Genomic DNA, 144,179 nt, shown 5'->3' with positions numbered 1-144,179 from the left:
ACCCTTTATGAAACAAGCCATCTTGCTTGTTTAGTGAAACGAATGGCAAAGTTCCCCTTGACTTTCATAGCTGAAGACTAAGGGTTGTATCCAATGCTGGCTTTGTGCTAGCAGAAAGCACTTACACTTTTGCAAGTTGGAACATCCAATTTTCACCATTCTCCCTATCCTGTGCCCTCCCACCCTGCCCCCAAAGCTGTTCCTGGGGATCCTCCAGAACATTATGGGATACAGCACTCAGGATTGCAGTGAGCTTTTCAACACAGGGCATCTATTGTGCACTTGCCATTCCCTACTCACAGCTGTTTATGTGTTCTTTAGATGATGTCGTGACCCTCCGGTTTCACTTCTGTTTGTAAACAACACTTTTGGTGAGGATTTTTTTTTTAAAAGCAGGGGAAATGTATTATTTGTGAAAGTGAAAGAAAGCATGATTTTCTCTTGTGTCCTTGTGCTATTCTGCTATACACAGTGCCATCTAGAGGTTATGTAGCAGAAAAGTAGGAAAGGGAACACTCCTGATGTAGTGCTCAGATCTCAATTCTGCAACGAAACTGAAAGTAGATGCAGTGGATTAACAGCCTCATGTTAAAAGCCCAGAATGTAAGGTGGATTTGCAAAACTCAGTTGTCCTGCCTCAGGCACAGATAAATTATTTCTGCTAGTGCAAACCACCATACAGCCCTACACTTTTAACTCCCTTCTGTCCTCCCCTGCCCCCATTTCAAGTGTAGTTATTTGAATTTTCTAATCAAAATGCATCCTGCTGGATGCTGCTTTCCCTGTGCATACATAAACATCTCCATTTTCAGGGATTTTCAGGGATGACTTAACTGGGATACTTGAGGAGTCAGTTGCAAAGCAAGTAAGCACCAACTTACTGAGCTCATGTTTCTTGTCCTGGCTGAGGTTCCGAGAACTTGAGAGGGCTAACTTAGCAAGCAAACAAGATCACCGGGAAATTATTTTCTCTGGATCGTTGTTGTCAACAACGTATTACTTTAAGGCAGCATTTTTGTTCGGGACAGAAGCTTAAATCAGTGTTAACATCCCCAGCTGCATGATTCCTGGGCAATGGAGGAAAGAGACCATCTCAAGATGTCATCTGAAGACCTTTGGTCTTGGGTAAGGCCTTTCAGTATATCATTTCAGAAATAACATGCTGATGCAAGAGGAGGGTTTAATTCCCCTCAACTTGGCTTTTCATTTGTCAGTTCTTCAGTTGGAGATCTTTTTCCCTGACTGAAGTCAGGGTAAACTAATAGTTTAAATACAAGGGAATAGAGTCATGGTACTTAATAACATTGATCATCCTTTCTGTTGGATCCAGTTTAAAAAGTTATTTGTGTTTTCTTTTCATTTAGTCTCTGATGTTGTTCTGTGGGGTAAGCCTGACTGTTGAAAGGCTTTCCTCCTCCCCTGCTCCCAGATTTAATGTGGAATGGACTGTGGCAGAACACTGCTGTAAGAGACATACTGCCAAGGTTAGCAGGACTAATGTCATACTGTATCTCATAGTTCTTCTGTTGATACAAATCAGATAGCAAGACCTTAAGGCAGAGCTTTCCAAACTTTTCGTGTTGGTGACACACTTTTTAGACATGCATCATTTCGTGACACGGTAACTCAGTTTTACTAGCAAACCAGAGGTTAAACTAACCCGTTATAAGAGATATGGACACATACATAAATTGTAATAACAAAATGTATGGGGATACAACATATCTCATGAAAACCTTTCATTTATATTTTTTAAAATATATGATTTGTAAGATAATAACATACATTGTTGTCATTTATGAGTAACAGTATGTAAATATGTGCAAGAATTTTAAAAAGTTGAATGACACCAATAACTACTTACCATTTTAATGGGATGTATGAGGTTGATGGGATGAACACAGCTTTTCAATATTTGGTGGAATATTAGATAAAGACACTCACATTTCGTCATCAAGCATTTTTAAGCTTCCACGTTTCAGTGTCTTTAAGTTTGCCATCGTTGAAAAGGATACTTCACAAATGTATGTAGTACAAAACTGCAGAAGAATTTTTAACGCTTTTTTAGCTATGTTTGGATGCATTTTTGAAATGTGAATCCAAAAGCTGTCTAAGTCACCCTGTCCATGCATCATTAACAGATGTTGATAATTTTTTATGTCAGCGAATTCTTCTTCAATAAGTGAAAAATTCCTCATTGCAGTTGAAAGAAATGGATTTCTGATCCAATCATAGTCTTGGATTTCAACATTTGGGAAGTAATGATGAACTTTCTCTCCAAGCAATGTTAAATGGTCAACAATTAGCGAGCTGATATCACATTTTAGCTGGCACTCAGCAGTTTTGGAAAACATTTCAAAATTTCCTTCTTTCCTTTTCCAAATTGCTATTTTGTCTCTCATAGCACAAATTTTATCTACCGCTGTTAAGATATTTTCTCCTTTTCCTTGCATACTGGTGTTTATTTTATTCAAATGTTCAAATATGTCAGCAAGATATGCCAATTTTGTGCACCAAAGTTTGCTTTGAATTAGATCGCAGAATTCATTTTGCTGATTTTCCTCAAAAAGTTTAAGCATCATTTCCCTCAATTCATATACACGACAAAGCACTCGACCTCTTGAGAGCCAACAAACTTCTGTGTGTAGTAGAAGCTTTTTAAACCTTGCCCCCATGTCTTCACAAATATGAGCAAATAATCTTGATTGAAGAGGTCTACTTTTAATGTAATTGACCATTTGAACCACTTTGTCCAAAACTTTTCTTAATTCATTTCCAATGGTTTGCGCGACTAGTGCTTCGCGATGTAAAAAGCAATGAGTAATTATAATATTTTCATTCTCTTTCTTTGCTAAAGCTATAAAACCTTTTGTTGAACCAACCATTGAGAGTGCGCCATCTGTGCATATTCCTACACAATTTAACCATTGCAAATTGTTTTCCTTCATGAAGCAATCAAAAGTTTTAAATATATCTTCACCTCTAGTTCTCATTGGAAGTTCTAGACAACACAAGAATTGCTCAATAATTCTGTCAGTATGAATGAAGCGTATAAAAACAAATAATTGTGCTAACCCACTGACATCTGTTGTTTCATCTAATTGCAATGTAAAGATCATATTATCGTCTTGAAAAATATCCTTCATTTGCTGCTTAATGTCATCAGACATGTCTTGAATACGTCTTCCAATTGTGTTATCTGCCAAAGGGATTTTATTAACTTCTATCTCAAATTCGGGCCCAAACACTGTTTGAACAATAGCACAGCAAGATTCCTTTATGGTGGTTTTGGCAATAGTGTGTGGGTCCTTGTTTTTGGCAGTTATTTGAGCAACCAAGTAACTTGCCTTTTGAGCTTTCTCTGATGTCTTTATTCTCTTTGTGAATGATGCAGACTGCTTCTTTATAGATTTTGAAAGCTCAATAAAGTATCCTACTGGTTTTTCTGACAAATGACAGTATTTTGACGTAAAATGACACTTTAATTTATTTGGTACCATACTTTCATGTTTTTAGTGCTTATCTTTCTGTTTTTTCTTATGAAAATAACAGCACCTGCGCTCCACTCCCACAGTGATAAAGTGAGATAAAGATAGGAATCAGGACAGGAGAAAATATGAAAAATAAACAAAATTAACTAAAGTATTTACAATACATATTAGGACACATTGGTCCAGGTAGGAGCTCAGCTGCAAAAACACATGAAGTAGAGAAGCAAAAGTCCAACAAAAATGGTGTAAATATATATGTCTCACTACAAGGCTATATACTGCTGTAAATATTTGCAATGCCTATGTCCAGAGTCCAGTTCCAGCACTCTCCGGTGGTACACTGCCAATGGGTGGTTAATCCACAATTACAGCAGAGTAAAAATAAAAATAAATGGCAGAAATCAACTGAGCTCCATTCCGACTGGCCAAGATGGCGGACGGCCCGCACGGTGCAGTCCCAGGTGGCGTTTCCACCTGTGTGTTACTTTGGCCTGGCCACGTGGCAGCGTGGTACAGAAGTCCGCAAAGGGCACGCCCGAAACCACGCAGGGCTGGTGGCCGCTGCCACTTCTCCGCGCCGGTGTCAGCCGAGCTCTGCTCCCAGGGCAGTGCCTCCCTTCCCCTCTCTTCGTCCCGCGCCTCTACCTTTCTGGGGAGCGCAGGCTCGAAGCTCCTCGCCTGCCCGGCACAGCCCTCCCTGCTCTGGGGGCGTCCAGCAGGCCATTGTTCTCCCCCGCTGCCCTGCAGCCGCACTGAGGACATGGGGAAGCCTCTCGCCCGAGCTGATTGCAAATTGCTCGACTAATTGCTCTGCTAACTTGGAATTCTCCATACTCCTTGTGCAGCCAGCATTACCACAGTCCTCGCCGCACCGCTCCAACACCGCCAATCACATGCATCCTGCATCAAGACGCCACATGATCCTAAAGTAGTTAATGTTAAAGCACCTAAGCCTTAGCAGCTAAGCTGCTTTAACATTAGCTGCTTTAGGAAGTTCCAGGGGAGGGACCAAGCAAAGCAAACATGAGTAAGAGAACTCCACGGTGCCCTTCCACACAATTTTCGCGCGACACACACACTGCTGGCGACACACTAATGTGTCGCGACACACAGTTTGGAAAGCTCTGCCTTAAGGACTGTCCTTGGCTAGTCAAAGGCACTGATGCTCTCTCTCCACCTCTGAGCATAGCGATCATTGATCTCTGTGCACCTGCACCATTTTTAAAGCACGATTGGAATATATTTTTTGCATACCGTAAGTTGGGGATGGGCACAAGGTAGATCTCCAGATGGTTTGGGCTTCAGCTCCCAGAAGCCCCTGTCAGCATGGCCAAGGTCAGGAATCCTCTGGATATCTACTTTCTGTCCAACCCTACCATAAGCCAAATTCTGATTCTGTATTTCTCTGATGAACCATTACACCAGGGGTGGGCAGAGGGTAAATGAGGATATTGGTAGATATTTGGGTGATTTTTGGTAGGTCAAAAAGGGTTTATGATAGGGATGTATGAAACCCCCCTAACCTGGCTCCGCCGGGTTCCGCTGGGGGGGGAGGCGCTCCGTCCCTCCCCCCGGAATCCTCGTCGGCCGGCTCCGCTCCACGGGGATTCTGCAAAGCTGCCGGCTGGCTCCGCCAGCAGCCGGACATCCGGCCGCTGGCTAGCAGGGACACAAATGGCGGCGGCCATAGCCGCCGCCGTTTGCGTCCCTGTAGTCAGCCGTCATATGCTACGTAAAGACTTACGTAGCCTATCACATCTGGCTTTAAAAAAACCCCCAAAAACATGTACGCAAATGGCAGCGGCTACAGCCGCCGCCATTTGCGTTCCTTATTTTTGGCCGTCTTAGTCTACGTAAATATTTACGTAGACTAAGACGGCGAAAATAAGGGGGAACGCAAATAGCGTCCGCTACGCTATTTGTGTTCCCCTTATTTTCGCCGTCTTAGTCTACGTAAATATTTATGTAGACTAAGATGGCCAAAAATAAGGAACGCAAATGGCAGCAGCCGTAGCCGGCCGCTGCCATTCGCATACACGTTTTTGTTTTATTTTTTTAAGCCAGACATGATAGGCTACGTAAGTCTTTACGTAGCCTATCACGAATGGGAAAAAAACAGACTGCAAATGGCGGTGGCAGCTGTTCGTAAGACCAGCTGCCGCCGCTGCCGAAACTGCCGCTGGAGCCGCCGCCGTCCGGAACATCCGCCCCAGGTAAGTCTCGTCCCAGGGCGGATCCGCGGGGGGCGGGGGGTGGAGGCCGTTCCGCCATGGAGTTCAGGGGGCCGAATGTACTGGCATTCGGCCTCACCGAGATCCGTGGCGGAATTCTCTGACATCCCTAGTTTATGACTCCCAATTGTCTAATAATAGCAACAAAAAATAGCAACCAAATAGTCCCCCTGCACTGAATTAGGTTGCTGAAAAAGAACACTTGGGGGAAAAACCAGGAGTGGATTTTTGTGTGAAAGAACTTAGGAGCTTGGTTCAATACTGATCACAAATTCCTGGGCTGAGCATGTACACCGAAGCACACTGTTCCTTAAGTCTTAGAGCATTTCTATGTAAGGCATTTACTGTGCACTCATCACTCCCTACCCACCATTGTTTACAGGTTCTTTAGACAACATCATGACCCTCCAGTTTTGCTTCTGTGTCTAAAGAGCACTTTCAGCAAAAAAAAAAAATGCTAGAGCAGGGTAAATGTGGTATTATTTGTGAAAGCCAAAGAAAATGCTTTTTTCACTTGTGTATTTGCACTATTCTGCTATACCACAATGCCACCTAGAGGTTATGTAGTGGAATAGCAGGAAAGGAAATGCTCCCCATGTAGTGCTCAGATCTCTATTTTGCAATGAAACCAAAAGTATATACAGTGCATTAACAGCCTCGTGTAGAAAAGCCTTAGTGTATATGCCTGCTGGAGCCACTACTTTGCACATGGTTTTGCTTGGTGGCCCTCAAGGTTCTTGTAAACGAACCCAAAGTAGATCTTGCAAGCTTCAAGTCTGCCCACCCCCATTTTACACTATAATTTAAACAGAGTAGGTTGATACAGGTAGGAAAGACTCTTCCTATTCAGCAAATACTATTTTAGTGTGTGAAGCCCAGAACACTCTTGGTGTGTCTGACTTGAAAAGTCCATGATGGAAATTAAGATTGAACTGTACATGGTGATGTAAATTTGACATAGCATCTGGGGAGTAAGCATGACATAGAGAAGAGATCTATGATCCTCTGTTTCAATAGGTGGATAGGGGATATGGAAGGAAAACTCTTTGAGCCTTGTGCTGGCATTCGTCTTGGTGTTTGTGTGTGTAAGGATTAGAGCTGTGTGCAGATGGCCTCTTGAAATTCTCTGCCTTACTTGTGGACAGAGAAATCTGGGAGACAATTCCACCGAATTTCTCCAGGGGGAGGAGACATTCTCAACAGTTTCTCCCAGGTAGGGCTCCCCATTGACAGGGCTTGTGGCACAGCTTCTTTCATTTTTCCTAAGGGTTGGAGGTTGTGCTGCAACAACATCACCTGTCTTGGCGGGCTGGCCCCCAGTTTGCATCCACTGCAATGCAGGTGGGGGCAGTGTGGTATTTTGCTCCAGGGATGAGGTGGAGCTAGGGTTAGGGTTAAATCTGTCCCCCAATTTCCTGAAAGTTTTCTCCCCCACGAAAGAGGCTTCCATTGTTCTGCCTCATTCTCAGGGTGTTTTATAATTCATTTTTGTGGTGTTTTTGAGCATACCTAACCACAGCTAGCCTCCCAGGCTGCCTGCACATCCTGATCTGAAAAAGCCCTATGGGAGGAATTACCTCACGGTGCCTTAAACTGGGCTTCAAGTGTAGGAAGCTGAGGAGGCTATAGGCTGTCTGAGAGATGATTGTACAATGAAAAACAGGACACTGGTGCTCACTCTTCGGCCACCTCCTAAGTAAGGTAAGCCCAAGAAACCCAACTCCAACTCATGAGAATTTCTCCAAAATTTCTTCACCATTGGCTTTCTTTTTGAAAGCAGTTTCTGTTCTATCAAATTGAATGAGAATGGTTGAAAAAATTGTGGGAGCAATTTTCAGCACAGCACTAGTAAGGATAACAGGAAGGGTGAGGCAGGGGGAGAAGAGGTTAAGGCAGCCTTCCCCAACCTGGTGGCCTCCCTATGTGCTGGTTTACAACTCCCATCATCCCCAGCCAGCATGGCTGTTGTCCTGGATGTGTGTGATGGGATTTGTAGTTCAACACATCTCTACAGTGTTGGCTTCACATTTTTGTACTGTGGCTGGGGAAAAATGGATGTCAAAATATTAAAAGTTTTGGGGTAGGATTGGTGGTTTGGGGAGATAACAGCGAAATGTCGGAATTCCATCAAGTATGCCCTCAAAAGAAACTTGCAGCCAAATAGTGGCGCTTTGATGCCTTGACGATACGCGTGTTTGTTGCATTCACAGTTTAGGTGTGCCCCTAAGACATCTTAAGTGGCCACCGAAATCGTCGTATGAAGCTACTCTTAGTCCAACAAGAGAGAGCTGTGAGCATAAATAGGTTTCCATTCCCACCATGTGATGAAAGCATATTCTTTATGGGAGTGGGAGAATGAGAGCTGCATGAAGCACGCAGGGTACTCACGATGTGCTTGCATTGTACCTTCATGCCTTATAGTCAGCGTTGTCAGGGATAAATGAGCTGTTCTGTAGGCATGTCGGCAGCTTTGAACATCTGTTGGTGAAAGAGTCCAGCAATGAGGGCACAACTTCCTACCACAACCCCAGTTCACTAGATCAAGGTGACTCTGTTTCATTTGATGTGAACGTTAACCATTTGCCGTTGCTTAACCTGAAATTGGAATCTAAGCTCTGATAGAAACTGAGGGAAAATCCGTATGTCCATGGATGTGAGGGGTTATGGGAAGGCATAATAAATGCACCAGATTCAGAGAAAGGGGTTTCTCTGGGAGGTGACCTCCTCCAAACTCCTGATGATGTTAGTCGTCTTTGAGGATAATATCAAAGCCAACACTTTGCACTGCAGACGGTGTCTGTGCGTCTGTTTTCTGTCCGGAATATCCCTATGTGAACAGTACCCTGAGGACACCATAAAATTGACATAATATTATTTACCAGGCAGAACATGGAATTTTACCTCCGGGTCTGGAACTAAAAATGAACAACAAGCATGTGGCAGATGCATCTTATGCCTCAGTTATAAGTACGCTGATGCATTTGACAAAACCTAGGAGACCGGAGAGAATAAAATATCAGCTTTAGTCAAAGACTTGCTATTAAGATTCCTTAGGCTGCAATCCTAAACTCACTTACCAGGGAGTAAGTCCCACTGAACCTAGGGGGCTTCCTTCTGAGTAGACACATATATTTATTATTTATTTAATTTATTTATTATGTTTATATCCCACCTTTCCCCCTCCTTAAGGAACCCAAGGTGGCATACATAATCCTCCTCCTCCTCTATTTTATTCTCACAACAATAACCCTGTGAGGTGGGTTGGGCTGAGAGTCTGTGACTAGAGCAAAGTCACCCAGTGAGCTTCCATGGCCAAGTGGGGACTAGAACCCGGATCTCCCGACTCCCAGTCCAATACTCTAGCCACTACACCACACTGGCTCTCTAGGATTGCACTGTCAACAGATAAAGAGAAAACTCTACAGATTAGAAACTGGGATAGCAGGTTGTGTGCGACTCCTCTCTTTCACTATTGTCAGAATATTAGCAACATGCTTCATTTTAGTGGAGTAGATTTTTCTTTCTCCATTCTACAAAATGATCTGTTACGTTTTAATGGATGACTATCATAATCTATTTGTCTGAAATTCAGAAGAATAGCAACAAGCCAGGGGTGTACGTATTACACTCACGATTCTGGAATGACTGATACACAATAACATAGCTCAGTTTAAACATTGAGGCCTGTCGTGTGGCTTCTTGATTTCCATTCTGGCCCAGGATGAAGGCAAAAGAATTTGGGCTGGACATATAATGTCAGGGTTGAATTAAAGGACACCGTGGACCTATCCTGGTTCATATTTTGCATTTCATGTCTTTAGCTCCTAAAGCATGCTCCCTCCTCCAATGCAGTTCTCATCCAAAGACAGTTTCTCGCTCCCTCTATAACTTGTCCTCCAGGTGTTTTGGCCTACAAATCCCATCAGGGATTATGGGAGTTGTAGGCCAAAGCATCTGGGCCAGGAGATGCCCACCCTTGATCTATAATAGTACACACAAATACAAATTCCCCATGATAGATGGCCCAGTATATTTTAGTGTGTGTGAGGCAGCTAGCCCTTGGATGGCCAAGCTGCAGCACAGGCTACAAGGGCTCTTCTAGACAGGGGCAGCAGGAGGGGCACAGAGTCAGTTCAACAACCCACAGTTAACCTACAATTAACCTATAGTGTGTGGGTTCACATGACATGGAGCAACCTCTGATCGGGGGTTGCATAGGCAAAATGGCGGCTGCATGCTCCTGGAACGTAGTACGGCAAATCATGGGTTAATTAGCCCACACTTTGCCGCCATTACGTGCGATTGGGCCCCCTGTGAGGATTGCAGCTAAGCCCAGTGGGAACAAGGAATTCTGAGGGGAGTAGTAGATAATGTCAGTGTCCTTGCTAATAAAAAAAGTGCCAGTGCCGCCCCCCTGCGAGCGCTGGTTCCACTACACCAGTGTTGCTTGTTCTTAATCATGTCACAGACACTTCTCTTCCACATAATGGAGCTATGAGAAAGGGTTTCCACAGTGTGATGATAGTGACACTGAAGAGCTGTTGTGCATCTTGGGTGTAGAACTACTGAGGGGGAGAAAGAAGGTTATTTATAATGAAGCTGTTGTGCTGCCTGGCCCACACAGCAGGCAGCCTGGGCTTCACCATCTGTCTGCGTTAGATGGTTGCTCCCAAACTTGGCAGTTGTGATCACTGTGGTGGCACCTGTTGACCTCAGCCTTACTTTGGTGTGAGTTTTTGCACACACCAAAGTATGTGCTCTCAGAAACATGCATCATAAGACTGTTCTCTTTTTTTATAGTCCTTTCCCATCTTTTTGCGGGGGAAATGTTGCATTAAAAAAATAACACAAAATACATAAGACATAACATTCACATACATAAAAAAACAATTGGAGCTTTCGTATAAATTTACAATGCATTGTTTTAAAACGTGATTAAGAAAGTTATTAAAATTTCTTCAGAGGCACAGGCAGCAGAGGGAACTGTAAAACTGCCCCCTTAAAAGCTCATGTTATATCCTTCAGAAGAGATTTGTTTTTCTTGTAGTCACACGATGAGATGCTTTGGAACTTTACGTTGCTCCTCCAGGAAAGAAGCAGTTGCTTACAAGTGGTCAGCACAGAGCCTGTCTATTGACTCCATGGCAGGTGTTGCTCTATTGAGTTCCTGTTGCTTCAACTGTGATGAATACGACCTTTATTATGGATCAGTAAATCCCCTACTAAGAACTTGTGGGAACAGACCTTCCTCTTACCTACTTATGGTGCTATAAAGCAGGAGTAGCTTGTTTAAAGCCAGAGCTATGCTGGTGTATGACAGCAGGGGAGTACTGATCCTATTTCTCTGTCCTAAAATTGTATAATAATAATAATAATAATAATGATGATGATGATGATGGTAGAAGCCAAGCCGCATTTTGTGCTGCAGATTGAGCAATAGTACACAGGCAGTGGTGTAGTGGAACCAAGGTTTGCAGGGATGCAGCACCAGCAGTTTTTTATTAGTAGGGACACTGATGTCATTGCCACCAGCCCCTGCCCCCCAGAATTTCCCTGTTCCTTCTGAGCTTAGCTGCAATCATTTCAGTAGATTGGGGTGCAGGTAATAATTTTTCTCTGAAACAATCTGTTGTTCCCTGTTGTAATGCAAAGTACTTTGGGGTGGCTTGGTCTTCAACAGGCAAGTCAAACACATTAGCTTAACAAAAGACCTGCTTCTAGCAGGTGAAAACTGCTAGAGCTGGTTTGTTGAGATGGATCGACACAGCTGCCTGACATTTTGGACTCCTTAGGGGGAGTGGTTATGGGGACTGTCATGATCAGTGCCTGCACTTCAGGATGTACCACTACACCACTGTACACAGATGTGACATTTTATAGCTCAGGAGGGCTGGTAAAAGATTGGGGGGGGGCAAGTTTACAACAACATTCCAAAGCATGCTATTTCTTGAATGCTTTTAAGTTTCAGTTGCAGAAAGCAATGTATTCAGCACATGTTTGTGATTTAAAAAAATAAGAATAACTGTAACAATATTGTCAACCTATCTAATATTTCACTGAATTGTCCTGAAATATCCGTCTTCTGGAGGAATAATAACATGTGGTCTGAAACATAGACCATTCTGCACATCCTGTCCTTCCTAAAAGGTACAGCTGATTGTTCATACACCCAGCAAACCATGTTGGTTAGGATAGAGTTGCCTCCACCCTCAGTTTTGCTTTTCTACTACAGCAACTGCTTAGGTAAAAAAAAATGTAACCAGTTGAATATGATCCTAAGAATATAAATACCACATGGAAGAAGACGGGAAAGTGGGAAGGCTTACAGCTGTCCAGTTTGTTTTCTCTATTGTGATTTATCACTACCTACAGATAGCTGGTATTTTTAGAGAGTGACATTAGGAGCTTTTCAAGATGACTCTTTTATTGTGCTCTCCTCATTCCTCACTCACAATTGTTTACAGGTGCTTTAGTTACCATCCAGTTTCACTTTTGTTTTTTAAAAGCAATATAACAGGGTTTTTTTGGAGTGGGGAAAATCCAGTATTTTTTTTTTTGCCAAAGCAAAACAAACTGCAAGTCCCCACCAGTGTACTTGCATTATTTCGCCATACCACAGCGCCAGCTAGAAGTTATATAGAGGAAAATACAGACAGGCAGAAAAGGAAAAGCTCTAGTGTAAAGATTCAATCTTAATTCTGCAATGAAAGCAGAAGTAGAAAGGTGGGTTAAACAGCCTTGTCTAGAAAAGCTCTAGGAGAGCCAACATTTTGAAATGGCAAGGGGCTAGACTTAGGAAGCCACCCGCAAGGTCTCATGGTCATTGGTATACTGTCTTCTGTGTTGCATTTTTAAAATGAAGCACTTCTTTACACACTCCTTAAACCTCATGCTTCTTGGTCTAAGGGGTATGATTCTCACATAGGGTGCAGCAGGTCCTGAGATGAAATTCTGGACAAATCCTTATTGCATGCTTGGTTTGGGGGAAGGTAAGCTGGTATATTTGACAGTTTTTAGGGGAGGGGCCACAGCTCAGATTCTCACATTCTGTGATGTCACAGAGGTCTGGAGGCCAGACCTTCCAGAGTGTTGGCCCTGCTGTTCATTAGTTAAGCTTCTGTGATGTCATCATAACATGTCCACAAATATTCATAGGAACAAACTCTCAACATGAAGGGCTGTGTGTTCTTGGTGTTAAGGGGTGTGGAGACAGGAGGAGAGATTAATTTCTTATTCGTAGTCTATTTCCTCTGGAGGCTCAGATTACCACCCAGTGGCTGGCAGCATTTGGAGAACACTGAACAGAATTCTTCTCAGGAGGGTGTCTCAATATGCATCCATATGCCACTGGTAAGAAACTTTACAGAGACATGAGGAGGGCTGGATTGATTTAGGATAAACCAGTTAGAACTAACCTGTCTGGAGCCTTCCAAGTACACTGTATATATTAGAAATACTGAACAGAATGTTTTCTATTAATGTACACATGCGAGCATTTAAAGACACATCCAGTAACTTAACTAAAGTGGCAAAAGATTTGGTCTCGCTATTACTGCTGTGAAATAGCCCCAGCTCTGGCATTAACTGGGTTGCACTTCAATACTTAACACATTTCATTGGAAGTAAGGGTGGCTTTGGATGCACACTTGTCATGCCAGTGCTTGTGCAGTTCTGTTCTGTTTGTGGGTTTTGTATGGGTGCTACTTCTCACTGTGTATATTTGAATGGCTTAAATGCTGGTTACACACTTACTGTAATATGGCATTGAAAAATACCCACACACCTGCACAGACTCTGGGGAACCCCAGGCATACTCAAAGCCACAACATGAGTTTTGGCGTGTTAAGAGCACCTACAAAGCTGTCCTAAATCCCACTGATTCCAATGGAATGTATGTCAGGTAAATGAGAATAAGGCCAAGACATGAAGCAGTGGCTACCTGTATCCTACATTTCATATGTCATCAAGGGTCTGACAGAACATAGCTGAGCTATTCCTTGAAATTCTGTGAAGTATCAAAGGGGGTATGAGGAGGGCCTGGATGGAAGCGTGACCGATCATTGCATTGCCTTGTAGAAGAGGTAAAAAAGTGGTTTATTAATAGATGTTTGGCAAACATGTTGTACCAATATTTCATGAGGCTGCAGAAGCAAAACCAGATCAAGTTTCTAGTTCAGTTCCAATGACTCATGCTCAATCAGTAATAGGTCAGAAGGGAGTGGGGGTGAACTATTTGTCCTACCTACTCAGCACTGTCATTCTTAGCAAAAGTATGGTTTTAAATCCCAGTTTTATGCAGGTTTACTTAGGCCCCATCTACACAGGGGATTTACTGCTGTGCTACTGCTCCTCACACACAGATGCGACACATAATATTTCCCCCTCTCCACAGCAACAGGTTTTACTGACATAAAAGCTACATTTTCAGAAAGATGTTTTGTGACGGATTTTAACACGATTTCTGTGCGGGTCCGTTCGAGTGTGCCCCATATACCCGAAGTTAATGTGCATTAGTGGACATGGCTAGGGGTGTGTCTGTCCTCCTACACTGTGGTGTTTTGATGTTGGCGTCACTGTAAGTGGGATGTTTGTTAAAAAAAAAAAAAAAAATCCCGCTCAGTTCTGCCCTCCTCCACTCCCCCACCTTACCCCTTCACATAATGGCAGCTGCAGATTCAGCGAGGTTCAGCAAGCAAGGGCTGTAGCGTTTCCATATTCACCCCATCACAGCTACATAGTTGGACAATGTGATTTACTTCAGAGTAAATGCAAAAACGTGATCTTGGTCAGTGGAGGGTGGACTTGACAAGGAGGGGGTTAACTGCAGATTCAATGAGCAAGGGCTGTAGCATTTCTGGGAAAATACTTAGAAATCCTTGATCTCTTGGGAAATAATAAATGGTGGACACAACCTGCAAAGGGGTGGATATAAAAATGCTACAACCCTTGCTTGCTGAATCTGCAACCACCATTAAACAAAGCTGCAAAGGGATAAGGCAGAGGAGTGGAAGACAGAGGCAGGGAAAAATAAAAACAAAGGTTTGCCTCCAGTGAAGGGTGAACCCTTGGGAAAGAATTTAACCCCTTCCTCGTGGAATCTACCCGCCACTGACCAAGATCAGTTTTTGCATATGTTGTTGTTGTTGTTCAGTCATTAAGTCGTGTCCGACTCTTCGTGACCCGACCACATGGACCACGGCACGCCAGGCCTTCCTGTCCTCCACTCTCTCCCGGAGTGTGCTCAAATTCATATTCATTGCATTGGTGATGCTATCTAGACATCTCATCCTCTGCCGTCCCCTTCTCCTTTTGCCTTCAATCTTTCCCAGCATCAGGGTCTTTTCCAGAGAGTTTTCTCTTTGCATTAGGTGGCCAAAATATTTGAGCATCAGCTTCAGTATCTGTCCTTCCAGTGAGCACTCAGGGTTGATTTCCTTTAGGATTGACTGATTTGACCTCCTTGCAGTCCAGGGCACTCGTAAGAGTCTTCTTCAGCACCACAATTCGAAAGCATCAATTCTTCGGTGCTCAGCCTTCCTTATAGTCCAGCTCTCACAGCCATACATTACTACTGGGAAAACCATAGCTTTGATTATATGGACCTTTGTTGGCAAGGTGATGTCGTCTCTGCTTCTTCTTACTATACTGTCTAGGTGTGCCATAGCTTTCCTCCCAAGGAGCAAGCGTCTTTTAATTTCATGGCTACAGTCACCATCTGCGGTGATCTTGGAGCCCAAGAAAATAAAATCTGTCACTGCTTCCATTTCTTCCTCTTCTATATGCCAGGAAGTGATGGGGCCAGATGCCATGATCTTGGTTTTGTTAATGTTGAGTTTCAAACCAGCTTTTGCACTCTCCACTTTCACCCTCAACAAGAGGCTCTTGAGATCCTCTTGGCTTTCTGCCATTAGGGTGGTATCGTCTGCATATCGGAGGTTGTTGATAATTCTCCTGGCATTCTTAATTCCGACCTGTGAGTCATCCAACCTGGCGTTTCTCATGATGTACTCTGCATATAAGTTAAATAAGCAGGGTGACAATATACAGCCTTGTCGTACTCCTTTCCCAATTTTGAACCAATCGGTTGTTCCATGTCTGGTTCTTACTATTGCTTCTTGACCCTCATACAGGTTTCTCAGGAGACAGGTAAGGTGGTCTGGTACTCCCATCTCTTTCAGAATTTGCCACAGTTTGTTGTGATCCACACAATCAAAGGCTTTAGCGTAGTCAATGAAGCAGAAATAGACGTTTTTCTGGAATTCTCTTGCTTTCTCCATGATCCAGCGAATGTTGGCGATTTGATCTCTAGTTCCTCTGCCTCTTCGAAACCCAGCTTGTACTTCCAGTAGTTCTCGGTTCACACACTGCTGAAGCCTAGCTTGTAGGATTTTGAGCATCACCTTGCTGGCATGTGAAATGAGCGCAATTGTACGGTACTTTAAACACTCTTTGGCATTGCCCTTCTTTGGAATTGGAATGTAAACTGACCTTTTCCAGTCTTGTGGCCACTGTTGAGTGTTCCAAATTTGTTGGCATATTGAGTGCAGCATTTTCTTCTACTACACCTACTCAGCATGGGAGAGAGAGGTGCAGTATTGGAAACTGCTTTTGGGATGACTTTTAAAAAATCAGCATGGATAGCCTCTGTGAAGCATGTCTACTTGGAAGTAAATCACACCATCTTCAATTGAACTGGAGAGAGGAGTGGGAAATTTAGGGGTGTATGAAACCCCACTTACCTGGCTCCGCTGGGGTCTGCAGGGGGGGGAAGGCAATCCGGTCCTCCCCCTGGAATTCTCGATGGGGGGGGAGGCGATCTGCTCCTCCCCCCTGGAATTCTGCCTGGCCGGCTCTGCTCCATGGCCAGTCTGCAGAGCCGCCGGCCGGGCCAATCCGCAGCAAGGCCTCCATCTGCTGCCGGGCTGCTGCAGACGCAAATGGCATCCTGCATAGGGGATGCCATTTGCATCCCTACGCTAAGCCGTGATAGGCTACATATATATTTACATAGCCTATCACAGCTAAAGCAGGGATGCAAATGGTGCCCCCTACGCCATTTGCGTCCCTCCTTTAGCCGTGATAGGCTACGTAAATATCTACGTAGCCTATCACGGCTAAAGGAGGGACGCAAATGGCAGCTGCTACACAGGATGCCATTTGTGTCCACAGCAGCCCAGCAATGGATGGAGGTCTTGCTGCGGATTGGCCCAGCCGGCGGCCTATCACAGCCTATCACGGCTAAAGCAGGGACACAAATGGCGGCCGCTACGCCATTTGCATCCCTGTCTTTTGCCATGATAGGCTATGTAGATACTTACGTAGCCTATCATGGCAAAAGACAGGGACGCAAATGGTGTAGCAGCCGCCATTTGCGTCCCTGCTTTAGCCGTGATAGGCTACGTAAATATTTACGTAGCCTATCACGGCTAAAGCAGGGACGCAAATGGCGGCTGCTACGACGGCTGCCATTTGCGGCTGCAGCAGCCCAGAAGACGACCCGGAGCCGCCGCTGGAGCCGCCACTGGAGCTGCTGTCAGGTAGGTCCGTTCCGGGGATTTCAAGGGGTGGCGGGGGGTAGTCTGTTCCACCATGGACTCCGGGGGGCTGGACTCAGTGGAGTCCATGGCGGAATTCTCCAACATCCCTAGGAGATTTGGGAATTGCTGCTTTACTCTCTGTATTGCACTTACGGAGCAGAAGTGTGATTCTATGAATAACAGACACAGCTCACTCTGCTCAGTGTGGATAACCTCTGTAAGGCATGTCTACTCAGAAGTAAATCACATTGTCCTCAATTGTGCTTATGTTCCTTCCCCCTGTCTTCTGGATTCTCTCCTTTGACAGATACTTGTTGGTAATGTCTTTGGTCTCTGGACTGCTACCACATATACACACAAAATAATGCTGTTTCTCCTGCTGCTGTTTGCCCGGCGACAGCAGGTTTTCCCCAGGTTGTACACCGCATTCGCTGGCAATGTGTGCCATGGAGGGAGGAAACCTGAAATGATGAAAATCTGGTTTTAAACTGAATCACCTCAGAAAGTGTCTCTGTGTAGATGGAGCCTTAGAAGTAATTCTCCCTAAGTTAGATGGGACTTAATCCCAAGAAAGTGGGTAGATCAAACAGAAATCAGTAATTGGTGCAAAGTGAGGTTTACTGACAAATCCCAATACGTTTCAAGCTGGAATAAGCTCTTCATCAGGAGAAATCTAAAAATGGAAGCGTACACATTATGATGTCTTACAATAGGAAGTATCGGAAGAGGTTTGATCACAATGGGTTAGGTGCTCTCTAGTAAGGATGCAAAGCACTGCAACCTTACAGTGCAATCCTATGCATCTCTACTCAGATGTTAGTCCCACTGAGTTCAGTGGGACTTCCAAGTAAGGGTGCACAGGATCACAGCCTTCATATTGAATGTGTAACATCCATAATGGTTGCACCAAAGTCAAAACCACTGGAAGTATTCACGGGCCTAACGTTGAACACCATAAGGCTTGACGAAATATCCTCCAGAGCATATTGACTGGATCCTTTCTGATCTGGGAAAAAGCAGTGGCCTATCTGAGGTGGAAGCTGTGTTGGTGCAAAGCACTGAGGGCAATGGTGAACCATGGCTGTGCTGCACACTGCCCTCCCTCCGCCGGGTCAGTGCTTTGGCTATGCTCCATGTTTTTAAATACATTGGACATTTGTCTCTGGTGCTGCCCCTGCAGGAGTGAATGGCCAGTGAGCTGTCAGGTGCTTTAGTTTACACCATCATTTTCATTCCACATTTGGTCTTTTAGGCTGCAGTCCTATGCACACTTACCTGGGAGTAAGGCCCATTAAATTCAATGGGACTTACTTCTGAGTACACATGCATAGGACTGCATTGTTGGTCCATTAAAGGCCGAGTTTAGGATCTATCTGGGATGGAAAGCACACTTACCACATCATGCACATGCCTTGCCAAGACTGGGCTTGTGCCTAGCCCCCAGCATTTACCACTGGGAAATCTAATTTTATCTTCCCACCAGCTCAGATAATATGCTGCTACTAAGAGAAGACAGATGCACTGCGATGCACTTAAGAGAGGCCCGCATAACATGTGACCCACCAAGCCAAACACAGCCCATCATCAGCTATCTAGGGCAGCCTGACGGGTTTGATAAACCTCTTGTTTTTGCTGCCTGCGTGGGACTGAAAAACAAGGAGGCTGCCAAGACACAGCAGGCCACAATACATGCATCAGACCGGTGGGTCACAAGAAGGGTGGCCATGTGTCCTCTTTTATAGGGGACAGTCCCCTGTTTGAAGGGCTGCCCTGTCCAATTCTGGTTTAAAGATAAAAACTTTAAGAAGTGTTGCCCACGAACAGTTAGCGCCTGAACAGCAAACTGAGCAGGAGGCGCACAGGTCACTTGGTTGCAGACTTCCACACTACGGTGAGATGTGCTGTATTTCTATTTAAATTATAGTAGTTCTTTCTAAACTTGCATCTATACATCAAACTTAGCATATGTAAACTTTATACAAATCACTGTCCTCTTATCCACTTTTAGGAGGATGCATTTCCTATATTTGGCCACCCTAGTCACAAGCTATGTAGGCCTAACGTAAGAGGACTTCTGCTCAGGGTTGGCTCAAGCTGTATGGCTGGCTTCAGCGAACATTCATTTTGCTGCAGTCCTCAACACATCTTTTGTATGCTGATGTATATGGGTGTATTGTTTTCTCTCACTAAGGGTGTTCCTGGCTGCTTCATCTTTCCTTTGTAAGTGGTTGGAAGGGAACACGGGGAGGTGGTTGCAGCTGGGTGGTGAGATACACTTGCCCCTTCCTCCAAGGTTCTAGGGCAAGGGGTGAGCACCCCCCCCCCCCGTTTTCCTCAGTAGCCCAGCAGCTTTTAAATTCTGACAGCTTAGGTCTATACTGCCTATTATGCTATGGCGGCCTGCTTCTACTGATATATGTTGAGGCATCAATGGGCCTTTTGTCTCACAGAACAGATTATACCTATTTTCAGCTACTGAGAAACACAATAGTAATTGCTTAATAATATGAGTGCTTAAAAAAATTACCTTGGGAAAAAGAAAGATTGGCTCCCTCTGATTGTAACCCAAGCTGTCCACTGCTAGTATAGTCCTGTCACCTGAATGCTTCTCTGACTCTCTGCAAGGGAACTAACTGTACATTCACGGCCTTATCGCTGAGGAACAAGTGAACGTCTCAGTGTAAACGCTTCATGGCTCTCGGGTGACATGTTGTGCCCATGAATGACTCCCAGCCTGTTATGCTTTAGAGAGCTTTGCAGGTGTCTGGTAAAACTGCTGATTAAAATTTCCCTCTTGAGTACAAATTCCCACTTGGCTCTGTGGGGTGAAGCAATGTCAGTTTGCAGGACTCTGAGGATCTAGCTGCTAGGCTGTAGTCTCTAGGGCAGGCCTGCCTGCACAATATATGTCTACCAAACCAAAGCCAGGCCAGTAGTCATGGTTTGTGACCTGCTTGGGGCTTGGCGCTGCTGTTGTATTTGACAGCTAGCAGAGTGTAGTGGCTAAGAGACCTGAGCTATGAATCAAGATGTCCATGGTTCAAATGTCCCCTCTGTTACAAATTCACTAGGGGGCTTTCTTAGGCAAGGTGCTGTCTCTTCTCAGACACCCATTTGTGACATGGAGATAATAATACTTATCTACATTTCAGGGTTGTTGTAAGGATTATAATGAGATAGTGTATATGTGGGGCCGGCCCTACCACTAGGCAGAAAGACTGAGGCCATTGCCTCAGGTAGTAGATTTTTGGTGTCATGAAAGGGCAGCAAATGGCTATTTATTTATTTATTACATTTATATCCCACCTTTTTTCCTCCTTAAGGAACCCAAGGCGGCATACATAATATACCTCCCCTCCATTTTATCCTCACAGCAACAACCCTGTGATGTTGGTTGGGCTGAGAGTCTGTGACTGGCCCAAAGTTACCCAGTGAGCTTCCATGGCCCAGTGAGGACTAGGACCCCAAGAAGAGGGATGGTGCTGGCAGGATTTTCTGCTTGGAGTACCAACATAATGTGGTTGGCTTTGGGCTCTCTGCACCTTGACTATGGGGAGGGTGGCCCACTATTTGCTGCATCAAACTATCTTGGACTGGCCCTGTGTCTGTGAAGTGCTTTGAACACTCCAAGCAATGTGCCAGGTCTTATTTGTAGATCCAAGCAGGTGTCCAAAATAAGGGCTTTTATCATGCTTGGGATGGGTTGGTATACATGACTGGTGGGGTTTACAAGTGGCACAACCCTCCTGCTATGGGGCATAAGTAGAGCCCTGGTTGATACAGCTGGCAGGAGTGGTGAGTGGGCAAAGGGGGAGCAATGGAGCAATGGGAGGAATGGTAGCCACACCCATTCTCAAGCCTTAGAACTTCTGAGTATAGGGATGGATGAACCCGTCAAGGTTGGTTTCCCATTTTTCCAATCTTTTGGAAAAAGATTGGAAATTCTGTTCATTCTGTCCAGGTTCTGCATAAGTCTGCGACGTTTAACCCCCCCCACCCCAAAGTTAGCACTAAAATCCATGAATGCGCACTTCTCTTAATGTGTGCATTTTTGTCAGCAGTTTTCCTTTATATGTATTTTGGTACATTTTGTTCACAAATAGACACATTTTTGCATGTGTATTTCATTCAGATAATTGCATCGCAAAATTTTGAGAAGTGCAAATACAGAAGGTGTGTTCCCTGGAGTTTTGCATATTGATTTGGGAAGTGCAAATTTGTAAGTTCTTACCAAACTGCAAACAAGCACCCATTCTGCCCACTTGTATTACACTATAGGCATCCAGATAATTACTTCACCCTGTGAGCATTTATCCTGATCCTGTGGATACTTACCCATATCACCAGTGAGCATCCATCCTGTGGGTACTTACATCACTCTGTGACCTTTCATCCTGGGCCCTGCAGCCACTTACCGGCATTGCTCCAGAGACTTCTTGCCTTATCCTGTAGCTACTTCCTACAATTCCCAGGAAGTGATCCTGATCCTGTAGCTACTGATTTGAATGATCCTGTGCTGTAACAATAATTAGGGATGTACGAAAGTCATTTATTTGTAACGAAATTTGATTCGCGGTGGGGGGGAGGCGCTCCGTCCCTCCCCCCCAAATTCTGGCCAGGGGGGAGGCTCTCCGCCCCCCCCGAAATTCTGGCCGGGGGGGGGAGGCGCTCCGTCCCTCCACCCCCGAATCCTGGCTGGCTGGGCCACAAATGGCGGCGACCGTAGCCGCCGCCGTTTGCATCCCTGCAGTCAGCCGTGATAGGCTACGTAAATGTTTACGTAGCCTATCACGGCTGAGTAAAAAAAACCCAACCCGCCCGCACGTATTCGTCTACGCTATTTGCGTTCCCCTTATTTTCGCCATAGTCTACGTAAATGTTTACGTAGACTAGACGTGCCAAAATAAGGAACGCAAATGGCGGCACCCATGGGCGCCGCCATTTGCGTACGCACGGTTTTGGTTTTTGTTTTTGACTCAGCCGTGATAGGCTACGTAAATCTTTACATAGCCTATCAGGTTTGTTTTTATTTACTGGAAATGGCGGTGGCGGCGGCCGGTCGGAAGACCGGCTGCCGCCACCGCTGCACCGCCGCCACCAGGAGGATTCGCCCATGGTAAGTCCCATCGGCCTCCCTGAGATTCGTGGCGAAATTCTCTGACATCCCTAACAATAATTAATAAAATCGATAGCTGCTGCATTTATATGGTCATGTTGTTCATTTGAGATGAGAATAGGAGAAAGTGACATGCCCCCCTTGGCAGAGGGGCACACTTTGTGGCAGGCTGTAATGGACACTCCTGCCAGCTGAAACAGGTCTGGTTTAATATGTGTCATTTTAACTCACCCTATCTCTCATCAGACTCCAGAAGACAATGGTCTTTCCCCATCTATCAGGCACAGAACATTGCCACCCCAGGGAAAACCTTATGCATGAGAATGAAAAAATGAGACAAAGGTATTGGCCTGTTTCCAAACCACTCTGTTTTCCAGAGCAAAGCATGGGCAATTTGATCTCTGTGTTTCCTTTTTTAAAGGTATCACTTTAGACCATAATGATATCAACAATATTTTATAGTGGAGGAAATAGCAAGTTTTGGAACAATGTGGCTGGAGTCTGTGCCAATCAAGTGGTTTCCTGATGTAACCATAAAATTGTGCAATTTGAGCTTACCCAGCGACTGATTTTGCTTATCTTGTATTAGCAGTGAAAGTTACAGTTCTTTAAGCCAATTGTTTTCCATACCTGCAAAGGTCTGGTAGAAAATATTATCTTAATCTGAAGGATGAGTTGAGACCAGCTTGCAAACTTCAGCAGTGGGCTCATTCCTTATGAGATGCCCTACTTGCTAAAATCTGGACAGTGTTGCTGGCATTACATTTCATGGTTAGCAGATGACCAGGAAGGATGGGCAATAGCCACCTTGTTGCGCATGCACAGTGAACATGCTGAGCATACAACATGCGTCCCATGTGCTTTACATGTGCTACTCATGTACACTGGTAATCAAGATGGTAGCACCCATTCTGCCCACTTGCCCCTCTCTCTGGATCTTCCTGAAAGAAAAGGTAAGAATAGGAGAGCGTTTACAAGGGATTGAGAGAGAAGCTGAGATGGAGTGTGTGTGTGTTGAGGGCTGAATCCAAAACTCAATTTTGAAATACCCTGCCATTTAGGAATAATGGAAGGTCATCTTCATTGAGAAATATGGTCAAGTTCCTGTCATGGCACCCAGCTCCCATTTTTGGCAGGGCCCCGACTGAAAAACAACGTGAGTGCTTGGTTTTGCAGCCAAGTAGCATTCACACAGAGGTGCCATTGGTGAGAACTGGCACCATTGCATGAAGGCTGTACGTGTAGCCATGATGGTTTGTGGAAACCATTTTTCAGGCCATTACACTTACACAAATTGCAGCAGCCACATGTAGAGCCCCCATGCAGAGGTCCCAGTTCTCACACATACCACCTTCACATGAATGCTGCCCAGCTGGAAGCCTCCCACATCCCCAGTGTGCTTCCAAAACTCTCACATGTGTGTACATGTGGCTGTGGTACTGTTAAGTGTGAACTAACCATGCATTTACAACGAGGAAGATATAGTCATGTATTATGGATTGGATCCAAACTGAGTGATACTTAGATTAAACCAATGAAATTAATGGGACTTATATTAGTCATCAGTAACTTAAGTTCCATTGATTTCAATGGGTCTTACTCTAAGTATGAAAAAGTCTGCTCACTGCATAGTTCTTATTGGGATTCTTCTTTTGGCTAACACAGCTACCTTGCCTCTTTTGTGTGTGTGCGTGTGCATGTGTATTTCCTTAAAGGAATGTAATGACTTGTTTGTTTATCTAAATAACTCAGTGGGACATGCTTCCCGCCATATATATGCATACAATTGTGCTATAATAAAAAATGCTCTGTCAAAATTTAGAGTACCCCCCCAAAGCATGTTTATTCAGAAGTAAATCTCACTGAGTTCAGTGGGACTTACTCCCTAATAATTGTGCTTAGGATTTCACCCTCAGGAAGGGTGAAACTGTGATCTGTCCTGGGTGCTGATATCTTAAGGCTGTCTCTCACCTGACAAGGGCAATGCCATGTTTTGTAAATCCCATATTCTATCACTAGGTGTTGCTCTTCTAATGTTTTTTTAGGGATGTACGAAAGTGACTTACCTTTAATGAAATTTGATTCGAGGTGGGGGGGAAGTGCTCCGTCCCTCCCCCCCGAAATTCTGGCCAGGGGGGAGGCGCTCCATCCCTCCCCCCCGAATCCTGGCCAGCCGGGTGCGCAAATGGCAGTGGCCGTAGCCACCGCCGTTTGCGTCCCTGCAGTCAGCCATGATAGGCTACGTAAATGTTTACGTAGCCTATCACGGCTGATTTAAAAGAAAAGAAAAAAAAACACGCGTACGCAAATGGCGGCGCCCATGGGTGTCGCCATTTGCGTTCCTTATTTTGACACGTCTTAGACTACATAAACATTTACGTAGACTACGGAGAAAATAAGGGGAACGCAAATAGTGTAGCATCTACGCTATTTGCGTTCCCCTTATTTTTGCCATCTTAGTCTACGTAAATGTTTACGTAGACTAAGACGTGTCAAAATAAGGAATACAAATGGCGGTGCCCATGGGTGCCACCATTTTTGTATGCGCGTTTTTTCCCCCTTTAAATCAGCCGTGATAGGCTACGTAAATCTTTACGTAGCCTATCACGTTGTTGTTGTTGTTGTTGTTGTTTTTACTGGAAATGGTGGCGGTGGCAGCCGGTCGGAAGACCGGCCGCCGCAGCCGCTGAACCGCTGCTGAACCGCCGCTGGAGCCGCCGCTGCCAGGAGGATTCGCCCAAGGTAAGTCCCGTTCCGGGGGGGGGGGGAGGCAGACCGTTTCGCCACCAGTTTCGGGGGGCCGAATGCACTGGCATTCGGCCTCCCTGAGATTCGTGGTGAAATTCTCTGACATCCCTGTGCTGAATGGTGCACTGGGTAATGCTGTGTTCAAGTCCTGATCAAAATATAACAAACAAATCTGTGCCACAGAAATGCCTACCTTTTCCTCCCAGATGCTCATTTCAAAACCAAGCCACAAACATTTACTCTCAAACCCAGGTAACCAAATGCAGAAAAATAACCATGCACACTGATTATGTAAATTCGCTTGGGAGGTACCGTGTAAAATCACAAACAGAACTCTTTTGGAGTAATTTCAGGACTACATCATCATTAGATAAGCAACATGAAAATATTTGCCAGGGAACAATTACTGATCAATTGAGTGACATGCAGTGGCAATGCCAGCAGTGTTTACTCAGAAGTAAGGCCTCCTAAATTCAGTGGAACTTACTCCCTTGTAAGTATGTTTACAATTGCAGCCCAAAAGATTCAGTATCTGGCTTTGTGATGTTTGCTTTCCTTAATGCATCTGTCTGTCTGCTTAGATGATTTTCGAGTAACTTTCTTCTAAAGCATTTTGAAAACATATTTGCAGAAGATAAGGTAGCGTCAGTGAATGTGTGTAAGCAGACATAGAAAAAAGTATGTGGCAGAGGCCACTCTGTGGTATTGCTTTGTTTCAAACAGGCTAGCAGAGCTGTGGGGTGCTTTGATTGGTTCAGACAGTCCGCCTCCCACTTCTTAGAAGCTGTTCGGAACAGTCTGTAGATACATGGAAAGCAAGGCAGCGTGTGCTTGGAAGACATCCACTTGAGAGTCTCTTTTTGCTTGTGGGATCGATAGCTAAAGGGCAAAGCGCATAAGATTACTTTCTCATGTTCAGAAGTGAGAAACACACATACATTTATTCATCTGTTAGGAAAAGCAATTAAATTACAAAACCATATTTTTTATTTACAAATTGTTTGAAAGTAATTAAGGTTCTGCATGTTCTTTCTTGTGTGCGCGTGTGCGTGTGCAATCTTGCTCTATTTAAATGAATGTGGGAATTACCATTTCCTTCAGGAAGAACAGGATCACACCCACTGTAGTTTTAAAGGTTGTTACACATGTTTTTATCCCAGGGCCAGCCAAACACGTTTCGCTGCCTGAGGCAGAAGAACAAACAGCGCTCCACATTCCCCACCCTCAAAGTCAAGGTGCATACTACACAAGACCAGCCAAGTTATTTGGCAGAAAATCACACCACATCTCTCCCCTTTCCTGGCAGTAAAATATAATAATGATAAATTAAATAATAATTTATTTCATGACTCAGGCCACCGTCTTCCAAGGTCCTCAAAACTATAAAACACATAGAATTAACACATGGAGAGCTGAACAGAACAACAAGCCCCCACAATGGGGAGTTATGGTGTTAGAAGGACCAATGAATGAACATGAGAAAATGCAATTGCATGTATTCAGCCTTAGTTTCAGTTGGGCATGAAGACTTAGGGTGCAATCCTATGCATGTTTTGACAGGAAAAAAAGTCCTACAACTCCCAGCATTCTCCACCCAGCATGGCTGACTGGGGAATGCTGGGAGTTGTAGGCCTCTCTGTCTAAACATGCATAGGATTCTGACCTAAGAGGTTAGTACAAAGACTTCACAGAAAAGGGGTTGTTTTTTTTAGATAGGATTTGAAGAGAATGAGAGAGAGAGAAAGAGGGGTGGGGTGGGTGGGCATCACATCAGTGTTCTTGCTCCGGGAAGTTATAGGCAAAAAGGGCAGGATGGGAGAATGATTGTAACTGTTCAGTAATGCTTCTCCATTGGCTCCATCTCTCCCACTCCCTTGCAGTTTTAAGGAATTGCAACAGGGGTGGGCATCTGTGGCCTTCCAGGTATTGTTGGAATCCAACTCCCATCAGCCCCAGCCAGCAGGCCAGTGGTGAGTGATGATGGGAGTCGTAGTCCAACAGCATCTGGAGGGCAGCAGGTTTCCCATCCCTGAGAAGTAACTGGCATCTCCTTGAATTATATGCCCACAAACTTGATGGCACAAAAACGGAATAATGGTTGCAGCAAATGAAAGAAATGGCAGTAAGAAAATATTTAACATTCAAATCCATCAAAAGAGGGTGCTGGACTACGATGTGGCCTGCAACCATATTTCTATCATTGTATTCACTATATTATAAGTAAGGCATGTCGATGGGATCCATACAAGACCTCCAGGAAATGTCTTGAAGAAAGGGCCAGCAAATTATGACTGATTCTTCCAGCTGAGTTTGATTGCATTGGCAGCTGTCTAGCAGTGCTGCAGCTCACAGATGCCAACTTTTTGATGACATATAAAACCAGATGGAGATTTAACAAAGGTCACTTGAAATCTGGCTCCTCAGGCAGCTTCTAAGTTGAGTAATTATATTTTTTGCCTGCCTTCAACTTCTCCTGGCTGTCATCTTAGACGGATAGAATTTTGCAATATGCTGGATTGCAGGCTTACAAACTACATTTCCTATGTGTAATGCACGTGTGTGTATGTGTGTCTGTCTGTCATAGGCTGTTATGAAGAAAGTAATGTTGCAAGCAGGTCATTGGGTTTGGGGCTTGATGATGCTCTTGAGAGAACAAGATTCTGTAAGCACCTTGGATTGGAGGAGCACTTACAAACTGCCAAAAACGGGGAAATGCATCACCAAAAAAAGAGGACAGCAATTTGTATAAGTTCTGCATATGCTAATTAATATGTATAGATGCAAATTTAGAAATAACTGCTGTAATTTAAATAGAAATACAGTACATCTCATAATAGTGTGGAAGACCATGACCAGGTGACCTGTGTGGCAGGTGCTAACTGTTGATGGACAACAGTTCTTCTGGTTCTTTAAACAAGTTTTGGACTGGACAGTCTGTCAAATAGAGGACTGTCCTCTGTAAGAGTATACCTTGCCACTGTAAAGTCAGTCCTGTTTAACCTCAGAACCTGCACCAAATGGGTCCGAAGCACCCCAGTGGGTAACCAGGCTAATCCCCACAGACAAACATCACCACAGACAAAATTGTAAATTGAAATCTATTTAAGGCTTTATTTCAGAAAAGTACAACATGAAAAGAAAGTGGCATGGTGAGTATACAAGCATTAGAAACATTCTCTGTGATTACAGGGAAAGAGAATGCAACAAAATAGAAGATTAATTAAAAGAACTGCAATTGCAAAAGCTGATATTATGAATTTAGCTAATAAGAGAACGGCTTGAGCGTCTAACAATGTTATGACTCTTCCTTCCAACTTTCTCTTGTTTACTACTTGCGGTTTAAAGCTAAAGTAAAATAAAACTAAACTAAAACATACTTGTGAACTCTCTCATTATGTCCTCCTGCACCTTACTTGAATATATAAAAGCTATGCTAAAGTATTACCAAATTCCTCTAGGCATGTGAAGAATAAAGGAAGAAGTTAGAGTGAAAGGAAAAAACCTCAAGACTTGGAAATAATTCTAAGTCCCATCTTCAGAAATAACTCCCACGTCTCAAGCTCAGAAATAATTCTAAGCTCTACTTTCAGAAAATATTCTGAGTTCCAAAAACTAAGAGTCTGAAGAGGTCCAGTGTTACCCAAATCCTTGGGTCTTGTGGCAAGGCAAAAAGAGCGAAGTGAAGCAGCAGCAGAAATGAGCTCTCACTACCTGTGAGTAATGAGACAACCATCTTCCAATCAAAATGGGGTGTATGTGTGGTTAGATCATCTGCTCACTAATCAGAAGTGAGGTGTCTCATCTATCTCCCACAATCTGACGTGTTTGGGGAACATCTCTGGCACCGCTACAAACAGGTTACTTTGAAATGTCTCAAAACGTGGCCCAAAGTCTGCCATCTGAGCATGTTATCTTGAGTGACGTATTTCTTCCTGGTACATCTTCTTTGAATTCATGGTCATCTTCAGTCATATTTGGTGATATCCGCTTGAACACCTCCTCCCAGTTGTCGCTTGTGCTCAGGGCTACAGCTTCACCCGTCCAACTAGCAACAAGTAAGGACATTCTCTTATCAGCAGGGGTACACCATGAGATGTCAAAACAGTGCTTTCCCTCTTATTAGAAGGCATCTGAGCATGCTCAGTTCTTTCGTTCATCTCACTCATACACTCTGCTAGCACGTCGTGGTCTTGAACAAAGTCTGTGGAGCTGCTTGTAAAGACAGCTGCATTTCCCCCCTTTCTTCAAAGACTTCCTGAAAAATCTTAATTAGGGTCTTAGTTAGTGATATAACATCAATCAACACAGAATCAGACTTCAAGGTTTTCTCACCCAGGAGTCAAGAGTCTGGAATACAAGTATAGGGTCTTTTAGGGGCTCTTCTTGTAGGTCTCCACAAAACCCTCACTCAGATCATTCAACCATTCCAGAGCAAATTAGCCATCTTCATTTTTTTGTTGTTGGCAACATTATTTAACCCCTTTAATACTAGATTAACAGCCACCAGAGTTTGGTGGTCCAGTTCTTTCTATTGTTCGGCCTCTGGGGCCACAAGAGGCTTCGATTGCTTTTATGCATGATTCGTAAATACCTCTGGTCAAATATAAGATAATCCAATCCTCTGCTTTTGGGGCTGGGAAGAAATACAACATTCTGTCTTGCTCCAATCCTGCCTGAATAGGAAATAAACAGGAAATCTGCTTTAGGGGCCTGTCCAGATGATCGGCTCATCATGTAAGGAACATGCAGTTGCTGAACATTTGTTGCAGAGGATTATGATGTCTTCCCTCAAGGAAAGGCTTCAGTTTGTGGGGAGTTGCATTTTGTCAGCACTTAGCATGCAAAGTTTTGTTGCTAAAAAAGAGATGAAAAAAGATTAGAAGAATGTGCCTGAAAAAAGAGACTGGTTTAGACTTAGAAATGTGGAAGCAGGCCCAGGATGTGCCTGGTGGAAAACAGCTTGCTTCCTTTGCTTCTGGCTCTTCGTTATGAGATCTAACTCCTTTCCTCAAAGACCCAGAGAATTTTATTTATTATTTAATTTATTAATCGCCCATCTGGCTGGTCACCCAGCCACTCTGGGCGATGTACAACATACAATAAAACAATAAAATTCTACAATAAAAACATTTTCTAAAATACCCTAACCCACCCCAAATGCCTGCCTGAACAGCCACGTTTTTAATGCACGACGGAAGCTCATTAAAGAGGGGGCATGATGGAGTTCGTAGGGAGGGAGTTCCACAGAGTGGGGGCCACTACAGAAAAGGCCCTCTCCCTTGTCCCCACCAGTCTAGCTGTCCTGGCTGATGGGACAGAGAGAAGGCCATCCGAGGCTGATCTTGTTAAGCGGCCTGTCTGGTGCTGCTGGAGGCGCTCCTTAAGATAGGCTGGGCTGGAACCCTATAGGGTTTTAAAGGTCAAAACCAACACCTTGAATTTGGCCCGGAAAACAACTGGTAACCAGTGCAACTCCTTCAGCACTGGAGTGATGTGATCTCGCCGGCGGCTGCCTTTAATCAGGCGAGCCGCCGCATTCTGTACCAGCTGCAGCTTCCGAACCGTCTTCAAGGGTAACCCCACGTAGAGCGCATTACAGTAGTCTTAACGAGAGGAGACCAGGGCATGAACTACCGATACATTTACCGATTTAGAAGAATGCTAAAACACTGAAATAGTAGGGACTAGTCTTCACCAAGGTGGTAAACTTGTATCAGGACTGTACCTGTGGAAGGGAGCTAATGTGAGGAACATTTTACCATTCAAAAAGCTCACAGGTCTACTGGGGCATCTAGGTCAGCCATCTTAGAGACAGCTATGCTGCCATTTTATATATTGGTTTTGCCAGGAGGCCTCTCAAAATGGATGCTAAAATAAAACCACTGTGGTGGTAGAATTCTTAGTTCAGCTTCAAATTTTGAAAACTGTCCATACAAAGAGAAACTATTTCAGATGCCATCACACTTACATGAAAATGGCAATTTACAGGAAAATGGCAATTTACAGGAACTGATATTGGATGTATGGTGATTAAAGGTCAGGTGCAAGGGAGATAAAAAAATGATTAGTGTTAAAGACATCATAAAGACAGGTAAGTACAAGCCATCAGCAGACTGTAAAAAAACAGGTTTTAATGTTTATTTGGGGGCTAAGGTTGCTGGAGGTTATGCAAACTGCTGCAGGAAGTGATCAAACCCACAATACTAGTCTGTAAGAGAAACTCCAAATTCAAGCCAGGTGACCCCATGTTCGAAATAATGAACCATTAATTTGCAGCTCTTCCTTCAGAGCATGACCCAGGGAATGGTCAATCAGCCACTTTTGAACCAAACATTTGAAGAGGAAGCAAGTAGAGGCAGAAGCCACAAGGAGAAATCTTAGAATCATAGAATTGTAGGGTTGGAAGGAGCCTACAAGACCATCGAGTCCAACCCCCTACTCAATGCAGGAATCCAAGTCAAAGCATCCCGGACAGATGGCTGTTCAGCCTCATCTTGAATGCCTCCAGTGTGGGAGAGCCCACCACCTCCCTAGGTACTTGGTTCCATTTTCATATTGCTCTAACAGTCAGGAGATTTTCCTGATGTTCAGCCAGAATCTGGCTTCCTGTAACTTGAGCCCATTATTCCGTGTCCTGCACTCTGGGATGATCAAGAAGAGATCCTGGCCTTCCCTTCTGTGACAACCTTTCAGGTACTTGAAGAGCGCTATCATTTTCCCCCTCCTCTTCTCAGGGCTAAACATGCCCAGTTCTTTCAGTCTCTCTTCATAGGGCTTTGTTTCCAGTCCCCTGATCATCTTTGTTGCCCTCATCTGAACCCTCTCCAGTTCGTCTGCATCCTTCTTAAAGTGTGGTGCCCTGAACTGGACACAATACTCAAGATGAGACATAACCAGTGCTGAGTATAGGGAAACTAGTACTTCACAGAATTTGGAAGCTTCTGAGGAACTCTAGTGTGGAAGCAACCTCGGTCAATGCCTCAAGGACCACTTCTCACCATATGAACCTAGCTGGCCACTCTGAGATCAGCATCAGAGACCCTTCTCTGTGTGTTCCCAATGAGAGAAGCTCAGGGGGTGGCAGTTCAGGTATGGGTCTTTTCTGTTAGAGCCCTCTGTTTATGGAACAGTCTACCCAAGGATGCTTGCCTGTTGCCAACTTTCATCTTTTCGTTGCCAGGCAAAGACATATGGGGAGAGCTGTCTAGACGGACATAGGATTTTTCGGTTTCTGGGAACCGAGGTCATCCAACCTCGGTTTCCAGAAACCACACTCCCCTCCCACTTGTAGTCAGCATGGTTCTTTCCAGGCTACTGTCAACTCAGCGCTCGTAAATGGAGTGGAGAGAGGGCAAAAAGGGGGCGGGGAGGAGACTGCAGAAGCTGCTTTAGGCAACTTCCTATCAAGTCTCTGGGCCCCTCCCCCCCTCCCCACAGCCGAGGCTAGATGTGCGAAAACACGCGTCTATCCATAAATGCAGGGTGACTGGAGCATGGAGGACAGGATCTCCTCCATGTTCTGTCTGCCCTTCATTAGATAGGTGAATTTGGAGGCTGACATCTACCTCCATAGGATTGCGCCTTTTATTTCTCAGGCATTTGGACATTAGTTATAGCCTGACTGTTGCTGGCTGCTTTCGTGGTATTCATTCTAGATTGTGGAGTGAGTGGTGGGTAGGGTTGATCTACGTATTGTGGATGAACGCTTTTAGTAATCTATTGCTTTTAGATTCTGTTTTTATGGTGTTTATTCTTATTTGTATTATTGTGCTGATTATAGTTTATATTGATTTTGTTTTTCTGTTATATTAATTATTGGTTTGTATATTTGTGTATGTGTGTATGTAAGTCACTTTGAGTCTGCTTTTTGTAGTGGGAAGCAATAACTAACTAACTAACCATAATGACCTGCACGGTTAAAACTGATACCTCTTGATTATATTTTAGTGATATATTGAATTCAATGTCATTTTAAGGTTTATTCATAAGATTGCTATGTCATGAACACAAATGTCCACAATTTGTAATGAATTATCTAAAATGGGGTAGGCAGTGTGGTGTCCATGGGCACCAATGTGCCCCTGAACACCCTTTGTGCTGTCCACCAAGATGCCCTACTGCTCCCACTTTTAAAAAAATTAACACATTTTCTTATTGCAACTGGGATTGCTGTGAAATAGGTTTCTGTTGGTGCTGAAAACTACAGATTCAAAGGAGTTGTTTAGTGTGCTGGGGATCAGCCCTCACCTCCGCCTGGTACTCAATCTTTTGGGCAGGTTACTTGTCCTTTGCCATGCCTTCCATGGCAGCCATTTTGTGGCAGTGCCCAGGACATTTTCCCAAATTGCCAAATGTGCCCACAACCCTAAAAGGTTGCCTAACTCTCTTCTAAAAATTTAAACCATTGTATTCTGCTTATCTAGAAATAATAAAGCATTTAAAACCTGCGTGGTCCGATTTATGACTCATAGAGTTCGGGGAGCAGCTGACAAAGGAGGGCATACTCAAAACACGGAAGAGAGAAGAACCAGCCCACCAACAGGCTGTGCTGTGCTCAACTTCCGAAACCCTACACGTAGGAAACTAGCATGCCAGGGAAAAGTCTTAGCTAGTCTTCCTTCCCCAGATATCTAAAGGGGGTTCAGATGAATCTCCACATGCATTAAAACACGGATGCAGAACCTCAGATCTGCACCCCGAATCCAGCCTGCTGAAGGTCTCAATTCTTCAATCCAGGGTTCCTCAGAAGACCACCCCCTGACCCAGCCCCTTACCCAACACTAATTGTTCGGTGGTTTCCCAGCTTTTCTGTAGTTTCCCCCCTTCTAAAAGGCTGAAATGCCTTTTAGGCTTAGTTACTGGTCTAAAATATGCTGGAATTTTTATTTTTAGCCTTGCCCCTTTTGCCTTTGGTGGCCCTGCACACCACTGGAATGCGGCCCCTGAGATCGTCTTCAAAATTGAATTTGGCCCTTAGGCTGAAAGAGGTTCTGCACCCCTGCATTAAAAGAATGTGTGAGGGGGCTGTGGGGTTAGTTATGCCCCACCCCCATTGCTGCTGCTCATACTGGCCATGCTCCATATTCAGCAAGTATGAGAAGGAGCCCTATGTGCATACCAGTGTATGTGCATAGTCCCACGCCACACAGGGGGGAGTCCTGATTAGGCCAGGCAGAACCGGCCCTACCATTAAGCGGAGTGAGGCAGTTACTTCAGGTGGTGGATGCTGGGAAGCAGGAGCAAGGTGCTGGAAAAATGTGTCCCACACAGCTTGCTCCGCACCACCTAAATTAGTCTGCTGCCTTCAAGTGCAGTGGAGGACACTGTCTCACCATCAGTGAAGAAAACAGATCCATCTGCCAGTCCAGTCTGCTTTTGAACATGGAATGAGACGAGGCACCATTTTTTTTCTTCACCTCAGGCAGCAAAATGTCTTGGGCTGGCTCTGAGGCCAGGATCCCCCTCAGGTGGAAGAGGTATTTGCCCATATGCTATGCTCACAAGGACACTTCTCCCACTTGCCAAACATGCAGTTTCTGGTGTATGTGGCTAGCACACCTGTTGGTGTCAGGGGGGTATAGTTGGTTGATGTATGGGGGGTGTCTCTTTGAATACCCTCTAGTTTCATATGTACATGGATTGTTTTGTATGAAGGAACGTTCAGCCATGCAGTCTGGTGGTACTGTCAAGACCCAAGTTTACCATCTGATTTAGAGTTAGGCCCTGAGATGCAGCAACTTCATGGCTTAGCCAGCCAAGGGGAGATTTGTTTCGAATAGGAGCTGTGCTGGATTAGCTTCAACTTGTTAGGAGGCTGCTCCAGAGACTAGCTTGCCAAATTCATCATTAGCAAACTTTCAGACTTTGCCTTCAGACTTTTGTGGGACTTGTCTCCCAGCGAAGCTATCAGTCTGTCCTTCCAGTCCTTTTACCAGAGCCCTTCGAGGAATGCTGCCAAGTATCACAAGACTGATTTGCATTTAGTGAATTTGCCTGGTGGACAATTTCCATATGTTGAAAACTCATTGAAGGGGGGGGGGGCATTGATCTTGCCTCAGAGATGTTTACAATGATGTTATAGAGGTTTAGGTGCATCAGATCAAAATACTGGCAAAGGCCTTTTCAATCTGTTGAAGACTTGTTTAGGTTTTCAATTCTTGATCTGATGTCTCAGACTCATCATCCTCTCACCCCAGCCCCATTCCTTCCCTTCTTCCTTGCCAACTTATTCCCATAAATTCTTCCCCTCCTGGCACATTTGCAAAGTCATGTTTAAATTTAGAAGAAAACCAGAAAGACCTAGACAAATAATGACACAACAGCCATAAGGATCTGCAAAGCTTTAGTACTCTGCTTATGGCCAAATGTGCTACCCAGCACACATGAGCAGAAACAAACGGTTCAGTGTGTTTGTTCTGAGAACAGTACAAACTAAGTATTGACATTGCCGCAGTGAATGCTCTTTGTTTTAAGCCCTTCCTTGGTGCCACAGGGCCCGGAGATCCAGTGTGTGTGTGTATTTTCACATCTCAAACCTTGTAAACATGTAAATTAACCTGGGGGTGAGCCCAGCTGTCAGACTTGCTTGACCAGTATATATGTGCCTAAACCAGACGGCACATTTTTCCTAGCATGAAATCTTTGAAAGTGTAAGAACAGGTTTAGCCCTAGCATTCCTCAATAGAAGCTCATGGTCTTATGGCAATAAAGTCAGGGTAACACATGCTTGTACTCCATCTATGCATTAGCGTAGATTTTTGACACAGACAAGTCACTATTTCTTTTCTCACTTCAGTAACTACTAACTAGCACTATGCCCAGGCAGTGTGTATTCTGCATTTAACAAAGCCACTTCTTTCCCCACCCCCACAACAAACTGTAGCCAAAAAGCAAGGTTCCAGATTGTGTGGATGAGTCTATGTTAGCCTTCCCCAATCTGGTGCCCTCCAGATCGTATGGACTTCAACTCCCAGCAGCTCCAGTCAGCATGGCCGATGGTCAGAAATCCTGAGAGTTGTAGTCCAAAACATTGGGAGGGCACCAGATTGGGGAAGGTTTGTCTCTGTGTTTAAAGTCTGTACATGCACAGGGGCTTTGCAGGCAGTATGCTGAACATGGGTGGTCTGGGTATGCAAATTGCTGCTTCTCTCGCACGCACATACATGTGTTCTCTGTACATAGTTTGAGCTTCTCCATAGGGCTAGATACAACTATTCCAGAACCCAAGTTCGTTTATTTATTCTTACCAAATCATAGAATCATAGAATAGTACGGCTGGAAGGGGCCTATAAGACCATTGAGTCCAACCTCCCAACTTTCAGGTGGGTCTCCGTGCTGCAGACTGCCCAGCCCCTCTTTGACTGACTGCCCTGTGCCATGGCTGCACCATACACACTGCATAGGCAGATGCTGCAGAAAAAGTTGGTCCGTTAGACACCAAGGCTAATATTTTTAACATAATAAACAATGACAATTAAAAAAAAAACTGGGAATAAAGAGGAAGGGAAGCTGTTATAGGAGGAAGTGAATGTAAAAGCAGCAGAAGAGAGGGATGAAAGAAATTGGGGACAGGGGATCGAAACAAGTTAGTCTGAGAATCTAAAGATTTCACTGCTCAGTATGCTTATGACTATCTTAAAATTAAATTAGGCTTCAGTATTTTTTCTTGTTACATTTCAAAAACCCTAAAGGAACTATAACAAAACGTTAATGGAGATGTATTGTAATTCTCATAGAAGGGACAACTTTCTGCATGCTGTAGGTTTGATTTATTGTTTATCCTAAAAAGAATACAGATCTCAGGTCTGGTCTTGAAGACAGCACTTGTCCTGCTTAAAACAGAATATGAAGCCATGCTGACTTGGCTGGTTTTATTCTGCTTTATCCACTAGTTTCAGATACACATAGTTAGTTGCTAACAAAGTTCACAAAGAAATAGGGAAAAGTAAATTATTGTCAAATATGATCATCAGTCCAGTAACCTCTGAAACTCTAGCAACATTATCCTAAAGTTCTTCTCAGACTGAACATTAAACTCAACAGTCTGGATCATTATTAACATTCTTACCACTCTGAACTGCTCCTAAGTATGCAGTTTTATTGACTGCTTTCTGATGGAGATTTTTCCATCTAAATAACATCTAATCACTTAATGTCTATTCTCATTGGCCTAGACAACTCATGCAAGGAGAGGATGTTCCATTGAGCAAATATAAATGAATGTGTAACTATATGGCTGACAAAGCTTGACAATAGGATTTGGCAAAGGAATGTTAACAAACTGGAAGCAATTCTTACATTTATACGATCTGAATAATCCACAGTGTCCTCCTAACATAGATGATTGGGATTGCTGTAACAAAAGACATGGATTACCCAATATTTAGATGACATCATAAGGTCCCTGCATCGTGCTCAAATAAAATGGCTGTGTCAGAAATCAATAATTCAGAGAATGTTGTGCAACCAAGTCTCTCCTATTGACAAACATAAGACTGTTGCCTACAGTACATTTTTCTAGAACCTTCTCAAATTCAGATCTCATTCAACATGTGGACATTCCAGGCTGCTGATGCTACAGTTTCAGTGATCCCAGCAGTCTTATGTAAGAGGATCCACAGGGGATGATACAAGGCTATATTAAACTGGAAGGGAGGGGGCAGTTTCAAGAGATATTAAACTGCAGTGCTTTCCACACAAATTCAGTGAATACTGCCATTTTATTCTGACAATATCCATGCCAGCCTGGAATATATAGTTAGGTTCACTCCACTCTTCTTGAGATGTGAGCTATTCCAAGGGTGCAGTGTTCACCCTGGTTTGGTTTTCTTTGAAAGGAGGTCACTGGAGATGGATGATGTTTTGTAATATTTTCATTTATTTATGGCTGAACATAGGTGGAGGCACAGCTTAAACACTCCAACATATAGCCAAAGCCTACATCAGATCTCCAGTAATAGGTAACCTCGCATCCCTTAATGCTGTTAGTGCAGAGCCAAACTACATGCTCCATAGCGTCCAGTTGATCTTCACCATTTTGTTTACCTTATTAATTTTATGTATTTATGTATTTATTTAATTTGCATCCTGCCTGTCTACTAGGAAATGGCACACAAGGCAGTTAGCAATAATAAAAGCCAAAACTTAAAATAAAACATAATTAAAATAATCATAAGACAAATACATTAAATACACAATTAAAAAACAACAATAAATGGACTGCCTTTACCAATATCAGCCTACCTGCACTTTAAGATCAGCAAGAGAGGCCTTTCTCATTTGTCTACCCATGAGAGCAGTTACATGGGTGATCACATGTGAGAGGGCCTTCTCTTCAGTGGCCCCACACCTTTGGAACAAGTTGCCATCTGAGGCCCACCATGCGCCATCAGTGCAGGCTTTTAAGAAGGCCTTGAAAACGTTATTTTACCTTGGCCTTCCCTTGACACGATTGCTGTTGTTGCTGTTATTACCATTGTTGTTGCTGCTGGTTTTATTGTTGTTTTTATTGCTGTTTTATTGTGTGTATGTTTTCATCGCTTTTAATATTTTAACAGTTTTTATGTATTTTATTGCTGTAAGCCACCTTGGGAGGGCTTCTGCCCTGAAAGGAGGCCAAAAATATTTTAGATAGATAGATGAACAGAAACAGCACTCAGTCCAACAGACCCACTTACATGCCAAAGGCCTGTAAAAATGTCTTTGCTTGCAGAAGGACAGCAGAAAAAGAGCCAACTGAGCCTCCCTCATTAGGGAATTCCACACCCAGGGAGCAGCCACTGAGAAGGCTCTTAGTGTAAGTGTACAGGGGTCTGATCTGGACTGGGACCACCACACATAGGTAGAGGAAGTTTAAACTTTCCAATCTAGCCACTTCTCTCTCCCCCACAGGGGCTAAAAACCCTTCAGTTGGTGTCAGTGGAGGATTTTTCTTCTTTTGTTGGTGGGGTGGGCATATACAGTGGTCCTGACTGAGCCCACACACACTTACATGAAGGTAAACAAAATGGTAAGGATTAGCTGCACACCAAATATTTAACGGAACATGTAGTTTAGCCCATACAGAGCCCCAGACTCAGCTTTCTGTGTCTCTGTCCTTTCTGAGTTTCTGCCTGTGGTTGAAACTACAGTTTCTGTTGTTCTTTTCACCACCGACTGCTTGCCCCATTGCCGTGGTAAGAGGGGGCAGGGAGATCTGGATGAGTCACATCCTCTGACTATCTCCTAGCCTTCTTAGGCCCCTTGAAGATGACACACACTGGAACATCATGGGTCATCAGCTCTCCTTTTCAAGACCAGGTATTGCCTCAGGGCAACCCACACTGTCAGGCCTGGGTTATGAAATATGATAGGAAACCCATAATGATGTTAATTTTGCCCTTCCATATTTGGCAGACTGAGATACAGGCACCAGCAATTGGTTGTGGAAGCAGGGTGAGGAAACTTTGTTTACATTAATGGAGGGGACAGTTCCATACACGCAAACAGAGGCTCAGACAATCTACCTTTCTCTTCACCGATATGACTAGGGAAGCCCCTACAAGTAGGAGATCTGTTTGCACATTGGAATGCACATGTATGTTTGGATTTGGGCATGGTCTGTCTTTCTCCAGGCCTGGGAACTGAGCCCAAGACTCCTGGGTTTTTGTTTGCCCCCTCCTGCAAGTTGTGTTGGTGCTGCTCCCCCCCCATGTCACGTCCCCAGGCCAGCCCTACCCTTGCTGTCTGTGTGTTGTGATTGGTCCCCACTCTCTCTGTGTTCAGAAAAGGGGTCAAAACACATCTTTTTAATTTGGCTGTTTAAATTCTTGCTCTCATTATAATGGCCTTTAAAAGCTGTTTTTAATGTTTTACTAGGTTTTTATTTGATTATGTTTTTGTTGTTCTGAAATTTTTGTAAACCGCCTTGGTTAGTTTCAGAAAGGCGGTATAGAAACACAGTGATAAATAATAAAAAGGAACTTCTAGGCACGAGCAGCTGCTTACACATATGAGGTTCATGCAATCATGATGCGCAGATGTCCTGATTATGTGGAGCACCTATGTGCAAGTGGCTGCTCATGCATAGGGCCCTTTTCAGACATTTGCACTCAGTAAGCAGACATTTGGAGCAGGGGGATGCAACGGTGGGGTGCTGAACCACCACTATGTCTCCTCTCCTGCTTCGATAAACCAAAGGGGAAGGTTCCCAAAACATAGTCCATACAAAAGATAAAGAAAGGAACAAAACAGTTATAAAGTGGGTGTAATTGTGATAGTACAATATAAATACGGTGCGTTTGTTATAAGACAATGATTACAATTGTTGTAGTTGGTGGAACAGTTGTTATTATTTGTTGACAAATTCTCCAGATTATATCCTATTTCATTACTTCATCAATACCAGGGCTTTCTTCACACAGAGCTTTTATCCTGGGATTGAGATTGCTCCTTCACAGAAGTTTGCGGGCTCTTTACATGACACCATGACCTCCAAGGAGTCTCCTGCACGAAATGCCCTTTGTTCCGTTTTTAAATAGATGGTAGATAATGAGCTATCAAATTACCCCATTGTGTTCTGCTTGAGTTCCCTCCGTGAAAAGAGGAAAAGTGACAAGAAGAGGAGCAAGATCAATGAAAGATATGGAAGACTCAGATACAGGGAGAAGGAGGGGGAAAGGGGAGGGGGGACAGGAAGCACGTGAAAAAGGGAGTCGTTGTGATCCTGCATTTCAAATGGAAGCAGAAAGCCCCGTTTTAAATGCAGAATTTTAGGCTCGTGTAGAGATGCCCCAACATAAAACCAAATGTTCTGTTAAATATTTAAATCTACATTTCTTACTCATAGAGGACAGGTGAATTCTTTCTCTGGCCTATAATATACCTCTTACAAACCACTTGTGCAGCTGTCAGAAATCTCTAACCACAGAATTTGTTGGGGTTCTTTTGTTTTTCATATTGCCCTGAGCAAAGCTTCATTGTGGGAGACAAAACAACTCTCTGACCATAGAGTTTATCAGGGTTCTATTATTTTTTTCTTACTGCCCCGCAAAGAGCTTCAGTGAGGGAGACCAAGGCCCCATCTACATGGCACCACTTTCACCTCCCACCCCATCACAACTGTGCAGCATTTCAGCTTCAAAGTAGCTTCTGGTGGTATACACTCGCGGTTTACTGCGCGCTTCCGTAACAGACTCTGCCAGGCCCTTTTTTTGTCATTATAGTTATACTTAAATGCACAGCTGTGCAGTCTCATGAGTGTGGGGGTGCAAAACTTCAGTGGCTGTTTTGTATTTTAGGGCCTCTGCTGTGTCTTTCTGTCCCTTGTTAGGTAAAAAGTGAATGATTTGTGCTCCTTCATTTCCACGCCATCTGTTTGTCAGTTCCCCAGCCCAAGACTCTCGCGATGGTTCGTACTCACAAACATGAGCAGTACGTGCCTACCCATCGCTCTGAAATGGTGGCCGGAACAATCTTGGTCCTCCCCCAAGACACCCCCAGCCCTTGGGCACTGAGTTCAAAAGCAACCATTGTGAAGATACGAAGCTGCAGAAATGTGCAAAAGTGTGATTAAATAGATGAAAATGCCCCTCTGTGCCTCTGTAACTGCGCAGCTGCGAAGGGATGGGGGGAATAAAGGGGCATCACAGAGTGACGCAAGCACTACGCACGCCTACCACATGCCCACCGCAAAATGCGAAGTCAGTTTGGGGAAGGGACAGGTGGCTCGCAACTGCGGGAAACCCATAGCAAACCAAACCGCAAAACACCTCCTTGGAAATCTGCATTTTCCAGGAGAAAACCATGGATGACTGCGAAGCGGTGACTGCATCGTCTAATCAAAAGGACCTCAACTCACACCTGCCCCGGAGTAAAAGGCTCATGTAGATGGCCTCCAAACAAACTTTCACAGTTGAGTAGTGGAAGAAGTAAAGCTTTGGCTATACACACAGTTTTCTGCCATAGATGGCTGTTCCTTTTTGAGTTTCTGATTAGCTCTCTGTTTTAGTTTGTTTTTTGCCTTAAATCAGAAGTTTTGATTGCTTGGGATAGTTTGTTTGCCCATAGCTGCAAATAGATGTTCCATATTGCCCTTAAATAAACTTTGTGACTTTTTCATATACTTAATTATATCAGCCTATTGAATGTGTTCAGGCAGATTTTCTTTTACAAAGCTCACTTTATACATGTGATCTGATACGTCATTGCAATGTTAACCCCTGTGTGCTGTAATATTCTGGGATCATGTGTGGCTATGTGGTGCCATCTCTGAGGACAGACAGGCCATTTGAGTTTTATTTATAACTTTGCTTTGTAAAGGAGTGTCAGCTTGCGTTCACTGTGCTCTCAAATCCTTGGCAAGATGCCCAGCTTGTCACAGGCTGGTTATATCACAATATGAAGAAAGTTGTTTTTGAGACTGTGCGTACAGCATTGTTTTCAAAGAATCCACATTACCATACTGTTCAGTTGCTTCACTTATTGCGACATACTGCTGTTGTTGCCATCCTTAAACAGACTGTGCAGTTCCCAGTCACAACTCTTGCTCCTGGACTTTAGAAGTGTATTTGAATGTAGTTATTTTCTGTATCTATATGTTCCACCTTTCTAGTGTTTGTGCACCTCTCTGGGTAGTGAAGAACAATTAAAATCAATAATAAAATACAATAAATTCCCACAGAAAACAACAGAACAATACTAAAAACCGACAGATGCTGCAGAGAGACTGGATAAAACAGATCCAGCCGATAAGACAACGGCCTGCCTAAACAAGAAAGTTTTTGACATATGGTGAAATGCTGTAAAAGAGTATGCCTCCTAGGGCAAGGAATTCCTGAATACTGGAGTACACAGGTCCAGCAGCTGGATGTGTCATCTTCATATGAACCTGTCTATTAACAGATTATTCTCTGACTACCCCCAATTCTCAGAGGTTAGATAGATGGTTACCAGATAGAGGCCTTTATTTTTTTCTTCCTAGACACGTTTTCCTGGTGCCTTTGTTACTTTCTTATTAGCATGAGGCAAAGTCCATCCTCTTTACCAGAACTTTTAATGGCAGTAAAAATAATTTTATGTGACTTTTTACCTGTTCTATTGGTTGCTTCATCTGCTGTGGTTGTTATGAAGTTTGAAATGTTGATGTTCTATTTTAAAATTATGTTGTTTATATTCACTTAGTAAGCTAGCTTGAGGCTTTTTACAGTAAAAAAAAAAAAAAAGCAAGCACCAAAATGGCTAAACAAACAAACTTAGTTGATGAGGAAGGAAGAAAACAGACAACTGTGGCATTTTGTTGAAGGTTTCCTAATGCATTTAGGGCACAATGTTATGCATGTTTAGGCAGAAAAAAGTCCTATGACTCCCAGCATTCCTCAGCCAGGATGTTGGGAGTTGCTGGACTTTTCTCTGTCTAAATGTGCATAGGATTGCACCCTTAGTATGTTATAGAACAGCATCTTGTTAAAATTTAACTTAAAATGTCAAAAACGTTCACCCCTTTTTTCAGGGCTTTCAAAAGATCACATACACACATAGGAAACCCCCCACCCCACAATAAACTGCTTATTGCAGTTCGTGAAGGCTTTGGCAAAAAGGAGCCCTCCCCTCTTTTTGTCTCAGCCTTTGAAAATGATAACCATAGCTGTCGTTACTCTTTATTCCATGTAAAGGGACTCCACGTGATAGCAGCGCCATGGTGCTGGCTTACCCCTCATGTGCTTGCTTGCCTGGCTCCAACCCTGAATAGTGATGTAGTGGTAAATTCTGACATACAGGCGCTCATCCTGACAGTCCCCGTAGCCACACCCATAAGGAGAGTCCAAAAACACAGGGCGCTGGAGTGATCCATCTCCACAAACCAGTTCTAGCACTTGTCATCTCCACCAGAAGCAGGTCTTTTGTAAAGCTGATGGGTCTTAATTGCCCATTCAAGACCAAGCCACCCCCCAATACTTTGCCTTACAACAGGGAACAATATATTGTTGTTGGGAAAATTCATGTCCACCCAGCTATTGTGAGGACTGCAGCTAAGCTCAGAGGGAACAGGGAAGTCTGAAGGGGGTGGCAGACTATGCCAGCATCCCTGTTAATCCCAGGTTACAGCACTGCATCCCTGTGAGCCCTGGCTCCACGACACAGCTGCGCCCTGAGCTACTCGTGCTGAGAAAAGATGTGAAGGGGGTGCTGGCTGTACTCATGGAGGTTCCACTTGATGTGGAGTCCTGTGTGATCTGGTCTCCCGATCTTATTGAGAAGCCTCTATGAATACAGCTGGCTGCCCCTTCAGAATTTTTTTAACACGCGGTGATGGGGGGCTTGTAGCCAGGCGAGCGGGCAGGACAAGCCAGTGGCACGGGCCCACTATCATCTAATCGCATGGAGCCCTTTCATGTGGAATAATGTGTGACAAGGACTATTTCTTCTGTTTAGCTCTAGCTGGAAAGGGGGTGTTTAGGAGGCTCTCTCCCAGGTAAAATGCTCCCCCCTCCTCCCAGACACACATCAGCTTTCTGAAGGCACCTTTCTCACAGGTGCCAACAAAGCTGTCCAGGAGAACATGGACAGATAGGTTTGTATATATTATAGAAGTTTGCTCATCCATCTGTTTTGTATAAACGCTTTGAATAAAATGAAAATGTAACCCATAATGATTGTATTGCTGGTGTGAGTACAAATCTAACACTTTTACTCTTCTGTCTAGCCTGTGCTAGACATCAAGAATGTGAATGTACTTTTTCCTATTCCTTGAACTAAAGAATGTGTACTATCCAGTCAAAATTAAGCATGTTTAAGTCATGCTTAATTTTAATAATTGATTTTAATGGGAGAGACTTATGCACAAACGTTATTTGATTTCTTTTTATTCATTTACTACATCCCTGTACTGCCCAATAGCTAAAGCTGCCTGGGTGGTGAAAACCCCCAAATACAACATGATGAAATATAAAACCTTTAAACGTCTTTGCCTTCTGTTGAACTCTACAGGACTGGAAAGGGCTTAATTTGCCTGAGTCTTGCCCAAACAATCTGAGTGACATGTGAACATTCCAGTCTCTGCTAGTCGTTAAAAATGTCACTGAATAGTCATCTTTCATCACTTAATCAGAGCCAAAATCAGTAGTTCTGTGCAATTGCTCCACTGCAGTCTTAAAACAATTATGATCCTACATCACATTATGGTGAAGGCATACAGGTGTTGATTGAACCACTCTCAGACTAAATTACTTCCTGTACAGTGTTAATCCAGCCATTTAAATACCACAGTTCCTTAGCCTGCCTACTATTCTTGAATACAGGATTAATAGCTGCCTCAATTAGTTGTTGTAAACTCCATTACATTGATGTTTGATAAACAACATGTATTATCCTGCACAGGAAGCCTCTGCCGAAATGTGTGTGGATGATAGCAATGATTTTTGTCAAGATTAATTCTACTTCACTAAGACATCACAATGCTGCTTGGCAAGCCCTCATCCTAGAGCCCCATATGTATTTTTATAGATGTTAATATATGTCTACAGCATCTGTATTCCACAATCGATTCAATCTCTGCTTATTAAAATGGGTAAGTAAGCTCCTTTTGTGTTGTAACCCTCACAAAACTGGGCTCTTTGGTATTTGATGTGATGCTCTTATTTGCTGAGGAACTCTGAAATTAGATCGCAATCTAATGCCATGCCTAAGAAATATTTAGCATATTGCTGAGTGCTGCTGAAATAGGAAATATGCAAGCTTTTGAAATCTCCAGGGTCTGATCTACACAGCTGATTTGGTGTGGAGCGAGAACACATCAGGGTCATTCATGACAGATGACGTCATCATCAATCCACAGCAACCCCACAGCTTCCTCTGGAAAAGGCACATTTTCGAAAAGTTCTTTTAGTGTGTTGTTTTCCTTAAATGTGGCTCTTGTGCAGTTCTGCTGCACTGTGTCCTGTCTCCCTGCATTAAATCCTGGGCATGCCTCTGTGCCCTGGCTGTAACTTGGCAGTGATGTGGCCAAGGGGTGAGGCTACCCCCTTTTTCCCCATTCATAGTAGGGCGCTTTTGGACACAGGCTTTATTTCTCTCTTAGCACTATTTCACACTGTTTCTTCCTTTCACTATATCAGTAGTGCTGTTTCTCCATTAATAATATGTAGCCTAGCACAGTAGCCGTTTTATCCGTTCACACTATGTAGTCTGTTTTTCCCATTCATAATAGTGCAGTAGCAGTGATTCAGTCATTTAGAATAGTGCAGTAGTTGCTTTACGCATTCACAGCCTGTTTTTTCCATTCGTGATAGAGCTGCAGTGCTCTTTCAATCTTTCAGAATAGTGCAGTACGTGCTTTACCCATTCACAGTATGCAGACTGTTTTTCCCATTCACAATAGCACAGTATCTTTTAATCTTTCATAATATCCCAATGGTGGATGAGAGGGGAGAGGAGTGGGATAAACTACAGGGGCTTAATTCCGAGTTTCCAGCAAACTTCCCTGAGCAGGGGAGTGTGGATAGGGGCAAGGAAAAAGCCTCTTTCATTCGATCGCAGAGCAGCACCTACGGGGTTGATGACATTCAGTTCTATTCCACCTGCCCAGGCCTGAAGTATGGGAGTTTCAAGTGCTGTGTGACCTGTGAAAGTGGGTTTTGAGATAGCTTATACTTCACTTTTCTTGCTTTGTTTGGCTCTGATGGAGCAAAGTAATTTAATGAAAATCCAGGTATAACCAGAAAGCACTTCTCATTCCATTTCCATGTAGATTGGGTCCAGATATCTTCATCAGGGAATATGTTACAACAGGCATGTTTGTGGGGAGGAAATAGAGCAGGAAAATAAATCTGGCTTGATGGCGAAGTCACAAGCCCTATTCAGGTGTTCTGTAGCTGTTTCCAATGAATGTGTTAGGAGACAGAGCGCTCTAGTCCTGCCTTGTCCTTGTGCGTTTCAATCGCTCTGTATTTGTGAAGGGTGACTTTCTAAAGAGGAGAGCCTCCTGTATCTGTGGAGGCTTTCCTTGTGATTGAGAATGGGAGCAAACTCTGGATCCAACCCACTGTTTTCCAATTGTACATCTGGTAAGGGTTCTGTAAGGGACATCTGAGAAACTACTTCTCAGCAGAGGCAAACACTGACAACAAATGCCAGTGGAGGAGAAGGCATGTGAGGTGTGTATGTATGTGTGTGTGTGTGGGGATGAGCTGCGAGTCTCCAGAAGGTGTTCACAGATTTGCACAATAACCTGAATAAGCTGAATGAGTCATGGTGTTACTAAGTATTTCTCTTCTGTGTTTCGATTCCACTGATGAAAGATCCTGGCTGGATCCGAAATGTCTGGACTGGACTCGTAACCTGAACGTGAATGTGGATTCTTTTTGCATTGTGTTTATTTCAGTGGCTGGTCTTCTGTAAAATTCCATGACGTCTTTTGTTTTCTGTGGTAATTCAGTAATCTACGCTTAGCAGATCTCGAGACTCCAGACTCCCCATAAATTATTACAGGGCTTTGCCTGAGATGTTGTCTCACCTAGTGATGGGTGGATCACTTACCCCGTTCTGGGTGGGGAGGTCTGCGGGGTGGGGGAGGCAATCCGTCCCTCCCCCTGCAATCTGTCCAGGCCGGCTCTGCTCCGCAGTGATCCTGCGGAGCTGGCCACCGGCTCCTCAGTGCTGGTGATATGGCCGGCCATTGCTGTGCTGTATCGCTGTGCTAAGTCCGGGCGCAAATGGCATCCACTACGCCATTTGCGTCCCTGTTTTCATGCGATAGGCTATGCAAATATCTACATAAATATAATTTGCATAGCCTATTGCATGTAAACAGGGACACAAATGGCGTAGTGGATGCCATTTGCATCTAGACTTAGCACAGCGATATGGCACGGCAATGGTGGACGGCCATATCGCCAGCGCTGCAGAGCCAGCAGCCGGCTCTGCAGGATCACCACGTGGAGGAACCGGCCTGGACAGATTCTGGAGGGGCACGGAGGTGAGTGCTCCGTTCTGTCACGGACCCCAATGGGGCTGGATTCTTGGAATCTGGCCTCATTGGGGAAAGGAAAGGTTCTTCCTGTGCAAGCACCGGGTCATTACTGACCCCTAGAGGGATGCTGGCGTTTTCATGGCAGACTATAGCGGGGTGGTTTGCCATTGCCTTTCCCAGTCGTGACTACCTTTCCCCCAGCAAGCTGGGTACTCATTTTACCCACCTCGGAAGGATGGAAGGCTGAGTCGACCTGAGCTGGCTACCCGAGACCCGGCTTCTGCTGGGACCGAACTCAGGTCATGGGGAGAGTTTCAGTTGCAATACTGCCGCCTACCACTCTGCGCCACACGAGGCTGGCGGAATTCTCTGACATCCCTAGTCTATGCCTACATAAGGAAGGAAGATTACAATTTGCAGATCAGGCATGAGAAAGCCATGAGGCAGACTCATTACAACCTCTCCTCACACCACATTTAAGATCTAAATGATTCACCTTTATCACCTGGTAGTTCCTGTGTGGCCTGATCAGCTTATCCACACAACCACAATCACTGGGTCACAGGCTAGAACTGAATCCTATCAGAGAAGACATAGTAGAAACATCTGTTCTGATGATACAGTACTCATGCTAAAACAGCTGGAAAAGATTCACATACACTGAAAAGGTAGAGCTACTGTTGGATATCAGCAGATACTGGACCTGGTTCAAATGGTGATTAAAAGTAACTAACAGCCTTTTTTTTTTTAAAAGGTCTGGAACAGATTTTATGTTGTCCATCAAGATAGTTATATTACTTGGTGCTGTGTTGGGTTTATATCTGCAAGCAAATCTACACAGGGAGCTTAAGATCAGGGGTGGGGAACTTCTTTCAACCTGAGTGCTGAATTCAGTTTTGGAGAAGCTATAACTAGCTGCATTCCAATGGTGGGTAGAGCCAAAGGCAAAATATTGTAGCTTAAATCTCTTCCTGCCAGTAACTAAGCCTTAGGAGAAGCATTTCAACCTTTTAGATCAGGAAAAATGCAAAAAAGCCAGGAAACCACCAAATGATTGGTGGTCAAGGGAAAGGGGGTGGGGCCATCTGGGGAAACCTGGAGGGCCAGATTTGGTCTACAGGCCTAAGGTTCCCCATCCCTGCCTAAGACCACCATTGTTTGGTATAAATAATGACCCACCTCTTATGATAATGTATGTGACTCACACCAATACACAGCTGGTAAACAGAGTCGTGTCCCTGTTTTTTATTGATTGATTGATTGCCTTTATATCCCACCTTTTTTCCTCCTTAAGGAACCCAAGGCGGTGTTATATATTTTATAACAGTCAAAACTGCATAGTGGATAATCGGAAGAGGACGGCCCATCAGAACCATCAGGAGGGGTGTAAATGGTCTGAAGCTGGAATGTACTGTGTGAAGTCTCTGATTTTGTAGATAGTCACTATCATATCATAGATATTAATTGGACAGCAATGAGATAAGCTTTGCAGTCCAAACAGAAAAGATCAGTGAAGGGTGTATATTTATTGGATTTTTTTCTCGGGTTAGGAAGCAGATGAAAATGGAAGGGGCAGGACCAAATACATCATCGTAACACTTTAAATTTAGAATGGATTCTGATTTTCTGTAGTTCTGACATTTTGTGCAAGCATCAGCTATAATGATGAGAATGACTGGATGAAAGAGTCACCTTTGCGCCTTCCCTTGGTGGTCTTGAAAATGACCACCAGCTGTCTACTGGCATAATAAATCGTCCCTCTATACCCAAACAGTAGGGATAGTGAGTTGTTGGTCTATAGATACCCACTGAAGCAAGGATCCAAAAGCCAAAATGATACCCCCCAGTGGGTCCTGTTACAGAAAAAAGGTGGGCTAAAATGAATAACTAAAATAAGTTTCCTTCTGAAGAGCACAGCAGTGAGGAAAATTAATGAGAAAATTTTGTGTGCAAAGCATGAGCTCTGCCCTTAAGCTATGACACTTCCTGGGCGGGCCGGGGAAGAACCTGGCAGAACTTGGAGTTCAGTGGCTGTTCAGATGCTATTATAGTTACCTGACAAAATAATGGTTTTATTGGACAGACCAAAAAAATGCTGGCTGTCTGGCCTCCTGGTGATATTTAGTGAAGGCGTTGTGCACCTTTATCTTGGGCAAAGTTGATGAAGCACCAGGGCCTTCCCTAGTTGTGCAATTGGAGTGGCAATCTGACATCATCATGATGACTGTCTGAAGTGCTTGTCCGGCCATATTTTGATGACAGACCATCAGGGAAACAGAAGGGTTCTGGATGCATGAGCAAGCGTTCGTCAGGGAAGCAGACATGTACACAGATATGACCCCAGGATTCTTATGGGCAGGACTTTGTTTTATTCTGCTAAAATTTCTTTTGAGTGCGTGTGCGTGCACGCACGCGTCTTGGGTAGTTGTTGTGCGGCTTCTCTTGATCTTGGATTTGCCATTTTCTTTTGTATTTCCAGACACTGTATGTTTTTTTTTTTTTTAGTGTGGTGTAGTGACTCAAGTTCAAATACACACTTAGCCATGAAACTCACTGGGGGAAGGTGGGTCAGGCACCATCCCTCAGCCTAACCTACCTCACAAGGTTGTTGTGAGGACAAAATGGATGGGGTGGGTTGGTAGGGGGAGAACTATGTAAGCTTGGAGGAAAGGCAGCATATAAATGTTATAGCTCAATCAAACATTTGCTTGTTATTATGGATGTAGTTAAGAGATAGGCAATCTAGTGACTTCCTGATATTTTGGACTACAGCTCCCATAAACCCTGACCAATGGTCATACTGACTGGGGTTTATGGGAGCTGTAGTATATTTGGAGGGCACCAGGTCATTTACCTCTAAGTAGCCTTTTGAACAGCTCCTGTGTACAGTTAAGTGAACTGGTTTTTTTTAAACATTAAAATGGGCCACACATAAATCAGTGCAAATCAAAAGCATTCCATTATCTTTAACAGAATCTTGTTAATATAAGTTAATGATCTTTCCTTGCCTTCCCCAGCCTGGTGCCCCCAGATGTTTTAGACTTCAACTCCCTGCATTCCTGAATCCTGACCACTGGCCATGCTAGTTGAGGCGGAAGAAATGATTTCACTCAAGTACGTTTCATGTTGCCAGTAGCAGAATATGCTCATCCATTCATTTTTTTTTCACCTTACACCTGCTTTTCAGTTTTTGTTAGAGACAATATATATTCTTTTCCTCCACCACAGTTGGCAAAGGGCATATCTACACCATAAAAATAAACTGATTTTAATTAGTCATTCCTATTTGTTATAAACTGCCTTGTGAGGGCTCTCCCTGAAAGGCAGGATATAAATGTATTGAATAAATAATAAATACACAAATAATTCATTCAGCTCTGTGAACTTTTAGGAGCTCTAACAGAATTCTCAGCATCATCACCAAACTACAATTTCCAGGATTTGTTGGAGGAAGTTATGAGAGTTTGCTAGGGAAAGTGGAAGGCAAATGGAAGAGGGGCCGACCAAGGGCAAGAAGGATGGATGGTATTCTGGAGGTGACGGACTCGACCTTGGGGGAGCTGGGGGTGGTGACGGCCGACAGAAAGCGCTGGCGTGGGCTGGTCCATGAAGTCACAAAGAGTCGGAAGCGACTGAGCGAATAAACAATAAATGTGAGAGTTAGGTGCAATCCTATACCCACTTACCTAGGAGTAAGGCCCACTGAATTCAATGGGACTACTTCCTAACAAAAATGAATAGGATTAGACTTTAAAACTGGCACAGAACCTCTGTAAGTCTGTAGTGCAGGTGTGTAGAGGGGCAAATGGAGTGAATGCATTTCCAGCCTTTGTGGCTGAGAATATATCCTGAAAATGTGGTTTTGGTACATTATCACTGTTGCAAGAATAAGAGAGGAAAAGGCGCATCCCCTCAAAGTGAGTTATAAATGATAAGGGTAAGAAGACTGAAATTCTGTGGACATGCATTTGAAAGAAGGGCAAATGCCAGTGTTTGGTTGGTAAGCAGTGGTGTAGTAGTGGCAAATTTTGAAGTGCAGGTGCTCATCAGGACAAACCCCATAGCCACGGCCTGAGGGAGTGCTATATGAGCAAACCAGTTCTCATCTCCACCAGCAGCAGCTCTTTTGTGAAGCTAATGGGTTTAATTGCCCATTCAAGACCAAATCACTCTCAAATACTTTGCATTCAAACAGGGAACAGTATATTATTGCTAGCATCCCCATGAGCCCTGGCTCCACTCACTCCACCACTGTTGGTAAGTCACTTCTGTGTAAGTGTAGGCTTAGCATGTTTGTGATGAGATTTAATTGTAACTATGTTATTTTTTGTTTTAATGGGAGAGAAAATGGGTATTTTATTGATGATTTTTTTTTTTAAAAAAGAAACAATTTAAATTTTAAAGTTCGATTAAAAAAACACCCAGTCATTGATTTTGAGACACCCTGTTTGAAAGTAAATCCCACTGAACAGAGTAAGACTTGCTTCCAAATCAACATGGAGAGGATCAGATGGCGCAGCCCTTTTGCTGCGGGCACATTGGTCATATATCACCATGTGACTATTGCTGAATTGATATTACAGGTACAAATAAAGGATTTCTTGACTGGAACTTAATTCTCAAGTTCTAATTAAATAAGGGCGGGGAACACCACAAGCAGACCTTCAGGTATCGCTAGGAACAAATTGTGCCTGCTGGGAGGTACCTTTGCGCAGGAATTAAGGTAGTCCAACCGTACTTATTAGGGCCAAAACAGACATTACTTTAAATCTGTGTCTAGCAGCTACATCTTTTTTTCTGAATCAGGACCCTAGCGTGGGAGGCTTTTAAGATCTGAATCAGCCCCCTGCACCCACTCTAGGTTAAAAAAGCACAACAGACCTAGCTGCTGGAACATTTTAGATCTAGTAGCTAGGTCTTTTTAAACAATGTAAAAAAACCACTGAAAAGTTACAACACAAAAACTGCTTAGACCCTTTATAATATAGATCCTATTACATTACAAAACATCATACTGAGAAGATGTCACACAATCCCTTTATCTCTCATTTCAAAATTGTTACGCACTTCTGATATTAAACTTTTAAAAATGTACGCTGTAGTGCTTTAAAAAGGCATCGTTTTGCATAATGACGATTTAACAGGCTAGAAAACAAACATCACATGATTAAAGTGCCAGAAAGTGACAGTCCACAATGACAGTTTATGGAAATAGGGATAGGGGTAAATGCTGCTTCCTTGTTCTCCTCGACCTCTCAGCGGCTTTTGATACCGTTGACCACGGTATCCTCCTGGACCGCCTGGAGGGGTTGGGCATTGGAGACACCGTATTGCCGTGGTTCCGGTCCTTCCTCTCCAGCAGGTACCAGAGGGTAGCACTGGGAGAGGAGGTTTCGGACCCATGGCCACTCACTTGTGGAGTGCTGCAGGGTTCCATCCTCTCCCCGATGCTATTTAACATCTATGTGAAGCCGCTGGGGGCTATCATCAGGAGGTTTGGGGTGTGGTGTCATCAATATGCGGATGACACGCAGCTCTACCTCTCATTCAAATCTTCACCAAGGTTGGCCGTAGAATCCCTGTCCAAATGTCTGGAGACGGTGAGTGGCTGGATGGGGAGGAATAAGCTGAAGCCGAACCCTGACAAGACCGAGGTACTTTTGGTGGGAGACAAGAGGAGGCTGGGGGATGTTGACCTGGTGTTGAATGGGGTACGGCTACCCTTGAAAGACCAGGTCTGCAGCCTGGGGGTCATTTTGGACTCCCAGCTGTCCATGGAGGCTCAGGTGTCAGCTGTGAGCCGGACAGCGCTGTATCAACTCCATCTGATACGGCGGCTGCGCCCCTTCCTTCCCGACCATCTGCTCCCATCGGTAGTACATGCCCTGGTCTCCTCTCGTTTAGACTAATGTAATGTGCTCTACGTGGGGTTACCCTTGAAGACGGTTCGGAAGCTGCAGCTGGTACAGAATGCGGTGGCTCGACTGACTAAAGGCAGCCGCCGGCAAGATCACATCACTCCAGTGCTGAAGGAGTTGCACTGGTTACCAGTTGTTTTCTGGGCCGAATTCAAGGTGTTGGTTTTGACCTTTAAAACCCTATATGGTTCTGGCCCAGCCTATCTTAAGGAGCACCTCCAGCAACACCAGACAGGCCGCTTAACAAGATCAGTCTCAGATGGCCTTCTCTCTGTCCCATCAGCCTGGACAGCTAGACTGGTGGGGACGAGGGAGAGGGCCTTTTCTGTGGTGGCCCCCACTCTGTGGAACTCCCTCCCTAGGGAATTCCGCCATGCCCTCTCTTTAATGAGCTTCCATCGTGCATTAAAAACGTGGTTGTTCAGGCAGGCATTTGGGGTGGGTTAGGGTATTTTAGAAAACGTTTTTATTGTAGAATTTTATTATTTGAAACTGTTTTATTATACGCCGTACATCGCCCAGAGTGGCTGGGTGACCAGCCAGATGGGCGATTAATAAATTTAATAATAATAATAATCAATCAATCAATCAATAAATAAATACAACACATTAGAAGCCTCTGGCTAGGATTAGTTGGTACTGGAATTGCAAAAATATGAGCACAGGAAAAATACTCTCATCACAAGCACAGTATTAGGCTTTAAATTACTTGGGTAGGATAACTACAGAAATAGTAAAGAATAGTCTGTATTCTGCCACTCTCTATCCAGCTCTTTTGTTGGTACTCTCTGTTGGATAACACAACGGAAGTTTTGGCTGCAATCCTCCTGTTCCTTTTACTTGGGAGTTAGCCCTACTGAATAAAGTTGGGACATCTCAGTAAATTGGTGTAGGATCAAGCTGCATATTTCTTTTGTAGTTGTGCTGTGCTTTGAAATATAAGTAATAGCTTTGATGTTCCTAAGTAGGCTTAACAGCATCTGGTAGTATTCTCTTAAACTTGTCATGGGAAAATATTCCCTGGGAAAAGTTGCAGTTATCAAGGCTTTAAAAAGTACAGAGAAGGCTTGGCCTGACATGCACTCAATGGCTCCTACTTGTTGCTTTTGCCTCTTTGCTGTTAACAAGTATTTTATCTAAACAAAAGAATGCAGGCTTAGGTGCAAATAATGGACTGATGACAACTGAAGGGAAACCTCACTAAAAGGCAGCAGCACTAATTCCCAGATGTTACACTTTTAATAGTACTGCTATTTTAAGCCAGGTTTTGAAACATCTGATAGCATTTCAATATCTATATACTCACTGCTACTTTCACCCTTTGGATGGATGTAACTGGGCTCAGGTCATTAGGAAGTTATTACTCATTAAAGGCATTTTTGGATGGTTTAAACTTAGCCTTCCTTAATCAGCAGACAAATAGGGGGGCCTCACATAAATAGGTAACCATTTGCTAAAGATGGCCACAAATAAAGATACTCAGCCAACCCTCCTGGACTATGTCCTGCGGCCCTGGACTGCAAAATTCTAGTGACTCCCCTTTTCCTCATGGGCCATAAACACATAGATAACTTTTGGACTTATTCCAATACCAGCATCTCCAGACCATGTAAATAGGATCCATTATCACTGTGCTGCTGAACACCATGGCAAGAGTGAAGTTCTAACAAGACCGGGAAGTGTTGAACAGTTGCATAGCAACACCTGCATAAACATTATTACACTCTCCTACTTACTGTGGATGGATGGATGTTGGTACTTCTTTTTTCTATTCTCTAGAATGGCTTACAGGAAAGTGTTTCCAACCTTAGGAAGTCATGGTGATAAGCTGAGGTAGCACTGGTGGATCAGAAAATTATCATCTTGGTGTATATTTCTCCTGTGTTGCTCTCAAACATTGGAATGCACTCCCTCAAGAACTAAGATTGGGCCCCCTCTCTTGATTTTTAGAAAGGGCATGAAGACACTTTTTTTTAATAGCCTTTTAAATTATGTAGTTTTAATGTTTTCCTGTTTTAAATGGTCTTTTTACGGTGTTATTGTTTTAAGTAGTTGTTCACAGTCTTGATGGCTTTTTAGCAAATAAGGCAGTATATGAATGTCACCAATAAATAAAAATATGCCTGTGAGACATGTGAAGGATATCAAACCTGGTTACAGCTTACTATCACTCTTTTTGTTAAAGATTATGGGTAAATACAAACATTTCTAGGGTTAGAAGACTACACAAATGCAAGAGTGTTTTTTTTTTAGAAACCCTTCAGTCTGCAAGTGCTCGACATTACTTAATACTGTTGAGACAATTTTGCCATCATAAATACTGGAATTGGCCTATAACCAGGCAACTGATCGGTCGGGGACTTAAACAAAAGGCTGGTCAGGTTCCATAGAATCTTTTCCATGCCTTCAGAATGTGACACCCTCCAGCAAGACAGAGGAGCAAAGATACGGTTTGGAGCCAGTTTTGCAACCTGTTTTTGGCAGAGGCAAAGCGAGTGGAAATTTTAGCTGGACTTGGCTAAAACTGGTGTGCAAGGCTGCAACAGGCCATAATTGGTTGCAGAATCTGTTATGCGAACAGCAATTTTGCTACCTACTCTTAGGTATCTGCTTGTTTCCCTTGTTTTCTGCTTCCAGGTTTGTAAATAAAACTAATATTAAAAAGGCACTGCAAGTTTTCAGGGCTGGTGTAACACTTTTCTTAGGGTCTCTAAAGGGACTCACAGCAAAGTCCTTGTACAGGGACAATTAACACATACCATTTTAATTTCTTAATTAAAAACAATAATGCACATGCAATAATTTTATATGCATAACAATTCACTTATCACCAAAAACAATAAAACAGAGCACAGCCTTCCCAGTGTTCTTTCTTTTAGCTTGAGTCCACAACAAAAATATAAATAAAACTTCTCTCTGAAGATTGATTTTTCTGCTGGCCAAAGAAGGAGAACAGTCTCTATTCAGTTTACTCCAACTCTGCAGCAATCTTCTCAAGCTGGATGAATCCCATAACACAGGAGTAAACTTTGCAAACAGCCCTTCATATAATATAAAAGAACATAAACAAGGAACTCATAGTGTTTGACAAAAGAAAAACATTTCAAGTCCCTACTAGCCTCTCTCAAGGGTTCAGGGCAAGCTTCTTCCATTCTGCATTTTGATAACTGCCTAAAATGGTGGCCACTCTGTATCTCATTCCTTTACTGAGCATGTGCAGGAATATTCCCTCAGAATTCTTAAAGAAAATTATACCATTGGGTTACACCGGCTCACTCAAAAGACACTAAAACCTACTGCCCTACCCCTGGACCTTTTCACCTCTAGAGGAAGAAAGAGACATCATATAATAACTCAGGCGTGGGGAACCTCAAGACTGGGGGCCAAATCCAACCCTCCTAGGCTCCCAATCTGGATCTCCAGGTTTCCCCAGAAAGCCATGCTTCCTCCTTTTGGCCCCATGCCCCCTTTCCCTCAACCACCAATCACTTGGTGGTTTCCCAGTGATTGTGCAGTGTTTCCCCATTCTAAAAGGTTGAAATGCCCCTTCTAGGGCTTATTTACTGGCAATAAGAGCTTTAGGGTGCAATCCTATGCATGTTTGCACAGAGAAAAGGCCTAGAACCTTTTGTAGGCCTTTTCTCTGTCCAAATATGCCTAGGATTGTGCCCTTAAACTACAATATGCTGATATTACTTTGTATTTTTGGCCCCACCCCTTTTGCCTACTGGAATCTGGCCCCCAAGAGCTTCTCCAAAACTGAATTTGGCCCTCAAACTGAAAGAGGTTCCCCATCCCTGCAAGAGCTCCTTCCTTACTCTATCCCTACAGTGAATGCTTATTTAAGAGCTCTGGGGATGTACTTGCAATTGTTGATTGGACCTGGAGTTAAATGCACATCTGTCCTCTCATTTCCCTTTCATCTCATCCCTCTCCTCTCCTCTTGTAACTTAAAGTACTTCTGAAAATGTCATAGTCTTGCTGGAGATGATGTCACAATGAAACCTTTTAAGAATAGGCTTTTCACAAGACATGGACAGTTGGTGGAGGCCAGGGCTGTAGGATTTAAGGAGAGGGGGGTGGGAGAGAGAGAATTAGAAGGAGAGAGAATAAGACTCTGGAAAAGAAATGATGATTGTTGCACAGATGGGGAAGGCTACAGTTACAGTAGACTAATTCCAATGGAGAGTCCCTAAGGACCTAAGACACCTGAAGTTCAAGAATTAAAGTAGAGGCAAGCCCAACCAACTTGTCAGTCTGCAATAGTTATCAGTTACAGGCAGATCTCATGAATTAGATACAACATGGAATACCTAAGGAATCAGGTGAGAATGCGATTTGAAATACCATGAAATGAAGACATTCATATGTCCTTCTTTGCTTTTTAAATAAGCAAGTTAGCCAGATTTTGAAAGAATTAAAGAGCTTGTTCTTTAGGGCTTTAATCATTTGAAATTGAACTGAAAGTAAAAAACAAACAAACCCAACTCCATAGGCCAATTGTGAAATGGCACAGAACTTTGCATCCTGCTTTCTAAGGCTGGATATGTATTTAGATGCGGCGAAAGCAAAACAACTTTTCCTTTAACATGTATTATACATATGAAGGCTAGAATAAACCGCAGTGATACAATATGCTTTTATATCATAGTACTAGGATTGCTAACAGGTTCCCAAAATCCAATGTTTGAGAATGAGATTGTCATTCTATAGACACAACAGAATCTTGGGCATTGAGCTGCTTGCGACACTAATATTTGTTTCTAATGATATTCTTCTGAATTGCTTCTTGTGTCCATCTCTGCAAAGGATGTGCTAGTAACAGCTGTCTGTGCCCCTTCTACCTGTTTCCTGCACTGCTGTCTGTTTAACCAGACAGACCAGTTCAAGAAAACTTCTTGTTACCTCCCTGGCTGATCTAGCAGCAGTAGCAGAATGCAGGAAGTGTGATCAAGTCTGTACAGCAAATCTATCTGACTAATCCATTTATATCTCAGGAATCTATATATCTGAGATGGAACTCCTGTAGCCCGTAACTTTTTTTTGATGGAGGAGCAGGGAGAGGGGACACTGATTGTTGCACCATCGGAATCTTATCCCTGTTTAGTGAGAAGTAAATCCCACTGATTTGGAGGGAAATTTAGCACCAAATTTTACTTTTAATGTTTGGCAGTGGATTTATCATAGGGACTGCCCTAAGCATATGCTTGGAAAACCTAGTACACTGAAAGCGTCCATGTGCTCAGACTGGTGTCTAAATTGGGTGCATATGTGTGTCCTTTCCTATGCACTATGAAATGTACACCCTATACATATGCTGAATATGTGGACATTATGTGTGGTCTCTCAGCAATCACACTTTCAGTACCCTCAGATTTCTGAATTGTATGCACAGTCCTGTGATATAAGAAGTTTAAGCATTGAAGTTGATTAGTGAGCAAAGTGTAACTTCTGGGAGGACCTATAGCAGAAGTGCAGAACCTTAAGCCCAGGGGGCAAATCTGCCCCCCCCCCCCGGGTCACAACCTGGCCCTCCAGGATTCCCCAGATGGCCAGACCCCCTTCCCCCGACTACCAATCATTTGGTAGTTTCTTGGCTTTTGTGCAGTTTTTCCCCACATTCTAAGCCTAAGGCTTAGTTACTGACAGTAAGAGCTTGAAGCTACAATAGGCTGGTATTTTGCCCCTGCCCCTTTTGCCTTCAGCCCAATTCACTACTGGAATGTGGCCCCTGAGAGCTTCTCTGTTGTATAGGTAGAGGGAATGACTGTAAGACTCAGCAGGTCTCAAACACAACTGTCCTTTATTGATCACACACAGAACTGCAGAACGTAGCAGAAGTTCCACCCACTGCTGCTATTCCCAAGTCTACAGGAGCTGCCAAGGTTCAAAACAATAACTAACTCATGGTCCCCCGCCCACGGCCCCCGTTTTCGAAAATGGAATTCTGCTTTCGGGCTGAAAGAGGTTCACCACCCCTGGCTTATAGCTCAATCGGGTAGACCACATGCATTGGGAGCAGAAGGTCCTGGGTGCAGTCCCTGAACTCTTCAGTTACAGCAGGGATGGAGAACCTGCAGTCCTCCAGGTGTTGTTAGACTCCAGTTCCCATCAGCCCCAGCCAGCATGGCCAGTGGTCAGGGATGATGGGAGGAGCCATTGGTTCCTCACCCCTGAGTTTAATGGTCTCATAATGGGGTTAAGAAAGACTCCTGCAACTTTGGAGAGCTGCTGCTAGACAGACCAAGTTCTGGGCTAGATAGATCAATAGTATAAGGCAGTATCACATGGAACCATGTTATACTGGATCATTGTGGAAATGCTCTGGGGTTTAGAGCAGTCAGTGCCAGTAGTTATTGATTATAAATTCAGATAAGGAAAACTCATTTGTCTGAAAGAGGTTTGGGCTCATGAGGTTGAACCTATTGCCAGAAATGTCTGATGACTTGGGTTTAAATATGGATGTTTGCCTTCTTTCTGTAAATGAGTATAATTGTATATGAATGATTGATAGGAAAGTGATAGTCAGCAACAGAATCTTGAAATGCTTCTCTGGAGGGATACAAATACGATTCTTGAGATTCTTATACAACAAAGAGTGCAAGGGTTTTATACACCAACAAGTATTCTGCTGCACCCAGCGGGCATCGTTCAGGTAAGACAGACACCCTCCCTACATTTCAGATGGCAGGTGACTGATCCTCAGAATAACCTATATCACTGGCCAACTCCTTGGCTCTACAAACGGAGTGACTATTGTTAATAACAAGGAAGCCACACAGACAAAGTCAGTAGCACCCATAACAAGTGACTATTACTACTGTTAGAAAATGACAGTACAGTATACTATAATGATACATTTCCTTAGGTGGTTCTGAGGAAGTAATGAAACGGGATATAAATCAGAAATCTTGTTATCTCAGACCCAGCCTATACCTGGGATTCAGTGTTCATGTGCAGTTTACATAGGTTACATTGTACTGTCATTTTCTAATAATAGTAACAACAACAACAATAGTAATAACAATTTACTCCTTACAGGTTCTGTTGACTTTTTTGTTTTTGTTTTTGTTTTTTTGTTTACTGTTTGGAGGACCCTCTCCTTTTTCATATTGTTATAACAAATCAGGGCCTCTGTAGATCAGAGAAGCACAACAAAGGCTCATAAAATGATATGGCTAGGTACTATAAGCTATAAAAAGAAAAAAAATCCTAACAAATTCTCTTTAAATAAGCTGCTGTTTTTCAAATTATGCCACAAAACCCATGCTGTATATCCTCCTTCCACCACCATCCAATTATCTTAAAAGGCAACCCTTATTCCACCCTCTAAAAGAAAGTCTTGCAAGAGGTAGCCTGTAGCATGGCTTTGCAGATAGCGGGTTATTCACTAAATCACCAGATTACATTTTGATTCTTAAAAATGCTCACCAGAGCAGTATTTACCAATTTACCTGTATTACAGATGCTAATACAAAATAATGCTGTCACTGTATATAACTGGGAGGGGACTGTATAAAGATGTGTCTGCAGTCTTTCAAAAGTTTTGTTTTTAAAGGTTTTAAAGTGTAAAAAAAGGGTTTAAAAAAGCAGGCTAGCATTCTGCTCCTACTGAAGTCACCACCAAAATGCCCATTGATGTTAATGGCGTGGGAATGCAACCACTATTACACACAATACACACATTGCTCCATATTGTTTTAGGAGTGGAAGATGCAGGTACATCTTTTTCCTTTTACTACCTTCTCTGCTTTTCCTGTTGTGAAATGTCATGAGGCTTTTATGTCATGAGGCTTTTTATCTGAACGTGCTTGAACACAGAAATGATTAGTAGCACAGGAAGCTGCTTTATCCCACGTCAGACTCTTTGCCCAGTATTGTCTACTTTGGCAGCTCCTCTCCAGGAACTCAGGGGGAGGTCTTTCACAGCAGCAGCTGCCCAATTCATTTTTAACTGGAGATGCCAGAAACTGAACCTGAAGCCTTCTGCATGTGCTCTACCATGAGCTTCCAAAACCATATATATATATATATATATATATATATATACACACACACACACACACACACACACTATATGTGTGTATATATATATATACAGTGTGTATATATATATATATATACATATACACACACACACACACAGTTGGGGTCACAAAGAGTCGGACACAATGGCTGAACAACAACATATATACATTATATGTATACACACACACACACTATATATGTGTGTGTGGGAATTACATTTAACACCTCCCACCCCACCCCACCCCACCCCACCCCCAAGAAACAGCAGATCTAAGGGCAAAATCCAGAGATGATTCCTGTTTCCTTTTTGCCAAAGCTTTCTTCAACTTTTGCCCTCAGAAGATGGCACTGAAAGTTGTATTCCTGCACTCCTCCATGGATGTTAAACGTTCTTGCTGCTCTGTTACTCTTCCTTTAATGTGTGCTCCTCTTCCCTCTATTCTTTGTTTATGTCTTGATCAAGCTCTCTCTTTTCCTACTTGTGTGTTCATATATGAAGATTACACACACATTCCTCTTGGCAGTAAACTTCACTTTTTTCTTTTTGAAAAAAAATCTGTCTCATAAAGCAACTGGGGCAACTGGTAGCATGCACTCCTGTACTGCTCCTGCCCTCTGAGATCACCCAGGGCAGGGCTTTTGAGGTGGTGGTGGTGGTGATACCTCCTTTAATATCAGACAAGGAAAAGAGATGGTTCAAAGGAGAAATAAGCAAAGTGGAAAGAAGCAGCGACAAAGCTCATAAGGGGGGGGGGGAACGGCTGTAAAATCACCTGATCCAGTTTATCCCTGCAATCCTATGCACACTTACATGGGAGTAAGTCCCATTGACTTTAATGGGGCGTACTTCTGAGTAGCCCCTTCATGGATCACTGCCTTGTTGTGGCGAAGGGGCTTGCGTAACTCAGTGAAGCCATAAGCTATGCCGTGCAGGGCCACCCAAGACGGGCAGGTCATGGCAGAGAGTTCTGACAAAATGTGGTCCACTGGAGAAGGAAATGGCAACCCACTCCAGTATTCTTGCCAAGAAAACCCCATGGAACGTATCACAAGGCTAAAAGAGATGACGCCGGAAGATGAGCCCCTCAGGTCGGAAGGTGTCCAATATGCTACTGGGGAAGAGCAGAGGGTATTTCCAAGTAGCGCCAGAAAGAGTGAAGCGGCTGGGCCAAAGCCGAAAGGACACTCAGCTGTGGATGTGTCTGGTGGTGAAAAGAAAATCCGATGCTGTAAAGAACAATATTGTTTAGGAACCTGGAATGTCAGATCAATGAATCAAGGTAAGCTGGAGGTGGTCAAACATGAGATGGCAAGATTGAACATCGACATCTTGGGAATCAGCGAACTAAAATGGACAGGCATGGGCGAATTTAATTCAGGTGACCATCATATCTACTATTGTGGGCAAGAATCCCTTAGAAGAAATGGAGTAGCACTCATAGTCAACAAAAGGGTGGGAAAAGCAGTACTGGGGTACAATCTTAAAAATGATAGAATGATCTCAGTATGAATCCAAGGCAAACCATTCAACATCACAGTAATTCAAGTCTATGCCCCAACCACTGAGGCCGAAGAAGCTGAGGTTGATCGGTTCTATGAAGACCTCCAACACCTTCTAGAACTAACACCAAAAAAAGATGTCCTCTTCATCATAGGGGATTGGAATGCTAAAGTAGGAAGTCAAGAAATCACCGGGATAACAGGCAGGCATGGCCTTGGTGTACAAAATGAAGCAGGACAAAAGCTAATAGAGTTTTGCCAAGAGAACACGCTGATCATAGCAAACACTCTTTTCCAACAGCACAAGAGGCGACTCTACACATGGACATCACCAGATGGTCAATATCGAAATCAGATTGATTATGTCCTTTGCAGCCAAAGATGGAGAAGCTCCATACAGTCAGTAAAAACAAGACCTGGAGCTGACTGTGGCTCAGATCATGAGCTGCTTCTTGCAAAATTTCGGCTTAAATTGAAGAACGTCGGGAAAACCACTAAACCGTTCAGGTATGACCTAAATCATATCCCTGATGAATATACAGTGGAGGTGAGGAATAGATTTCAGGGATTAGACCTGATAGACAGAGTGCCTGAGGAACTATGGACGGAGGTCCGTAACATTGTTCAGGAGGCAGCAACGAAATCCATCCCAAAGAAAAAGAAATGCAAGAAAGCCAAGTGGCTGTCTGATGAGGCTTTACAAGTAGCTCACGAAAGAAGGGAAGCGAAAAGCAAGGGAGAAAGGGGAAGATATACCCAACTGAATGCAGAGTTCCAGAGAATAGCAAGGAGAGACAAGAAGGCCTTCTTAAATGAACAATGCAAAGAAATCGAGGAAAACAACAGAATGGGAAAGACTAGAGATCTCTTCAAGAAAATTGGAGATCTCAAGGGAACGTTTTGTGCAAAGACGGGCATGATCAAGGACAAAGAAGGCAGGGACCTAACAGAAGCAGATGAGATTAAAAAGAGGTGGCAAGAATACACAGAAGAACTATACAGGAAAGATCTGAATGTCCTTGATAGCCATGATAGTGCAGTCACTGAACTTGAGCCGGACATCCTCGAGAGTGAAGTCAAGTGGGCCTTAGGAAGCATTACTAACAACAAAGCTAGCGGAGATGACAGTATTCCAGCCGAGCTATTTAAAATCCTAAAAGATGATGCTGTTAAAGTGCTGCATTCAATATGCCAACAAATCTGGAACACTCAACAGTGGCCACAAGACTGGAAAAGGTCAGTTTACATTCCAATTCCAAAGAAGGGCAACGCCAAAGAGTGTTCAGACTACCGCACCATTGCGCTCATTTCACATGCCAGCAAGGTGATGCTCAAAATCCTACAAGCTAGGCTTCAGCAGTATGCGAACCGAGAACTACCGGAAGTACAAGCTGGGTTTTGAAGAGGCAGAGGAACTAGAGATCAAATCGCCAACATTCGCTGCATCATGGAGAAAGCAAGAGAATTCCAGAAAAACGTCTATTTCTGCTTCATTGACTACGCTAAAGCCTTTGATTGTGTGGATCACAACAAACTCTGGCAAATTCTTAAAGTGATGGGAGTACCAGACCACCTTACCTGTCTCCTGAGAAACCTGTACGAGGGTCAAGAAGCAACAGTAAGAACCAGACATGGAACAACCGATTGGTTCAAAATTGGGAAAGGAGTACGACAAGGCTGCATATTGTCACCCTGCTTATTTAACTTATATGCAGAGTACATCATGAGAAATGCCGGGTTGGATGAATCACAGGTCGGAATTAAGATTGCCGGGAGAATTATCAACAACCTCCGATATGCAGACGATACCACCCTAATGGCAGAAAGCGAAGAGGATCTAAAGAGCCTCTTGTTGAGGGTGAAAGAGGAGAGTGCAAAAGCTGGTTTGAAACTCAACATTAAAAAAACTAAGATCATGGCATCTGGCCCCATCACTTCCTGGCATATAGAAGGGGAAGAAATGGAAGCAGTGACAGATTTTACTGTCTTGGGCTCCAAGATCACCGCAGACGGTGACTGTAGCCATGAAATTAAAAGATGCTTGCTCCTTGGGAGGAAAGCTATGGCCAACCTAGACAGCATAGTAAGAAGCAGAGACATCACCTTGCCAACAAAGGTCCGTCTAATCAAAGCTATGGTTTTCCCAGTAGTAATGTATGGCTGTGAGAGCTGGACTATAAGGAAGACTGAGCGCCGAAGAATTGATGCTTTCGAACTGTGGTGCTGGAGAAGACTCTTACGAGTCCCCTGGACTGCAAGGAGGTCAAATCAGTCCATCCTAAAGGAAATCAACCCTGAGTGCTCACTGGAAGGACAGATAATGAAGCTGAAGCTCCAATATTTTGGCCACCTAATGCGAAAACTCCCTGGAAAAGACCCTGATGCTGGGAAAGACTGAAGGCAAAAGGAGAAGGGGACGGCAGAGGATGAGATGGCTAGATAGCATCACGGATGCAATGAATATGAACTTGAGCACGCTCCGGGAGAGAGCGGAGGACAGGAAGGCGTGGCGTGCTGTGGTCCATGGGGTCACGAAGAGTCGGACACGACTGAACAACAACTTCTGAGTAGACATGTATAGGATTACACTGTACGTTCTTGAAATCTACTATCCTACATCGTAAACAAAAGCTCATCTTTAGATCCCCACCCCCTTCCCTCTTCTTCATTTGCTACTATAGCAGGGAATTTTAATAACCCTCGTCTCACCATTTCTTACCTTAATATATGAAAGCATGTATTACGTGTATGTGATGCTGTTCGTGTTTGTCATTGAAATCTCTGCAAGTTATGCCAGAGGAGGGTCCATATTAATCTGTAACAGATAACACAAAAAGGCCTTGCAATAATTTAAGGACTACAAAATTGAGGCTGCAATCCTATGCCCATTCACCAGGGAATAACCTCACTGAAGTCAATGGGACTTCTACGCAGCTTGCGCTGTAAACCTGGCTGCTGTGTTTTCTTACGGTGCCGCAATCTTCTTTTCTGCGGGCTAAGCCAAATAAACGTGTGAAGGACACACCTTCATGATTGCCAATACTCCACCCTTTTAATGAAAAACAACTAAATCCTCCCCCCTTTCGTAAGAAAACAAAACCCCCAAGCCGCTGTTCTACATGTTCACTGCTATTACGTCTCCAGGTTAACTCCCCACCTTCCAGCGATCGCAGCGATTTTTAATCACCAGCCTGGGGCAACTGGTGTTTACATGACACGTGCCCGAAAAACTCATGCAAACAACATTCCAACGCGCCACCCAATATGCTCCCGAATAACTCGCGGATCCGCCCTCTTCCTGCCAGCTGTGTTCGGCTGAGGCCAGGCAGCCCCCTGATTGGCCGGAGGAATCACCTCAGTTCTCCTCCTCCTCACGCTGAGTCACAGTGCAACAGCCAAGCAGCGGGCAAGCGAGCTTGGAAGCGAAGGGCCCTTCCGAGGGGGGACCCCGACGGCCAAACCAAATCAAACTAGGCGCCTCCCCCCCCATCATTCATCCTGTTTTATCTTTACAGACTGAAATGGTGTGGTGGCGCCGCATTTGAGCAAAGGGCCCACCAGGGTTTTAGCCTTAATGCCAATGCTTAGCCAACGTAAGTGCTCTGCTTCCCAAGGATATAGATTTGAGCATGTGCAGAGTGCTTTTGCCTCACCGCTGAGTAGCCATAACCAGCCTTCTTCACACATCTGGATTGGGGTTGGGTGAGCTCAAGCACAGAAGGACAGGGCTGCTCTAACACTGACAGATACGTTGAAGAGGGAATTTTGGCAGGTGCTGCTTATCATGCAGGTTTTAGAAAATCAATACCTTAAAAAAACTGACCACTCTAGGGGTAAAAGTGTCTTCTGGGATGTGGCTTTCAGGTGGTCCCTGGTAAGCCCCTTATTTGAAGCTGCTGTGGGAAATAATCTGTTTGCTATCTTTAGCGAAAAATCCGGTGAATGAGAATCTGTTTTCACTCTAATGCAGTGAAATTCTGCAGCAAGGAATATCTATTAGAATCTGTGCTTTGATATTGCAGAATAAGGGGCAGTCTTAATACTACAATGAGAGATCAAAGCCATTTTCACAGGTGACGCGATCAACGCCCGTTTAGATGGGAATGCATTCTGTGAGATGGGAACTATTTGAATTGCAACAGATGATGTATGCTTTTAATTGTATGCAGTTTATGCTTTCCCTGCAAGACAAACGAATATTAATAACATTAACGAGAATGATGGAGACGTGAGGTCAAAATATCTCTCCTTTTGTTAGCACCACATCAACAGTATTGTCTAGTGATGCATGTTCTTAGCCAGGTTCCAGGTTAGAGGAGGCTGTGGGCAAAGTGTCCTCTGATGAGTCCTCTTCTGTATTCTGTGGGCCGTGTTGGCAGTGCTTAAAACAGAAATGGCCAGCGGGGTCTAGCCACTCTTTCAGTTTCCCACAATGCTGCAGAGTGGCATAAAGTTGGGAGCACAGTGGGAAAGTGGAAGCGTTACTGGATCCTGCTTCCTGGTGCTGCTTGGCGTCCAAGGTAACTTTTTTTAAAAGTGGGGCACAGAGAGGGTATTAGCAGTGGGCTCTGCAGTGGTGAGCTGCTCAAGGATGTCAGATGCTGACACATGCCCTGCTCTTAGCAGCGCTTCTAAATGCCACACAAGTTTATTATTGCTGCATTAGGCAATAACTTTCTTAATCATAAGATATACAAAGTGAATTGAAAAGGTGGTGCGTATATAGAGAGAAGTGTACTGAACAACAACAACAAAACAAACTCAGAGGAATTAAAACAAAACATTCTTCTCCATTACAATGGCTGGCGTGCTTAACATATATCAAAGGTAGGCAACTTGGTGCCCTCCAGATGTTTCAAACTACAACTCCCATCAGCCTCAGCCAGCATTGCCAATGTTCAGGGACTATGGGAGTTATAGTCCATAACATCTGGAGGGCATGAGGTTCCCTACTCCTGACTTAAACAGTTGCTGGGGCATCAAACATTTAGCAGCTCTGCATTCTGGATGCACCTTTTTCAGAGGTCCAGTAGTGCCCATTGAGAATGGTCCTGGCACTTATGTTTAGGTTTCAATAGGATTATGGTGATTTCATATGGCAAGAGCCTCATCAGTCTAGTCAGCAGCCATATATATTCTTTAACAATCATCCCAAACATTTTATTATTGACCATTAGAGAGATTAGTTTAGGTTCTGCTGTGAAGGGCAAGTCTTTGGCTAAATCTACACTAGTGGTTTTTTATCAGTATTGAAGTGCACTGATAACTGTTGGGGCACGTTCCGTATTCCATATACCACTTTTCTAGCATTATTTCCCACTTTTTATTCAATATTATCCAAAATACTGCAACAGATGTCACTGTGTGGGCTATGAGGTATCAATGTGCAAGAAGGATACAGCGTCACCATGATGGGATTGCATCAATATGATACGAGGTATACATTCGGCTTCGTCTCATGTACATCCTCTCCTATCAGTCCTGTGATGTTATTTTCATTTTACAGATCAAGGAAATGTAGTTGAGAGATTGTGACTTGCCTGACTCACCTGTATGGGATGCACTGCATATCTGTGGGTGCATGATTCAAATGAAGAACAGACATTTCTCCCTAGCCCACTTCTGACACTTCAAAAACCATGTTCTGGCTAAAAGGTTAGCATTAAAGTTGTAAGCCTGCCAGTAGAGAGTCAACAGGTGTACCGATCTGATACCCAAGCAGTAACACCAGATTTCAACACACAGCAGCAAGGGCCTCACTAGATGAGATGGTGGAGATCTGTGATTGGATCTCCCATCTCCTTAAAGTTTAGCAAATAGACACAGGAGAGGGCCATTGCTTGAATCAGCTCTGGCCCCCTTACATATTATATTTGTCCCCTATCTACTGTTTTTTTTAGAAGGCGGGGGGGGCAAGATCTAGTTAAAATGGAGCAGAATCAGAAGCTGGGGGGTTGGATTTCATTAAGTACCCCCACCTTCCCCTCCATAACATGAGCAGTAAAGAGGGGCCCCTAATTTGGACTGGAACTTCAGTGCTGAGGGAGAGGGTTCAGGTCTTTCCCCCAGCACCTTTTTTCCTCAGTGAAAATTTTCTCCTCCCCCAATTGCTATCAGTCCCTATAGGACAGAGGTGAGTAACCTGTGGCCCTAGGGGCACATGTTTCCACTCAGCTTAATTTCATACGCCCCCTTGGCCCAATTTCAAAACCCCTTTGCAGGTGATCTGGCAAGAGTGATCTGTCCCTCTCCCAGCAGCCTGCTGGGTGGGGAGGAAAACAGAGAGAAAAAGAGAGAAAGGGATGACAGAGCAAGAGAAGGAGAGAGAAAAAGAAAGAGAGAAAGGGGTGTCAGAGAAAGAAAGAAAGAAAGAAAGAAAGATGTCAGAATGCGAGAGAAAAAGAAAGGGATGTCAGAATGCGAGAGAAAAGTAGTGGCACTGCCTACTTTTTGTTCTGGCCCCACCCACTCCTGGCATGAGGCCCCCGACACATGACCTCTGTGGGAATGCAGCCATAAAAAAGGTTCCCCACTTTCGCTTTAGGGGAAACATACATATACACAGGCTCTACATACACACTTCTCCTAATGGGCAAATGGCGGCTTGGAGGGATTTTAACTGGGAAAAGAGTGCTGGAAGGAATGTGTAATTCAGTGTGTAAAATGGCTCTAAGACAAGGTTTCCGCAGCGTGGGTTGCACACCCTCATGGTAGAATCACACTAACTCTCCCATCCCTTGCCTGTGAGGCAACTGGAGTATACCACCTCATACTGAGGAAAATAAAATATTGTGCCACTTGATAGACCTTAATACAGCCTTCCCCAACCTGGTTCCCTACAGATGTCTTGGAATACAGTTCCCATCATCCCCAGCCAGCATGGCCATAATAGCATTTGCAGTCCAACACATCTGGAGGGCACCAGGTTGAGGAAGGTTGCCTTAATGTATGAAAATCCCAGAATGTGTGTGATTAGGATGATTATGAATGATCTACTATTCTTCTTACCAATGGAAAGCCTACTTTTTCTTGGGCCAGCATTACACAAGACAGCAGTGGACTAAAGGAGCTGGCTAGTGGCCATCTGTTGTTTTTGTTGTTGCTCTTGAGTCAGCAGAACAGACGTGCAGAGTGATCATATAAATGATGTGGGGAATAGCTGCTTCGTTTGAGTCTCCAATCTGGGTGTGCCTTGAGCAGCTTGTGGTTGAAAAATGGAAATAGAGACTGTTTGGGTTCTGGACAATGGATCAAGTGTCATGTTTATGAGATAATGCTTGTGTTTTGCAGTCACTCTGTGTGTGTATGTATGTGACAGACATACACACACACACACAGTCAGAAACAGAGAGAGAAGTGGTCTAATGTGGCCTTTAAGTGCATTCTTCAGTATTTTTACATGTTGAAGCAGACATGACCCTCTCAATGGATTTGCACATGTTGAATTGATCTTGTGAATGTCAGATCACAACTGCTGAATAATTCACAAGAGCACATTCAGTAGTTAAGCATACACATATCCACCGAGAAAGGCAACTCTGATCAGACACATAGCAATAGTTGTGTGAATGGGGCCCATCTTTTTTTCTTGCTCCTCATTTACATTTATATGTGTACCCCCCACCCCACCCCCAAAAAAACCTGATCACTCTCACAAGACTTCAGTAACTTCCAACAGCAACAACAAAAGGGATAAACACAAGATGAATGGATAAGGAATAATTAGTGGTGACCTTGTCGTGTTATCTTCTGTTGCAAACATTTTCATGAATGAAACCCAGTTTATTTGTTTATGATTGCGACATAGTGTCTCTGACCTAACTCTCATGAAGTTTAATGTGTTAATTTTGCTACGATAACCACCTCCTGTACTTTGAGCAACTCTGATAATAGGTGTTTTGCCGCATTCTCAATATTTGACTATCAGCCGTCTTGATCAAGTTACCAAATCGACTGGGCCTGCCTCGGGTGGTTTCTTGCCGCGCACACATGTATACAGTGTGAGAAAAGAGAGATAGATGGGGTGGGGACACATAAAAGTGGATGGTACTGATAGATCCAGCATCTGTAGCTTCCCTGCAATAATCGCAGCTTGTGATGGTGGCCTGATTTCCCCTTGATTCCCCCTTCTAACTCCTGTCTGCCTTCTCTTGGCCCCTCCTCCAGGGCGGGTACCAGGCTGCTGTGTGGGATGAATTGACATCCCTGCAGTAGCCTGTTCGCGCACAAAAGCAAAGCGCGGCCCTGACGGGTGAGTTGTCTATGATCCATCGGTCATTGCCCTGGAGTAGAACAGCAGCTGTAGAGACAGCTGTCATTGGCCTCCCCCCCGGGAAAGTTGCTGATGATTCTCACAGGAGACAGAAGAAGCAAGGACAGGTATAAAAGAGACAGAGGATATGTTTGATGGATGGACAGGCTATGGGGGTCGTGGGAAGATAAGGAGATGGGAAGTATTTGCGGGGAACATAAGAGAAGTGTGGTGGTAATACTGGTGGCTACTGAATTTTATCTGCAGAATGGACTGCTTTATAATGTTAAAGCTATGGCGAGGGTGTAGCTTCAGTTTGTGCCTGTTTTCCTGCTGTCCGTTTTTCACTTGGACAGGTCGCCTGATGGCAGCATATGTACCTTCTGGAAAAGTACAGAACCTCAGAAGTCCCATCTGACTCTCCCCATCCCCTGCTCTTTGCTATGGATTGGATATTAATTTGCATTTTAATAACAATCTGCATACTAAAATATCTGCAGTGTGTGAATAATTTCCTCTTCCCTGATTCTCTGGTTGATTTCCTATGTATTTATCAAGGCGTATGGGGCAGCAAAAGCTCCGTGTGTGTGTGTGTGTGTGTGTGTGTAAGAGTATTCATTTAATCTCGTCTGTGGAGGCAAATGACCAAGTTCTGCAGGCCTGACATAGATCTGAGGCCTTTAGTAGAGCTTCATTATGAGAAGAAAATGGTTAAATGTGAATTAAGACACTGTGTGTCTTGTCTTCCTGTTTGCTAATTGCTGCTTTTGTGGAAGAAGGGGAATGCTCTCTTGGCCTTGAGTTACATGCTCATTTCGAAGAATAAAATGAGCTTTGATAGCAGTTACTGTTGATCTGTGAGACAGTGCCAAAAGTGTTGCACTGCCATTGTTTTCTGTGCCCACTGGATCTGTGCTAGTGTAGATATTCTGTTTGATTGCATAATTGTCTGTTGTGTATGGAGAAATGGCCCACAGACACCGTTAGATATGCTTAGACAGAGTTGATAACTCAAACTGTAGTTGTGGGTTCTGGATCTCCTAGTTACATATTCAGGCAAATTTAACTTTTTAAATGCAATTTGCTTGGCCTAATAGGTCTCTAGATGAGACTGCTTTGAAAAAAACACACATCTTGTTTTCAGTGCCATTGAAGGAGATGTAATCAGAACTATTTTAGCCCTTATATGAGGGATTCTTGTCAGCATTGCTGGTATAAAGCCTGTGAGAACACTTGGGTGTGATCCAGCTCAAGTTGTCCCATTGAATAATAGAATCATAGGGTTGGAAGGGACCTACAAGATCATCGAGTCCAAAGCCCTGCTCAGTGCAGGAAGCCTGATTCCCACGCAGTCTCCCATCCAAGTACTAATCAAGGCTGACCCTGCTTAGCTTCCGAGATCAGACGAGATCGGGCGCATCCAGCCCCTTTTCAGTAGGAGAGTGTTAAGGTGTGTGCCTAGTTCTGCCACTGAAATTAATAGGACTTTAAAAAAATGCTTAAGTTTGATTGGATTGTATCCTTTTTCTTTTGGGAAAATTAATGTAGAACCAGGAGATGATTTAACTTGAAAAGTTGACCATTTTATTAACAACCCATTTGTTTCTTATTTAAACCGCATTATTTTGATATCATGAGATACCATGCTTGGGTTATATGTCACCATTGAACAGGATTTTAGTCCTAGCCTCTTTTTCATAATTAATTTGTATATGTATATAGAAGGATACAGTGGTGTCCATACGCTACTGCTTTTGACATTGTGCTAGAGGAAACCAAGACTTTCACAGTATCAATAGTGCTTGCTAGTGCAATAGGCTTCCTAGGAAACGTGTCATGCCAGCAGATGCTTGTGACATTGTGCAAGTGTTGGTTTCTGCTAGTGCAACATCAGTGCGCTAGCGCATGACACCGTTGGATCCTTCCCATAAAATTGCCTATAGATCATGCTCTGAACACCGTTTCTGCATTCCAGAGACAGACAGGTTTAAGTCTGCTGAAATCAATGGGGCAAGTTAATGGCAAGTTACAAGTCTTACTGAGAGCCTGTGTAGTGTAGTTAAACTGGGGGGAAACCCAGATTCAAATCCCTGCTCAACCATGAAACTTACTCGATGACATTGGGCCAATCACTTTCACCCTAACCTACATCACAGGGATGTTGTGGGGACAAAGTGTAGGCGTGGGGGTGGCACTGTGCATGCTGCCTTGATGGAAGGGTGGGATAAAAATATCAAGCAAACAAATATAACACACATGGTTGCAATGAGATGACTAACTTGAGAAAACGACATGGTAGTCAGCCAGATTCTCTGCATGTTTACTTGGATGCAACTAAGTCTCCCTGACTCCAGCGGTGCTTATTCCAAAATAAGTATGCATCAGATTGCAGCCTTAGGCTTAGCTTGAAATCACACATTTCAGAAACTGTAAAATTCACATTTCCTCATATACTACAGTGTAGTTGGATTATAGGAAACATACTTGTCCAAAATGAGAAATTCTAAGTGAGAGGTGATGTGATTCTGTCCTTGATTTGATATCAGTAGAATAGTATTGGTCAAGCCAGAATGCTGATAACTTTGCATTTTGCAATTTTTGCAAATTGTTTTGGAATCTGGGGTGTGAATTGGTACTGTAAATGGAGTTTCTTATTGGAGGTCCACTCAAATGGAATGTACAAAGCATTGTTTCTACAAATAGCTGCCCCAAACAATGGATTGCGCTCCTCTCTTCCATTTCAAATGTATTTACCACTTTTGTGGGTTTGGATCACTTTAGTTTGAAAGCACTGGCATTCCTTGTGCAATCAGATATGACAAAATAACATCCAAATAACTCTTTTGGAGGCACTTGGGACTATTAGAAGATTTTGAAAATGGTAGTAATTCCAAGCATGCTCATACACACATTTACAGTTGCGTTATCACATTCTGTAAAGAAATGTCAAGTATCTGAACAAGGACGTTCTTGTTTGATACATGCATTGGCTTCAGAAATGGGACAATGCAGAAACATTCCAGGCTCTCTACCAAGATTGCAGCTGCCTAACCGAACTGCTCTCACTAGCAACATTAAGAGCTTAAACTTGAGGGACACCATCACAGTTGTACATGCTGCAAAAGCATGCTTTAGAAATATGATAGACATTAGTTTCAGGAGGCAATAACTTATGGTTGGGGATGCTCAGGGTTTCTGCTGGAGGCATCCTTCAGCCCATGCTGGAAAAGGGCCTTCTTTCTTTGGTGCTGACCTTTAAAAATCTATTAGAATGAAACGTCATCTCCCACAATTAGTAAAATGGGTGCCATGTATGAAGATGTACTGGGCAGGAAAATGGAGGTAAAGACAAGCCAGGAGTGGGTTTCTCCATTCTGGTGAGTCCTATGATTTATACAGGATTAGAAAAAAGAAGAAAAAAGACCATGCTGCCACCCACCAGAGTCCCAAACTGGTGGGGACTTAGGACAGGCTCTGAATGTTGGCAGCAGAGAGAAGCATATAGGCACAAGCTCTCAAATGGCTTGGACTAGGAGTTAGGCTGAGCAGTTTGCTTGATTTTTTTTTGCATGTCTCCACTTGTTCTGGCGTAACCGCTTTAACCTTTTCTAACAACTGTTTTGTTCTATCGAAGAGCAGCCATAAACAAACTGCATTTCATCTATGTGTATTATCTGTTTCCGAATTCCGGGCAGGCACACCCTGTATTCTTGAACCACTGGAAAGTGAAACCGGCTACTTCTGCGTAAATGAGAGGGTGTTTTTTGGGCCTGAAGAGACTGGGTTGCTTTCATAGCCTTCATAACAAGAGGGCTGAGAACGACAGTAAGAATGGCTATCATTCCTCTATGGGGGAGGCAGATTGATGGTCCCCTCCATTAAACTAGTGCAGTCTCTTCCAAGTAAGAAGATTTATACCCTCCCCCCTTATTATTTTGTAAATTTAGAAGCATCAAGTTTGCTTTTAAGCACTAAAGGCTTTGGGATAATGATTCCTTTATCTCCTGCTTTCCTACCTGTCCTGAGAATTTCTACAAAATAGGAAAAGCAAGTAATTAAATACATAGACTTCTGTCTCCCCTCCCATGTACTGATTCAATTTGCTATTTCCTCTTTAGCACAAACCATGGTTTTCCATTACATCTGACTGGGTAAACTGTAGCTTCCACTTGCTCTCAAAACCAGGATTGCAAACCATGGTTTGCTGGTTCTGATATAATGGTTTTTGCTAAAGAGGAAGTAAGTAATTGAACCAGAGCATGCAAGAGGAGGAGTGAGTGAGCCTGAGGTTTGTTCATAAACCATGGTTTGGCATTGTAACTGAGTCTGTGTCATAAGCCCAGGTTTGCTGTCATGTGATGTGTGGGAAAACCCAGAGTGTTTTCACTTTGCAAAGCATTGCCATGTTTGGGAGGGACCATAGCTCAGTGGTAGAGCACATATTTTGCGTGCAGAAGGTCCCAGGTTCACATTTGGGTATCTCTAATTATCAGGGTCAGGTAGCAGGTGATGAGAAAGAGATTTGCCTGAGACTCGAGAAAGCCACCGTCATTCAGAGTAGACAGTGCTGGTCCAAATAGGCTGACCTGGTATAAGGTAGTTTCCTATGGCCCACATGCCCACCCAACATAGCATACAAGATCATTGGATGGCATCTTTGAAGGACCACCTTCTCAAACATGAGCCTGCCCACCTAGTGCACATTTCATAGGAGGCCTGCGTCCCACTGTCATTAGAAGTTTGGCTGGATGCGATGTGTGACAGAACGTTCTTGGTTGTGGCACCCAGGTTGTGGAGCTCCCTTCCTCAGGAAACATGGTTGGCCCCCTCCCTATTGGCTTTTCAGCATCTGGTAAATACTTTTCTATTTTGCTAAGCTGTTGGATTTCCTTAAACTACTTTTTTTTTTTCTTTTTGCTTCTGTTGTGGAATTCTATTTCACTAGATCTGGTTTTTAGCTCTTCATTCATTTTATTGTTTGGATTATGGTTATATTTCTAACTGATTATGTTAGCTGCCTCGGGGACCCCTTTGGGATCTGAATGGTCAGGTAAAATGATCCTGTAAATAATAATTTGAGGCGTTTTTTGCAGAGAGCTCTCGTTACCAGTTACCTGATTTTCTTGTGATTTTTCTCCTAAGACACTGAGAAGAGTAGGCAGGCTATAGAGAAGAACTCTAAAACTAAATGAATACGCCCTGTTTATTAGGCAGAATAACAGGAAGAGCCCAGTATGGTACTGTCCGTGGGGTCCCACTTGCTCAGTCCTATGCCCCCAAATTGGAGACCACTGCTTAAATTAAGATGTCTCAAGTAATGTGAATTATTTCATTCATTGTTTTTGGTGATGATGTCTGCATATTTACACAGGCTGAATTTCATGAATAAATCTTTTCTAATAATACACTTTGAACTCTAAGGGCTCCTTCACATGGAGCTTTTATCCTGCTATTGAGATTACTCACTCATGGAAGTTTGTGGGTCCTTTAGATGATATTGTGAACCTCCAGGGCACATCCAGAGGTATTTCCTTGTTATTTCATCTCAAATAGATCTGGAACGAATGAACTATCTTTTAAACTCGAAATGTTATGCGGTTAAAACAGCCCTTAGATGGCGCTGTTTCATTGAGTTCTATGGAACCTTGAAAATTAAAAGCCTCCCCTCTCAGCAATCACATGAGTGCTGCCTGGAAGCCCACTGTAAATGTGGAAAGGCTCCGGAACGGGGGGACTGCGGGGGTTTTCTTTAGTGTAAAGGCAGCCTAAATTGAATGACCCAATCATCATGGTGGATTCTGCCCAGACATGCAGCATTTAATCATCGTTTAGAACATATTCACCCAGGGAACTATCAAAATTAAACATTTCCCTCCCTTCTGCACAATTTTCTGCATTCTTTATAGATTTCTGCCTATTGGCAAAATAAAGCGTATAGGAAAACACCATTTAGTGGACATGTAGAGAAGTTCCTGTTGAATAATGCAAAGAATATTGATCCTGTGGAAAGAAAGCCCAAGAAGAAGATGATTACAGTGGGCACAGAGATCTGTGCATAGTTAAGGACCACCTTTCCTTGTCTCTTCATTCTGACTGAGCTCTGCTCCCTATGTTGGGCCAGCTGCACCCATTGGTGTGGCTGCCCCTACATTTAGGAGAAGCCAGGGCACCTCAGGGCTAAACTACATGCTATGTTAAATGCATAGCGTGTAGGTGATCCTAATGTTTTTTTTAATCTACTCTAGTGTAAGCATACAGGGCCCCAATCTGGATCGGACCCACTGCACATGGGTGGGTGGGGTTAAACCTTCCCACCCAGCAGCATTTCCCCACTTTAAATTACCCCCTCCCTCCACGTGGAGGCTTAAGACAAAAAAGCTCCATTGCTGCCAATGCAGGTTTTTTCTTCTCTCTTTGGCATGCGTGCGTGTGTGAGAGAGAGAATTTAAACAGAAATGGTTTAACCCTCTCCTACATGGATATGTTGATCCGGATTGGGGCCCTGTGTGCTAACACTAGAGCAAATAAAACATTAGTATCCCCTACACCAGGGGCGAGCAACTTGTAGGCCAAAACATCTGGAGGGCCACGTGTTGCCTACCCCTGACCTACATGCTATGTATTTAACATGACCTCAGCCATGCCATGAAAGGGGCAGGAGGGACTGGTAAAGGAGACCGTGTTGCAGCCAGCGTGTTGTGCCTCATTCTGCTCCTAGCAGAATTGTGCCTAGCATTCTCTTGTGCCTAGCATGCTGCTCTTTGTGGGTCACAAGTTGTGCAGGCCTGCTCTCATTTTGTCTGTTGCTGGCACACCGACTAAATCAAGTGGGTTGGCAGGTACTTTGAGAGCAGACTTGTACTTCTTGAAACCCACAAGTTAATTATTAGAGGCTTCTTTTGTTCCCAATAGTTTTGTACCACATGATATACCTGCTTGTCAGAACTCAAAGTTTTTGTTCTAATTTTATTGAAAACCTTCTCTTTCATATCTGTTATTGTTTACTGTTGTGGTTATAAAAATCTTGTAACACCAAGTGGAGAGCAACCCACCAGCCATCCATGTAGCCTACCAGGGATTTGATAAACTTCCTGTTTGCTCTGCCTGTGTATGACTGCGAAAGCAAGGTTGTCATGTCGGTCATATGGCTGGTGAGCCACATTTGGCTTGGTGGATCACCAGTTGTAGAGGTATATTTAGGGGCATGTGAGCTCCATGGCAGTGTCCCATACATTTTGCATATACCTGGGACAAGCCAGATTTCTTGACTTGACCTTGTAGGAGGCACTACAATTTCTTCTGATCTGAAGGACAGCCATTTGTTACTGTGCATTTGTTACTGTGAATGAGCCAGTATGCTGGTGCATGCTGCTTCATTAGTCCCACTTGGCACCCACTGGAACTGGGAGTGGCCCTTTCGCCCATAGTTTAGTGTGATCTGTGAACCGAGAACTCTGGCTTGTCTCTCCCCAGATAAGCCAGAATTGTAAGCCATAGTTTGTTCTTGGCTTATAACTCTGGCTTGTCTGAAGAGAGACAAGCCAGAGTTCCTGGGTCACACATCGCGATAAACAGCAGAGAGAAGGCCTGTGGCTTGTTTAGCTGCATCCACTTGTAGCGGGAGTGATCGGACATCATGCATCAGTGTGCACCATTCTCTAGAATTCTGGCTTATTGTGACGTGCAAATGTTCATCTATCTAGGTTGGTAGTGACTGTTTTTACTAAAAAGGAAGCACAGAAGGAAATCACACCCAACAGCTAAACTGCAACAAAACACATAACAACCAAATGTATTTTGACCATATTCTGTCTTCAATAGTCTAAAGTTCTAATTATCCTAATGCTCATATAGCTTGTTGCCTGCCAGTTCCTTGCAGAGTTGGTGTTTGTAGTGGTGCCCCTTGGGAATTTGGGAATGTGAATATGTACACATTTCCAATTGGTTGTTACCTGTGTCCTCATTAAGGGTATTGTGATGTTTTCAAAGTGGTGCCACCAGTTTAAATACTAGTGTTGGGAGAATAACATGTCAAATTGGACTGAAAGGCAAGGTATTGTCCTTCATGTGTTACATGAGAATTGGGATAATTAAAACATTAGGCCACTGAAGAAGACAATATGGTTGAAATGAGTTTAGTTGTTTGTTATATATAAAATTATTCATGTTCATTTGCTCCTGAGTGGCTATCAGTGGGTGTTTTGTTTTATATGGTGAGATTTGTCTATATTTGTCTCAGAGTACCCATTGGGCTGTCTGTTCTCAATTTTGCTGATATAAAATATGTTATATGAATTTGTGAACTTTATATTTTGCTTTTTGTACATCAGGTATCCTAACTTGTTATGCAGTTTTGATATTCTGACTGTCATTGGCTCTCCATGGGTTTTCCCAGGTGCACTATCTGAGATGCTGGGGATTGAACAGAGGCTTTATGCATACAAAGCAGTTGGTGTTCCTTTGAGCTGTGACCCTTCCTGGTGCAAGAGGCAGGAGCTGGGCAAGCCAGAAAGGTATTACTGGTCATCAGTACCCTGGAATACTGTGAGAAGATGCTGTTATTTAGGGCCAGTTCACCCACCACCCCTTTATTTAGAAGTATTGAAAATATAAAGTTTGAGCAAGAAGCGGGAGCAAACTTGTTCTTGCATTCATATATGCATTATTGATTATATTTGTGATATTCATAAACATATCTTCATATTGATATCATATCTTCATATTGATAAACTTCATATCTTCATATCATATCTTCATATTGATAAACTATCATATCATATCATATCTATCATATCATATCTTCATATTGATAAACTATCAATATTGATAAACTATCAATCTTCATATTGATAAACTATCATATCTTCATATTGATAAACTTCATATCTTCATATCATATCTTCATATTGATAAACTATCAATAAATTCATATTGATAAACTATCATATCATATCATATCTATCATATCATATCTTCATATTGATAAACTATCAATATTGATAAACTATCAATCTTCATATTGATAAACTATCATATCTTCATATTGATAAACATATCTTCATATTGATATCATATATCTTCATATTGATTATATTTGTGATATTCATAAACATATCTTCATTAGTGAATACTTTCAGTGGCAAATCACAATGGTGAAAAGAGTCTGTAAGTTGTTAGAAGTTGTTGCATTCACAATAGGAACTTCCTTTCAGGTTTTGGCCTGAAATGTCCCTGCCTGAATTTACTGAGCAATCCCATGCATTACTCAGAAGTAAGTCTCGCTGAGTTCAGTGGGGCTTACTTCCAGGTATCTGTGAGTAGGACTGTAGGCTTCAGGGGTGTTGTAAGAGTGGGGAATTGGGAATCCTTGCTGTTGCTTTCCTTGGGGTTTTGATAAAGGGAAAGAAGGCACCCTAGGGAGTTTTCTCACCTCTTCTGTAAAAGGTTTGGGAAGACGGGAGCTTATTTCCTGTGTTGCATTTCCATGCAACCAGGCTGACGTTGTGAAGAGACTGGGAGAAATGACTGGGAGGTTTGGCATAGAAGTTCAGAAGGACTGGGATAGGAACACTCATGAGGCCTTCAATGCTCCAGGCAAGGCTTTCAGTGTGCAATTGCACCGCCTCATTTGCAGAGTTTTACAGGAGGTCCAGGTGACATTGTCTTCAATTGTAGCCTTCCCGTGTTTTCCTACCACTTTTTCCATCTTTTTCCTTACCAGAAAAAACCTGTTAAGGAAAAAAAAAGATAGAATGGCTGCACAAGGCCCGTTGAGTGTTAGTGCTAGTAGTGCTCTGCCTGGAAGCACTCAGTAAGTGGGCTGAGATATCAGAATATTTTTCCTCCCTGTAGCACAACTCATGTAGGGATTCCCCAGTATTCCTAGAATTGTATACGAGCCCAGGTATGGCCGTGGTGGCTGCTGAAACCTTTTCTCTGACCCCTTCTGCTTTCCCCTGGCCAGAGGAGAGGAGGAGGAGGGCCATGCTGAAGAGAAAAGGCTGTGGCTAGCTCTTGATTCCCTTTTCTCTCCATGACTTGCCTTTGGCTGTTTGTCTCCCTCCCTCCTTCAGCATATTCTTTTTTCCTGTTATTTTGAAGGGTACGAGAGAATCTCCCTCCCTGCCCTGGAATACCGGAAGACGCATCCAGGCTTCCTTTGGTTTCTGAGCCACAATTACCAAACAGTGCCAGTCTCTTAAGCTAGCTGTTCCTGCACCAAAAAAGGCAGTCACGGCTCCTCCTGCCTTCTATAGTACTGTCACTACCTCCTTGCAAGCTGGTTTCCTTGCCTCACAGCAGGTGAAGAGGGGGCAGACGTAAGGGGATCGGATGGCCTAGCTATCACTCTCTTTCCTCCTGCTTCAGTCAGATTTTAAGGGAAACTTCAGTTGTAAATGCTAGCCACGAAAGTTGCAAGCATGCTTTCTATGATGATGATGGGATGTGGGGGTGTATCATTCTGTGCCAAACAGTAGATTCCAAATGTGCGCAGTGAATGAGGAGCAGGATGCGCAGAATACAAATAGCCTCCTTGTGTACTTGCTACTGAATTGGGTTGTTTATTATTAGTGCTCCTGCTTTCCTGATAAACACTTCAGAGTAGAATGTGTCATGCAGACTGAATATAGTCTCTGTGCGAATTGAGGAATGTTCCTGGAAATGCTGATAGTTCACTGAAATAACCCTTGGGCTCGTGTAAAGTGACATTCTTCAGCAAGCCACAAATGCAATTTCAGCATTTGGCTCTATGGCATGGACGAGATTAAGTATAGGCTGGTATTCTTGCAAAGTTATTCTAACAGTTAGGAGAAACTTAAATTTTGTAAGGATTCATACTGATCTTCTTTTTGAGCAATATCAAAACTTTCCTGCTATGCCAACCTGCTGTGCCTTCTGCATTGACAGAAGTGTGCATTTCTACAGCACTTTTTTAAAGCTTTCCAGGTATTGCCTACATTATCTCAGGAATTCTTACAACAGCCCTGTAAGGAGGGCTGTTATGATTAGCCTCACACTACAGATGGGGAGGAGAGAAGCTGAGGGATTATTTATTTATTCGATTTGTACTTCAGTTTTCCTCTAGAAAGGAATTCGGGACAGCATTCATGGAGTTATTTTTTCCCCTTGCAACAATGCTGTGAGGTAGGTTAGGCTGAAAGGTATAACTGCCCAAGGTCATCCAGTGAATGTCATGGCTAAGCAGAAATTTTGCTGCATGTCTCCCAGATCTCATGCTCTAGTATCTTTATGGCACACTGATTTATATTTAGAGCATCCTTCCCCAACTTGGTACCCTCCAGATGTTTTGGACTTCCATCAGCCCCAGCCAGCATGGCTAGTGGTCAGGAATATGGAGAGTTGTAATCCAAAACATCTGGAGGGCACCAAGCCTGGGAAGGCTGTCTTAGCGCTATTATTTTGCCCAGTGCACGTATCACCAACCAAAGTGTTAAAAGTTGTGGTGAGATGTGAACCTGGGACTTCATGGCTCAGTCTCTTCTACTGAGGCTTGCTGTGTGACTTCCAGCCATCTCTGAGAACCGTGGATATCCACTCCCCTATCCAGCTGTTCATGACGCTGTTAAATATCATGGCATGCTTAAATGTAGAGATCATTTAATAGACTCAAATTGTTTCTTGCTTTCTAAGGCTGCAGTCCAAAACACTATTATACCTGGGAGTAAATCCCATTGAATGTGTGTGCTTCTGAGTAGACATGACTAGGATTGCACTGTTAATGCACAGTGTTTGGTTAAATAACAGGCAGTACACTTAAGAGTCCTGTGAGTTGTTTTTGAGTATTGGCTATTACAATTATGACTGTCAATTCTGAACATTTTAATAGCCGACTACGCTAAAGCCTTTGATTGTGTGGATCACAACAAACTGTGGCAAATTCTTAAAGTGATGGGAGTACCAGACCACCTTACCTGTCTCCTGAGAAACCTGTACGAGGGTCAAGAAGCAACAGTAAGAACCAGACATGGAGCAACCGATTGGTTCAAAATTGGGAAAGGAGTACGACAAGGCTGTATATTGTCGCCTTGCTTATTTAACTTATATGCAGAGTACATCATGAGAAACGCCAGGTTGGATGACTCACAGGTCGGAATTAAGATTGCCGGGAGAATGATCAACAACCTCAGATACGCAGACGATACCATCCTAATGGCAGAAAGCGAAGAGGAACTAAAGAGCCTCTTGTTGAGGGTGAAAGAGGAGAGTGCAAAAGCTGGTTTGAAATTCAACATTAAAAAAACTAAGATCATGGCATCTGGCCCCATCACTTCCTGGCATATAGAAGGGGAAGAAATGGAAGCTGTGATAGATTTTATTTTCTTGGGCTCCAAGATCACCGCAGACGGTGATTGTAGCCATGAAATTAAAAGACGCTTGCTCCTTGGGAGGAAAGCTATGGCAAATCTAGACAGCAAAGTAAGAAGCAGAGACATCACCTTGCCGACAAAGGTCCGTCTAATCAAAGCTATGGTTTTCCCAGTAGTAACGTATGGCTGTGAGAACTGGACTATAAGGAAGGCTGAGCGCCGAAGAATGGATGCTTTCGAACTGTGGTGCTGGAGAAGACTCTTATGAGTCCTCTGTACTGCAAGGAGGTCAAATCAGTCCATCCTAAAGGAAATCAACCCGGAGTGCTCATTGGAAGGACAGATACTGAAGCTGAAGCTCAAATATTTTGGCCACCTAATGCGAAGAGAAAAGTCCCTGGAAAAGACCCTGATGCTGGGAAAGACTGAAGGCAAAAGGAGAAGGGGACGGCAGAGGATTAGATGTCTAGATAGCATCACCGATGCAATGAATATGGACTTGAGCACACTCCGGGAGAGAGCGCAGGACAGGAAGGCCTGGCGTGCTATGGTCCATGGGGTCACGAAGAGTCGGACACGACTGAACGACAACAACAACATAAAATAATTGTATCATAGGGGTGTAAGTGTACTGCCTGTTATCTAATCAGAAAGTTTTCCTTTGAAATGAATGGAGATGTACAATAGCACAGTCTTCTGGTCGGCATCCAGGTTTCTTCTAAGGTCACATTGAGAATGGAGTTGGAGGTAAAGGCTCTGTCTCCCAGCCCCAAAGTTGCCTGCACAGATAGTGTGGGGGTAAATTCCATTGTCATAGCTTCCACTTCTTGACCCTGGTGTGATAACTGGGTGGCCAAACAGGACCCTTCAACTGGCTGTATTTGGCCTGAGGACTTCCAGTCACTGACCTGGTCCCTATAGTTATTTTAAAAATGAGCTCCAGAGACTTAGGTGCAATCCTGTGCATGTTTAGACAGAAAAAAGTCCTACAGCATAGCTGGCTGGGGCATGCTGGGAGGTGTAGGACTTTTTTCTGTCTAAACAGGCATAGGATTGCACCCTTAGGCTGTTTTGTAGAACCCTTTTGGAGATCTTCTGCAGCTGCTGTACAGATGCTAACTCAGGAATTGCCTAGTTATCGGTTGTTCTCAGTTCTGAAGGCCTCCACTGTTCTGTTTTTCGTCTCCAGGCACAAACCATGAATTACGTGGGGCAGTTAGCTGGCCAAGTCTTTGTGACGGTGAAGGAGCTCTACAGAGGATTAAATCCTGCCACGCTGTCTGGATGCATTGATGTCATTGTTGTTCGCCAGCCTGATGAGTCTTTCCAGTGTTCCCCTTTCCATGTGCGCTTTGGAAAGATGGGAGTTTTGCGTTCGAAGGAAAAAGTGGTAAGGAACAGAACTCTTCTCATGTTTTTTTGTGGTCAGATGTGCCCCCTTTGCCCAAGACATTTTTTTTTGCAGAGGCAAACTTGATGATACATTAAATGCAAGATCATATTTGCATATCCTTTATATATATATATATATTAAAAATCCACTGTGGGGGTCACCCAGTAGGTCCCCCTGATCCACTGTGGGGGCCCCAATCCCCCAACTCGGCCCAGATTGAATGGTTTTAACTTTTTCCCCTGTGCCATTTTCCTGAAATACCCCTGCCCCAAAGCTGTTATTTGTCCCAGGAAGATAAGCTTCTATGGGCACAAATAGTAGTTTCCCTTCTGGCCAAATAGCAGCTTTGACAGGTGGGGGATTTTCATCAGCAAAACAGTGATGAGGAGGAAGGGTTGAATATTCCTTCCTTCTTAACACCACAGTCCCAAAGTGGATGTCCCTCCCAATGCTGTGGCTGCTATTTAGTCTATAATAATAAAAGAGGAAGTGTGTAAAGGTTCTGTCCGTCTGTCCATCAGCACCGTAGGATCAAGACTGTGAAACTTGGGTGCCTGAAACTTGGTATACATATTAAGGGAACCCTAGGGGTTTGCACCTAAGGGTTATTTTGTTTTTAAAATGCATTAATTAATTAAAGTTAATTTAGATGTGTCCATGTGGTTGAACCCTGCAGTAATATCTTCAGTCACTAGGGGCAGACTTCCTCAACTAGTGCATAGTTTTGCAGTCTATACAGTTTAAGCCAAGGGAGATTAGTAGGCTGAGGGACAGGGTTACACAGCTGCCCCCTCTGCCCTGCTGTGGGGCAGGCTCCCACAGGAAAATGGAGTGGACAGAACCCCCCCATCAGGGGACTTTAGGGGTGCACCAGGGCAGGGGCCAGGTCTAGAGGTGCCAGTAGGCTTGGCTTCACTCAGATTTGGCTGGCCCAATGAGTCCAAATCCAGCAGCTGTGTAAGTTTGCTTCAAGGCTTCGGTGTATCAAATGAAGGGCTATTCTAATCCGTGCGAAGCTGGGTTCGTTTTCTAGTTTAAAAAGAAAACAAATGTGGAAATGAGATCATGCATTTCACATATCATCTACTTTAGCCCTTAGGGCACCTCTATGATGCATGTATGAAGCTGTGTAACTGTCATTACTTCCAACAAAGGAACCCAGGGAACTGGAGTCCTGTGAACAGGCTGTGGATCTCTAACAAAGAGTCCTCAGCACTTTCACCAAGTGACTGAGACCAGAGGGGTGATAATTTTCATGAAGTCTGGTTGTGTGCTTACAGATCATTTCTCTTGGATAAGGCCTTTCATCTAGCGGTGAAAGTGAGCTTATTTACATACTGAGCTTTTTGCTTGATAGTTGCCACCTTTTATTACCCTTGGATTGAACGGGGATTCTGTGAGATTAAGCACATGATAAATGTAGATAAACTCACTCAGCCCCCCAGTCCATTCAATATAGAGATAATAATGCTGATCTAAGTTACAGAGATTGTTCAGATAATATGAAGTGCTTTGACGACTTGAGAAATGTTATATAAATAATAAGGATGACGATGATGTGAATTAGCCCTCTGGCATGTATAAGAGGAAGTTTATCCACCTAATGGATGAATTCATAACATTTTCTTAGTGTCATGTAGTTTATAGATTTATTCAGATGTCTTTTGCAACCTCAAGGTTGACATAGAAATCAATGGAGAATCTGTGGATTTGCACATGAAATTAGGGGACAACGGAGAAGCATTCTTTGTAGAGGAAACAGAAGATGACCAGGTAAGACCAAGCCCCCCCCCATCTATAATAAATTATGGTGTCCAGATGTACAGTTATAATTCAACATCAGTAATAGAGCTGTTAGACCTGAACCAGCAAGGGACGGCTATGCCTTTTAGAGATTCCTTGTAACAAGAAGGCTACTTCATCCACTCTGGTCATCCATTCTTCTCCACTGTTTCCTGCACCATTCAGGACTTGAGTTCTGTTTGGTGACAGGTGGAAGAATGGGGTAGATGGCAAAACCTAAAAGCCATGTCACATGATCCCATTATTCTCGTAACGACTGCAATTGTTACTGGATAGCAGTTAGATGGTATGATTGACTAATGGTATTTTACTCACTTGTGGGTAGTGGCCATTCGCAGAGGAGAACTTGCATGTGATGAGTCTATTTACTACATAATTGGTTGTAATCTGGTTGCTAGAATTGGCTGTTAGTGCCAGGCGTTGGCACGGCTAACCCAAGTTGCTTAGATTTCCAGCCCTTTCCTGAGTTCACCTCTTCTAGAAGGGCTTCTGTTGAGTAGGACTCCTGCTGTGGGACTGTTCAATACAGGAATAGATTAGTCCTTCAGCAGCCGAAGAAGAGCCTGTTATGGCATGTGAGACAGGCAGATGCATGACCATGCTATGTCATGCAAGAGCATGCATCGTGCATAATTCCACGACTGACCTTGTGGTACAGTTATTTAGTCCATTGAAGTCAGTGGGGCTTCTATGACAACCTGTTTAGGGATAGACTGTCTAAAATTGAGTCATGCCCTGCAAAGCTCGGAATAGCTGAAAAGTTGAGTATGCACAAGATTGCTTTGGCGAAGCTGAAGTTGGGCATCTGGGTTTGAGCTATTTTTATGTTTCTTTGGTGGGGTCCTCAATATTTTTTGGTCGGTGGACATATTTGGAATTTTGAGAATGGGTTTGGGCACTCTCGCAAAATGACTGCCAAGAAGATGGCTTGCACATTGGTAAAATGGCGGCGAAGTTGGACATGGCCGTTCATAAAACACCCATTTCTCAGAAGGCAAACTGGTAAGACTAAAAGAAAAATAACTTGCCCAAGAACCTAAGTACAAGGCAGAGGTGGGTTCTGAGCTCTAAAACACAAAATCACTGTTTTGAATCCAAATAAAGATGGCAGTGCAGGGCAGCCCTTCACTTTGCAGCATGCCAGCCCCCCCAGTTAATTGTTTTAAATAAACAAAAATCAGGAGGGGCAGGGAACCTGGCAGGTGCCAAAAGAGATCTCCATGGGCAGGACATTAGAGACCCCAGGGGTACATGAATGGAGAGATCATTATGCACAAATGCCAGATGTCAACCGACAAGGAAATAAGACTCTGGATTGTCTTTTCTTTCTCTAGGAGGCAATTCCGTACCACCTGGCTACATCTCCCATTCTGTCAGAAGGATCCACTCTCATGGAATTACAGCTGAAGAGAAACTCTGTAGACAGGATAAGGAACATGGACAATAGTGGCCCTTCACAGCTACCAAACTCGGCTCCATCTGCTATCGAATCCACTTCTGTGAAGAAAAGGAGGAAGCGGAGAAGGAGATCTACCCACAAAATAGACACTTCAAGAAGAGATGAAAATGCAGATACTACCGAAGAAGAAAACATGTTCCCAATAGAAATGAGTTCTGATGAAGAAAATGAGCTGTTAGACAATGCAAGGTATTGATCCTATTTAACTCAGAGATCTGATTTATTGAGTCATATTAATGTTATTTACCGAAGGAATTGTAAAAAGATGAACTATGAATTCTTCTCTGCTTTGCTGCAACACAAGAACGACAGAAAATGTGTAGATGCCAGATTTTATATTGGACAAACATAAGTACTTTATCAGATTGATTTTATGGAACTTATTTTTAAGGCTAAGTTTAAATCATAACTGGCTTCAGAAGAAAACTGATATTAATTTTAGGAAGGTAGCAAGGTTCATCAAGGGTTCCTGGACAAGGTAGTTAAGCAAATTTCAGAAGCTCTAAATTGCCAGAAAATGGGGATTCAGTGTTTCACAAGTGATCTTTTACTTGTGTGTTTTCTCTGAAACATCTGGATTTGGACACTACTTTTGACATGACATTGAGTTGAACAGTTCATAGAATAGCATCAGGGAAGTAGTTTTCCCCTTGCAGTGTTGCAGTGCTATTCTAGCTATCAGCTGAGACATGAGAGATAGTAATTTAAACAAAACAAAAACAAAGTCCTTTTCCTTTTTGTTTGTTTGTGCTCAGAACATCTGTCCCCGATCTGTGCAGGGACAACGTGCTTGAGGTAAATTCCTCTTCAATCAGTGTACTCCCTCACCCATATTCGGATGGAGAATGGTCACCCACGCAAAGGTACAGTATGTGTTCTTGGAATACCTCAGGCAGTCTCCTGTCTGCAAGCTGAATGCCTTCTACAAACGAGTTTAGACCATATGCAGAAGTTGAAGGGAGAGTAACTCCTCCAACACTTTCAGTCTTCATATTATGGTTATATATCTTGGGGATCAATTACACATTGCACACACCCATAATTAAGATAAACAAGCCCGCCCAAGTTTCAGCCAGACATTGAAGGCTCAGTGAAATGTTACATGTGAGTGTGCGCAAGAAAAATAATGAACCAATAATCAGCTTCACTTCAAAGCAGTGGCAAGACCGGTGATCTGGTGTTTTTAGGATAAAAATGGCAGGTGGGAGTAGGATTAAATACTACTGTCCTCCCCCTGCCCCCCGCTTCTTTGGTCCAAGCTCTTCTCTCTTGACACTGTTTTGAACTGAAAAAGTGGACTTTTGGGCTGTCCTTAAGTACATTTGCAAGCAATTTGTAGTTTGAGCCCACAGTGCTAGTCTGAAACTTAGAACGCTCATTCATCTTACCTATCAATTGTTAGTTATAACTGAAATATGCACCTGGATGAAAATCCATCAGTAGAAATAGGCTGTATTGGTCCTAATGTGATCATATGGATAGAAGCTGACATGGTTTAATTCTTGAATACTGGTTTTTGATCTGGCAAGACAGCCACATGAATGCAAATGGAACTTTTCCATTGTTCATAATAGAAGAATAAAGAACATTACATGACTGCTGATAACTCTGTTTTCCACAGTTCCAAATGAAGCCCCATGTACATGTGGGACCCCTAGCTGTGATCATGTTATGTGGTTATATATCATGACCATATACCATATTTGGGTATTACAGTCATGATTCTTGCAGACGTTTCCTAGTTGGGGGACAAATCATATAGACATAGGACTTTTCACGTTGCAAGGAAATTAAACTTTATCTGCCACAGGGTTTTCTTATAACTAAAAGCATGCAGTTTCAGTGATCTCATGTTTAAGCCAGCACACTCGTAAAGAAATGCTAAAGGGTGGTGGAGCGCATGCATGCATGCATATGTATATATGCAAACATGTTACTGATAACAAGTTTGCGTATTTCCTCTGATGATATCTGTGTGTCAAAGTGCACTTTTATTTTTCAAATCCTGAAGTGTTTCACCAGAAGAAGGTGGTGTGTTTCCTTCATGATGATTACTGCTTCCTACGTGTTAGAATGATGCCTGTAGTGTTTACAACCAGTGGCTAAGCTTTTGTGTACAGCTGTTTGGTAGCTTTCTGAACTGTATGCTACCTTCCTTTATATTTGGTTTTAGTGGTCTGGATCTTGTCATTTAGAAACTCATTTCAGCTTAAACTGAGGCTCCTATTCTCATGGGGGCCAGTGGGTCCTCCAGCAGTATGCAGTGATAGGGAGCATATCATGGAATAATGATGCCTAATTTTTCTCTCTTTTACCATACATTACACTGTCCAGTAAACCTAGAACTTGCGCAGGGAAGTCCTCTCATCTTACTGTTCCAGCAGATGGAGGCTTATCTAGTTCTTGTCCTCACCAGTCTTCCCACTATGCTGCTACAGACAGGTAGAACAGCTACTCTCCCAATTATTTTGGAATGGTGATTAACCCTTTAATACTTTTAACAGTATGCAAACTTTGTGGGACTTATCAAACTACTGCTTATTACTAACCCAGTTGCTTGGCTGGAAACAGAAAGGATAATACTTAGGGTTTTGGTTTTGGGTTGTTGTTGGGGTTTTTTTCGTCACAGCATTAATTTAATGGAAACTGTAGACCTCCAGCCAAAGGTTTGGCTGGTTGGTTATTATGTGCAATGCAGTCTTTCCTTATTGATCCAGCTGCTGCAATAGACACCTTTCCTCTTCTTCCATCTCCTTTCCCTCCTTCAGTCCGTTCTGTTTATTCATCTCCATTTCCTCAGGGTCACCTCTTTCCTACTTCAGTATCCACTGACTGCAACCCCCCCCCCACCGCTTTCTTGCCTTCTCTGCCAGACCATTAGGCTCCTGTCTTCTCCAACTCTAGGCCCTTGTTTGCCATTCCAAGCTCTCTGTGCCAATAGAGTAGCCCAGTCAGTGCCAGCCAAGGCAGGAAGATTTACCAGTGGTATGATATAGTACAGGAGTAGGCCGCTCCTTGGACACCATTCTTGGTGCCCACCAAAGTGCCCTACCCCTCTCACTTTTCTAAAAAATTAACACTTTTTCTACCAGCAGCTGGGAGTGCTATGAAATAGGTTTCTCTTGGTACTGAAAACTGTGGGTTCAAAGGGGTTGTTTAGTATGTTGGGGCTCAGACTCCCTCTGCCCTGTACTCAGTCTTTTGGGCAGGTTACTTGTTTCCTTTGCCTCACCTCCCATGGCAGCCATTTTGTGGTGGTGTTCAGGACATTTTCTCCAATTGCCAAATGTGCCCATGGCTCCAAAAGGTTGTCTATCCTCAATATTGTGTATATTGCCAATGATCTTTTGCAGGTACAGGGGTTTCAGTGCACACATGGAGCTCCCCTGCCCCCAAAGGCTTCCCCATTCCTTCAGTTCTGTACTTAGAAGTGACATGAGCACAGAACTGTCTATATTGGAGTGTATGTGTGTAGACCCCTTGAACAGGGTGAGAGAGTGCAAGAACCAGAATCCTAGGAAGACATTAAGAACCATCTAATTTTAAATCTCTCATGACAGCAGGATACTTAGCATTTCAAAATAGTTCAGAGTTTACTGTCCCCTGGTTGAAAATTCATATACAGAAATGTATTCCTTCCCACAGACTTCAATAGAATTGTGGTGAATAAATATAACATTTGCAAAACACAGAAAACAGACTGGCTAATTATAGGACAACACTGCTTTTCAATGAAGGTTAGTTTAAAAGCAGTTCACAGTTGTGCTGAATTACTCAGGAGAGGACTGAAGCAAAGCCCCAAGTCCTCTCTGCTGTACAAAATGCAGTCATAACTTTTACCAAAGGGAGAAATGTCATGACGAAAGGTCCCAGTGAAGACAACACACTGGTAATTCTTCGTAGAGCTAGTGGAGGAAGGTCCTGCATACCTTTTACTATGCTTTCATGTACTGAGGGGAAATCAGCAGTATTTAATTTAGCTTCTGTATGGCTTCCTAGGCAGACAAAGAGCAAGAAGCATGATTGGGTGGAAAAAAGGGTTTCCATACATGTTAGGGATCAGCAACTAGAGCTGGGCCCCTGAGTATCACCGGCCTGCCTGCTCAGTTGTTGTTAGAAGCAAGAGAGGTACGGGGAGGGTTGTTGTGTCAACAGGACTTGTGGGCCATCTACTTTGACAGATGGATGAGGGGAGGCTTGTCCCTCAACTTTCATCCGTTCTTGAAAGTGGCCCTCCCATACAGCTAGTTGCTGACTTAATGTACTGTTTGAACATGTGGGAAATCTGTAGGCAGGGTGAAGGTCTCTGTTTTAAGGAAGTTCTTTCTGGTTCTTGGGTTTCCTTTTTACTTCATAGATCCTGTACATAGGTTCAAACTTCCTGTCTGCAGAGTTTATTTGCTTGTGGTTTTTCATTGTCCCTGACTTAGAAGATAATAGTATATTTCCTGTTTCTGATGTTGTAAAGCTGCCGGGCATAGACTCATGGTCCTTCAAACCTGCCAGAAGGTTTTTAGACATCTGAGGCCCTTTTAGAGGGTGACATTTGACAGAAGCTTCTAGTTAACACATGCACTCTGGAAGGCTGCATTTTTCCCTTTTTTATTTCGAAGGTTATATATACAACTATTCATATATTTCCAACTCTCTTAAATAGCAGTTTTATAAAGGCTTAAATATAAAGAAATAAAATAGACGATAGTCCTGAAACAGGAATGAATAAATAATGGCCACTAAACCATATATAAATATTAATTTTAGAATATACATCATTTAGATACGAATATAATCACATATACAAAAATATAGATGCATTTCACAACAGGGAAAAGCTTCTATGTCAATTTCCTGATTATATCTAGATCTCATAAGGGTGATAAATGGGAGCCACGTTTTATTAAAATTCTGTTTTTTGTCTTCCATCTCTCCTATTTTGTAAGCTTATTCTGTCTTCCAAATTCTAGCTACCCATTCTTTGAGCAGTGTTGGAGAAGCACCTCTTCATTTCTGAGTCACTTTAAATTATAGGTACTATTGGCATATTACATACCAACTCTCTTTTATGGGCATCAGCATAACCATCCGAGTATCTCAACAATATTGTCAAAGGGTCTAAAGATATAGTTGATTGATCATTAAGGATATAATTTCTATTCTTCCAGAACAATTTGGGAAGTCCCACCAGAAATGTTTTAAATTGACTCTTTGTGATCCACACCGCCAGCATCAATCTTTGTTGTCTGCATACAAGATGATAATGAGGGATCTTGCATATAAATTCTGTGCCATTTTTGTTCAGAAATTTGACAACCAACTAACTTCTCACAGCTAGACTTTAAACCTTTTCCTTTCTGTTTATTCAGAGATAGCAATAACACTGAACAATTAACATTGAGATAATACTGTTTTCAGGGTGAAATCCAATCTGATCCGCTCTGGGTACTCGTAAGCCTCTGAACTTGGAGGCTTACAAGTATTCAATGTGGGGTGGGAGGCGCATTGTGGCTCTCACTCCGCACTTTAGCTAGATGGGTGATTTCACCCGTCTAGCAGAGGCTTCAGGGAGGGGGAAGAAAGGAGGCTGGGGATACCTTGTATCTCCACGTCTCCAGTCTCCTCCTCTCCCTGCCTCCGGGAACACCCCCTTTCACCTCCTACAAGCTCACATCTGTGAGCTGGTAGCAGCAGCCAGCGCAGTTCTCTGCGCTGGCTATGGGGTGGCAAGGGAGGAGGCGGGGAGCGTGGTTCCCTGCCTCTGAGCTCAGAGCCAGAAAACCAAAATATTCTATGTCCCCCAGACACTGTCTAGAGGGCATAGGATTGCTCTCCCCGTGTTTTTAATTATGTATTAGGACAAGTGGGGTCCTCTTAACTCCATTAGGATGGTTGTATTTCAGTATTTTTCCTGGGTAAAAAAACCCTTCTAAAGATTATGGCATTTCACAAGCTCCTGATCTGTAGTTAATTGGGGATCATCAGATTAATTGTAAATTAAATCCTGAGGGTTGACGTATTCTTGACAGTGTTATGTTTCTATTATGTCAAGCGCATTGGAGGCGGGAACTTAATTTAGTTTGCTTAAAATGCGGTGGATGATTTAAGGTCCTAGGCACTAGAACATTTTCAGGCATGAGGGTGACCAAGCCCCTGGGATTTGTTCAGCCCCAAGTAGTGTTCTTCTGTGTTTTGTATGTTGGACAATTATCTATTTGCATATAAAGTTCTTTACTAGTTGTGGCATTCTCATAATTTCTTATTAAGTAAGAAAATTTAATCATTGCTATTGTTTGAGTAAGCACACCCATGGATTCAGCTTCAAATATTTACATCTGAATCCAGCAGGGACAATCCATGAGTAGGGCAATGAGAGCACATTTTCCTTCTGGATAGGGACATGCCTGTACGAGAGTGTGTGTACATAGAACCCTGTGATTCTATATGAGAAGGGGATGTGTATCCAGGATTTCCTATGTAGTCTTTATATTGCATGCGTACACAGCCCAAACAAGTTATTAGGGTGCTTCCAGATCAGGCTTTTATTGTGAAATAGCACTGACTCATTCACAGATTTTTATGGGGTGTCTACATGATGTTGTATTCAGGTTTTAGCCCCCATGTGTTTTCCCACCATTTTTTCTTAGAGTTAGGAGCCCTCCATCTGGAAGCATCCTTAGTGCTGACAGTGCCGATCACCTGTTTTGTGTGTGCATGTGTGCGCGCGTGCATGTGCGTATGCGTATGTGCACACACACTCAAGGGGGAATTGAATCCAGGCACAAGTTCCTTCCTCCATCAACAATTGATCAGTACTGCCATTACATTTAATTTCTTAAAATGGTCCTTACTTAAGTCTTAAGACATGTCATTTATTTACTTGGAAACTTATTCTTTGTTTTCCTCATCCACAACGCTGGTCATGCTAGTGATGTTTCACTTTAGGGTTGATTTAGGCATTTCCTTTTTTTGCAGAGTTATTCCTGTGTTTGCATGTGTAAAATAAATGCACTAACTGAATTGGTACTTCATGGATCTCAGGGCTAAATGACATGCTACTTTATATACATAGTGTGTAGATGATTCCAACTTTCTTTTTACCTTCAAGTAAGCGTGTGGGCTCCAATCTGTTTTGGGCCAGCATGTGTGGGTAGGGGAGGTTTAAACCTTTCCACCCAGTGGCTCTGCACTCCTGCTAAATTGAAACCCTCCTCTCCCCACTGCGGGGGCTAAAAGGAAAATGAAAAACTCCATTGGCATGCTTACTTGAAGGTAAAGAAAGTTAGGATCATCTGCACAGTATGTATTTAACGTAGCCTGTAGTTTAGCCCTGACTAGAGTATAGAAATCAATGTGCATGAATCCCAAGGCCCTTTTCCTTGATTCAGGAACCTATCTGTCTGCCCAGCCATACTGCACATTGTTGTTGTTGTTGTTGTTCAGTCGTTCAGTCGTGTCCGACTCTTCGTGACCCCATGGACCATAGCACGCCAGGCCTTCCTGTCCTGCGCACTCTCCCGGAGTGTGCTCAGGTTCATATTCATTGCATCGGTGATGCTATCTAGCCATCTCATCCTCTGCCGTCCCCTTCTCCTTTTGCCTTCAGTCTTTCCCAGCATCAGGGTCTTTTCCAGAGAGTTTTCTCTTCGCATTAGGTGGCCAAAATATTTGAGGTTCAGCTTCAGTATCTGTCCTTCCAATGAGCACTCAGGGTTGATTTCCTTTAGGATGGACTGATTTGACCTCCTTGCAGTCCAGGGGACTCGTAAGAGTCTTCTCCAGCACCACAGTTCGAAAGCATCCATTCTTCGGCGCTCAGCCTTCCTTATAGTCCAGCTCTCACAGCCATACATTACTACTGGGAAAACCATAGCTTTGATTAGACGGACCTTTGTCGGCAAGGTGATGTCTCTGCTTCTTACTATGCTGTCTAGGTTTGCCATAGCTTTCCTCCCAAGGAGCAAGCGTCTTTTAATTTCATGGCTACAGTCACCGTCTGCGGTGATCTTGGAGCCCAAGAAAGTAAAATCTGTCACTGCTTCCATTTCTTCCCCTTCTATATGCCAGGAAGTGATGGGGCCAGATGCCATGATCTTAGTTTTTTTAATGTTGAGTTTCAAACCAGCTTTTGCACTCTCCTCTTTCACCCTCAACAAGAGGCTCTTTAGATCCTCTTCACTTTCTGCCATTAGGGTGGTATCGTCTGCATATCGGAGGTTGTTGATAATTCTCCCAGCAATCTTAATTCCAACCTCTGATTTATCCAGCCCGGCATTTCTCATGATGTACTCTGCATATACGTTAAATAAGCAGGGTGACAATATGCAGCCTTGTTGTACTCCTTTCCCAATTTTGAACCAATCGGTTGTTCCATGTCCGGTTCTTACTGTTGCTTCTTGACCCTCGTACAGGTTTCTCAGGAGACAGGTAAGGTGGTCTGGTACTCCCATCACTTTCAGAATTTGCCACAGTTTGTTGTGATCCACACAATCAAAGGCTTTAGCGTAGTCAATGAAGCAGAAATAGACGTTTTTCTGGAATTCTCTTGCTTTCTCCATGATGCAGCGAATGTTGGCGATTTGATCTCTAGTTCCTCTGCCTCTTCGAAACCCAGCTTGTACTTCCGGTAGTTCTCGGTTCGCATACTGCTGAAGCCTAGCTTGTAGGATTTTGAGCATCACCTTGCTGGCTTGTGAAATGAGCGCAATTGTGCGGTAGTTTGAACACTCTTTGGCGTTGCCCTTCTTTGGAATTGGAATGTAAACTTGACCTTTTCCAGTCTTGTGGCCATTGTTGAGTGTTCCAAATTTGTTGGCATATTGAGTGCAGCACTTTAACAGCATCATCTTTTAGGATCTTAAATAGCTCAGCTGGAATACTGTCATCTCCGCTAGCTTTGTTGTTACTAATGCTTCCTAAGGCCCACTTGACTTCACTCTCGAGGATGTCCAGCTCAAGTTCAGTGACCGCGCTATCATGGCTATCAAGGACATTACTATCATGGCTATCAAGGACATTAAGATCTTTCCTGTATAGTTCTTCTGTGTATTCTTTCCACCTCTTCTTAATCTCATCTGCTTCTGTGAGGTCCCTGCCTTCTTTGTCCTTGATCATGCCCATCTTTGCACAAAACGTTCCCTTGAGGTCTCCAATTTTCTTGAAGATCTTTCCCATTCTGTTATTTTCCTCGATTTCCTTGCATTGTTCATTTAAGAAGGCCTTCTTGTCTCTCCTTGCTATTCTCTGGAACTCTGCATTCAGTTGGATATATCTTCCCCTTTCTCCCTTGCTTTTTGCTTCCCTTCTTTCCTCAGCTACTTGTAAAGCCTCATCAGACAGCCACTTGGCATTCTTGCATTTCTTTTTCTTTGGGATGGATTTCGTTGCTGCCTCCTGAACAATGTTACGGACCTCCGTCCATAGTTCCTCAGGCACTCTGTCTATCAGGTCTAATCCCTGAAATCTATTCCTCACCTCCACTGTATATTCATAAGGGATATGATTTAGGTCATACCTGAATGGTTTAGTGGTTTTCCCTACGTTCTTCAATTTCAGCTGAAATTTTGCAAGAAGCAGCTCATGATCTGAACCACAGTCAGCTCCAGGTCTTGTTTTGACTGACTGTATGGAGCTTCTCCATCTTTGGCTGCAAAGGACATAATCAATCTGATTTTGATATTGACCATCTGGTGATGTCCATGTGTAGAGTCGTCTCTTGTGCTGTTGGAAAAGAGTGTTTGCTATGATCAGCGTGTTCTCTTGGCAAAACTCTATTAGCTTTTGTCCTGCTTCATTTTGTACACCAAGGCCATGCCTGCCTGTTATCCCAGTGATTTCTTGACTTCCTACTTTAGCATTCCAGTCCCCTATGATGAAGAGGACATCTTTTTTTGGTGTTAGTTCTAGAAGGTGTTGGAGGTCTTCATAGAACCGATCGACCTCAGCTTCTTCGGCATCAGTGGTTGGCGCATAGACTTGAATTACTGTGATGTTGAATGGTTTGCCTTGGATTCGTACTGAGATCATTCTATCATTTTTGAGATTGTACCCCAGTACTGCTTTTCCCACCCTTTTGTTGACTATGAGTGCTACTCCATTTCTTCTAAGGGATTCTTGCCCACAATAGTAGATATGATGGTCACCTGAATTAAATTCGCCCATTCCTGTCCATTTTAGTTCGCTGATTCCCAAGATGTCGATGTTCAATCTTGCCATCTCATGTTTGACCACCTCCAGCTTACCTTGATTCATTGATCTGACATTCCAGGTTCCTAAACAATATTGTTCTTTACAGCATCGGATTTTATTTTCACCACCAGACACATCCACAGCTGAGTGTCCTTTCGGCTTTGGCCCAGCTGCTTCACTCTTTCTGGCGCTACTTGAAATACCCTCTGCTCTTCCCCAGTAGTATATTGGACACCTTCCGACCTGAGGGTCTCATCTTCCGGCGTCATATCTTTTAGCCTTGTGATACGTTCCATGGGGTTTTCTTGGCAAGAATACTGGAGTGGGTTGTCATTTCCTTCTCCAGTGGACCACATTTTGTCAGAACTCTCTGCCATGACCTGTCCGTCTTGGGTGGCCCTGCATGGCATAGCTTATGGCTTCACTGAGTTACGCAAGCCCCTTCGCCACAACAAGGCAGTGATCCATGAAGGGGATACTGCACATTACCAATTCATTAAGTGAGTCTTCCTGTGTCTTCATATTGATAACATGAATCACCCTTTGTTGACCTTGCTTTACTAAAGAAGGATTGAGGTGTGTTCTGGCAAATTACCAATTTATATTATTGAGTTGTGGCCTTAAGCACCCTTTCTTGGAAGTGTGCATCCCATCAAAACTAATGGGATTCATCCCATCTAAATGTGTTTAGGATTCCTTGATATTTATATTGTATCCATTCCCCAATTATCCATTAAAAGAGAAGAGTTCAATGAGCTCAGTGAATTCAATGCTGTATTTGGTTCTAGCAACAACCTAGCATGTGTATCCAGGGCTATAATATGGTCTTCATATGCAGGTAAAATCTTGAAAAGATATTCAGAACCTTTTTTTTAAATTAAGAAGTCAGAATAGGTGAATCCATGAAGTGCTCTGTAATTATTTTCAGGGTGCTGGGGTTTTGAGTCTCATAGTGCTTGATATCTAGGTTTAAAATCGCTAAAGCCTTCTCATCTAGCCTTGCATTTTTGGCTGCCTGTTGGAGTGGGCCTATATGTTATTATAGATTTGAAATGTATTTGGCATGTGTAAGTTCAGATCGGCACTAATTGTATAGTCGTAATGCATAATAAAATGGCATGAGTTGTGCACAATATTTCTCCCGCTTTAATGAATCTTCTTCTGCTTCCTTTCTTGGTCTCCTGTTCTTTTTTGCAGTCCTTCAGGTTCACGGCCCCCCACTCCTAAAAGTGACTCAGAACTAGTCAGTAAGTCTCTGGAAAGGGGTGTTCAGAAGAATAATCCACAAATCCATTGGGACTGGGGAGAACTACCTCAAACCACAAAGGTATGAGAAAATAAAAAGAAACCCAATCTTTTCAAATGATGATGATAAAAGATTTTCAACTTTTCTCCTGTTCTTAGGGCTGTCTGACTTCAGGAAATTCCTAGACAGATACTTCAGGAGGGTTTGGATATAACACTAAACTAGCCTTCCCCAACCTGGCACCCTCTGGTTGACTACAGGTCCCATCAACATGGCCTATGGTCAGAAATCTTGGTAGTTCTACAAATCAGTTGAAGGGCACCATGTTGTGGAAAGCTGTGCTGCGCTATAGTTTACTGTTATGTTCATGAGTCTTGGGCTTATGTGCTTCCCCCTCTTCTCTGGCATTGTTGTGAGGAGATTGGAAACAGCTGTTTCCATTTTAAAGCAACTGCAATTTGTCATTTCATCGAAACCAGGAGAACCAGTGGTTAGTTTTAACTGTGGCTTGTGCAAACCAGCCAACTTTAAACAGTGGTTTCTGATCCTTGCTGGTTGGATAAACCATAGTTTAAACTAACCACCATTTCTAGTTTGCATAAAATGACAAAGTGCAGTTAGTTTGAAACAGAAGCAGATGCTTCCAGTGTCCTCCTTGCAGCTGTGGAGGATGAGCATGGACTGGGGAGCAGTTTCAAGCACATGATTTAGCGTTACGTCCAAGTCAGGACTTGGTGATTATTGATTGGAGGTGCTACCATCCTCTCCTTACTCTCTGGTCCAGGCATACAATTAACACATGGAGGAGAGTGGGATTTCCACCACTAGCCATGCCCTTGATCAGCTTGTGGCCTCTGTCCCTTCCCCCAACCTCCACATGTTGGGGCAGAATTTGAGAAAGGGCTCTACGCGTATACAGTTCTGCATACGGTTGGGAACCTTGGTGCAACCAGGATTCCTGATCACAACTACAGACACTATGCGTGTAAAGTTGTATAGGTGTAGAGCTCACACTCATGTGGAGTTGGGAATGGGGTGAGAAGGACTGCCCCCACTTCCCTCTCAACGTTGATGTGTGAGCTGAAGTGTGAGAAGAGGATTAGCTCTCTGAAATGGGCAGTCCTACATCTTACTCCATTTTTTTTACCTTGTACACTCTCCAGAGAAAGGTACTCAAGTGGTATTTTACTATGGATCCTGAGAGCGCTACAGCGATTTTCCCTTTGCCCAGTAACAGTTGGATCTGCTTGGTGTGGAGCCCTGTGAAAGAGGACAGGTTCTTGGTGAATATGCGAGAAGTTAGATTCTTGACCTGTTGCCAAGCATATATTATCTTAGTGAATCTGTATGGCCACTGAGATCAAGTGTCTCTTGCAATCTGCCCCACCAGTGTGTTAGTTCTGGTCAGAGCCCTGGATTAGTGTTACAGGCTAAACACAGAAAATGACCATGAATGCCTCTGAAAATGAAATTTGGAAATCAAATATGAGAGTACAAGGGAGTGACATGCATCCCACTACTCAGGCTTAATTAAGGAACTTTTCAGACTCTACATTTTTTAGGTGTACATCTAAGATTTTTTTTAAGCGTACACATAAAAATGTAAATGTATATCCCACCTTTCTTACATCATGGAACTCAAAGCGGTGTACATGGGGTTTCTAGGCGGTCTCCCATCCAGGCACTGACCACACCCAAACCTTCTTAGTTTTAGCAAAGTTGGCTACATGGTGTGCCCTTAGGGCTGCTCTACATGAAGCTAAAATCCCTCAACTTTACGGTGTCTTCTGCTTCTGGATTCCTTGCGGGATTACACATGGCTCCTTTCCACGTGTTTTTTTCCTTTTTTCTTTCTTTCTGGGCAAGTTTTATATGTTTCATTATAAAGCCAGTAGATGGCACTGTGGTATTGCTGTGATAAAGTGCCATTTCATCAGTACACCATAGATTTACTGTGGTTCAAAGCGGGAGTAGGGAAAATGCTGGACTTTGTTGTCATGAGAAAACCATGATAAAGGTTGCAATGAGCAGGAGGTGCCCTGGAGGATGATGATGTCATATATACGACCTGCAAACTTCCCTGACTGACCAATCACAAGTGCACGATAATGCCTCATGTAGAAATGGCCTTAGACTGTGCCTTGGGAGAGTGACCAATAGGTGTTTGATAACATTCCATCATACAGCAACCTAATCAGAGAGCAAAGTGGCTTCAGCTCCTTTTTGAGAGTGTACTCTCAGGGGTAAACCCAGCTCTGTTGATGTGTATTGTATGAAACAATCCGAACTCTCGACTTGAATATCACATAATGACAACTGCAGTGTGGCAAAAAAGCAACTAGTTTTTTCTTGGATGCAAAGAAACTTTTTTGTCTTCTTTGGTGAACCTTCTTTAGACTGGTGTGTTTATTTTTCATTTCTAGACTGCTGTTCCGCTCAAGCCAAAAGAACCCAGCACCACCACAGTGAATGTGAGTCCTTCTGAAAACACTCACTTCCGAGTCATTCTGAGTAATGATTCAGAAGAGCTTCGGAGCATATCTTCCTTACCTGTCCTAGGGCAGGATGATGCTGTGATGACTCTGGAAGAAACTGAGATCCAGGAAGCAGTACCCCAGATAAATGAGCCAGACATAGACACTTTAGGGGCAGCTGCACCTCCTCTCCCTGCAAATGAAGAAGCAAAGCAGGCCACGGCTTGCTTGACGCAGCAGGCGAGCAAAACAGATTCTCCCTCCAGAAAAAAAGGTATAACAGTTGCTTTGTTCTTCACATTGCTTGCAAAATTGTAATAACAGTAATAGTAGTAGCAGTGGTAATAATAATACGGAAACACAGAAATGGAAAGCACAAGACCCCTATGTGACTCCTGTCTGAAAGGGCAGCTTGTATTCCAGAGGTGTGGAAATAGATTTTAATCCTCTAGTTCAGGGGTGGGGAACCCTTTTCAGTCCAAGGAGCAAACTCCATTCTGGGGAAGGACTTGGGGCCTCATTCCATCTCTGGGTGGGGCCAAAATGTGATTCTTACCGATCTTAAGCCTGCCTAGAAGTAGGCAGGAGAAGCCTCTGCATGTCAGCTCAGAGGTAGGCAGGACTGAATCGTTCAGCAGCTTCCTCCCCAGGCCTCAGCCCTTCTCCCTGCAGAGAAAAGCTCTTATTTCCAATCGGCAGCTGATCAGAGGTAAGAGCTTTCCCCTACTGAGCACTGAGAAAGGGAGCCCTTTTCAGTGGTTAGCAGGAAAAACGCTTTTCTCTGCCAGGATAGGGGCAGAGCCTGGGGAAGAAGCTGGTGGGAACACTGCTGAACCTCCTTCAGGCTGGAGACTGCCCATGCCTACCCTAAGCATTAGATGCTGGGAATCCCATATTGGAAGGTGAATCTCTGAATCTCAAAGGGACGCAAAGAGACTTGGCAGGAGAACATATGGAGATATGCCATTTATTCTGTTCCAGGAAGTTGAAGGCTCTCACACTCCAGTAAATCCTCCTGTGCTTATTTCAGCTCATGTGCCTTCCAATGGTGTCTCATCAAAGTTTATTTGTACACAACTAACTGTGAAAGTGAAAGTTATCTTGCACTCATGCACGATACCACAGGATACAAGCCACTTCCTCTTTATAAGCTGTTCTTCTCTTTTTTCCTTTCTGCTCAAGCTAGATGGGTAGAATTCTGACCCCGAAGAAGTAAGTGGGATTTATCTTTAGGCCTCTTTAGGTTTCTTCTGTAACTTCAAGCAGAAATATCCTCTGTATTGGTCCTGGGTGATTTTCAGTGTTTTTTTGTAGTATAAATTTTTTAGCTGTTGCGTGCCATATTGACACACATTTTGCCACTCCACAGCTACAATTTTACTTCGTTGTAATAAAATCCCTATTTTGAATTAAAGTCTGTGTAATTGAGCACTTAAAATCCCTTTAATTGTCATGATACTTAAGTGGACATAACTGTTCTCCACTTCTGAACTTGGGGCACTATACAGAGAAAGTTAACGTGCAGTTGCGTTACCAATTACCATACAGACATTTCCCAGCTGTACATCTTCAGCTTTCATGTAATTGAAGAGAATGTTGCTGCTCCTAATAATTAAGAGAAGGGTGAGAAAGATTGATGCAGAAATGGGGCGGAATGGACTTAAGAATGAACATGTGCCAGCCTGACACAAACTGGTCTAGCCATCCCTAATCTAGAGTTCCTTGGGGATTAGTCCTCTTCTTTATCATGGTATAGCCCTTTTTAGTCCCTTTTGGTATCATGGTACAGTCCTCTGAGACCCTATCTGGACAGAGCCCACCCTGCTATAGTTATCCATGTTCTGGAAACCTCTTGCCTGGATTACGGCAATGCGTTTTATTTATTTATTTATTTATTTATATATGTATATCTATATATGCATTATATATATATATATATATATATATATATATATGCATTAATTATATATATATAATTATATATACATAATATATATATATATATATATAAAAAATGCATATATATAAATATATATATACATACATATATGCATACATACATATATATACACATATATATACATATATATGTACATACATATATATATAGAGCTGCTATTTGAAAATGATTCAGAAACTTCATTTGGTCCCAAACAGGGCAGCTAGATTGTGAAGTGGGACTGGGCAATTCAGTCTTACCATGCCAGTGCTTTGTCACCTGCATTGGCTTCTAGCCCATTTCCAGGCCCAGTTCTAAACACTGGTATTAACTTTTAAAGCCCTAAACAGCTCAGGACCAGGTCACCTCAAGGACCAGCTCCTCCCACATATACCTGTCTAGACCTTGAGTAGTATCCAGCTGGCCCCCAGGGCTAGTGCTAATGATATTGCGCTAACATAAACCAATGTTCACACCATGTAACTATTGCTTACTAGGGCAATGGGAAATGCAATAGTTTGCTGCTGAAATTTGGCACTGCTGCCGAAATTAGGTGGCAAATTGTCGCTTTTCCCCATTGCCCTAGAAAATGCTAGTTATGTTGCGTGAGCATCAGTGTAACATTTTCTCTTCGGGGTCTCTAAAGGCACTCACAGCAAAGGCTTTGTACAGGGACAATTAACATATATTTTAATATCTTACTTAAAAACAATAGTAATGCACATGTAATAATTTTACATGCATAACAATCTACTTATGGCTAAAACAATAAAACAGAGCAGAGCCCTCGCAAAATTCTGTCCTTTTTTCAGCTTGAGTCCACAAAAAAAATATAAATAAAACTTCTCTCTGAAGCTTGATTTTTCTGCTGGCTGAAGAAAGAAACAGCCTTTACTCAGTTCACTCCAGCTCCACAGCACTCTTCTCGAAAATGGATCAGGGTGCAGCAACACAGGAACTGTGTTAAACAGCCCTTTATACAATGTAAAAGAACATAAACAAACAAGGAACCTACAGTGTTTGTAGAAAAATCATAACTCTTGAAAAACATTTCAAAAGGAAACTTCCCTATTAACCTGTCTCAAAGGTTCAAGGTCTTATAGGGAAGAGAAAACAAGCTTCTTCCACCCTGCAATTCTGGTAACTGCCTAAAATGGTGGCCATTCCCTATCTCACTCCTTCACTGAGCATATGCAGGAATATTCCCTCAGAATTCTTAAAGAAAAATATACCAGTGGGTTACACTAGCACAGTGTCATTAGGACTAGCACTGGGGCACAATTGATACTACCCTATAAAATTTCTTCTGAAGTGCACTTGCCAAACAAGGCCTGGTGAGTGGCTACCAGAGAGAGGGCCTTTTCGGTAATGGCATCTGCCCTCCCCAGAGAGGCCTGCCTGAGTTGATGTTGTGGTCTTCTTAGCATAAGGCAAATACCTTTTTATTTCCTTAGGCTTTTAAGAAACATTTAGTGATCTATAGACTCTTTGGATTTGTAAGACCTGTGACATGTTTGGTGTTGCGTTAGGTTGATGTTATTCTCTGTTGCTGGTTTGGTTTATGGTTTTGTGCTTCTATTTATGTCATTTAGGGTGCAATCCTATGCATGTTTAGACAGAAAAAAGTCCTACAACTCCCAGCATTCCTCAGCACTATGGCTGGCTGGGGAATGCTGGGAGTTGTAGGACTTTTTTCTGTCTAAATATGCATAGAATTGTGCCTTTAATTGTTTTTAACTTTTATTGCCCAGAGAACCTTTGTTATTGGGCAGCATATAAATATTGTAAATGAATAAAATAAATGGACTCTTACACCAGGGCATGATAAAGGCAGAATCAGTGACTTCTTTCAAGGAAAAAAATGCCTGAGCATTTTGATACAGGACTTTATGTTTAATATTGTTTCTACATTTCACAGATAAGCGAAGCCGACATCTTGGTGCTGATGGTGTATATCTAGATGATCTCACAGGCATGGAGCCAGAGGTTGCTGCACTCTATTTTCCTAAAAAGTATGTGCCATATTAATTAGCATTTATATCTGTCTGGTCCCACAGAACTCAATAGAGCACATGCTTCTTTTTCTTTCTTTCTTAAAATGGAAGTTGAGATTTTTCAGGAAGTTGTTCCCAACTACAAAGTTCAGGGCTTTCATGGAATTGCATAATTCTGTATTGGTTGTCTAAAATCATTTGGCGAGACCTAAATGTTTCTGTTTTATATTGTTAATGCTTTTAGCATTAACTAGTTTTAAAAATAGAAGCAGGAAATTGACAATGGAAAGATATAGGGCAGTGAAGGGCAGCTTGATGAGCATAAAGGACCATATGAGAAATAATCTGTCATCACATTTTCAAATTTACCTAGTGTACCCATTAAAATTGCACAAGATGTAGTGATGGCCACCAATTTGTGTGGTTTCAAAAGGGGATTGGACAAATTCCTGGAGGAGAACGCTATCAGTGTCTAGTAGTCCTGATGGCTATATGCTACCCCCAGCATGAGAGGCAGTATGCCTTTGTATACCAGATGCTGGGGAACATGGACGGGAGGGTGCTGTTGCACTCATGCCCTGCTTCTGGGTTTCCCATGAGCAGCTGGTTGGCCACTGTGTGAACAGAATGCTGGACTAAGTGGACCTTTGGTCAGATTCTGCATGAATCTTATGTTCTTATTCTCCAGCTTTGCTAATATAAAATCTGTCATGTTTTTTTTCTTATTTCTGCTCTCTGCCCACTAAGGGACCTGTGTGTTTTAGTTAGAGATAGATCTGAGTTACAGCCAGACTTCATATTTTCAGAAATGAGAGTCAGGCATTGCTTCTTTGTCCCAGAATGCTAGGTGTAATCTGATACCTGCAATACCTACTGGTCACTTATTCAGTCTGCAGTCACCATTTCGAAACTGAGCCTATGCTGCAGACCTCATGGCCGCAAGACTGGGCCTAATGTTTGAACTTTTCTGTTTCTTCCTCCCATTATATCACGTAGCCCGATTAAAAGTTCTGGAGAACCTCAAAACTTGCAAAATATTTCTGGCATTTTAGGTGGTCATAATAAAAGTATTTTCAGTGCTACCCCCACCCTGCGATTTTGGATTTTTTTAACCATGGACCAGTTCATCTATCTTTTTTTTGGGGGGGGGGCAGATTTTCAAAGTTACCCCTGCAGCCATGAGGGCTAGAAACAGAGCTTTTAAAAATAATAGTGAACGTCTGGGTTCCAATAAGAGTTGATTATCCATCCAGAGGAGTTTCAGGGATGCAACCGATAAAGAGAAATGTCAAAGGCACGAGGGTGAACCTAGAAGCAAGTATAGGAACACAATTTTGTCTGATGTGCACAAGCACTTTCTTTTAAAGGGCCTTTGTTTTGAAGCTTTAACTACAGAAAGCTGTAGAGAGGCACAGCATACTTCTTGGTAGCATGCCAGTACCCAGTACTTGGGAGTATGATAAGGGTTTAGGCATGTAAGATGAGGACATTTCTGAGCCGTATGGGTCAGAAGGTGATGGAGGCAGCTAATCATTCTTCTCTCCTCAGTGGTGAACACACTGCTCACTTAAAGAATGCAAATGAAAATGGGGCCCGCTCAGGTAATCAGTCCCCTCAATCCGTCGGAAGCTCAGGCATTGACAGTGGTGTAGAGAGCACCTCAGATGGAATGAGAGACCTGCCGTCCATTGCCATTTCACTTTGCGGAGGACTTAGTGACAACAAAGAAATATCTAAAGGTATGTGAACTGCTTCTGTACTTATATCTTATCATAATGCCTTGTTGTTTAATACTACGGATGGGTGAACATGAGATGTTCAGGCTTGTCAAGGTTCTCTGAATTCCTGTTTGAAGCTTGGTTCGCCTTGTTCATTTCCCCAAACTGGAGCAACTTTTTTCCTTCCCTAATTGGGAAAAATGTGCATTTTTGATCAGGGAAAATGCACATTTTAAAAAGCGTGCACCCCAAATGTGCAGTTTTCCCCATTTTGAGTGCGTACTTCAGCAGACTGCGAAAAATGCACATTTTTTTAATGGGCTTGCAAGTTCAGGTACGTGCGATCATTTTCTCCAAAGTTGAGAATGGGGCTTGTTCAAGTGTTTTGCAAGCAGAAAAGAAGTTCTTGTACATCCCTGTTTAGTACTTGGATTCTTTTTTTTGAAAACTCTACAGTGACCTCTTGTGGCTCTTGTGTGGCAAGACACAATTGAATATCATGTCACAAGGAACATTAATTGCTAGATACTCTGAAAGTTGATGAATTTAGAGCAATGAATTCTGTCCCACCTCCTTGGGAATTAAGGGCATTTATGGCACTGTGTATTGCTAGTGGTATTTAGCATTTTTACTGCCATTAAGAATGCTGGTTTGTATTTAGGATTTGAGGCAGCTGATAGTTTGCTATGTAGGATACAATTGCCTTCTTCCCTAAGGCTAAAGAACACAGGATTAGGGTGCTTTCAGATATGTACCTGAAACAGGACTCACTGTGGGTTTTTTGTTTCTCCTGTGAACTGAGACTTAGCTTCTGCCCACCTTCACAACGTATTCAACAGATGTGCTTACCAGCAATTGGAATGCCGCTCTCAGTTGTCTGTCATGCTTCTTGCTCCCAATCTTCAGGCCTTACATTAATTAATTAATTAATTAATTACAATAGCCAAAGCTCTCTGGGCCGTTCACAAATATCGAAAACCCTAAAATACAACATAAGATAAAATATAAATATTTTAGATTTACATAAATACATAAATGCAACACGATTTCCCCTTTTAAAAGAATACCAAAGCGGTGGACAAATAGTTAAATGTATAATCTGTCCATTACTTTAGTATTCTCTTAAAAAGGGAAATCCATTTAAAAAGAGCTGCAAAACTATTCCAGGATATGAGTTGGGGAGGGAGTACGTCACTGTCACCAGCCGGCTTCTGCTGCATGTTGGCAGCAACGGTTCCCCCTGAACCTGGTTCTGGACAGGGAATTGGACTTCTGTGTACAGTGCAGGAAGCATCCCTCCATAGTAGCCTGTGCCTTCTCAGACAAAGGGCACGTGTAAGCACCCTTATTTTCAAAGAGGTGTACAAAATTATGCCTGGTGATGAGAAAATGGACAGGGAGACGTTTTTCTCCCTCACTCATAATACTAAAACCCGGGGTCACCCCATGAAGTTGATTGGTGGGAGATTCAGGACGGATCAAAGGAAGGACTTCTTCACACGGTGCATCGTTGGACTATGGAATTTGCTACCACAACATGTAGTGATGACCTCCAATTTGGATGGCTTTAAAAGCGGGTTGGACAAATTCCTGGAGGAGAAGTCTATCAGTGGCTACTAGTCCTGATGGCTATATGCTACCTCCAGTCTCAGAGGCAGTATGCCTTTGTACACCAGTTGCTGGGGAACATGAGCGGGAGGGTGCTATTGCATTTGTGTCCTGCTTCTGGGTTTCCTGTGGGCAGCTGGTTGGCCAGTGCGGGGGCAGAATCCTGGACTGGACAGGCCCTTGGTCTGATCCAGCAGGGCTCTTCTTACATTCTTACGTTATTAAAGAGGACTTGCACTTTAATTTTGTTTCTACTCATCTGCATTCTGATCAAATATGTGATTGTGGAAACTCGGCATTCAGTCTGTCCTTTAGCGATGGAGCCGACATTCAAAGCAGGGGTGGCTGAATATGGGAGCACCCCTGGTGGAATGACTGAACAGAGCTGAGCCCAGCCCAGCCCTTGGCCTCAGTTCTGCTCGCACCCCTGGTGGAATGACTAAACAGAGCTGAGCCCAGCCCAGCCCTTGGCCTCAGTTCTGCTCGCACCCCACTGCTGACCAGGCCCCTCTCCTCCTTCCTCAAGGCCGTGCTGTGGTGGCTGCCTTATGCAGCCTCAGATCATCAGCACTGGCTTTGCTGTCAACAGCCATGCCCTGCATCAGTCATCTTCAGAAATGCGGGATCTTTAACTCCACCTATTCAAATCAGGGGAGTCCAGTAAGCATCCTGCAGTTTTGAAACAAGCTGATGTGGGGCAAACATTGAATTATCCATAGCGTTTTTTTTTTAAAAGTACTCCCAAAAGCCCTTTGAGCTTTTTTGCATGTACTCGAAGGAAATGCTTGCAAAAACCTGATAATGTTAATGCTGGAAACAGGGATGTTTGTGCACCCCTACTGTCTGTCCCTGCCCTCATGTGCCTAGCTAATGTCAGTAAGAACAGTTTGAAGGAGTTATTTGCTTAGGAACAAATAGGCCTGATGTAATGCATTGATTGACTTTACTCTGAGAAAATGAGACTGTTCTGTGACCCTCAGGAAACCTGAAATTAGTTTTCATGGCTCACATAGGTGACAAAACTCCAGAAAAGATTGATTCTTCTTGCTCATACAGTTTACGTCTATACTAAGCTCCCATAACCCTTGTGGATCAAATCCTTAAGGCAGGCCTAGACAGCTGGTGCCCCCCCTCCCCTAGGTGAACATAGTCCACCAGCAAAATGTAGCAACCTACTAGGGGCTTGATAAACCTCAGGTTTTTCCTTCCTGTCTGGCAAAAACAGGTTTGTCCGTCACCTGACAGGTTGCGATAGAGTATTTAAGAGCCATGTTTGGCTTCAGGGATGGGATGTCACAAGCTGTGCAGGCCTGCCCTGATGGATACATGATATGAGTTACCCTTCCTTAGTTCCCTAGTTGTCTTCTATTTCAGTAACAGTGAACGAATAGTGCTGACAGTGCTGTAAATTTCAACACTGCTTTGGCCCATTAATAGGGGCTCATGCATGTTTTCATTTTATTTGTCCTCTAAACAGAAACGTTTTTAGAACAAGAAGTATCGTATCAGCAGTTTGTGGACAATCCAGCTATCATTGATGACCCTAATCTTGTGGTGAAGATTGGAAGCAAGTAAGTATAGCTCAGCAAAAAGAAATGCGTATATTTTGCTAAAAACAGTAACCAGGAATACTTGATGTCATTTCCATAGTGGCAGGTATAGTGGCGCTCCTCCAGAGATGTGGATTGTTGCACTGTTAATCTTGATCTCAATATTGCAGCCAAGGCCCAATGTGGGTTTAACGAAACATCATTGCACTAACCCATTTGTGCTAGAACTATGTGAAGTTAAGGCTCAAGACATTCATCATTAGTATTGCGTTTATATCCCACCTTTTTTCCTTTTGCAAGGAACCCAAGGTGGTTTATATGGTCCTCTTCCTCTCCATTTTTTCCTCACAACAACCCTGTGAGGTAAGTTAGGCAGAGAGTCAGTGACTGGCCCACAGTCACCCAGTGAGCTTTATGGCAGAGTGGAGACTAGAACCCTGGTCTCCTGAGTCCCAGTCCAACACTCTAACCACTACAGTATACTGGCTTTCATGTGATGGTTTGAAAATTTTAACAATGGCTCATAAACTGTTCTGACCTCCTAGATACTACAACTGGACAACAGCAGCTCCCCTCCTGCTGGCGATGCAAGCGTTCCAGAAACCTTTGCCAAAGGTGAGATTGACCACATGAACCCTTTTGGGAAAAAAAGCTGGCACATTTTCCCAACAAGAATGAACAAGAATCAAAAAGAAGTTGCCATATGCACTTGATAGTCCTGGATACAGTTGGTGAATCATGCAGCTATTCCCCCCCCCCCCCCCGGCTTTTTGTTTCCCTATATTCCTAACCAAAATATGCTAAAAAAAAAAAGAGGCCCTCTTTCTTTCTTTTTCTAGTAGTCTTTCCATTCTCATTCTTTCTATTCTCATGAGCAGAGAGTTGTCATCTTAAGACACTCATGTTTTGTTTATTTTTATTTGGGTTGCTCTCTAGGACAACATTTAAGAACCCCTGAGACTGATTTGTAATTGGAATTTGTAATTGAAATTTCAATAATGTGTGCCGCTTTCCTCCAGTTTGCTTGGTTGAAGATGGGTGTAAGGCATCAAGTACTTAAGCATTTTAGTGACTATGTCACCTTGGGTATAGCTGGGCTATGAACCAGCCCATTTTAGACTTTGCCTAAGGATGAGTTTGTGATCTCATGAGCTTGACTTGTATTAATACAGTAAACCTTTAGAATTGAACAGTTCATCTGGACGGGTGGATGTCTTTTTGCAGGCAGGCAGCCTTGATTAATTTGCATCTGTGTATGGAGTACAATGGCTCTGACAATTTTGTGCTGCAGTTGGATGATACACTTGGGTTGTAAGTCATCCTTTCGGTCTGAATGTTTCCTGTCAGGGAGAAGAAAGATTAGAGTTTAGCATCTCATGTACAAATTAACTGTTACAGAGCAATTCCAGCTTGAAAGTGCAATACACCGCACTAGGTACATTTATATCCAGATACAGACCTTCCTACTTGTTGATGACCCATTCAGAGTTGATGCAATTTGATAGTGACATGCACCTAAGCCAGGATAGCTTAACATTTGATCTGCTTAGCATCTGATGAATTCATGGACTCAGCAGTATGCCCCTCTCTCACTGGTCAAGGGACTGTAGATCTCTACACCTCGTAGAAAGATCTGCAGGCAAATACTCTAGTAGATCAACATGTTGATAGCTCGGTATGCTACAATGCCTTAGCTATTTTCATGTGCCAGAAAATGCCGTCATGAGATCAGAGGTCACTGGCTGGTCACAGCTACGAAAGCAACCATATACTATAATAGCTTCATACTGTCACCAGTTGCTAAGTTAGGATTCACTGAAGCCCTGCACTGAATCATATTCCGGTGCCATATTTTCCCTGTGCCATTGCTCATGCAGTAACATAGGGCTGGTTCACACATGTATGTACTTTCTCTACACTTTTACTGTATACCAGGGATGGGAAACTTGGGGCACCTTCAGATGTTGGACTCCAGCTTCCATCAGCCCCAGCCTGCATGGGGCCAGTGGTTAGGGATGGTGGGATTTGTAGATCAGCAACAACTCCCATCCCTAATGTAAACTCTCACTGGCAGTTGAATGTGAACAGAAAAACATTGGCATTTGAGATGAGTAAGACCTGAAAGTTTTGTCTGTGGTTGTTTTATCTGCAATGGGCCATTCACACATAGATCATCACTTCATGGTAATGAAAATTCATATGTGAATCAGTACAGATATTTTAAAATGTATTCCTCTTTTAGAACTCCTCCAAGTGAATTTGAAGAGACTTTTATTTTAACTCCGTCTCATTGACAAAAGGACACATGGAGGGAACACAATGAATGTTTATATTTGTTTTGTTAGGACAAGAGGACATCTGTGCTTATGAATATTCAGTGTCAAATGTGTTACAGAAACAGATCTCTTTGTCTTCATTAATAAGTGGCTAGTGGGTATTTGGATGTCATTAATACAAATGTTTAGTTCGGTTTGTTATACCAGCCTATTTCCTCTCCTGAATTGTTTTTAGAGACATTAAACCATCCTGCTAAGTTTCATTATTATTTTAGAAACACAGGCTACCATCTTGCCCATCTGTGTTCCATACCAACAAAAATCCTTTATGATTTTTACTAAACAGCCATGAAGTAGAGACTTCTTTCTCCCCACTCTCCTAAACATTATACTAATGCTTTATGCCTTGTTTTGTTCCCATTTTCTTTTCTGTTTTTCTTTTCGAATTTCCTAAGTGTTCTTGTTTAAGTTACTTCAGTACAGTTCTGGATGCCATTAGGTTTTGCTTTGACAAGATTTGTGGTCCACAGACAGTATGTTTCCTTTGACTCTCTTTGCTTGAGTTTAAATTGCGTGTTGTTTCTTTCTTTTAACTTTTGTTTGCATGAGTTAGATTACTTTTTTGTTCTATTCCATTATTTATGTTACCATCCATTTATCACAGGCCACTGTGGATTCTATAATGAGGGATAAGATGCCAAAAAAAGGTGGAAGATGGTGGTTTTCATGGCGAGGGAGGAATAGCTCTATCAAAGAGGTAAGTTTGGAAACTAGATGTATTTGGTGCTGTGTGTAATCTGTGTTTACAAAAATTCTGACTGTGTACCCAGGCAGTCCAAATTTGGTAGAAAGAAATGCGGAATGCTGAAACCTGTATACATTTATGCAGATTGCATACTTTTTTGTATAATTTATCCTACACATTTTAGTATTTTGCACAATTTCATAGAATAGAATAGAACAGAACAGAACAGAACAGAAGGGTTGGATGGGGCCTATAAGACCAACCCCCAATTTATTCCATTTCTGCTCATTACAAGGAGTGATGCAGAGTACTGAAGCCCAACCCCTTGTCACTGGAAACCTTCTTCAGGACACATAGTTGGCTGCAGGTGTTGCCTGCAGACATTTAAGTGTATCCTTGTAGCCATAAGGTCTAGAAACTTGCTTTTTAAAAGTAAATGAAAGCTGAGATTCTGCACCCGCTATTACATTTTGTGCTTTTTCTGCAGCCCTGCGTACATACAGCTCTGCATATATTTCCTCAAGTAGTATTTAAGGCTAGTGTTTCATAAGAACATAAGAACTGCTTTGCTGGTTTAGGGCAAGATCCATCTAGCTGAGCATTCTGGCTCCAGCTGTGCCTAGTCACCTGCCTTTAGGAAGCTTTCAGGCAAGGCATGATAGTGATGGTTATTTTAGTACTCTATAGTACATTGCCACTGAACATGGATGGTCCATTTAGCTATCATATCTCATAACCACTGATAGATGCCCTCAACCATATCAGCCAGCGCTCCCACATATGAACAGTGTGAATATGTAGTACCCTAAGGCCAGCTCTACGGAATAGAAGGACACACCAACAGGAATGGAGCTTGCTGTTAGCTCATGCCACAGCTTTGCTCATTCATGCTGTTTCTCTGCCTACTCGAGAGCAGGGGAGACAGTGGGCTGCAGTTCCCCCTTCTTCTTTGCAACAGGACATTTCTACCGCAACTGTGCATATGATTTCCAAAATCAGTTCTATTCTTCATCTTCTTACATTTCATCTATAGGAAATAAAGCCCGTGCAAGGTCTGAGTGGAAAAGAGGAGTCGGGCATTGCAGACAGGTATCGATATTTTTGCTTCTGCTTTTCAGTTTACTGAATGCTTTAGAATTCTTAGCTCATTTTTCTTCTCAACGATCCTGTGAGGTAGGATGGTCTAAGAAAAGAATGCCCCATGTGTTCCAAAGCTGATTAGGGATTTGAACCTAGACCTCCTGTGTGCGTGCGTGCGCATGCGTGTGTAACAAGAGCTGATCTACACATTCAACGTAATAGTGTGGTACTTCACCTCTGTTTTGACTGTACCACTTCAAATTGCAGGTAGGGTTGCATGTTAGAATGTAAAAGAGAACTACCACAGGGAGAGGGTTGAAATAGAATCTCTGATCCTAATGTGGTAGGTTTTTTTTGGTGTTTTTTTTTTGAAGTGTGGGGTGGTTATTTTAATTGGGGAGTCATGTAATTATAACATAGCTTTTTCACGTGATCATTCTGAATGTGTTGATTAGCTTTGTGCATATATTTGTGTGAACGACAGCTGGATTGCCAAACATAATTCTTTAATCATAGAATCATACTGAGAAGTCACCAGGATTACTGATGATGCAAGATGGTTGTGGAAGCATAGATTCTGGCATGAATTATAGTCACTGCAGTCTAATACTTAAGAGGACGATCCCGCAACCACTTATTACAGGGCATTTTAACTTGGTGGAGTGGGATTGCTCCACAGTAAATATTTTCAACTCCTGCCTGAAGCCCTGGAGAGCTGCTGCCAGTCAGTGTCAACAATACTGGGCTAGATGGACCAGTCTGACTCATACGCATAAGGCAGTTTCTTACTTTCCGAGTTTTAAGACTTGGTCCTTGTGCTGTTAACCAGTTTGAGTGATTCTCATTATTTGATGGTAGAACAAGCTCCATTTAAAAATAATAAGAGTTTGTACTTGGAGCACAACCTTCTCAGTCACTGCTGCCTAGAAAGTTTGAAAGTTCTATCATATATGAAAAGAAGAATGTTAAACTGGGCTTGCTAACTGAAGTCAGGAATATGTCCTGGGTGTGTATGTGTGTGCATTTATTCAATGTAAATAAGGAGATTCACAGGGTTATTGCTAGTAAGAGGGGGGCTTTCCAATGGAAAGACATCCCTGTTTTGCTCCATTCTGTGTGGTTTCCCAAAGACATGAGCAATACAGATATTTGTTTATACATACAGTTCATAGAATCAAACGATACATAGCAAAGGAAGAATACAAGATGCAGATCTAATGAAACAGAAACAGGAATCCAGAAAATTGCAATTTCAAAGATTCAAGAAATACTTTCTGAGAGTTCAATAAAGACATAAAGAAAACAATTACATCTTAATACGTTTCATTTCATTTATTTATTGCATTGCTATACTGCCCAATAGCCAAAGTTCTCTGGGTTTACAGAGAGTAAAACCCTTAAAAATACAGTAATTGTACATGATATAAAAACAGTTTACATGCAAACATATAAACAGACAGCAGACACACACCCTCAAACAATATATTGAATGCATGTCTTGACTTCTGTGCCTTAAAACAAATGATGTAGCAGGGACTATATAGCTGAACCTAGTAGGCATTGACTGAGTTTGGCCAAGAAGCCAGTTGAAGTGTTCACGTGTTCCACGTGGCCCCACGTGGCCAGCGTAGGAGAAGACCAATGGATCCAGTTGATGGTGGAAGTGAAAATCAGTTGTTTTTCCATTTAGTATCAAATTGTTTTAAAGGCCTAAACTCCAGAATGACCTTATAACTTCTGACCTTTGGAAACTCCCTTTGTCAGCCTGAGGATGTGACAAATTCTTATAATAACAGCTTAAGTGGTTTTAGCACCCACCCTGTGGTGAGGGATATAGATTAGGTAGCACTTGATAAGATCAATTTAACCTTTATATTTACTTTCTAAACTTGGCCTATGGAACGTTGCTAAAGCCAGGCTTCCAGAAAAGAGCAAAGTGGCTGCGAACTGTGATTTGCCACTGTGGTGTAGTTGGAAAAATATGCCAGTCAGATAATGAAGTGCTCATAACCTGCTTTACCAGTGAATGAATGGATAGAAAATCCGGTGTTTTCTGTAGATAAGCAAAACACAGTTACTGAAAACTAGTAAAATTCCTCTTTTTGACAGGTAAGATATGTATATAGAGGGGGATGTAAATTGCAGAGACGCCAGCATCAGGGATGGAAAGTCGATGCTTGCCTTCACCACAATAGTGTCCCCAAGTACAGCACTACTTTTCCCCATAGGAATGAATGGCAGCCATTGACTGATACGGGAGAAAGTAAAGGATTGCTCTTGTGGCAATGTTGTTGGAGTGCATGTGTGGGAGTGGGGGTCGGGGTTGGGAAGAGCTAAACATTCTTCCTGCCCCTGATGATTCAGGCCATTAAGAATTAAAGCTGCTCCTGTCTGCATAGACCCATCCTGGATTTTGTTTCTGCGCCAGGTGAGAGTGTGACAAAATGATGGGATAGCAGATGGAAAGTTCAGAACTGCCTTTTACACAGTTACAGTAATTCAACAGTGTGTTAAAAACATGCTACGCAACCGAATTGTACATGGGTTGCGATAAACCCCACACAATTTAGTCTGGAACAGTCACTAGGGAGCCTCCAGAACAGCTCTGGAATAAAGTGGTTTGAACACTGCAGTTTTATATCCCAGGTCACCCCCCGCCCCTAAATCCACTAATGTATCTGCCCAGGAAACCTGGACATGCATTGCTGTATTGGTGCTGAAACATATTAGCACCATTGCTTTGCTAATTCAGCAGGACTTATGGCTGAGCTACTAAGATGAAAGACCTGTTTTGGCATTAAACCATTTCTTGTAACAAAAAAGGGTGTGTGTCCCCCTCATCCCCCCCCCCCACTGCTTCATTGGGCTCCTCCATTCCTTCAGCTTTCAAATCTTTGACAATGATACATTTAAATGAACATTTTGTATAAGTAGCCAAGTCAGGTATACTTAATTGAACCAATTCAAAGGGACAGATTCAAAGAATAATTTAAGTACAGGTCTGGGTGAAAAATAGTTGGTGCATTATTAAGCTGCATTGGGCATATTGTATAGCGTTATTTCCAAATTTCTTAAGTTTTTATTGCACTGGACAAATTTTCTTCAGATTTTTCCAAGATTAAAATGCCTTCTTAGTTACAAGGAATTATTATTATATGACATTGCTCATATTTTTATGTTAAGATGATTGTTATTAGGGTACCAACAAGTAAAGGGAAAAATTACGTTATGAAGAATCAAAAGTAAATATAAATGGCTAAATGGGTTTATATGAATGTGGTATGGTGGCTAGAGTGTTGGACTAGGACCACAGAGAGTTCAGCTTAGTAGGTAGCCTTGGGCCGGTCACTATCTCTTAACCTAACCTCACAGGGTTGTTGAGAAGATAAAATGGAGAGGTGGGTGAGGGAGAACCTTGAATGCTACCCTGAGCTAATTGGGGTAACGGTGGAATACAATTGTAATAAATCAAGACTGAGAATGATAAAAAAAATATTTATAAACCTGATTTCCTGTAGAGGCAATATAGAAAATGAGCTCATGCATTCTGTTATTATATTATGTTGCAATTTCAGTAGATGCCTAAATGCTTTTGCTCATGGTAATAGCTTTGTGTGTGTGTGTGTGATATTTCAGAATCAAAGATGAGTCTTCCTCAAGTGATGAGGACCCTAGAGCTTCAAATCAACCGTTTGGATTATTGCCAACAAATACCACTCACCTTCCACTGTTGTCTGGAGTAGGTTACAAAAAGACCCTTCGACTCAGTTCAGAGCAGCTTGTAAGTGATTTTCATATCAGCCTTCCGCATCATCACCATCAGCCACAATTCACAGATGACAATGATGTGGCTTCCAGTATCAAATCACCTCCCGCCCCCCCAGCCTTACCGTGGTATAAGGAGCCATAGATTGGCCCAACAAGCCAAGTTATGTCTACCTTGACGGGCAAAGAAACCAAAAAAGCAAGAGTCAAAGCCTCAAAATGGCACTGGAAGACTGCATGTTATATAAAAAAAATCCTTATAGAATAATGAAATGCCCGACACATTTTAACGAAGACCTTCAGGGGCACAAGACTAGAGTTTTCCTGTTGACAACCTTTCCTACCCTTACTGGCAAAAATCTTGTAGGGTTACAAGCAGTGGTCTTACTACTTGAGAACGTTATCTGGAGATGCCAGGCCTTAGACTAGACAGTGGCAGAAAGTGAAATGGGGTGACCTACCCACTTTTGGCTCTGGCTTTGCCCACTACTGGCTTAGGCCTACCCACCAACGACATGCAGCCCTCGGCAGATTATCCACAAGGGAGTGTGGCCCTTGACAGAAAAAAAGGGTTGCCTACCCCTGCCTTAGGTCTTATGCATGCAAAGCATATGCTCTACCACTTATCTGAGACCCTCTTTTCTCTTTTTACAAAGTAGTTTGGTGATTTGGTAGCAATCTCTCTCCGCGTGTGCATGTGGGGAATCAACTACTATTCATTGAAACTATCCAAGATAAAACAAGCATAATAAATAAAGTCTTAAGTATTTTAAGTCACTCTTAATCGCTTCATACAGAAGGAAAAGTTTGGTACTTACACAGTGTTTCTGATGGACAAGGACAGCCTTGAGTGGAGGTTGACTTTAGGGATATTATTTCGAAAGGGAGGATGCCATTTGGTGCTTGCATCCAATAAAAGGGGTTCTCTGGTAACGCTGTACAGTTATCTGCAGGCTCAGGTTATAGTAATATAAACAATTAATTGCTTAAAAGAGTTTTTATTAAAAACAGAACAAAACTTCAGTTGGTTGAGAGTTCTGATTTCTCCACATCCACACTTACAGTGACACCTGACCTGGGTTTCCCAGAGATATTCTCTTGACCACTAAAGTCTCAATGCTATCCTGTTCTTAACAGTGCAAATCTGTGCATGACCACTCAGAAGTAAGTCTCACTGAGGTCAGTAGGATTTACTTCCAGGAGTGTCTAGGCCTTAGTCATGCATCCGTGTGGCTTCCTTTTCTGTAGAGATCTACTTCTCTAATTTTCCATGTTTTTGTTTAAATTAGCAGTTTCTGAAATCATTTCTTTTTCAACAGTGGAGAGAGAGGGGACACTAAACTGTATTAATTGAATATGAATACAGATTAACAGCGCAATCCTATGCATGTCTGCTAAGAAGTGAGTCCCATTGAGTTCAGTAGGACTTACTCCCAGGTTAGTGTGTATAGGATTGCAGCCTAAATAATGTCAGCATTTGTGTTGCCCAAAAGATAATGTCTGGTTTCTAAAAAGTGCCTTCTTCAAGGCACTATCTCATTCATACATGTGGAATTCATTTATAGAACCGTAGACACTCAGTGAATATCATCATTCATTGGTTGCAAAGGATGAGGGGTCTTTTTCTCTCTGTTGTTCAAGAAGCTTTGCATGTTAATGAAGAAACAGTGTGATATAAGGGAGAAACTGAACAAGGGGCATAAAATCTCCTCCCTCGGAATGTGTATTTATTTTAGGAACTCAATACTTTGGCGGGGCATAAAATTATTAATAAAATGCCCTTGTTCTTGAAGATGGTTTACTATTTTATTTTATTTTATTTGTTCTTTTCTTTTTTGCTAATTTGCACATTCCAGACCATTCCAGCCGATTGATTATATGGCAGAATTCCTTTTTACTTTAATTGGTGGGTTATACATCAAAAGGCAACAAGGTGTCCCTTCAGGTCAGAGTCTGCTTTCTTTGATCAGTAATCAGAGAGGGGGCTAAACATGTGTGACTAAACGTGCTGGCCGGAGAATGCTGGGAGCTGTAGGACTTTTTTCTGTCTAAACATGCATAGGACTGTGCCCTAAAGCAATTAACTATCTCCACTTTAAGAATTTGCTTTAACAGTATTCTGAGCCATCTGGTTTGTCAACATGCATAGCTTGAACTCTGGGTTTAGTTTTGTTTTTTGGTTTCTTAACAGAAAAGTCTAAACCTTAAGAACGGTCCCAATGATGTGATTTTCAGTGTTACAACACAGTATCAAGGAACGTGTCGCTGCGAAGGCACGATCTATTTGTGGAACTGGGATGACAAGGTCATTATTTCTGACATTGATGGCACTATCACAAGGTGAGTTCTTAGCAAGGTATAGTCCATGTTTCCCTTTGTAAAAACTTGGTGGAAGCAAGCAACGCAGCAAAAGGTGCAAAATGGTGGAAGGCGTTCATACTTCCACTTTACACCGAGGCAATGTTTAAATCATCGAATCTTGGCAAGATTGGTGGCCCAATGCTATAGGATCATTCTTTGTTACACAGTGCATAAGGTCAGTTGCTCTTCTTCCAGCATTGTGCCATGCCAGATGGGGTGCTTCCAGGCGAGGTTTTTATTTATTGTGCCATTGCCCTGTCTCATTAACTGAATTTTATGGGAGTGGGGGCAGATGTTGTCATCTTCCACTCGGAACCCTCCTGTGTCTTCCCACCACAACTTTCTTTTTTTCCCCAGAGAAAATCTGTTAAGGAAATAAAGCAGGAATAGCTGCACAATGCTTTCTGGTTGTTAGCTCTAGGAGCCCTCTGTCTGGAAGTGGTGCTGGTGGCTGGACCCAATTTGTGTCTACTTCCATCACACGACATAACAGTCAACACTCAAAAGGCATTATGACATTATGCTAATCTGACAGGGACAGATAGGACAGGATGCCTTCCTGATCCCTGGTGTGTCTGGTTGGCATTTGTGAACTAGACACTGTTGAACAACTACAGGAGACCTGGAGGCTGACAAAATACAGACTGTACATTACAGTAGGCATAGGTAGCAGTTCCCTGGGACTTTGGAGCGCAAGAAGTCATTGGTTGCTTGCTCCTGGGCACAGTCTGTTTCGCCTTGCTTGTTTTTATGGTTTAGTAATCTTTTTAAAGTGTGTGTGTGTGTGTGTGTGTGTGTGTTGATGTGTATTAACATTGTTGTAAGTTGTCTTGAATACAAGTTCCCTGTACAAAAACCCTGACTAATAATAATAATAATATATTTCTTACTACTAATAATACTATTAATATTAACAGTATTACTAGCTGATCTACAGGATCAAGATTATAGCGGTTCTAACACCACCACTATAAAATCAAGAGAGCTATTTGAAGATGAAGAAGGGAGTGACTGTCATAAGAATTCCTAGAAAACGCTCCTGCTTTGTTAGGCAATGTTCATTCATTTCATTTATTATATTTCTATACTGCCCCATAGCTGAAGCTCTCAGGGCGGTTCACAAAAATTGAAAACCATTAAAACACATTATACAAAGTACAAATTTTTTTACATGAAAACCATATAAACTGATGGCACACACAGACAACATATATCTAAAAATAATTTGTTAAATTATTAGCCAAGACGATCCAGGACCTAATTAAAACTCATTATATGCTGCCAAATGCCTACGGGAAGAAGGCAGTTTTAACCTGGCACCAAAAAGATAATGATCTTGGCACCAGGTGGGCCTCATCGGGGAGATGATTGAGGGGACACTGCCGGAAAGGCCCTCTCTCTTGTTGCCGCCCTCCGAACCTCCCTCGGAGGAGGCACCCAGAGCAGGGCTTTGGATGCTGAGCATAATGTACAGGTCGGTTCATGCTGGGAGAGGCACTCCATCAGGTATTGTGGTCCCGAGCCCTGTAACATGGAACTATTTACACTGAAAGGCAGGCGAGAAACGTTGTTGCTGATAATCATATTGGATAATAAATCATTTTAAAATAACTAAATATAACTGCACAACCTTGTTTTGTATAACAGTGCACTGTCTCATTCCTTACAGTCCGTTTATTTTTGTTTTGTTTTATCCTCTCTTTCCAGGTCAGATACTTTAGGCCATATTTTGCCTACCCTTGGCAAAGACTGGACACATCAAGGCATTGCCAAATTGTACCATAAAGTGAGCCAGTGAGTATATGTGTTAATTTGCCACTGAATCCAGGCTTTCCTGAGTATGTTTGCATCCGTTGCATATGGCAGCATAGAGCCCCCTTTGCATAGAAAAATGAATATCTCCAGTTAGGCTAAGAGTACTCCCAATGTGGGAACTTGTCTTAAACTTTGCTTTTTAGTTGTGGTTAGTTCGAAAGAGTGTTTGGCATAATTGATGAGAAGGGCTTTTTGGATTCAGCTGAAGTGTGGCTATTGAGCAGTGAGGAGCCCACTATCCTCTTTCTATTCCTCCTGGCAGAAAGTTTGGTGCCTGAGGCAAAGCCCCCAATGTGTCCCTCCATGGTGGTAAAACTATAATAATAAGTTAATAATAAGATAGGCAGTGGCAAAGGGGAGAGGGAACTGATGGATGGATGAGAGAGAGAGAGAGAGAGAGAGAGAGACAGTATGTGTATGTAAGAGAGAGAGTATGGGGTGGCTCTGTCTCTGCTCACTGTTGGCTCCAGTGTCACCCACTATTGGCATGTAGCCCATGACGGGTTTTGCCACAGGGAATGCTGCCCTCAGGGTGGGAGGTGGTGGTGGGAGATTCCCACCCATGTCTTGTGCTCATGGTCAAGTCCCTGTGATTGAAGGAAATACTGGACTTTTCTACATGGGGCATTTATCGAGCACTCATCATTCCCAACTCACAATTGTTTACGGGTTCTTTAGATGACGACATCACATGACCAGTTTCATTTCTGTGTCTAACCAGTTTCCGCAGGGTTTTTTAGAGCAGGGAAAGTGTGGTATTTAACTGTAAAACTGAAAGAAACACGATTTCTTCTTGTGTATTTGCACTATTTTGTTATACCACAGCGCCACCTAGACGTTATGTAGTGGAAAAGCAGGAAAGGAAATGCTCCTTGTGTAGTGCTCAGAGCTCAATTCTGCAATGAAGCCGGGAGTAGATACAGCTGATTAACAGCCGATTAACAGCTTCCTGTAGAAAAGTTCACAAAAACTTCCATAATTCAATATAGCCAATACCTGGTAGAAATTAAAAGGGAATGGCTTGGATCTGGAACTAGGCATCCATTTATTGAAGGACTCCTTCCATTCACAGATGAGACCATAATCCAGCAGAGGATCTTGCCACCAGATGGTGTGGGAGGCAATTTTCACCAATTTCCCTTTGCTGCCCTACACTGTTCCGGAGAGTCCCCCAGCCCTTTGGATTAGATTTATAGTGGAGGAAGGGGAACTGGTTAAAGTCGCTTCCATGGGCGGGAATATTGTGTGAGCAGAACTCTTGTGGAGGGAAGGCTCCCACTGATGAAGCGTCTGTTAGGATCCAAGCCACAGTTAGCTCACACCATAATTGTTCAACATGACTGATAATCTTTGTGAGCAAAATACCCTTACAGTTTGACTGTGAAAATGTCTCCAGTATGTTTGTGTTAATGATGGTGACACATTCTCTCTCTCTCTCCAAAACAGAAATGGATATAAGTTCCTGTACTGCTCAGCACGTGCTATAGGAATGGCAGATATGACCCGAGGATATTTGCACTGGGTCAATGAGCGGGGAACGGTGTTACCCCAAGGCCCTGTGTTGCTGAGTCCCAGCAGTTTGTTCTCAGCCTTCCACAGGTAGGGTAATACCGAATGTTGTATGACCGTAGACATCTCACGCGTTGGGGGTAGATAATTTGTCCTGTTTGTTAGTTGTTGAGTTTGTTTGTTTATTTGACTGAAATATTTTAGGGTTTCAGCTAATTGCACATCTTTATTATAAGAGGAGCCTTGAGTGCGCCAGCAGTATCCACTGGTTATTGCTAAGGATATAATATACTTTGTAGTGGCTCCATGGCATATAGTAGTAAAGTTCACTTTTTGCCATCACTACAAGCTATTGCCCCAGAAGTCTGTGGCCTGAGTCCAGGGGATGATAATTGTGAAGTCCTGTAGAATGCAATGACAGTTAACTAACATTTGCAATGGAATATAGTCATGTGACTAGCTTTAGCTGGATTTGGTACCCATAGTCAGACGTTTACACAGTATTTTTGTCCATGGGCCAAAAAAATGCATTTTAGGGGAATATTTTTTTAAAACACTTACTGGATTTATATCCCATTAATCTCAAGAACCAACAAGCTTCCTTGCCAGCTTTATATAAAATTAGTATAAAGGATCTCAGCTGATTTTTTTTTTTTAATCACATACCTATGTAATATAGCATGATTTAGAAATCTCCCCCCATCCTGCTGGGCTTTTTTGTCCATTGATGAACATAGTGAAATCAAATAACTAGAAAATATTCTTAAGGGCAGTCTGTACATCAGTAAATTGAACAACATTTTAAAAGTATATTCAAGCAATCAAGGATACAATATGGTAACATTCAGTGTATTTAGAACCTTACCATTAGACAGGGTGAGGCAATACTTCAGGCAGCAGATTTGGGACAGTGAATGGTCAATTATTTCATGTGTTGTTGTTGTTGTTTCTTCTTCTTCTTCTTCTTCTTCACAATGGATGAAGTTGCCTTTTGTATGTTTTGCTTCGAGTGCTCAAAACATATCAGGCCAGTTGTGGGCAAAGGCACAGCAAATCAGTTTCATCAGTTTCCCAGCTTTAAGAGTAGACATTTCATGCACTTTAAGGCTTTGGCTGAAATTCAGCTACAGACAGTTGTGGAACAGTTCATGTTGTCCAAATGGATTTTCTGGTTGCCCCATGACACTATTCATGCCTATTTCTGAAAAAGTTCAGTTGCTTGCATAAAATACACAATTGTGTTTACAGATGTGAAATAGGTAATTTGGACTTAGACCTTGATCGCAGACCAACCAAATTAAGCACATTTTAAACCCCTTAATTTTAGTGGGCAAATAGGCATCTCTCCCACTTAAATCAATCAGATTTAAAAGAGCTAAATATTGGCCAGATTATGCTCATTTTTTAGCCATGTACTGTATCTATGGAAGTGTCAGAAAACTTCGACAGGGAATCAAGAGATCATTTAGAAGTCTTTCCTATAACCAAAGAAAGCAGGTTGTGTTGAATTTTGCAGAGCTAAAGCACTGTCTTTTTGTGTACTGGTTTATTTCAGAGAAGTGATAGAGAAGAAGCCAGAGAAGTTTAAAGTTCAGTGTCTAACTGACATAAAAAACTTGTTTCACCCCAACACAGAACCTTTTTACGCTGCCTTTGGCAATAGGCCTGCCGTAAGTACCAGTTGTGATATAATTTCTAAGAACTCATGCAAAGATGAGCTTCCGTACTGCTGGGTTCATACTGTAGTTCCAAACAGGGATTGCAGGCAGCTGTGACTGCAGATAAATGATAACAATATACATGTGGGTTTGCACAACATTTCTTCATTTGGATTTTGCTATCCTCATCAATTCCTCCTCTTGCCATTTAGTTTAGTGGAGATTAGCACACATGTCTTACAACGTTGGCACAAACATTTTATGGTTTGTGGATCTTGGCTGTCCTTGTGAACGGCATTCGAAATATTGTTAATATTGATTATTTCTTCCATGAACATTCCCCAGAGCCTCAAATTAATTGGGCATGTTGAGTAAGCCAATCACTCATACATTTACATGCTCAGATGTGAACGTAAACCACTGAATGAAAGGCTTGGGAAGATGAAGAGCAATGGACTTCCTTCAAGATACATGGGGATAACTGAGAGAGTGCCTTCTCTGTTATGAAGCTGCCCAGTCAGTGAGGTCATCAGATGGCATACTCCTGGTGATTCCGCATGGCCCTGGGGCCTGATTGGAAATCCACTTGAAGCAGAGCATTCAATGGGGTGGCCCCCTTTCTGTGGAACTCCCTGCCTCTGGATGTCAGGCAGGCACCAACATCAGGCACCAACATTGTTTTGTTTCTACTACTTGCCAAAGACATTTTTATTCCAACAAGCCTTCCCTGATTTACCAGCCATGGTTTTTATTGGTGCTCTGTTTTTAAAATAGTTGTTGGGTTTTATTCCTTTATCTTTTATTGTTCACTGCCCCAGAATCTGTTTAGATATGGAGTGGTATATAAATGTTGTAAATGAGTAAATAATAAATAATGCCAGAAACAATAACCATTTCAGTTAGGATCACCTTGGGATAACTAAAGCCCGAATGAGCTGAAAAGGCTGTTGGTGGGAGAATGTTTACATGTGAAGTGCTTAAAACTTCATAAACTGAGCATCAATTAGTTATGGGAACCCTTCCCTTCCAAGTGTTCCACCAGCTTGCACCACATTCATACTACACATGGGAATTTTTGCAAGCAACCCACTTTGGGGATCAGGCTGTCCAGGTGATATACAGTAACTTATTTGTTTCACTGGAACCTCTTGATTGGTAGAGTATGGTGAGACCTGGTTCAGATATCATAGGCAAATCAAGGTTTGGCTGTTGATGCTGTGCTTTGGGCCTGTATGCCAGGGGTGGGCAGACTCTGCTTTGTTTTTTACCAGAACCTTGAGATCTACCCACTGGAGCCTGATGGAGAATACATACATTTAGAATTAATCCATTCTGAGCTCAAGATTTTGTTTTGAGTACCAGAACTGAATAGAGCTCACAGTCCTTCCCCACAAAAGCCTACTCCTGCTTATTCCAATTGTCCTTCATTTCAGCAGTATAATTTTACAGCAGCAGGGTTCATTTTGTTATTGCTGTTGTTAAACAACTGGGAGTCAGAAATACTTGCTGAACTACTACAAATTGCTCAGATCTGCTAGTCGATCCAGACCTACCTTCTGCACACTCCTGCTATATGCTTCCCTTGAAATGGGTTTCTAATTCTGGTTTGGAGGCAGACTGTGGCTTGTACTAACTATAGTAGGGCTGGCATGAATGGCAAGAAGCATTTCATTTCTGCTTCATCCTCCTCTAAGTTGGCTGTCTGGATTCACCCTTTTCTCTTCAGGATGGCAAAATCATTTGTGGAACTGTAGATAGAATCAGAGCTCCCACAAAACAGAAAAAATGCCTGCTGCAATGAAAAATACCTTTGCCACTCATGAGGAAGGCCGGCTGATGCCACCTGATGCCCATCGGCACCATTAGGAATCCCTGCTCTCACTAAAAACAAACCAACCACCACGCAAGTCTGCAGCCCTTGTAGAACCAGCGATATGAGGCAAAATGTGTCAGCATTATTCTGTACTGCAGACACATGTTTGTAAAGTTTCTTGCATTAGAAGACATTGCAAAATATCTTGCCTCTTTTAACTTTGCTGTGCAGACAGCAGGAGTTCCAGTGAGAACAACTTTCCTTATGTTGGTGAGCAATCTTTTCCTGTATTGCTTGCTAATGCCCAGGCAGCCAGACAAAGCAGCTAGGTTTTGTCTTACTCTGAGGGCCAAAGCAGACATATTTTAAAGATGTAGCTGCTAACAATTTGGCATTATAAATTGCAGGTACAGGTACTCCAGTCCAGATCAGGACGACAGCAAGGGGAGAGCATAAAGTTCCCCTGCCCCCCCATCCCACTCTTAGGGTTGTATCCAATGTTAGTCCTACTTAGAGTACACCTGTTGAAGTGATTGGGATTTAAGCTAGACTAATACTGGATACAACCCATAGTCCTTTCCCAGGCAGTCCTTTTCTGCTGGGCTAGAAAGAAAAACAGCTATGAAACTAACAGCAAAATAAAAGTAGGTCTGATCATTCCAACTGAAATGTTTCTCCTGGAATTACTGGCTCAGTTTCGTGAAATCTTAGGATGGTTTCTTGCCAGCCCTGGGAGTCAAACCAGGGATTTGCTTGACATCTGAACTCTATGACATCAGAGTGTCATAGCCTGGCTCCAAATAGGTCCAGACGGGGCTTAGTACTGATCTTTTGACATATTTATTTCCTGAAGGAGCAGCAGTATGGTAGCTCTAAGTTACGAATATATAGACAGACAGACAGACAGATAGATATATAATATGATGGCTTAAAATTCATGAAGTGCTTCCAGTATGAAGAATGCATAGCTTATATAAGTATTTTAGAAAAAATATTTTTGGTTTATTTTGAGGGAAATCCCACTTTTTTGTTATTTTTCCTAGGATGTGTATTCATACAAGCAAGTAGGAGTCTCACTAAACAGAATATTCACTGTTAATCCTAAAGGAGAGCTAATTCAAGAGCATGCAAAGACCAACATCTCATCGTGAGTATTCACTTGCTTCTAATGTAGCGCGCCAGCCTCCCCCACCCCCAAAAGCTTCCCTCGCTGCTTAATCACTTAGTCTCATAGGATGAAATCCTCAAACAGGATCTCCCCTTCTCTCTAAGACCAGGTCCTTCTATTAAAGAGTGTGATCATTTTATATCTTTGTTCGCTCATACTGTCATGAAGGGGCTGCTTTCAATGGAATGTTTGGTAGACTGTTCATATCTTGGATTCACAAGCCGAAACCCTGAAAAAAGCATGGGAAGCGATTGTAGAAGGAGTTGCCGTGGTCATTGAGCCACTGTAGTTGCCAGTTGCTTGTAGTTGTGTGCAGGTTGGGGCTCCCCCAAGGATTTTCACACCTGACTGGGAAATGACCTGGGAAATGTAGTGCCTTTACAAAGCCTTGCGTGAGCCCGTTTTCTGCTTTCCAGCTGGACTTGAGTCCTGACTGTGTCCTGCTCTTGCCAGCCCCCCACATTGTAGGACTGGGAACTGGGAAATGGACTATATAAACACATTTCAACTTGACAGCTGCTTTGAGGATTTCCCCTTTTAGGGCTCTCCCTTAAGCTTTTGTGGTTGTTGCCACTGGATTGTCACTGCGAGCCAACTAGCCATCTTACTCAGCTCACGCCTCCCTCACTTCAGAACAGTCCAGGTTTGCTTAAAGTGGACATGCTCAGAATGTTCATCTGTTCATTCCCATCAGCTGAAATGAGCTGTGGTAGTTATTTTCACTTAAGAGGGATTCTATGAACTATTACGGTCACCAAAAAGCAATGGGGTAGACAAAAGAGCTTTACTGTTCCAATGCATTTCTGACCTCATATAGGTCCTCCTTCAGGGAAATTCTGTATAGCCCAATTCGATAGTGTTTGCACTTCAGTTTCCAGTCTTGAAGAGCAAGTACTATCAAGTTGGGCTATACAGAATTTCCCTAAAGAAGGACCTATATGAGGTCTGAAACAGGTTGGAACGGTAAACCTCTTGGGAATAAAACACTTTTTTTATATACCCCATTGCTTTTTGATGACCTACTTTGGGGTTTCTCATTTTGTTGGACTTTATGACCTATTAGGACCTGTGGAGTCAGGTTTTGTCCAAAGTCTGATTTTTCTGCACATTTTCAGCTACGCTGTCGTATTCAAGCCCTGATCCAACCCTGATGTTACCCCAGTAATGCTTTAGCAAATTGTATCCACACACATCAAGTTCAGAAATAGGTTTAAAGTCTGTGTGGTTCTATTGTATTTCCCCTTGTAATGATTGTATTTTAAAATGTAGGCAAAAATAGCTACATTAACGCAAACTGTGACCTTTTTATTATCAGTATATTCAATACACCAAGTTAATGCTTAAGGTTTTTTCCTCCCATAGGTACGTGAGACTCTGTGAAGTGGTAGATCATGTATTTCCCTTGCTGAAAAGAAGCCATTCTTCAGACTTTCCATGCTCTGATACCTACAGTCAGTTCACATACTGGAGGGAGCCGTTGCCACCTTTTGAAAACCAGGATATTCATTCTGATGTGCCGTAACTCCTTCTGAATCGTCCAGGCAGCAGTTCAAAGGATCCACTGTTCTATGTTTCAGTGATGCAGCTGGATTTTGCCACTTCCAGTTCACCTGGAGTTTGGGGTGTAGTGAACATTGGTTAAATGTCAGTTCAGAAATTTCTTTTTGTCCTTTTAAAGTAACATTTCTGAATGTTGCACTCCCAGCTCTTCTCCAGCATCATGCCCAAGATATACCACATAGTCTTATTACAGAAGAATATCTCTGAGTGCCATGAGACTGGGCTTGTCAAAAGCAAATCCCGTATGGCCTTCAGCTTTTCCATGTCAGCTTCCCCACCAGTGTGGGATATGAGTCAGGCTGAGGCATCACTGAGGCCTTCCAGCCCCTGTTTTTCAGTCACAGAAGGAAGAATTAACTTTAAGGCTCTGAGCTGAAATTCCTATTTTTATTTTAATCCCCCCCTCCAAAAATAGGATCAAATCTATTGAACTAAAGTCAGTTGGTCTATAATCTTCAAATAGCCTAAATATTTACAGCCTACGACTGTAGTTTATGTCATGAGTGGCACTTGTTTGCATTGGCTGAGCTCATGGTGGTGGCCCCCAATTCTATATGCCAGTGTGGAGCTGCCAAAATGCTTTTCAAATTTGAGGTAAACATTGTAGCAATTTTTTTTAAGCGGGGTTGAGTGCACTTATATTATCAGTTGTGTGTGTGCTGTTGGCTCCTCTGGATCATGGCCATAATTTGCAATAAGAAAAAAAAGGATTGGGTCTGAGCCTGCTACTCTTATTGTACAAGTTGCACCTTACTCAAGAAGGAATCCTGCTGGAATAATTGGACCCGCTGGCTGTCCTCTACTGCAGTACCTTTAAGCCCCCCCCCCCTCTCTTAATACCAAGATGTAGCTACTCAAATGCAAGTATGAACCCTTGAATCAGCTGGGTAATGATATACATGCTGGTAAATCAAAATACATGGAGGCAAGGACCCGCACTTTTCCTGGTCATTGGTCCTTTGTATTCACCAAGCAGAATGGTGCCATTTAAATGCACATGTGTTATTCTCAGCTGACAAGTACAACATATGCGGGTATCTGTTCCAAATTGCAAAAGAAGTTTTCTGGAAGCAGCATATATTAGATGAACATCAAATAAGCTGCATGGCCAGGTCAACAAATTTTAACTGTACTATCTGTAGCTACGATGCTAACTTTTTTGTTGGTTGTGGATCCTCTTAGGATTTCACTTCCTGTGGGGTTGTATCCAATGTCAGTCCTACTTAAAGTGGATCCACTGAAATGAATGGGACTTAAGACTAAAATTGGTTACAACCCCATGTTCCTCCGCCACCAACTTTAAATTAATATGATTTGGGTGCCGTACAATATAGCCAGCCAACACTGGGAGTTTTCCTGTTAAGTTTCAGTTCTGTATTTCTCTTCTTTGCACAACTAGGTTAGGTCACGGGCCTCTTTTATTGCTTTATAACATTTGACTGCCTTGAGATTTAACAATATGCATTATGAGTGAATGTTCTAGATGGTTTTTCAGAGAAGCTGCTTTTACAGGTTGCTGGCCTTCTTTAAAACACAGGCTTCTATTGACCATATACCAAACAATCCGAAAAGACAGTTTGGTTTTTAAAGTTGCTTCTTTTTAATAATATTTATTAGGAAGTTAGATTTAGAGAATAGCTATTGTCTGATAAAGACTAAGGGGCAATCTAGATGGGATGGCAACAGACCTGTGGCTTGCTGCCAAATCCCTTTAAAGTGGGGGGAGGAGGGTTGGGGGAGATTTAAAACCTTGAAGGGGGGCAGAATAGAGATGCTGAGTCCTTCCTCTGATTGTGCTTTTCCTCTGAAACCTCTGCTGAGCCATGTTATGACTCAGTCCTATTGACATGAATAGAGCTTGAAAGGAGTTTCAATCAAAGCTGCAAGTCTGAGCACACTCACTTGGGATGATAAGACTGAGTGGGATATAAACCGCGTAAGCATGCATATGAACGGGTTGCAAGTCCCATTCCATTGCCTTTAATATAAAGGGCTGGTTGAGATGAGATTTTGCTAGATTGCTCAGTGTGCATTAAAGAGTGTGATATGGACATCATCAATTTCTGGACTAAAGTGGCTTTTTTGTGAAAATACCCTGATTCCTACTGAAGTACATTTTGGGAATAATTTGAGTGCATAAGAAATGCAGACATGGATCCAAGAAATGGTGCAATGTTAGGCTTCTTCATACTATCTAAATTACCACAAAATCAAGATTTTGTTTTTAGTCTGGATTTCATTGTTAGTTGCCTTGACTGCCATGTCTTCTGGCGGAAAGGCAGGGTAGACATCAAATAAATAAGCAAAAGGAATTCGATTTTCAGTTTTCAAATCTTAGGACATGGTCCTAAATCTGGCAACTTTTTATAAACCAAAAATTTTAGCTTGAGAACCACAAGCCACGGAAAAACCCAAGGATAAAGTACCAGTTTTAGAGAGGCATTCTTTTATGGTGAATTGCCACAACTTGGTCCATGCATTCTTCATTGTTGTTAGTGCCTCACCGTTACATGTTGAACTGTAAAAATACATTCAGCACTTTATGTCAATATTTGTTCTCTCAATGACTTGGAACATATGGGGTGTGATCTAGAAGTTAAGCAATTCTAATTTCCATTGACCTTAATGGAAAAGTCTCTTAACTCTGCTACAAATCAGTGACATTCAACAGTACTTAACTTGGGCTGGTTTGTAGCCTTAATCCTAGCCATCTAAGGAGAAATTCCTAAAATGTCCTTAGAAATTCTTGGTCTTATAGGTAGTTACCCTGTACCGTATTTTTAGAACTCCCTCGCATGCCATCAATAAAAATTTTCAGGACTCACATTGCCGTCTAGCTGACCTGGAAAAATATTTGGGGCTGCGTTGGGTGTAGGAGATAGTGAATGATCTTCACTAGCACTTACAGCATTGGGATGCTACCTGAGTGAAGCTGTGTGGATTTCGGCAAGTTCATTTGAAACTATTTCAGAAACCTCAGCAAATATAGCAGCAAACTTAGTTATAGTGAATACATCTGGCTTCAAGTTGCCTTTTTGCTGAAGGAATTATTACTCTTTCTGTGAAAGAAAAAATAAATCTCTTCACTTTTGCTTTCAGCGTACTGGTGGTTTTCTGTTACAGAAAAAGGTACCTTTTCTAATGCACTCTAAATGCACAAATACAAAGCCAATCTGTGCTGTATGCTGTTATGGTCTCCTGTCTTCTAAACTAGAATATGCAAACAGTGGATCCCTGTTTATTTTCATACATTTGATGGCCATTTAGCTCCACAAATGCTACGTGAAGTGGAGAAAAGTATCAACGTGTTGAAAATCAAATAACGCTGATGTAATTTTGAGGAGAGGGGGGATGGGTTTATTTTATTTTATGACTGATAATGAGTATGTTTCTGGAAACTACTTCCTCTGTATATGTATGCACTAGTGCAATGAATTATAGAAAACAAGATAACATTTTGATGATGAGATGAATGCAAAGACTATATATTGTAATAAATACAATCCAATAAAAATATGTTCTGAAAATCCATCTGCGGGGTGTAATTTTAAAAACAAAGATATGCATGCAGGGCACATTTCAGCCCAGGTGAATCACTTTAGTCTTGTTGAATTTAACAGGAAAGATTTAAGCAGATGCTAAACTGTCATTGAAATCAATGGAACATACTTAACTGAACAGGCCTAAGCATGTTTATTCAGAAGCAAGTCCTACTGAGCTCCTTCCAAAGTTCATTTAGGATTGCATCCAGACTGTGGCTGGGTTGTGCCCTGGGCTTTGGGTTCTAATTTTTGACCACTGTTCTGGTGCTTAACAAAAGTGCTCCATGCCCCTTCCCCACACCACACACACAGTGTACTCCCTCTACCGGCTTCACTCCTTACATGAGCTGATCTGTCAAGGTCAAGGAGGGCATGAAATGACTTGCTGTGGTGCTGATCTTTGTTGGCTCAGTCTTCTGATAACGGATTTTTGAAACTACCTGTTTTTCTGTGGTTCTCCTGTGCCTGCCCCCTCACCCTCCGCCATCCACACACTAGGGAAGCTGGTGCTTTCAGCTTTTCCATTTATTGAAACGTTTCCGAATTTTAATGGGATGCTTCAACCACACACTATGTGCACCTTTCTTTACCTATGCAGCTTTTAAAAGAATGATTGATTGGTTAAATTAGCACAGCCAACATACTAACCACGACAACAACGGGGAAAAAATACCCCTCTAATTTATTGGCAGCTCTTATCGCACATAATTGAGGAAGATGGAGGAGCTGGATTGCTATCTAGAGTGGTTGAGTTCAGGAGCTATTTTGACTTTTCAGAGGCCTGATTTCACAAAGTCCTAAAAGCCTCCGACAATGTCAGGTGTTCTCTGTGCTGACAAGAGCCTATTTATTGATTCAGGAAATCCATCTTGCCTGGCTTTTAACGGGGTCTGCAAGCAAGTGCCCCCTTCCCGTTACTCATTCATTGTTTTCTGAACAGGAGCCTGCTCTGGTGTTCGGTTTCAAAGGGGGGTGGGGCGGGCAAACTTTGATGCCTCCTTTGTTGAAACCTTCAGAAGGAAAGTATTTTCTTTGGCAGACAAAAATATGTAAATAGACTAGAGCAGTTGTTCTGGCTTCTTTAGCAAATTGTATAAACATCCTCCACCCGCCCCTGCCCAGACAGAAAAAGAACTCTGCAAGCTGAGATGATGACAACTTGGGTTAGTTGCGTAATCAAGCTTTTTAACATTCCCCACCTGCACACCCTGGAAGCTGTCTTAAGTCAAAATCCAGCCAGAAATGACAGGAGTTTAAAGGGAACGAAAGGGAGCTAAAGGACACCATTACTCTTCACTTTTTTCAAAACAGAACAAGGGATCATAGGGACCAGGGTGGGCATAGTTTGTTAAAAGTTCAGACTGGCCCCAGAGAAATGATGCTTGGGTGCTATTCATAACCTGAGCATAATTAGTTTATCAGGAAAATGACAGTAACAGAGGCAAGTAAGTCAGACCCAGTGAAACAGCTTGGCTTGACTTAAGTGTTTGAGCTCAAGCTTTACTTCATCCTAAACCAAGGTTTTGTATTTTGGGTACGTGGTGCAAACATGAAGGGAGATTTGTATCAAAACCGCTTTGTCCTTGTTGGGCCAGGATATTTGCTAACTTGCCAGGTGATCCTGTCTGTAACTTGGCTCTAAAGACTTTCAGGAATCTAAAGGATGTCATTTTTAAATGATGTTTACTCTTTTTAACTTTCCCCGCTTGCACCCAGGTCAGCTTAAAGCACTTCGAGGGCTGCTTAAATCTTGCAGGGCTGCCGTATTTGGTTCCCAAGGCCAAATCGGAAGGTAAGAGAGGGAAGGGCACAACACAACATCTGCATCCAAAGTGAGAGACGGTTACTGTGTGAAACAAAAGAGAGACCATCAATCACATGAGCCAGGAGTCGAAGCCATCTGGCTTGCCTGCAACAACACCAGGTGTTCGCAGCAAAGGCAGACTTCCTGTGTTGCAACATTGGCTCCAAAGAATAAGCATGTGGCTGGCCGGCCGGCAGGCCTGCTTATACTGCAGCAATGCAGAGAGCCACATATCCTCCTTACCCTTACAAGTGTGTAAAAATAAGGTGAGGGGAGAGGCGTGAGAGTGCTTGCTATTCAGGGCCTGTGGCTATGAGGGGACATAGGCCATTTTCCCTTTCAACCCTAGGGCTTCTGGGACAATGACGGAAAAGCCAATGCTAGCTGAAAACAAGGGCGGATGCTAGGTAAATACATAAAGATCAACTTCCTTTTCCCCCATTGTTGCATGCACTGTCAACATGGCCAGAATAGAAACCACAAAGGGGGTCTCTCTTGGAGTCAGTGGTGCAGCTAGGAATGGACCATAGGGCGAAAGTCCGCCCCCAAATGACAACCCAGGCGGCAGCAGGTGATGAAGGCAGCAGAAGCAAACTTCATGTTATTCTTGTAGTCATGACACTACTGTGATTTAAAGTGGGTTTAAAATGAGAAACTCTACATGCTCAGAGTGTTTTTCTTTTTTCAGTCAGGGTTGGCAAACTGTCCTAACGTTTCAAGAACGTTAGTTGTAAAGCATGGAATAGCACTTGTGGGCTGGTGGGGAGGGACGTGTCTTTCACATCTGGAGTAATGCACATGGCCATCTGAAGGGGAGCCCATAAGAGCATTAAGTTCAGGGTATGAAATCACCCAGCTGCACCTGCCACACCTGGTTTTGAGGAAGGGGAGGGGGGTGTTGCTTAACACCAAATGTTTACAAGGCTAAGGTCTCTATAACATTTAAAGCATTAAAAACAAAAACAACACTGCATAGCTCCCTGTATTCCCTGAAAAGCCCCTCTCTGAAAAACCTACACTCCTCAGCTACATGCTACATGATTAGCATAACATGTACTTTGGCTCTAAGCCTCCAAAAGGACTAACAGTGCAATCATTTGCATGTGTATTCGGCAATAGGTCTCATGGTATTCAGCAGAACTTACTCCAGGTAAGTGTGCACAGGATTGCTGCCCAACAGGGCACTCGAATATGTGTTTATTCAGAAGTAAGTCCCATTGAACTCAATGGGGGTTATTTTCTACTAAGTGTTCTTAGGATTGCAACCTTACTTTTGGTGGTGGTGGTGGGGGTTAAATTCAGAATATTTATATTTGAATTCACTTTGCTGTTGTCAACCAGACTTTATCTTGCAGATATGAAAGCATATGAAGGTTTATTTTTGAGGAGCCAGGAAAAGAAAAGAAAACCGGGATAGATCTAGCATTCAGGGCAATAAGCCACCACTCAGCTTGCTGAACTAGGCCTTGCAGTTCCAAACACAGATGATAGTGCGTAATATGAATAAATATTCATTGCTCCCATTAAAGGCGGTTGCAGATGCCTGATTCAGTTGCAGCCGCCTCATTCTGGGCTGGTCCCATGCTGTAGAAGTAACGTCTGTAAAGAGGAACCGCATGGGTCGGTCAGGCAAATGATGTGGTTCTGCTCACACTGAGCAAAGGGGCAACACTGTAGAAAGTCACAATGCCATTTGCCTAACCCACACAGAACCTCTTTAATGATGCTGCTAGTATGGCATGAGGCGGAGCCTCAGTGTGATTAGATCAATTGGGCCCAAGAAATACTCCACTGGCACCAGAGTCAGTTGAAAGCATCTTTTAAGCCATGGGGACTGACCCTTACTATTTGTGTCACTCTTTTTTTTTTTAAAGTGTGGGGTAAGCTTCCCCCTACAGAGCCATTGTTGATGAATGTTATTTGCCACCTGCTGTTTGTAATTTGACCACTAGGTGCCACTGTGTAACTCATTCTGTGATATTCTTTGTTCCATTTGCCTTTGCAAGGGGCCAGATCATATAATGCATCTTGCCTGTACCTTTAAAGCTCTCCATAACTTTACCTCATGTTCTCTTTCTGGCCTTAGTTTTCATTATATTCTTGTCCAGGACTCCAGTCCTCCAACTCTGCCACCCTCAAACACCCCTAAATCTCTCCAAAGGCCTCATTATCATAGATCATAGAATCAGAGGATTGGAAGGGGCCTACAAGTCCATCGAGTCCAACCCCCTGCTCAGTACAGGAAGCCTGATTCCCAGGCGGTCTCCCATCCAAGTACTAACCAGGGCTGACCCTGCTTAGCTTCCGAGATCAGACGAGATCAGGCACATCCATTGGTTGAGTGATGCATATCATCAGGAAGGGTTCTGAAAACAGACAGAACCAGCGGTAGTCTTTGATGAGTAGACCACGAAATCCACGGTGTATTCTATCTAAACACAATCCCAACTGTGTCATGGAATTCCATTTTGTGCAGAATGAGGATAGAAAGCAAGTACATCATGAGATGATTCAGATTGGCATTAACAATAATTAGGACTTGGAATCCAGTTTGTAGTGAGAGGAAATGGGCACATCAAAATTGTCCAGGGCAAGCCATGGTATCCAGCAAGAGTTTGAGGATGACTGAACACTGGCAGTGCACACAATCATGTGGCAGTGACGGCAGCAAAGAAGGCTTTCTTTTCTGCCTCCATTGCACCCTCGAGTAGCTGTCCAGCAGAGTTGTTCCATGTGGTTTGGGGCTTTTAACATCTATCCCAGCAAATGGAATGTTGGACCTGTGGACAACCGCTGTGATATGTTTGCAAAGCACTCTGGGGATAAAAAAAACACTTTTCTCTGTGTTGACTTGGACGCCATAGTTGATGCAAATCCAAATGAGGTGTCTAGTGCTCCATCTGGCCCAGTTTTGTGGGATCACCTTCAGCTCCTGAGGCACGTTGATGTAAACAAGACACCTGATGTTGTCCAGCTACTTGTATTCTTGACCTGTGCCTTTCATGGCTAATTTGAACTAGCTGGAGTGGACTGACTGCGTGGATCGAGTGTGTGGTTAAAACATCACTGTGGGAGATAGAGGTGCCTGATGCCTTGAAAGAGGTGGTGGTGCACACACTTCTCAAGCAACCCACACTGGACCAAGATCATCTAGATCATTCCCAGTCTGAGTTCAGGTCTGGTTTTGGGACTGAATCAGCCTTGGCTGTCCTGACAGATGACCTTTATTGGGAGAGAGACAGTGGGGGTGTAACCCTGTTGATTCTTCTTGATCTCTCAGTAGCTTTTCATACTGTTGACCATGGTAACCTTCTGGACTGGCTGTATGAGTTGGGGGCATAGTGTGACAGTGGTTCTGCTCCTGCCTACAGGGTCATGTCCAGATGACAGCATTGGGCAACCATACCTCAGGCCCATGGCAGGTAAGTTGTAGGGTCCCTCAGGGTTCTATTCTGTCCCTTATTCTGTTCAATACCTATACAAAGCTGCTGGGGGCGGTTAGTAGGGGATTTGGAGTAAAGTGTTATCAATATACTGATGATACCCAACTTTATTTCTCTGTATTGCCTGAGTCAGAGAGGCTGTGCAGGCCCTGGACCTTTGTCTGGATGCAGTGGTCGGCTGGATGAAGGCCAATAAGCTGAGGCTGAATTCTGACATGATGGAGGCACTGTGGGTAGGTGGTTCCTGTGTGGTTTTCATGTCTGGGGATTAGGGAAATTATGGATGGGATTGCACTCCCTCTGAAGAAATAGGTAGCTTCGGGCTGTTTCTAGATCCATCACTGTCTATGGAGGCAGTTAGTGCAAAATGCCATGGTTAGGCTGCTGACTGGGACAGCCTAGCAAGAACATATTACACCAGTTCTGATTCATATAATCTAATGCATATTTACCAGAAGTACATCCCACAGTATTCAGTGTGGCTTAGGCCTAGGTAAGTGTACAAAGGATTGCAGAGTTATGGTGGCATAAGCGTTTGTGGAATGAAGCTGTTCTAGTCCACAAAAGCTTATACCACAATTAGCCTTCAAGGCACCACGCAAGGCTCCTTTTTTGAATGAAATCACTAGATGTTCTGCCTCTTTCACCAATTTGCATATGAGGATAATACAGAGCTGTGAGGTATTACTGAAAGGATACACCAAAAACTCTTTGTTATATCCTGCCTTTTTACCTCTTGCAAGGAACCCAAAGTGGCTTACATGGTCCTCTCCATTTTGTCTCACAACAACCCTGTGAGGTAGGTGAGGCTCAGAGTCAGAGACTGGCCCAAGTTCACCCAGGCAGCTTCTTGGCCAAGAGGGGACTAGAACCCAAATCTCCCAATTCCCAGTCCAACACTGATCACTACACCATATACACTTTAGTAACTATTATTATTACAAGTGGAACCTGCAACAAAATATCACCGTGTGAAATGCTCCTGTTCAGGGTGCCAGCGGCCAGCCAGCCAGCCATGCTCTCTTCTAGGATACTCCATTCCATCCCATTCTTTTCCCTCTGATTTCCGTTCCCCATCCCAGCAGTCAGTCAGCATTTCGTGCTCACTGAGCATGCCCAGTCCTCATCAGGCTGTTTTGGGATTACCCCCATTTAGAGGGGGGGGGGGGTTGGTAAAGGTTTTTTGTACTTCTGAAAATTTGGGGTTCCCCCTCCCTCCCCGAGCTTGTAGATTCCTCCCTCTTGTGCATAGATGATGTCATTTTGCCTATTTAAGTATGGGCAATGGATGCCTTGAATAGTATCCAAGGTTAGCCCTACAGAGAATAGAATCACTGAAATGAATGAGACTTAAGTTGGTCAAGACTTACTATCCTATTCATTTCAATAGATGTACTCTACAAAGGACTAACACTGGATACTACCCTTTGATTCCAGAAACCTCAGTTCTCAAACCACCAAGCCATCCAGAGATCCGGGTTCCTACTCCTTCTCCCACCTTTAATCTACTCTCTTACTGAAGGATCCTGACATGCCACACTCTGTTACCTGGATCTTTTTCAGGAACAAAAGAAAATATACTCTAGGAACAGGGTCTATGGCTCCTACCATAGAAGCCCCGTTCCTAGAACAACCTAGGAAGCAGGCAGAATCTTTTGAACACTGCTTTCTAGGACTCTCTGGGGATACTCTTAAGAATGAGGTTTCTATGGTAGGAACCATGAAGGCCATTCCTAGACCATTTTTCCTTTTTTCTGCTTTTTTTCTGGGTGTCAGCCAGACAGGGATTGGAGGGCTGCATGTTTTGCACCCCTGGTATATGCACTCAGAGAACTGAGATTGCTATTAGTATACAGAATGATCAGTATCAAATTGTTGGTCACAGTACAGAATGACCTATGTCACTAAGGAGGAAATTGCACAATGACAGTCACTACAGAGGCAATTTTAAGTTGAAACACACATATGTGAATGTTTTACACTCTCCCCCCTTCCAAGGGCTGACAGATTGCTGGGCACAGGGGCAGCCCTACTGTTAGGTGGACTGAGGCAGCTGCCTCAGTCAACTAATTCTGGGGAGCAGAGAAAGGTAGTAAGGTACTGGAAGATAGAGAAGTGTGTGTCATGTTGCCTGCCCTGCACTCCTATGATAGTCTGCTACTCTCAGGTTCAGTGGAAGATGCTGTCCCATCGCCAGTATTGAACTAAAGTTAAACTGCCTATCTTGTCAGCAATTAGCCAGTGTCTGTAATTGGAACGTGGGTGGTACTATCTTGTCATTTGCCTCAGGCAGCAAAATAGGCAGGCCCTAGTTGGGCAGGAAGATGTAAACTCTGGTATCCATTATGGATTTTCCCCTTTCAGTTAAATGGGGTGACTGGCACCCTATTACGAGACCATTCAAAGACAAAGTGGTTATCCCGTTCTAGAAGGAATTCTGCAGGACAGTGAAAGGGTCATCATATGCATTTGACAAGCTGTAGGAAAATCCACATTCAGACCTGTGCAAAAATCATGCAGTTGTCTAGTTTGCCACTTTCAGGCACGGGTGGCGTATTTGCAACGTATTGCTTTTGTATCAGACAAATGCAGATCTGAGAGATTTGTTTTCTGAAATTCAGCTTACTGCCCAAGGGATACCCTGACCCCCTCTGCTATTACATCAGCTTGTCTGCAGCAGCTCAAGAGGGTGTATCATGTCTATGGGGAGCTCAAAGCCGTTCTTTGCGACTTCCAGAAGATGGTGCCCTGCTGCTAGGAAACAATCGTGAACAGTACAGCAGTCGCTCCAGCTCACTGCCAGAATGTCATGCAGAACGCTTTGTGTCTGTCAGCACATTCCTGGAAGGTCACAGCAAATGATGAATGCTCCTGTGTAGGAGCTGGAGATATATATATATATATATATATATATATATATATAATTTTCCATGAGTTGCATCATTCGCCGGCCTTTTGGCTTCATTCACTTGATTCCTGTGGTTATAACCCTTTCCCAATTGTTATTCGGCTGCTTCCTTCGCAGTCCTTCTGTGGCCAAGGCAGGATATTCATGACTGACTGGCCTCGGGAAGCTGGAGACGTTCCAGCTACTTTCCATAGCACAGTTGCTCACTTCCCTCCACCCTCCTTCCCCCAAGGACTGAAATATCCTGTGGTTCTGGTTAGCGCTCTCTCCGGAAACGCCGCCACCAAAAGCATATGCATCACCATGTGATATCCAAGGCTCTTTCAGCATAGCTAATTATGATAGGGGCTTTATTTAGAAGGAGACAAGTTAAACAGCCTCTTGTGGAGTCCCGCAGTTTACTGGACCGTGTGTCTGGATCCAGAATGGAAAGAGAGATCACTTCCTCTGGCTGATACGGCCACGTACGTTGCCACCGGGCTTTGCATATGTTTGCAAAATATCTAAACCTAATGAACTGCAGCTTCAGCTTGCTCGCTGAGTTGCCGTTTCCTCTGACTAGCTTTTCACAGTTTATTATCAGTACATAATAGTGTTCAACATGGGGTGGAATGCTTCTGGACTCGGCCTTGAACCTCAGTGCCCAGGTGTCGGCGGTGGCCAGGAATGTGTTTGCGCAGTTGAGGCTAGTGCACCGACTGTGCCCATTCCTAGAGATGTCTGATCTCATGCAAGCCTTAGTTACATCCTGTTTGGACTGTTGTCATGTGTTTATGGGGCTGTCTTCGAAAACTGTTCAGAAACTTCAGCTGGTCCAGAATGCTGCAGCCAGACTGTTGACCAGGGCTGGTTACTGGGACCATATAACTCCCTCGTTACAACAGCTTCACTGGCTACTGGTCTGTCTCTGGACAGAAGTCAAAGCACTGGTTATGACCTATAAAGCCTGCCATGGCTTGGGAACAGGCTACCTGAAAGAACACCTTCTCCCATACAAGCCTTCCTGGTTCTTAAGATCTTTGGGAGAGGGCCTTCTTTCGACACCACCGCCTTCAGAGGCACCTTTGGTGGCAGTGCAAGAGAGGGCCTTTTCGATGGCCACTCCCTGGCTGTGGAAGGCTAAGTTTGCCCCCTCTCTGTTGTCCTTCCATTGGCAGGCAAAGAACACTTTATTCAAGCAGGCCTTTGGTGTGTAAGCAGGTCTGTTGAGCTGGATGTAGTTTTAACTCTGTTGTTGTGTTCTTAATTGTGTTTTAATGTATTTGCTTATGG

The 144,179-nt window shown here is 43.1% G+C and overlaps 1 protein-coding gene and 1 long non-coding RNA gene across 10 annotated transcripts; one reads left to right on the top strand and one right to left on the bottom strand.

The window, feature by feature from the left end:
* Positions 1-28,211: 28,211 nt before the first annotated feature.
* LOC146359106 (uncharacterized) lies at positions 28,212-66,897 on the bottom strand. The gene is made up of 4 exons (XR_014787194.1): positions 66,672-66,897; positions 66,234-66,329; positions 29,715-29,796; positions 28,212-29,168 (listed from the first exon to the last, which is right to left on the bottom strand). It is a non-coding gene; the product is annotated as an uncharacterized LOC146359106 (long non-coding RNA).
* Positions 66,898-71,711: 4,814 nt separating this feature from the next.
* LPIN1 (lipin 1) lies at positions 71,712-134,740 on the top strand. 9 transcript variants are annotated; one of them, XM_084826604.1, is made up of 22 exons: positions 71,716-71,893; positions 80,161-80,278; positions 85,284-85,484; positions 87,165-87,260; positions 88,625-88,938; positions 89,505-89,612; positions 91,084-91,191; positions 100,129-100,258; positions 102,601-102,925; positions 106,509-106,602; positions 108,133-108,323; positions 111,388-111,481; positions 112,006-112,075; positions 114,401-114,493; positions 115,515-115,570; positions 119,198-119,342; positions 121,518-121,666; positions 123,395-123,481; positions 124,949-125,101; positions 126,567-126,681; positions 129,526-129,629; positions 131,013-134,737. In XM_084826604.1, exons 3-22 carry the CDS (start codon positions 85,293-85,295, stop codon positions 131,170-131,172), a joined length of 2,784 nt encoding a protein of 927 aa, XP_084682730.1. In that variant the 5' UTR covers positions 71,716-71,893; positions 80,161-80,278; positions 85,284-85,292; the 3' UTR covers positions 131,173-134,737. The 9 variants fall into 9 exon arrangements, 8 of the variants coding, with proteins under 8 accessions (XP_084682732.1, XP_084682730.1, XP_084682734.1 ...); XM_084826610.1 differs by lacking the exon at positions 80,161-80,278 and adding an exon at positions 114,192-114,269 and having other exon boundaries at positions 71,718-71,893; positions 131,013-134,740; XM_084826606.1 differs by lacking the exon at positions 80,161-80,278 and having other exon boundaries at positions 71,712-71,765.
* Positions 134,741-144,179: the final 9,439 nt, after the last annotated feature.

This window comes from Heloderma suspectum, chromosome 1 (genome assembly GCF_057233095.1).
Source record: "Heloderma suspectum isolate Gila_16-S chromosome 1, 16-S_ref, whole genome shotgun sequence".
NCBI lineage: Eukaryota > Metazoa > Chordata > Lepidosauria > Squamata > Helodermatidae > Heloderma > Heloderma suspectum.
This window is presented reverse-complemented; position numbering and strand designations above follow the sequence as displayed.

What these genes read in the sequence shown, in the direction of transcription:
- LPIN1 (XM_084826610.1), top strand. Translation starts at nt 71,777, where the DNA reads ATGATCCATCGGTCATTGCCCTGGAGTAGAACAGCAGCTGTAGAGACA. An exon ending in GAGCTGTTAGACAATGCAAG is followed by an intron (nt 88,939 to 89,504) that starts GTATTGATCCTA and finishes GTTTGTGCTCAG; the next exon opens with AACATCTGTCCCCGATCTGT. An exon ending in ATTGATGGCACTATCACAAG is followed by an intron (nt 121,667 to 123,394) that starts GTGAGTTCTTAG and finishes CTCTCTTTCCAG; the next exon opens with GTCAGATACTTTAGGCCATA.